This window comes from Hippopotamus amphibius, chromosome 4, assembly GCF_030028045.1.
Source record: "Hippopotamus amphibius kiboko isolate mHipAmp2 chromosome 4, mHipAmp2.hap2, whole genome shotgun sequence".
Classification (NCBI taxonomy): Eukaryota; Metazoa; Chordata; class Mammalia; order Artiodactyla; family Hippopotamidae; genus Hippopotamus; species Hippopotamus amphibius.
Window position 1 is genome coordinate 131,369,141 of NC_080189.1, and position 121,993 is coordinate 131,491,133.

General features: G+C 38.1%; 2 protein-coding genes across 2 annotated transcripts; one reads left to right on the top strand and one right to left on the bottom strand.

The window, feature by feature from the left end:
* Positions 1-14,956: 14,956 nt before the first annotated feature.
* HACD1 (3-hydroxyacyl-CoA dehydratase 1) lies at positions 14,957-36,880 on the bottom strand. The gene is made up of 7 exons (XM_057733649.1): positions 36,319-36,880; positions 26,360-26,477; positions 26,159-26,177; positions 25,994-26,082; positions 22,747-22,868; positions 18,094-18,272; positions 14,957-15,126 (listed from the first exon to the last, which is right to left on the bottom strand). Exons 1-7 carry the CDS (start codon positions 36,573-36,575, stop codon positions 15,044-15,046), a joined length of 867 nt encoding a protein of 288 aa, XP_057589632.1. The 5' UTR covers positions 36,576-36,880; the 3' UTR covers positions 14,957-15,043.
* An 18,425-nt stretch (positions 36,881-55,305) lies between these two features.
* Positions 55,306-115,853, top strand: STAM (signal transducing adaptor molecule). Its single transcript, XM_057732465.1, has 14 exons — positions 55,306-55,562; positions 70,693-70,777; positions 87,656-87,731; positions 87,813-87,908; positions 89,326-89,472; positions 94,186-94,276; positions 96,114-96,306; positions 97,728-97,822; positions 101,232-101,320; positions 103,553-103,640; positions 104,110-104,164; positions 104,739-104,892; positions 107,367-107,542; positions 114,548-115,853. Exons 1-14 carry the CDS (start codon positions 55,523-55,525, stop codon positions 114,765-114,767), a joined length of 1,605 nt encoding a protein of 534 aa, XP_057588448.1. The 5' UTR covers positions 55,306-55,522; the 3' UTR covers positions 114,768-115,853.
* The last annotated feature ends 6,140 nt before the right edge of the window (positions 115,854-121,993 follow it).

Sequence of the window (121,993 nt, forward strand, 5' to 3'; positions counted from 1 at the left end):
GGGAAGGATGCCCACTATGTCATGTCCAACTGCACAGTTGTGTCCAGCAGCCCTGTGGCTGCTCCCTGATGGGAGAGAGTCATGGTCCTTTTTCCTATTGCTCTGCTAGTCCCAGGGAGTTCCAAGATGCACCACACTGCAAGAAGGACTGCCACCACCGCATCCACATCCCAGTAAGAGCACACTTACCAGAAGCCACATGTGTCACTTCTCCACACATGCCATTGCCTAGAACTTATTCATACAGGCACGTCTAGCTGTAAGGGACCCTGGGACATATCCTTATTCTCAGTGGCAAGTTGTAACTCAAGGGTTCAATTACCAGAAAAGAGGAGAAAGGACTTGGGGGATGACTGCAGGAATCTATTACAAACCAGAATGTCACCTTTCATTCTGTCACGTACATTTCCAGTTCTGCAATCTTTAGTCCGGCTCTCATTCTCCTCTATTCCTGCTAACCAGGAAGACTTCGCTTGCTGCCTGAATTTCTGCAGTAGCATCTGTGAAGAATGACAGCTGTATTTCTTTCTTCCTCATACTTTTACTCCCCTTATTTCACCAGGCAAGACCTCCAGAACAAAGCTGAACTGAAAATGTAATAGCAGACATACATGTCCTGTTACCAGAAGGAAAATATTCACGAGATCACCCTTCAGTATGATGTCTGCTGTAGGCTCTTTGAAAATACTAGGTATTGGATTAAGAAAATCCCTTTTAGATGACTTCTAAAGTTCTTCCAGGATCTCAACAAATTAAGAGTATGAATCCCTTGGGAGTCATTATGTCAAATTCTGAAGGGAGACAAAAATCAAACTATTGTTTTTTAAAAAACACACTGTAAAGGAAAGTACAAAGGAATAATAACAAGGTATTGAAATGAGTCATTATACTGAGGGGAGATTTATATTTGTTTCAAGTTTTAAAGCGTTCCCTAGGTCTGGTCTCCTAAGGCTCCCAAAAATTTTATATCAAATACTGTCAATGTAATGCAATTATATATGTAGTGCAATTATATATATTAATCATCTTAAGTATAAAAAATTTGAGGGGCAGCATGGCAGAATAAAAAAAAACACAGAAAAAAAAAAGAAAATCCTTTTTAGAATTTCCTCGTGGTCCAGTGGTTAAGACTCAGTGCTTTCACTGCTGGGGCCTGGGTTTGATCCCTGGTCAGGGAACTAAGATCCCACAAGCCACGCAGCACAGCCAAATAAATAAATACATAATTAAAACTTTAAAAAAATAAAATTCCTTTCATTCTCAATTTAAAGACATGGTAGCTATAACTAGGAGTTTTTGCAAGATAAACTACCTTTGGGATGTCCAGCATCCCCTTTACAATTTCTCTGAGATTTCCTTGGATGCTTAGAGACTCAATATTCTCCTTTTCTAGCCTTCCTATTAAACAGACTCTGCCTTTCAGTCATTAGGATATAAATTTAAGATGTTTTATCTTCATCAGCATAACAATGTTCTGTCATTGTTCTATCCATTCATGCACTCTTTATTTTACAAACGATTTTAGAAGATTTATAAGGACCATGCGTTAAACTGGAAAAGTGGAAATAGATAGCAATTAACCTCATGGAACATCTAGCTAGTATAGAAAATCATCCCCAATGGTCATTGCAACACTATTTACAATAGCCAGGACATGGAAGCAACCTAAATGGCCATCAACAGATGAATGGATAAAGAAGATGTGGTACACACATACAATGGAATATTACTCAACTGTAAAAAGCAATGAAACTGGGACATTTGTAGAGACATGGATGGACCTAGAGACTGTCATACAGAGTGAAGTGAGTCAGAAAGAGAAAAACAAATATTGTATATTAACACATGCGGACTACAGAAAAATGGTACAAATCAACCGGTTTGCAAGGCAGAAATAGAGACACAGATGTAGAGAACAAAGATATGGACATCAAGTGGGGAAAGCAGGGAGGGTTGGGGAGAAATGAATTGGGAGATTGGAATACCAAATTGTACACTCTAAATATATGCAGTTTATTGTATGTGAACTGTATCTCAATAAAAGTTCTTTAAAAAATAAAATAAAAAATAAAATATAACCAAATACATTGTAAAAAAAAAAAAAATCATCCCTAAGGTGCAGTTAACACATATGCAGGTCATATGCTACAGTATTATTAAATCCGACCTGTAAATTTTTCACTGTTCTTTATAATCAGTTTTGCATTGACTATAACAAACAATCATATCAGTTCTTCACAGAAAATAAAGAATTCCTAGCACTAGGATTTGGAAAAAAATCTTTAATGCTGTTCATGTAGGTAATGTAGAGAATACTGTCCACACTCTGAGAGAAATGCAGAAGCAGATTGCCTGTGACGGTTTATTATTTCCTTCAAGGTAAGCAGGGGGCATTTTTCCAAAGCGAAGCTCACTAAACTGTTTTTCAAGCTACCCACATATTTTGGTCTAAGTAGCCTGTTACATTCCTCCTTGATCCACAGGGGGTAGGGCATGCAGATTTTTTGTTAGTTATAATCTTAAAAGTTTCTTCGACTAAGGTTGTAATTCTCTCCGCTAGGATTTTTTTTTTACTGTGAGTTGTCCAGGGGACATTTCAGTTATAATTAAGTTCTGGCAAAGGCTTCCGGGGACAAGGTGGACATAAATGATTCATCACTCTCCCCATCAGGACATGGCTTCATGTCCCCTCCGCTTGACTCTGGGCTGGCCCTAGGTCTGCCTGAACAACAGAATGGGCTGCAAGTGATGCTGGACCAGTTTTGAGTCTCACCTTTAGGAGGACGACTTCCCCTCCCGGTTGGGGTATGCAGCGTCTCTGCACCTAACTATCCCAGAGAAGCCAAGGCCAGACAGAATGTCTGTGCCCAGGAAACAGCTGAGAGCTCCTGCTCAGCTCCCAGCGGACAGCCACGTGTGCGAGTCATTATGGATGCTGTGAACCAAGTGAGTCCCTGGGGAGACTCCAGCCTCAGCTGACAGCACACGGAGCAAAGAAACTGCCCAGCGGAGCCCTGTCAACTCAGAGGCTGGTGGGAGAGTAAAATGACTTGTTTTAAGCCGCTAAGTTTTGAGGGTGGTTTTCTTTTTGTCTTTTTTTGTTGTTGTTGTTCTGGCCATGCTGCGTGGCATGCTGGATCTCAGTCCCCTAACCAGGGACTGAACCTGGGACCCAGAACTGAAAGTGCCGAGTCCTTAACCACTGGACCACCGGGAAGTCCTGGGGTGGTTTCTTAACTCAGCATCCAATAAAAATACTTCTCATCCACATTTCGAGACACTGCACGCAGTCTTGTTTCAGCCACTCACACTCCCACGAATCTGTCCTGGTGAAGTTCATGATGTTAACAAATTGCTGGGAAACAGGACAGACACCCCATTCTCGCCTTCCTGAAATCCCTGCTGCATTTGATTGCTGTTTAAAAAATACATGGGTGGGCTTCCTAAGTGGCGCAGTGGTTAAGAATCTGCCTGCCAATGCAGAGGACATGGGTTCGATCCCTGCTCCAGGAAGATCCCACGTGCCACGGAGCAACTAAGCCCGTGTGCCAAAAAAAAAAAAAAACAAAAAAAACAAAACATGGGTAATACTTTCACATGGTTCAGAAAACTAGAAAGTTTAGAATTGTCACTGGCAAGAAATCTCCTCTCAGCTTTTTTCACACCTGGCCAGTTCCACTCCCATCTCTGCCTCCAATGCATAAAAACCACCTGTATTTTATTAGATATCCTTCTAGAGTTTCTGTATATACATAAAATTATGTTTCTCCTCTTTTTAAACAAAACATGCATCTTACACACACGAGTCGACCCCCTTGCTTTGTCCCGCATTAGCAATATATCTTGGGGATTTTCATATGGAGGGAACTCAATTTTTATTTTATTTTTTAATTTTTTTTGGGGGGGTGAAAAAATTGTTGGGGAATATTACATTTGATCCTAGGTCTAAGAGGAACTCACTTTTTAAAATAAATTTATTTATTCATTTTTTAAAATATTTATTTATTTATTTATTGGCTGTGTTGGGTCTTCATTGCTGTGCACGGGCTTTCTCTAGTTGTGGCGAGTGGGGGCTACTCTTCATTGTGGTGCACAGGCTCCTGACTGCAGTGGCTTCTCCTGTTGCGGAGCATGGGCTCTAGGCTCGCAGGCTTCAGTAGTTGTAGCACACAGGCTCAGTAGTTGTGGTGCATGGGCTTAGTTGCTCCACGGCATGTGGGATCTTTCTGGACCAGGGATTGAACCCGTGTCCCCTGCATTGACAGGTGGATTCTCAACCACTGCGCCACCTAGGAAGTCCCGGAACTCAATTTTTAAATTATATTAAAAAAAAAAAATCTTCTACCATATGGCTGTTTCTAGATTAAAATGCTGTTTGTCCCACTAAAGGATTTCTAGACCATCCACAAAAAGGTAAGAGATTTTTGAACACTGGTGGCTCTTTCCTCTCTAGATTCATAAACGGCCCCCCAAAACACCATTTCTAACTGAGGCCTGCTCTTACAAGGGGAAAATATAATCAACAATTAGATCATAATGGATTTTTCCTATTTCATGTTGTTGTGTAAGGCTTTTGTGATTTTCATGTAGGTGCCTGACATTACGCTTCTGATTGCTGAAGCATCAATTTCAAAGGCATCTATCTTGAATAAACACACTGCCAGATACACAACTGGATAAAGAGTCAGTCCTCCCACATTCATGAAGTTGCCCTTTTCGAAAGCCCTGGGTGACCTAGATAACTGACCACTTGAGTAACCTCGCTTTTCCCCCAGTAAAGGCAGAACCCAGCTTCACTCTTTTTCTCTCCCCATGACCTTGCCATGTGGCCCTGGGATGTGTCCTTGTAACCCTCCAGGACCTGTGAGTCATAAATCTTGCTTTTCCAAAGTTCTCTGATGGTTGTTGCTGAGGTGTGTCTTGTAATCATAACAAGAACCACAACAGCTGAACCAGCCACACAATCACAAGATTGGCTCCGGTCAGTAAAGTGTCTGTGGGGGCTCCCACAGTTGGTACGGGCCCAGGTGAGTGCCCTGGGCATTTCTAGCCAATAGCACCGTTACTGATCGGCTGAGATACAAAACATACCTCTGTCAACCAAAGATTTCAATTTCAGAGTTTAAGTAGATCCATGCTTGTTCTCGAAGAGACACGACACAAAAATAGAGGAAAGAATGGGAACCGAAACACACAAATCACCTCCACGTGGGACAAGTCCAATAATACTATTATTGTCTAATAACAGTATTATATATTCAATAACTCAGTAACGAAACCTTCCCCTGACATATACACAATCAGCATCTCATTTCAGTGAGAGGAAGGAAGGTCTTGTTTAGTGCATGCTGTTGGAACAATTTGAGATTCATGTAGTAAAATTAGATTCTTACCCTATCCTACACCATAACACTCAAATTTCAAGTAGCAAGTTACACAAGCCATAGAATAAGAAAATGTACTTAAGATTTTGAGGTGTCTAGATCTTTTTAAGCAAAACAGAAAATCAGGGAAAAAACTGGCAGACTTTGTACATAAAAATTTAAATCTCCTATAAGACAAAAGCCATCATAAGCTACATATAAGTATGCCATACAAAGAAACACGTGACAAAGAATGCATGTAAATAACTGATATATGCACTTCCAAATCAATACAAAAGATTAACAATTCAACAGAAAAGTGGGCAAACAATATGGAAGGGCAAATCACAGAAAAAATACAAATAACCAATAAATAACTGAAAATTATGTTCAATTTAAATAATCAGGTTAATATAAATGGAAAAAAATGAAAAGATTTGAACTATTTAGTGTAAGAATATGAAGAAATAGATGCTCCCATACCTTGCTGTTGGGATTAAACTGATACAGATTTTTTGGAACACAACTTAGTAGCATCCACCAGAATTTAAAATGGGTGTTCTCTTTGACCTAACAATTTTATACTTAGTAATCTCTCTTACATGCATACATTGTACAAAGGTGCGAAAGTACTTGGGGCTGTTACTTAACCTCTCTGAGCCTGATCCTTCATTGGTAAAATATTTATTATAATACGTGTACCTCATTCGGTTCTTAAGTGAGATAAATTAATACATGGCCTGGTGCACAATAAATTTCAATAAATGTTATATATCGATATTACAATTATCATCACCATCTCATTATTTTCATGCACCTACCAGGGACTACAAATTATAAAAAAAAAGTGTCCATCAATGGAGCAATACATTTTAAAAAGTAGCATGCACATATGTATGTACACACACAAAACTCCAAGACATGCAAACAAAATCATATGAAATATGTACAGATTATTTCCACTTCCATAATGGGTGTGAGTGTGTGTGTGTGTGTGTGTGTGTGTGTAAAGGGGAAGAGAAAGAATAAATGTGTGTTTTAAAAGGGTCTAAAAAGATACCAAGCTGTTATTAATGCCTGAAGTATTGGAACAAAGGGAAAAACTGAAGAGAAACTTACACTTTTTTACTCTGGGCCACTCTATATTTCTTGACTTTTGACATTTCTGAACAGCCAATAGAAACTGCAATGTTCCCTCCAAAAGCAGTGACCTTGACTCGTCTGAAACCTTAACAGCTGGACCATATGACTTCAGTCAAACCTAACCAATGTGGTCATCTAGCTTTTCAGATTAGAAGCAAGACAGTTTATAATCTAGATATTGCACACCATTTAGGATGTCAGAGATTTATATCTAATTTTTTTAAATGGGGACTTATGATGAGTTTAAGGTTTTTGGAAAATCACCTTATTGCTAACAATGGCAGATTAATGAAGCATTTCTGAACAAAATTATTTCATCCTATTCTGATTAAGGAACTCTTCATTTGAGAAACCTATAGCACTTTTGTATTCTTTGATTAATACCATACATACAAATTATTAACAATACGCCTAAAAAGATCTTCTGTTGTAAAGACAGCGGTCACTTCCTTTCTGCCCGGGGACTCCTGTCAGTGAATCAAAGCCCACCTCCCATCCCCTCCCTATGAGCACTGCCAGGGGGCCAGGCTGACTGGAAAATATCTCATTGCAGCTTGTGCCTTATTTGAAATAGTCACTATTAAAAGGCTCACCCATCAGGATACCATTTATATCCTAAAAGAGACCAACGCCTAGGTAGCACCTTTCCACTGTTCTACTAAATGAAACTATAGCCTTCTCCTTCTAATTCAAGAGAAGAACAGTTGCTAAATCGAAGCCATCGTTCAAACCAACAGAAATAGAAGAAAATACAGGAAAAGAAAATTCCACCAAAACAATTCTCCAGAAGTGATATTAAATTCTACCCCATAAATAAGTGGGTTTGAGATGACTTCAAAAATTTCACAATATAGTTGGCACAATATAGTTGTTAGAAAATCATTAAAAGCGAATTGTCATTAATGCCAACTAGCATTGATTGAGTATTTCTATTTGCCAAGCTCTGTGCTACACAGTTATAGACGTTATCTCATTTGCAACTCAGACAATTTCTTCCTCCAGTCTATGGATGAGGACTCAGAAGCTTAAGAAAATTAAGCACTTTTCCCCCAAATCTAGCACAGGTCTCACTCCCAGGCTGCGTTCTTAACCATTACATATGTCACCATTTTATCACAGAAAGTAGCTGATGAGAGAATTTAAAAATACCTGTCATCAGAATCTAATAATAATACTCTGCAGTATTGTTTATAATTTTATGGATATTTTGTTAGCATTTCTCAAGAAATAAATCTATACACTTTACCTCTAAAGAAATATTTGTTGCTTTCAACTAATCCATTTCATTCACTGCAAGACTAGAATTAGTACAAAAACAACTCGGCCTTAATTCCACAAAAGGTTAAAATAAATGTGGTAATGATTTCTTTTAATGTTTACCAAACAAAACATGTTTTAAAATAAGCAAACTCCACCACTGTATATAAAATAGATAACCAACAAGGACCTACTGTATAGCACAGGGCAATAGACAATGTTTTGTTATAACCTATAAGAGAAAAAAATCTGAAAAAGAATATATATATGAAAAACTGAATCACTGTGCTGTATACCCGAAACTAACACAACACTGTAAATCAACTATACTTCAATAAAAAAATTAAAAACAGAACTAAAAATTAAAAAAAAATTAAAAACAAAAAATTAAGTAAACTCAATGAGTGTTTAAGGTACATATGCATTTAAAGTTAATTCACAGGAAATATTTTTAAATACTTCTTCAAAAACTATCTGAATGCATTTACATAAAGCAGATAATTCCATAACCATAATATATAATTGGGAATTTTTCAGGGCCAAAAATGCTTCATAACTACGAACATGTATAACCTGTAAAATAACCAACATTTATACAAACCTGTTTTTAAAAGCCTTTTTTTGCTAGCTAGGCTCATACCTAACTTTCCCTAACTATCACATTGTTAGTTTATACTACCTACTACAGATAGTATCAACTCTTCTGCAAAAAAAAATCCTGAAATTTTAAACTTTCTGAAATTTTAATTTCCATTTTTAAAATGTGACACATTTTAATGCTACAAAATCAGTTTCTATATATATATAAATTATCTCAATATATATTCACCTTGGAACTGAAACAAAAAAGTAATACCCAATTTTAGGGCAAATGCTTATGTGTACAAGTCACAAAGTTGTAGCTTTGAAAAAAATTAATATCCGATGCTCAAAAGCAACATTCTCCCACCTGAAAACTGTCATTTTTTTTCTTCTTGAATACATTTAATGTAAATTAACCTTTCCATTTCCTTGGTTCTTAAGATTAATTTCTGTTGTAAAGGTTTTAATAAAGTTCAGTTAAAGTATACTCAATAAAACAAGCTTCTGAACATATTCATTTAGCCACAAACCTATTTTGGTCAACTGATGATTAAATTATAAATCACTCAGGCAAATTATAATTGCCTTCTGTCACGCATGTTTCTCAAAAACAGGAACATATATGTTTTTCACAATCTTGAACATATTCCTTTCTAAGAGGCGTGTGTGTGTGTGTGTTTAGGTTATTTACCAAAACAGAAAAGACTAGAAGTTCCGTTCAATTAACAATACTACTGAACCAAAATCATTTAGCATAATTCCTGTCATGATATCCATTTATTTCATATTACTAAACTCAGTACCACAACAAAACCTGATGAATACTCTGGATTTTACTACTGTTTCTGTCTTACACTCTACACTACCGAGGTGAATGGGCAGATTAATTGTATGGCTATAAAATAATACATGTTTTAAAAACACATACAAAATGTCTTACTAACTCACACTACGCAAATACCAAATTCTTCATTTGTATAAACTTAAAACTATGGTGTTCATTCTGGTGAGAGACAGTCTAACAACATAGCAAGGCTGATTTTTTCAGTTATATTAAGTCCACGGAATAAGGCATTTGTAAGTTACCTCCCTCCACCCCCTGGTATTTCTCTATGACAGTGTTTCTAAAAGGGCTGGAGGAACCTCTAAACAGCCTTCATCAAACTGCCCAGAACCCTGCTAAAAAGGCAGATTTCTCTGTGCAACAGCCACCAATGCAAAATCTCTAAGGGAGGGGCTCTGGGGTCCTAGGATCACTCTCACAAAAGCTGTGGTCTGAAACCCATTTTTCTGCAGTCTTTATCCTAAAAGCAAAACCCACAAAGGGTTAAGTGGATTTAAGAATAATTTTACTTTTCAAGTTGTACAAATTGCATTTAAAAATACAGGGGTAAGGTACTAACTTAAATCAAAAAGTAAAATGTATTTCTATTTTTTTATTGGAGCATAGTCGATTTACAACATTGTGTTAGTTTCAGGTGTACAACAAAGTGAATCAGTTATACATACACATATGTCCACTCTTTTTTAGATTCTTTTCCCATGTAGGCCATTATGGAGTATTGAGTAGAGTTCTCTGTGCTCTACAGCAGGTCTTTATTAGTTATCCATTTTATATACAGTAGTGTGTATATGTCAATCTCAATCTCCCCAAGTTATCCCTCCCCCACTTTTCCCCCTGGTAACCGTAAGTTTGTTTTCTACATCTGTGACCCTATTTCTTTTTTGTAAATAAGTTAATTTGTACAATTTTTTTAGATTCCACATATAAGTGATATCATATAATATTTGTCTCTGTCTGACTTACTTTACTCAGTATGACAATCTCTAGGTCTATCCTTGTTGCTGCAAATGGCATTATTTCATTCCTTTTTATGACTAATACTCCATTGTATATATGTGCCACATCTTCTTTATCCATTCCTCTGTTGATGGACATTTAGGCTGCTTCCGTATCCTGGCTATTGTAAACAGTGCTGCAGTGGACATTGGGGTGCATGTATCTTTCCGAATTATGGGTTTTTTACCAGATATATGCCCAGGAGTGGGACTGCTGGATCATGTGGTAGCTCCATGTTTAGTTTTTTAAGGAACCTCCATACTGTTCTCCATAGTGGCTGCAGCAATTTACATTCCCATCAACAGTGTAGGAGGGGTTCCCTTTTTTCCACACTCTCTCCAGCATGTATTGTTTGTAGATTTTTTTGATGATGGCCATTCTGACCAGTGTGAGGTGATACCTCATTGCACTTTTGATTTCCATTTCTCTAATAATTAGTGATGTTGAGCATCTTTTCATGTGTTTTTTGGCCATCTGTATGTCTTTTGAAAAATGTATTTTTAGGCCACTCTCAATCTTGAATTATACATCATTTTAGTAAAGCAGAATAACATGGTGAGAGTATATAATAAGCTAGAACAGAAAGCTGTAGTTAAGAATTTTTAAGCAAAACCAAAGTATATTAATTAATCATGGAGTTTTGCAGTCAAGGGGTCTAAAAGTCAACATAAAGGCTGAGTTAATAATACACCTGGAAATTGCATGTGTAAAAATCATTTAGTACTTTTAAAGTCCTTAAAAAGACATCAATCTTCATGGATCAGAGCAAGGCATATTAATCAAGTAAAAAAAAAAAATCCCAATGCCTCATTTCAAAGCCAAACTCCAATGAATTAGACCAAAAGGCCTATGCATTACTCTGCAACCAAAACACTAAACAACAAAACCCCTAAAACACCAAAGTTCATATCACCAGTAAATGGGACAAATTAATATTCCTGTGGAAGAGTGCATAAATGAAATCTAATCATGAGGAAACATCAAATAAACCCAAATTGAGAGACTCTCTCCAAAACAACTGTCCTGTATTGTTGAAAATGTTAAAACCATGAAATGAATAAAAACCAAGGAATTGCTCCAGATGAAAAGAGATGACAACTAAATGCAGTGCCTGAACCTGGACTGGTTCTTGACCCAGAACATATGTTCAGAACACGCATGCTGATGAGATTGGAATAAGGTCTGTAGTTTAGATATTCTGTCGATGTTAATTTCCTGATTGGGGTCATTGCACTGTGGCTATGTAAGAGAATGTCCTTGTTCTTAGGAAATACACACTGAAGAAATGGTTCACAAAATACAATGGATAGAGAGAAAGAGAATGCTACAGCAAAAGGGCAAAATGTTAACAAGTGGGAAATTCAAGTGAAGACTTTCTAGCATTCTTGTAACTTTCTTGTACGCTTGAAATTCCTTCAAAACAAAAAGTGATCAATGTATTTTTAAAAGCTGGAACAGGAACACTGGAAAAAATCTAAAATTTTTAGACTATATTCTTAAGCTTCTGATTTAGAGGAATGACAAATGTCTATTTAAAATGTTCTGTAAATTTAGACTAGACAAACTGAATTTTCAGTTCCATTTAATGCCTTCATACTGGAAATTACAAAACTGTGTTGCTCTTATTATTCCATCAATTATATGTATACTCAAAATCTATGTATATGTTCATGGAAAATACATCTACATTTTACACATTCATTTAGATGTTGCTTCTTATAGTTATAATTCCTTCAGTGTTGCACCTTAATGATTTATCAGTTGCATACCTATAATTGATTTTTTGTTTGAAAGTAATTGTAAACCAGAATATTACCTATTTAGTGGTGCTCTGATACACTTATACACATAAGTAAAGAACCCTGCCATGTCAGATTACCAATGCACTCAATTTTGTGAAAGCACAAATAATTATTTTGCAATGTGATTTTCTAACCAATCTGACCTAGTAATTGTGTCAAAGGTTTACTATGTAAATTGGAGAGAGAGAGGTATATGATAGAAGAAAGATGTTAATTCCCTACAACAGTCCTTGGCACACAACAGGCACAAATATTCTGGGCGATGTGGGGGAGAAGGGGAGGGATTATTACACAATTCCATATCACCTTTGCAATATATCACCAGAAACCATGAGATAGTGGTAAAATAATTAGATGCTTAAAAATCTGAAGATGCAAAAATAATGCTTCTGAGATTCTACAGACATCAAGTAACAAAAGCCTTTGGTGAAATGTGACTTTTTAATATTTATTTTGGCATGTTTTTTTCATTAAGTTCAGGGATGTTGCTTTATTAATATCAAATTAAGACCATGAAAAGTAAAAAAGACCGTGAAAATTTTTTAAAAAGACACATTTTTATCTACTGTATGGCATATCAAGCTATAAAGCTATGAAAATTTTAAAACCAGAATTGTAAGGAATGTCAAATCCAATTGGAAGCTGCTAGTATCAAAATTTACAGGTATACGTTTTTCAAATCCAAAATCTTCAGGACTGAATTCAAGATTTGATTCAAGCCTGACTTGCCTACTCAAAGGAACATTATGGTGGCTTTGGGAGATTTTCAAAAGAAGATGCAATCACAGGACACAAATGCAAAGGACTTTCAAATACTTTCTCTTTTAAAAATCAAACTAACATTTAAGCACTTTATTTTCTACACAAAAAACAGCTTAGAATTAGTTGAAATAAAAGATTCTGAAGATAAACTAAATCCAAAGTTTAGGCGTACTTTGAGTATATTAATATAGCCACTGAATAGTTTGATGTATTTCATTTTTATTAAAGTTGATCACAATTCCTACTTCAAGATATTCTACCACTTAAGGGAAAAAAAAGAGTATTACAGCTGTTGTTAGGGAGTACAAGTTGAATTAATGCAAATTTTAGGAAGAGAATTGAAAATATTTTTCAAAAAGCAGGCATCTAACAAGATAAATATGTGAACTTCTTATGCTATGTTACCAAAGGGAAAAAATCCCTGAAAATTTCTTCCGTATAAAAATTCAAGATGGGGACTTCCCTGGTGGTTAAAAATCTGCCTGCCAACGCAGGGGACGCGGGTTTGAACCCTGGTCCGGGAAGATCCCATTTGCTGCAGAGCAACTAAGCCCATGCACCACAACTACTGAGTTTGTGCTCTAGAGCCCACATGCCACAACTATTGAGCCCACATGCTGCAACTACTGAAGCCCGAGTGCTCTAGGGCCTATGTGCCACAGCTACTGAGCCTGCAAGCCTAAAGCCTGTGCTTCACAAGAGAAGCCACTGCACTGAGAAGCCCGTGCACTGCAAAGAAGAGTAGCCCCTGCTCGCCACAACTAGAGAAAGCCCACGTGCAGCAACAAAGACCCTACTCAAAATAAATATTTAAATTTAAATTAAAAAAAAAAAAGCAAGATGAAAACGATCAAAGCCATGTAAGCGCAGAATGAACATCATCATTTTTGAGAATTAGTAATCTAATGCTGCTGAGGAAATATTAAAATGTAATGTAATAAAAGAAATAGCACCTTTTAAAAATCAAGTTATCTAAAATGTAAGTTTGCAAAACTATTCAGAACTACAAATCTCCACATGAAGTCATTTGAAAAGTAGGTGGTAACACAAAACGAGCAGTTCTGAAAAGTGTAATGTTACAGGTTGATTGTAAATGCAAACAATACACAACAATTAAAGCCAAAATTGCACCTACATATTTACAGCAGGCAAAAAGTTCCTTTTCTCTTAAAGTCACATATGGTCTCTCTAAAACAGGCCAGGAAAGCAGCATACCTTAATATAAGGGGGAAAGTTTTTAAGGACATACTTAAGAATTAAAGCATTATTAGATTATCTTCAGTGCATCTTTCTATTCAACACATGGACACAAGCTTTATTATAAGACTTTTTGCTATTCAACGGAATTCAGAATAAAATGAGTCTACATCACATCAGACCCTAAAACCTAAGTACCACAAAGGGATTATCACAAGATGATTTTTATTAGATGATTCCATGGTATAGAGCAGCCTTTTTCAGCAAGAGTTGTGGACGTAACACACCCAATGTTACCATCAGACTCAATGTTATTACTTTTTTTTTTTTTACAAGTGAGGCCAAGTACATACTTACATTCTTTCTAATCCCTTAAAATCCTTACAGTTGAAAAGGTTGACCTTGAATAGTTAATTCAAATAAAAATAAACTTGCTTAGGAGTATAAATAATTTCAGTGGCCTAAACATAGTTCCAAACAATATTTTCCAATTGTGACATCTACTTGAATATTCTGGCTTTTTTATATGGCTACTTTATATCAAAAGATTTACCACAGCAAATTATGTCCATGTTTCCAAAAATTGTTCTTAATCAAAAATGCTACCTTATAACTTGAGAGAAATAGACCTTGGGTTCAAGCAATGCCAATACACTATTAACAAGTAATTATAATTCTGTATTTAGTTTCATTTATAAATATCACATAAATATCACTGGCAGGCATCATAATGTTTAATCACTAAACTAATTTCTAAATATTGATTTCAAAAGCTCTGAACATATGTTGCAAAAACAATTTAGTAAAACTTAAAAAAAAAAACCTAATAAAAGAGTTTTGCAGGTAATACACCCAATTATTTTCTTTAATGATCATCACCTACCCAGGAGTTGATAATAAATCCTTGCATAGTTCTTGTAGAAAACGGACCTGGTACAATCTGAAGACAAACACTGGCAAATACCTTGTGTCCCAAGTTGTAGTTTAAGAAATAATACAATCCACAATATTTCATGAAGTTGTTTATTCTTGTTGTTAAAACTTGGACTCAAGTAATCCTGGTTATTCTGGAAAAAGCACCGTGTTGTAGGGACTATTTAGTCATCCTTTTCAACAATCACCTCTCCATGAAGCACCTTTCTTCTTTGACGTAACATATGAAAGTAGAGTTGTGGAAACACTTAATTGAAAAAAGAAAACAGAGAAGGTGAGCGATGGTTGGAAATTTTTTGTACTTGAAACCTCTTAAACATGGCAAACTTTGAGAGCAAGGACATCATATAAAATTGCTACCCACCCCCCTAATACTTACAGGGTTCAGAGTCCGCGTACAGATGGAGGCCCACATACCATATGCCTAAAAATTTTAATGCCATAAGCTGTCAGTCTTTTTAGCAAACTTAGTTATTTTGATAAATATATCTTCAGAATGACCTGGAAGGCCATGTTTCAATTTAGAATTCTCTAACTCTTTGGAAAACCGTTCCAGAACAGTGCTGCACAAGGAAAGCTGCCCCACCTGGCCCCTTCTCTCCATTCTATTGGCTGTCCTGTACCAGGACGGGTCTCGTGAGCATCTGTGTGGATGTCCAAGTCCACACGACCCAGCTGCATCCATCCGCCTCACGAACAGCTGCCCCTCAATCTCAGGGATGTGTACACAGGTGACACAGTTAACCCCCAGGAGAACAGATTAGGGGAGAGAGCTATGCAGTCTAGATACACGCTCAGTGCCATTTGGGTAGCAAATTCCATGGTCCCAGGTTTCCAGGATGTGATCTGAAGGGAGGGGGTCCTGTGTGGAGTGGTGATCAGTACAGAGTCCTCTATCTAAAACTGGGCCCGAAGCAAAAGCCCCTCTTGGTTGGCCATAAGGGTAGTCTGTTACACACACACCCACACAAATGTATATGTATTGGGTCAGTCAGACAAATGGTCACCCACCCTGTCAAATCTGGAGAATTATTCTGAGCCAATCTGAGTCAGTACTTTAAATTATGGGGTAAATGTTAGTGGATGAACAAATTAACATCAGCTATAAACAATACAAATGTAAAAATATCTCTTAAAATGATGAACAGAATAACTAAAACTAATGAACTGAATGACAAAACAAGCTTAGAAGATTTTGCTTAGGCAACTGTGGATAACTATTTTAGAACTTAGTTCACATGGAGCCAAAATGCATAGAAGATTTTATTTTTTTATTTAAGTAGGTACTATCCACCTTGCCAAATGCAACCATTGTATTATACTTAAGGGCCTAAATATATTTAGGCCATATAGATTTAACCCGAACTGACCAATTTTTGCAAATACTTCTATAACATTCTGAGTAGTTCAGTAGAAGAATGGGCTTGAGTTGAAACTCTGATCTTATTTATTAGCTGAGTGATTTTTAAGCAATTCACTTAACGTCTCTAATCTGTAATGTCCCCATTGAGAAATGAGAACTGAAAGGACTTCTTTTGAATACTAAGATTAAGTGCTGGGCTTCCCTGGTGGTGCAATGGTTAAGAATCCGCCTGCCAGTGCAGGGGACACGGGTTAGATCCCTGGTCTGGGAAGATCCCACAGGCGGCAGACCAACTAAGCCCATGTGCCACAACTACTGAGCCCATGTGCAGCAACTACTGAAGCCCATGCGCCTAGAGCCCATGCTCCATAACAAGAGAAGCCACTGCGATGAGAAGCCCGCACACCTCAATGAAGAGTAGCCCCCACTCAAAGCAACTAGAGAAAGCCCATGCGCAGCAATGAAGACCCAACGCAGTTAAAAATAAAAAATAAAATAAATCTTTAAAAAAAAAGATTAAGTGCTGAAAATGTTCTTTTATACTTGTAATTAGCAAAGGATTTAGTAAGCAAAGTAAAATTAGTTGCTGTTACTATTAATGCTAATAAGGTGGGAACCCCCCCTCCCCCCGCCCCCGCCCCGGGCTGACTGATCCTCTGGCAGGTGGGGCTCTCGGGTAACTGACAGCCTGATAAACTGGCAAAGGCGGGTCTTCACAGGACACCTGAAAATGTGCAGTTACAAGTTATGGGTTTGATGGTTTCAAACCATGATCTCTTGGGCCCTGGGTTTTCACAGAGATACCCCAGTGGCTGTGAGGAAGAAGGCAAGCCAAGACCTGAACCTGTCACTGTGATAGGATAGATCTGGCTCTGCTTCGGGTGTGCCATCCACTAGATGTCGGGAAAAGCAGGGGAAGAAACAAGTGTCATCGGCACACATCCCCCAAGCCCTCCTGACCCAGCTCTGATGGATAACTGGAGGAGAGTCTGGCTGAGCTGGGAGCAGATGAGGGGAATAAAAACACTAGACGACCATCAAGTCAATTTTGATTTTGGAAAAGCTTAAAAGTTGGACGTTCCAAGGAAGTGGCCAAATTTTATGTTCATCCTTTTTAGATGAAATATTTCATATTGTGTCAATGTTGATTTTAGATTCTATAAACGTTTCTCATTTCTCTCTTACCCCTCACCGACCTCAGAGTCTCTAATTTTATTGAGGAGGGCAAAGGACAGCTTTGCTTTATCTTCATATTTCCTGCTAGTGATTATCAAAATCTGACCTAAAAATATACCACTCTGTATTTAAATGAAATGGAGTCTCACCAATTCGTTGCAACTATAGAAAGGGGAGAAGAAATTAGTGCAAAGGCTGCGTTATTCAAAATATTTTAAGAAAAGTAGCTTCTTTATTATTTTTTAGTACAGAAGGCAACATACACAAGATGAAAAAGTACTCCTGGATGATGTTCCCATGTATGTCCTTCATGAATAGAAATGAGTTCAGATTTTCTTGGATAAAATGTTTGTGTTCAGATACATAATTCTAAATGCTTTCAAAGAGCTCACTGCAGGCTTTATCTTCTCTTTAAAAACATAAATGATACTCATCTTATTTTTAAATGATTTTGAGAAGGCAATCATTTGTTTGTTAATTTACTTACCTTTTTTCTCACAACTTGCCCCTCAATTATTTCAAACTATGAATACATGTGGGATTGAAGAGAGGTTTTGATGTATTTGTAAGACACTATTTCTCCTCGTTTATTAATCTAGCTTTTTATGACATCTTTGGAAAAACTTTCACAGCATATGCTAAATCAAAGTATAATACTAATAGATACATACTTACATGGTATATATGAAGCCATGGTTATAAGAAGAAAATAATAGTAGTCAAAAGAGACATTGTATTTATTGGGAAGTCTTATCGAGAACATTCCTGTTTTCTTCACATATGGTAAGGCAGAGTATATCGTAAGAAGTTCACCAGCAACTCCGACAGGATATAAGATGATAAAAAAATTATATCTGGAGAAAGAAAAACCTGACAATTATCTTTTTAGAATAATTATTGGATTTTATATCATCATTCTTTTGCTACTACTTTATTTAAGCCTAAAAATTCTCCTTCCTATACATACTTATGTTAACCTCACATAACAAGGTTAACTTTTTTTTACTTTAATCATTTATTAATTTAATTATCATCTTTTTTTTTTCTTACAGCAGTTTCCATTTTAAATGGCAAGATCTTAATAAAGTAAGAAGTCACTTTACAGGACTGAAATAACTATTTTAAAGTCAATGACTGACTGATGCAGTTTTTTTAAGTATGTTAAAGTATACAAGTATTATAACTATCATAGTGTATCATAAAGTAAATGTAATCATTGTTAAGATATTGTAAAAGTAACTGCTTTGACAACCTGGAATCGTACTGACTGATTTTTTTTCCCTGCAGCTAGTCATTTGTTGATCAAATGCTGTGTTTTTAAAAGACCAGTTATGATTCTAAGTTTATATCTAAATCTTGAAATTGCCAAAGTAGTTGTTTGGAGACATTTGGAAAACGCTTTGTGCTTACTAATGAAAAGAATGAGTATTTTAGAAAACATTCCTGTTTTCTAAAAACCACCTAAAGCATCAGTAACTGCTAAGGAACATGTTGTCTAAAACCGCTTTCACGACAAAACAAGAAAGACAGGTTTGAATTTGCACATCAAAGGAATAGTCAGCTTGCTTAAAAGAGAGCTGGGATAATTCTAGTCAAAATCCCAATCATGGAGTGTTCCTTTGGATTGCGGAGTGTCCTCTAACACAGAGTGGGCTCGGCATCACTTCCGCCTGCGGTTAGAGGAACACTGTACCCGTGTCCTCTGGGGGACCCGCAGGACAGCCTCAGCGCCCAAGGCAACGACATTTCTCCAAGAAAGAAAACCAGTGTTCTTCAAGTCAGTCACTATATGGGAGTGACCACAGGAAGTTGAGGTCAAAATTGTGGTGGAAAAAGAAATCAAATTGATCTGTATTTTACTTAATCATTTTGTTGCGGTTAAGACATATTTGTAAAGAGAAGTTAACTGTGTCAGTACGGCAGAAGCTTGGAGAGAACTTAAGAGTCGCCTTACTCCTATGTGCCAAGGATACGCAAGGACAAGAGGTGACAGAGGGGGGCAGAATTATTTGCCAAAATAGATGAACCAGTAGAGAAAGAAAATGATCCTTCTACTGTCCCTGTGTATCCCCTCCTTGCCTTGTGCACACCCCCTGCTTCCTCACCAGCCTTGTGTAGTTATGTATGTATCATTTAAATCAATTTTTTCCAATCTCCATTTCCTATCTCAATTTAAAAGTACATAACTGAGAATTTTTTATTCTCTTCTCAAGTAAGACATTCAAACTTAAGTATATTTTAACTTCATGTGACTCTCCGATGATTTTTTTTGGTAAGATTGTTCTTTAATAGAAAAAAAAAATCACTCTTACAATAAACTAGGTTAAAGCCTTAAAGACAGTGATTATTTTTAATGAAATGGGAACAAATTATACAATTTATTTGACTTTATTTGCATTTTAAAAAGGCTGCATGTCATCAACTCTGATGGTAGCATGAGAGATTAACTATTTACTCAGAAAAAGATATGATGCTTCCTTACAGATTTTTAATTACCACCCAAAATTTTTTTGAAGGGAATGTGTTTTTGAAATTAAAATGGAAATCAATATGAAAATATAACAATATACGTTGATCTATTCAGTGGGCTTTTCTAGGAACACATCTGTCAGATAAACAGAATCAAAGTATATTCAAACCATCATAGTACCATCATAGTAGGGCAATTCTTCATAAATAAGAGGCCATTTTTAAAGTGAAGCTTTACTTGAGAATGGCTTCAACATATGAACATAAATATAAATGTTATTTTAGGTTATTCAATGGGGTTGGTAAATATATATACGGGGTTGGGATCTTTTAAGATTTTCGACATGAAACAATTATTCATGATTATGAATAACTGACATGATGTATTACGCTAACATGTGCATTCCAAAGTTGAAAGATTTTATAGTAAGTTGTTTAACATTAAGGCAATTGATAAAGTATATCTAACAGCAAATTTAAGCATGCAGTGGTAGACACTGGAAATTTTCCAGAAATTCAAGACATGCAAATGCATTCTAAAAGGCAGGCAAAGCATTAAAGACCATTATCTTCCACAGACAAATTTTATAAGTACAGCAAATAAAAAGAGACCATATTATGAATTAGTATTTTCAAAGGTGCTAGAGGTCTGAAAGACTGAGGTCATGCAAAATGGCATGAGATGCATTCTGGGGTTAGAATCCAGCTACAACCCAAACCGCCAATCTTGTAAAAGGCACAATTGCTAAGCATGATTAAGTTTTCAAGTATAAGAAAACTAAAACCAACCAAACACTTATAAATGGGAGTGTAATCTTCAACAGACAAAATGTTTAAGCTCAGATTATAATTTTAAAGCATTATTTTATATACAAAATGGTAAGTCACAAATATCTAAAAAAAAAAGCTAGAAAATATAAAAAATTTGAAAGGATATACAGTATAATTATGAGTGATTATCCTTTGGAGGAAAATATAGGCAATTTAAAAGGTTTTTATTCTTCTTTTAGGTTTATTTATATACACTAATTTATTATATTCAAACGTATAACATAAGAGTTATTAAAAAAGGAGTAATTACTTAAGAAGAAGTGTTAGGTTTTCAGTATTTGGGGATCAAAAACAAGTCTGACACTAGTTATGAATTATTTTTATGTTAGCTATGTATTAATACAAATATCAGAGTTTGAAAAAATAACAAATATGGATATAGCATTGTTTTTAATATCACAAAGCAGTATTTATAGTATCAGAAAACTGGAAATGATCTAAATTCTAACAATAGAGAACTAAGTGGGTCCCACTATGGAATATTATGCAGCATTAAGTGTTAGAGAGCTAGATCTAGATGGACCTGTACTGATTTAAAAAAGGAAAGAAGAGCTCCAATATATAAACAAAAATCAAGTATCGTATCATCCTATTTATGTTTTCAAAAACTCACATCTGTGTGTTCACATTGTTACTAAGAAAAAGTCTGGATAGTAAACTCCCAACTTTCTCTCTCTAGGGGAAGGGAGTGGGAGTCAGGTAGGAGTACAAACAGGAACTTTCCATGTTTACTCTATATACTAAAATTGAGGGGTTTCTTTTTATAATGAAAATATATTACTTTTGTAGCTTAATAAAAACTTTAAAGAATGAAAATACTGTCAAACTCTTTTATCCTACCTATGTGGGATATCTATCTATCTATCTATCTATCTATCTATCTATCTATCTACTTACCTACTTATCTACCTACCTATCTACATAGACGTATACAACAGACGTCTCTTAACCCAGCTGCCTCCCTGCACTTCTCATCACCCAGCATTTCTCACACCTGTTAGTCGTTTTATTTTTTGTCTCCTCCATCTTGAGAAGACAGAGATTTTGTTGTGCTTACATCTGCACCTCAGGTATACAGCAGGCATACAGCCTATGTTATTGTTATTACTGTTATTTCGACTATAAGTGCAACATAGAAAATGAAATGAACAAATCTATGCTGATTTGTGATTTGTTCTCCAAACAGCAGTCTTGTTTTCATAATAACTTTGTAAATTATCAGCTGCTCAAAGAACATATACTTTAAAAACGGCAGAACATCTTTTGCTTTAAAAACTGTTGCTTTGGGAGAGCTATATTTAGAACCATTGAAATATAAATTCTGTCCTCATTCCAAATAATATAATTTCAAATAATGCTGACTTTTTTAAATGTCTGTCTCTGCTACTCAATACACACACACAAAAAGTTGACATTGTATATACAAGATACTAAAAACTGTGGATACTAGGTTGAATACTAAAATAATTTAAGTCAATGACTGACTGATGTAAGGATCACTTTTAACAATTACAAGAACAATATGTATTTAATTCAATACATCCTGTTGTGTTAAAATAATTTCAACATGCATTTTGTTACTAAAGCTTTCCTGTTTTATGAAGTTTATCTTTAGTGTTTCAGCTTATTTTCCTAACTTTGTTTTGTAAAATAAAAACTGTGAATTGTCCAAAAAAAATTTAGATCAACTAGACAAAATACCGTATTTTTGGCCCAGAGTTTAATATAATTCCAAAGATGTATATTTTGCTTTCAAGGAAAAATGAATGACCAATTCAGAGGTTATTTAAGGACACTAATATAATATGTCTGGCATTGCTTTCACTCAAGATATATATTAATATGACTCTTCCCTGGTCATTAAATTAAGCCTTTAGAATGCAAGTTATAACACTGATAATACCCAAAACAGCAGCCTCCTGGCAACACAAGGCTAAAACACACATTTTAATTCTCTGTGTTAGCTCAGCACACAAAACACGCATGCACAGGGCTGTGAGCAGCTAAACTGCAAGACATCGTCGCCACCTGGCCCATTTAATGAAGTATGGCAAGTGGTCGAGGAGACTGAATGTGTAGAAGGAATAGCGAGTGATCTCTGTCACCGTCCACGCGACCAGAAAAAGCACCACACTCTCCTCATTCTGGATCTGCAGAATTACAGAGAAAGCCACAGGGTCGTTGAACTTCTTTCTCCATGAAGATATTTTCTGTTCATTATTTACTATGTGCCTTTTATTATAATGGAGAGTTAAGGTTAGACAGATGCAATACAGAAAAGGCAACGCAGTCACCATTACATGTCTTTACAAACATGCAATTTAAATATGCCCTAAGCACAGGAATGGTCAAATTTCTTACTGGGTTCTCTCTCTCACCGGTCATTCCAGCCCATAACTCAACCATCCCAGGACAACAGTCCCTCAAAACCAGTATGGGAACAATCTGACCCTTGGACTTTCTATTGGTCATCAAATCACACCCATCCTACTGTAGCACTAACTCCTGAATCTGCTCACTCACTGCAGCCCTGCTACCACAGTGTCAATGCAGGACCTGATCAACTCTTATGCAGACTGCTGTCACAGCCCCCTACGTAGTCTCCACTTCAGGGATGGAAGTTTTCTCTTAAAAGCAAAACACAAAAGCAAACCAACAGAAACGAAACTGGCAGTTGCTAGTCCCAGGATTTAAAAGCTCCATGGGTTCCCCACTGCTTAACAGGAGGAAAGAGTAAAACTCTCCCACCTGAGCATGATGTTCTAGGATCTTTAAAATTTGAGCTCAGAAATCTCGACTTCTTGTGCAATGTCTCAACCCCACCCTCACCTACCCCCACCTCTCTCTGGGGATGCAAAACTTTGTATTATTTCCAGAATATGCTCTGAATGTTTGTGTCTGAACACGTCATTCCCTCTAATTAATGACAGAATGCTTCCTCCCTTAATACTATCCATGGAAAGCCCTTTTTCATCTTTTAAGATTCAGCTAAACCATCACGCCCTCTGGAAAACTTGTCCCAAACCCCTCCCCACACCCTGAGCAGTTACTTGCTCCCCTTCCTTGTTCTCACAGTACCGTGTTCATAACTGTATTATATAGCACTTGCCAATTTCTATTACAACCAGGCTGCCTAACTCTTATATATCTCCCAGCGCTCAATTAATACATTCCTTCCTCGGGGAAGCCTTCCTTCACTCCCTAGGTCAGGTCAAGTCCCCCGGTTACTGCAATCCACACTGGCCTCTTGTTTCAAAGCACTAACACTAATATAACCAATTATTTCTGCAGCAACTTGTTGAGCATCTCTCCCAATTGCAGGCTCCATGAGGCAGGACCCATACTTGTATTACAAATAGCCGGATTCCCAGCACAGTGTCAGGAAGAGAATAGGCACGTCATTCATATTTGTTGAATGATTCCACGCCTGTAGGGCTGCCCCCTACTCCCCGACAGTCAGTACCCCTGACAGTGGAGACTGCCCTATTCATTTCTGTAAATCCTGAAGTAAAGCACAGTGCCAGGTGTGCAGAATACACTCAATACAAGCTGGGCGAATTAATTAAAGAGGGGTGGAAAGGTGCCCACGGGACCCCACTGTTGGAGAAGATTAAATAGGCATATCAAGGCAGAGATTTTCTGGAAGATAAAAAAGAGGCAGAATTATACCTCAATAAAAGTTCTTAAAAAAAGAACTGCCTAGCATTAAAGGAAACTAAAGAGACAAGACAATTTGACTGAATTCTGGACTAGAGGGGGAAATGCGCTCGAGCACATCGTTGAGAAAATTGACAAAACTGGAATAGGATTGTAGGTTAATAAAAGTATAGTACCCATATTAAAAAAAAAGAGGTGGGAGGGATAAATTGGGGAGATTGAGACTGACATACACACGCTACTATATATAAAATGAATAACTAATAAGGACCTACTGTCTAGCACAGGGAACTCTACTCAGTACTCTGTAATGACCTATATGAGCAAAGAATCTAAAAAAGAGTGGATATATGTATACGTATAACTGATTCACTTTGCTGTACACCTGAAACTAATGCAACATTGTAAATCAATTATCCCGCGATAAAAATTTTTTTAAAAGAAAGAGCAGTTGGGGCTTTTTGCTCTCGGGGAGGAGCCACCCTTTAGTGTCACTTTCACTTTTTTTCACCAGGGTGGTTAATGTTAGCCACCCTGTCTTGTCTTTTTTCTTCCTCAGGCTTCAGACTCTTCGTGGTCCTGGCCCACCTATGATACTCATTCACCGTCCGGAACGGTGTCTCTTTTATGTTATTTATCTGTTTTATTTATCTGTTGGCCTCCTGCTTTTAAACGATGGGACAATCTGAATGAAGAGTCTGACTCTGCGTGGCCTGTGCTCACTGCCACCTGTACTGCAGGCACTGGTTGGGGACCAAGTGGACCCAGTCAGCTGAGTGAAAGAAGCAAGTCAAGAGGGCTGAAGTGCAGCGCAGTGAGAGCGCAGAAGGTCAGCGATCTGTCCCCACACGGACCGGAGGCCAGTGAGCCCAGCACACAGTGGAAGGGAGGTTAGGTGTCACCCCAAGCAGACGGGACAAGAAAGGCATCTGAGGAATGTGGAGGAGGCCAGAGAGCTGTCCTCAAGCAGACAGAGGCTGTCAAGAAGGTCAGGAGGGCTCACGTGGGAAATGCTTCTGTCATGGGTTTAAAAGGCTCAGTGGCTTGACATGGTAAACAGAGTGCTTGTTTGTCTAAAAGGCTTTAAGCCGTTAATTAGACTCGGGGCTCTCTTCTGTCATGCTTCAATAAATAACAAGCTTATTTTTCTCTAAGTTCCTTAACCCTTCTAACTTTTAATTGAATCTTTTGCATTTGTTCAGAGCTACAGAGCTACATTAACTTTGTATGTCTGTGGCTGCAATGCTCAATGCTAAATAAGGAAAAATGAACTGTTTATACCAACTGCAATTACACAGAGAGAATACACATAACTTCAACAGAAAAGAAAATTTTCCGCTCACCATCTGACAGAAGAGGATGCTGATTTTAAAAACTGGAAAACCCCAAAGGGGAGTATCTTATGGCTTTAAAAATGCAAATTTTTGGTTTTGCTAGTGTTTCAAAGCCATTCTGCGAATGCACTAAGTCAATGTACACTGAATGCTTATCTCCAAACCCAACCCTTCTTTGGTCAAGGGTTCTGCCTCCTGGAATACAGCAAGATTAATATTTTGGACTCCTGTTCATAAGAAAGGTTTCCTGCAGGCTCGAGTAAACGAAGTGTCATGTCACTTACTGGTTTTATACTGTGAGTAACGAGCCACACCATAAAGATTCTTGAACTCACTTGGACCCCAGCCACAAGCACAGAAGTAGGTACAATTCCTTAAAGAGAAAAACAAGTCAACCACTGCCCTAAATGCAATCTATGCCAAACGTAAAAATTAAATAAAAAACTCACCAATTAAACAGTGGACTATCTGTAAGCAAACAAAAAAATCATGTTAACAGCATACAACATAAAATAAATCCCTGTCATCATTGCTTTTACTTGAATCTGTAGGGAGTAAATAATCGGCAAAATAAGACTGATTTTGCTCAACAGATATATTTTCAAATAAATGTGACAGTGATAGAAAAACAGCATCATTAAAAAACTTACCTCAAGCAAGGCAAATGTCTGGAAAAATTTAAGTGTCTTCTGAATACTTTTATATAAACCTTTGTGTGTTCCTTTTTCCATATAAAAACGTACCATGGCAATAGCCAGTACCAACCACCTAGAGAAAATAAAAGCATTTTTATGAAGTTCTATCAAAACAAATTCCACTGAATCCTGAAGAGAAATGCCATAATTTATACAGTAATAACATGTCTGTGTTATTATGCTCTCAGTTCATGACTCTATTTTAAAAACCCATAGGAAGAAATGACAAACATCATTTTTACATTGATTCTTCAAGGGAATAAACACAACATATGTGAGACCAAGTACATACAAATGTCAAACAACGTGCACTGTATTCTTTTGACAGACTGAGGAGGTAGCTTTCTGTACCAAAAATGAACTTATTATAAAGCATTTAATAATTATATAAAGATTTGAGGTTAAAAAGCTGTGTGCATACATATGTATTTTATACAAATACATAGTATATAATTATAGGTAATTACAAGTAAAATTCTTTCATAAATCATTAATTACTATCTTTATAATTTTCACTAAATAAAAACAATTGTGGAGCCACAGAAGGGACACATACAGAAAGTCAGATGTAAGCCTGCTTTTAAAGAGTTTGTTTTAAAACTAGTGGTTACTAATTGGGGGGCGGGGAGGTGCAAGACAGGAGCAGGTGGTTAAGAAATAGAAACTACTATGTATAAAATAAATAAGCAGCTATATTTAAAATGGATAACCAACAAGGACCTACTATATAGCACAGGCAACTCTGCTTAATATTATGTAACAATGTACATGGGAAAAGAATTTGAAAAAGAATAGATACATGTATATGTATAACTGATTCTCTGCTGTATACCTGAAACTAACACAACATTGTAAATCAACTACACTCCAGTATAAAATAAAAAGTTAAAAATAAAATAAAATAGCAACTAGGATATATTGTACAGCACAGGGAATACAGTCATTGTTTTGTAATAACGTTAGAGTATATTCTATAAAAATACTGATTCACTATGTTGTGCACCTGAAACTAATATAATATTGTAAATCAATTCTACTTCAATTTAAAAAAAAAGTTCATTTTCAAAAAAGAAAAATACATATGCACCGCTCCCCCCCCTTTTCAACTTGCACTTGAACATTAAACATAATTGCTGTGAATTAACGGTACTTAAAAATACAAGCTACACCTGTGGAGACCAGCTTTCTCACCAGGTACTCAATCTCCAAGAGTCACTGATGAGAGGTAATTTTTTTTCCCAGTTTCCACTGCAATCACAAAAGCACTTTGAAGTTTAAAAAAGTTGGGTCACCTGTAACTTTTTAAAATCTTTAATAATACACCCATGAAAATGAATACTCGAGGCCTTTAGAAACAGTGGTCTCCAAAGTGTCTAGTGAAATGGATTTATGAATTATAAAATAATTACACAGTTTTAACTAAAGAGCACTCATCAAATAGACAAATGGCTTAAAGGTGCCTGCAAAGAGATGACTGACTGCATGGGATGAAGACACAGACTCCATAGAACAGTAAGAAGAAGGCAGAACAGTCCTTCAATCCCAGGAGCCTCTCCTCCCCAGCACATAATGAGGTAAAAACAATGACTTCCTAGTGGGATATGACAAGAAATCGTGTAAATGTCAGAAACTATCACAAAGACCTTTGAAATGCAGAAGTATTCACAGTAATAAGAATGATGATAAGGACACTCTCAGAGTGCTTTCAACATTCCAGACACTGTCCTATGTGCATATTAAACATATTAATATTTCATCTTCACAATAACCCCATGAGGTAGCAACTACTATTTCCTATTTCCCCGCTGTGGGAACAGGCAGAAAGGACCCTATAGCCAGTCAGCTGGGACCTAAACCCACCACTCATCTCACAGTCTATGCTCTTGAACTACTATGCTGTACTGGTCTGGCCCTAAGCATATACTGTGCCTTGGGATGTTACCTAATCAAAATTCATGTATTTAAATTGTAAGCAATTTGGGGCACTTCCCTGGTGGCGCAGTGGTTAAGAATCCACCTGCCAATCCAGGAAGACCCTACATGCCAAAGAACAACTAAGCCCGTGCACCACAACTACTGAGCCTATGTGCCACAGCTACTGATGCCTGCACACCTAGAAGCCCATGCTCCACAACAAGAGAGGCCACCACAATGAGAAGCCCACAATTAAGAGTAGCCCCCGCTAGCTACAACTAGAGAAAGCCCGCACGCAGCAACGAAGACCCAACGTAGCTAATAAAGATTTAAAAAAGAGAAATTATAAATAATTTTTAAAGTTATACAGAGTGCTATGCTCAAATATTTTAACTGATAATAGCATGCTATCAGAAAGTCTGGTGGACTTCCCTAGTGGTCTAGTGGTTAAGACTCCCCGCTTCCACTGCAGGGAGCATGGGTTCGATCCCTGGTCGGGGAAATAAGAACCTGCATGCCATGTGGCACGGCCAAAATTTTTTTAAAGATTTAAAAATTAAAAAAAAAATGTGTGAAGGCCAGGGTTCTATGCAAGACAATCACCATGAAGAGATGTCTCGGGACTTATCCTAAGGCTTAGAGTAAGTTAATGGTGGAGGTCTCCTAAGCCCCACGCCATTCGCTTTCTACTGCCCTATGGCTTTCCTGGACTCAACTCATGGTTTCACCCCATGTTTGAGCCAACACTCAATCCTGTGCTAGGTGAATCTGAGTGTGCTAATCTGGATGATGTTTTACGTACCTGACAGGTTTAAAATGTTCCGATTTTATTATCCTCAATTCCAAGTCCTTATGCTACTTCTAATAAGAAAACAAAAGGCTTAATGTTTTCATTCACTTTTTCCCATGTTTGTCTTTTCTTTTAGACAAATCCAAATCAGACTTTTATGAAAGATCAACTTGAGAGGTGATTATTAACCTACCAAAGAATTCATCAAAAGATTCATTTAGATGACAAAGTTTCTACATTTTTAAAAGTATGATATAAAATCCATGCATTATAACAATATAACACATTTTACTGTTGTCCCATAGGTGGCAGCATTGTACCAACTAGTATAGTATGACCCTAATATCACCACTAACTGTTGGAAATAAAAGAAATTAACACTCTGGGGTTAGAAAGGACCATGGAAACATCTATGCTAAGGTCTCATCTGTTTTTCAGTAAATACGGCCAGGAGCTCATCTGACCTAATCCGTGCTCACTTCCTAAGCCCTCCATCACAAATGGTGACAATCAAAAGCTCTCTTAAGGGCCCTACATTCAGCTAACTTCGGACTTCATATATCCATCAGTTTAGTAGCTGTAATTTTAAAAATTTCCCAAAGCAACTGGAGTGTCCACAATTAGGAATTCTTTTCTGGACAGTTTTTTTTTTAAATATGCCAGAGCTATTGATTACCCAAATACGCACCCAAATAGATGCTTTTGGTCCTTGACGTAACACTCTCTTTGGAAAATTTGGAAAATATAAACATGTGTTCCACATGTAGAAGGTTTCTTGTTTGCCCACTTGATTCATTTACTTACTCATTCATCTTCAGGGTCAACATTTATTGCAGTGCCAGGTACTGTGCTAAGTGCTGGGGAATTAGAGACAAACAAGATATTCTGACCTCAAGGAACTGTGAAGTTAGTAAGTGGAGACAACAGAACAGTGCAGCAACGAGAGAGACATGGCATAACTTCCTAAACACCTCCTAACACTCACTAAACGCCTTCTTCTCATGCCACTATGGCTATGATGACCCTGAAAAATCTTATTGAAAGTGGAGCTCTTACCTCTAGCTGCCTTCTGGTGCTTCGTTTTCTCCTGAGATCTCTTGGAGACCATCTGCTTTTTGAAGAACTTGGTTACCTATTTCTACACTCCTTTTTTCCTGTATTTCAACACTGCTTTAAAAAACTTTTTAAAATTTTTTTGGCCATGCCGCGCAGCATGTGGGATCTTAGTTCCTCAGCCAGGGATCAAACCAGAGCCCCCTGCATTGGCGGTACAGAGTCTTAACCACTGGACCACCAGGGAAGTCCCTAAAATTTTTTTATAAACAACTTCAAACACAGACAAAGGTGTAGAGAATGAATGGTACAATGAAACTCCATTTGCCTGCTGCCCTGCTTCAACCTGTATCATCTTATGAACAATTTTGTTTCATCCAAACCTCTATTCACTTCTCTCCCCACAAGCCTTCCTCCCTGATTATTCTGAATCAAATCTCATACATCCCATGATTCACAAATGCTTAATTGTGTATCTCTCAAAGGTTTATTTTTCATAAACATAACCAAAACACCACTATCCCATGTGAAGAATTGAACAATCACTTCTTCAATCACAAAACTTAAGTCAAGATACAAATTTCCTTATCTCATTTTTTTAAATCATGACTGAAATAAGATTCATATGTTGCAATTAGTTGCTATGTCAGTTATGACTCTTTTCATCTATAGGTTTCACCTCCTTCCATCCATTCATTCATCTCTCTTCCCCTCTTTCTTGTGAAATTTATCTGTTAAAGATGCCCAGTGGTTTGTCCTGCAGTTACCCTCGCTCTGGGTTTTGCTAACTGGACACCCACATGTCATTTATTATGTTCTTCTGGCCCCTGTATTTCCTGTGAGTGGATAGTTACTTCTAGGGGATTGATCACACAGATTTACGTTCAAGGCTAACTCAGTTGTGTTGTGAACTTCCCCAGGGAGCCCACAGTTTCTGGCTGTCCCTCTTGTTCGTGATGTCTGCACTGACAGTCACTGCCCACATCCATTATTTCAGCAGTTACTGAGAAATGATGATATTCTAATTTTATTGCTTCTTCTTTGAACTTCTTTCAAAGTAACCATTTGGAGACTTGCTCCAGAGGTGATCTTTGACATTCATACAAACCATACTTCCCTGTAGTGTTCACTGTCAACCCTCAACTTCCTTTCCTAGACCACATGGAGACTCCTTTAGTAGCCAACACGTGTTTCAATTTATCACACTAAGGCACCCATGCCCACAGAGTTAAACTGAAAGGTTCATAAAAAAATAAATAAATAAACTGGACTTCGCTAAGATTAAGACCTTCTGCTCTTTGAGAGACACCGTGAAGAGAATGAAAAAGCAAGACAAACTGATAGAAAATATTCACAGCTCACATATCTGATAAAGGACTTGTATCCAGACTATAGAAAGAATTCTCAAAATTCAATAGTTGAAAGTCAAACAACAAACCCATAAAAAAATGGGCAAAAGATTTAAATAGACCCTATACCAAAAAAAGATACACAGCTGGTAAGTAAACCCAAGAAAAGATGCTCAGTGTCATTAGTCACTGGGAGAAATGCAAATTAAAATCACAACGGGACAACACAATACACCTCGTAGAAGGTGTAAAATTACAACGACTGACCACACCAAGTGTTGGTGAGGCTGTGCAGCAATCAGAAAGCTCATTCATTGCCCGTGGGGATGTACAACCACTTTGCAAAATAGTTTGGAGGTTTCATAAGAAATTAACAATGTGACGTATAACCCAGCCATTCCACTCTTATGTATTTACCTGAGGAAAATGAAAGTGTGTGTCCACACGAATGCTCACCACTTTGTCACAGCCCCAAACTGCAAAGAACCCACTGTCCATCCTCAGATGAAGGATAAACAAGCTGTAGTCCATCCATGCACAGACCCACCCTCCTCGGGAATAAATACACGTCTATCACTTAACATTTTGAGAAATGTACGTGCCGCAACCTTGGGTTTGGTGCTCTGCTAATGCATGCCATATACACAGTGAGGATATCTCAAATAGTTTCTTTCTGCATGAGTGCATTTTTAAATTAATCACTAGGAGTAGGAATTATCATTTCTAAACACCTGCTGTGTCTCAGGCACCCTGCCTACCACTTCCTATCCACTTTTCTTAATTCCTTGTAATAACCCAGCAAAGTCGTTGTGTAGCTCCTTTGACAGACGAGAAAACCCAGGGACAGAGAGGTCATGGAACTTATCGGAGGTTACCCAGCTAAAATGGAGTGAAAACACAATCTTCGATTAACACCTTCCCATACTGTTTACAGGTTAAAATCCAAACATGTTAGCGAGGCACGTTCGACCTGGGCAGTGGGCCAGGCTACCCGTGCATCTTCCTTTCCCAGCCTACACTTCGGGCCCTCTTGTTGCCACCCCAACAGCATGTCAAGCAGTATCACATCTCTGTACACTAACTCATGCTGTTTCCTCATCCCTGCCGAGGAAATCCTACTTATCCTTCGAAGCTCAGTTGGAATGTGATGGTCCCCCCTCCTCAAAAAAAAAAGCTTTCTCTGATCCTCCCTATCTGTCTGACTTGACACCTCTGCAGAACACTTACTTCATCCGGTCTTTTATTGCAATCTATAAATGCCCCAGGTAACACTTCTCCAAGGAGAGGGCCTAAAATATTTAGCTTTTGTCTGTCACTTGACTTAGGATGATACACTAACACATGAGAGCTTCAAAAGTGTTCGCTGCAAAGCAAAAAAAAAAAGAAAGAAAAAGAGACAGTGAGAGAGGGAGAAATGCTCACTTTCCTAGTCAAGCATCTATTGTGAACAAGTACCATAAAAATTCTCACATCCTTTAAATTACATCATTACTTAATTAATTACATCCTATAGTTCTACTCTGGGACTTCATCCTAAACAACTAATTCAAGAAAAACAAATTAAAGCAAAACGTCTTTAGAGGCATGATTTAACCCATTTCTGTACCTTAACTCCACTCTTATGTAAGTGTGAGAGAGTGTAATTATGAAAACTACATAGAAATATTTGGTAAAATAGTGAGTGAAAACAGAATATCCAACAGAGCAGGTACTGAAACTACAATATTTTACAACGTGCATTCATTACTCAACAAATATTTCTTGAGGGCTTCACGGGGCTGACATTGGAATGGAAGGATGCAGACAATACAAGACAAATTAGCAGAATTCACTGTACAGTTATACAGTAATAAGCGTGATGGAGAAAAAAAAAGCAGGCAAGGGGGATAAGGGCTGTCTGTGTGCTGTTGCTATCTGAATGAAGATAGCCAGGGAAGGCCTCCTTGAGAATGCAGATTTGAGCAAAAACCTGAAGGAAGTTACTCATTTGAGCGATAACAAGGAAAAATGAAAGGCTGTGTTAAGCTTACAGAATTAGGCAATTTCTTTTTTACACTTACGTAAAAATTTCATTTCTTAAATATTATTTGTTTTCAAAACTATTACAAAAAAATTTAATAAACCCTCCAAAGTTCTGCTAAAAGAGAAAAATGAAACAAGCAAATGAACAGAAAGAGAACCTCTGCATTAGCAGATGTAAGCTATCACATACAGAATGTATAAACAAGGTTCTACCGTATAGCACAGGGAACTATATTCAATATTCTGTGATAAAACATAATGGAAAAGAGTTTTAAAAAAAGAATGCATATATGTGTATAACTGTGTCACTTGGTTGTACAGCTGAGATTGGCACAACATTGTAAATCAATTATACGTCAATACAAAAAAACAAACAAAAACAGTTGCTAAGAGAATAAATCTTAAATGTTCTTATTCCCAAAATAAATATGGTAACTATGTGAGATGATAGATGTGTTAACTAATCTTATGGTGAAAATCATTTTGCAATACATACATATACCAAATAATTGCATTGTACAGCTTAAACTTACAGTGCTGCATGTCAATTACAACTCAATAACCTGGGGAAAAACAAACAAACAAAAAGAACCTCTGCTATCCAAACCACTAAATGTACGTGTATGTCCCACTTTCAACACCACTTCTCCAACCTCATCTGCCCCTTGCCCCAACCCTCCAATTAAATCAGGAGGCTTTCCTGCATCTCATGCCTGCTTCCAGAATTCATCCCTCTTGAAATATCTACCCTCTTCATACGCAAATCCTATTTCTTCTTCAAATCTCAACGCCTTTAGAAAGCCTCCAAATAGTCAGTTACATGGATTATTCCATTTCCGTTCCCTTTGCCTTTAAACAGAGATGAGAATGGCACGGGACCTTCTCAACACAGGCAGGGAGACAAACAAGTTTCAGGGAAGCAGTAACTTGCTGTGCCAGGTGGGAAGGTTCAGAATGAAGAGTGAGAACGCATAGGAGAGAACATTTCATTCTGCTCCAGGTGGGATAAGACAGAAAACTTCAGAGGTGGCTTGATTAGAAGTCACAGCAGGAACACGGGAATATTATCCAAAGAATGAACAGCCTGAGCAAAGATGGAGAGAGCCATGAAAATAAAATTGCACGGTGCTTTTTGAGAGCACAGTGAGTTAGAGAAGATTTCAAAAGCAATAAAACTGGAAAGAGGAGTCAGGGAGACACTGCAAAGTGCCTTGAATGACAGACAGCCTAAATCTCTTCCGTTACAGCGGAGATAATGCAGAGTCACCGAAGGCTTTAAACTGGAGTTATGAATTGATTTTCATTTTTTTAAAAGGTAACTCGGCCTTTGAAAGGGAGACGGGCCTGGAAAGTAAAGGGGGGAGACAAGTGAATAAACGGCAGGCGTCACCAAAGTGTGATGACACTCTTCGAGACACACAGATGAGAGGATTTTTTCAGCCTCCAGGATGTCTAGAGGCTGCAGCACACAGTGGGTACTCAGTTGTTCTCCAGGAGCTGTGCTATCAGTTTTCTCTTTCAAGATTATAAAACTTAGTAAAGTGGAAAGAAGTAGCACGGCTGTGGAGTCAGGCTGTCTGGGCTGAAATCCAAGTCTGACACTTGCTGGCTGCGTGAACTTGAGCAAGTTACTTCACCTATTTGTGCCTCAGTTTCCTATTCTAACAAATGTAGTATCATGCACCCCTCACAGGACTGTAGAGGACCAAAAATGACATAGTACACCTAGAGCGACCGACACAGTGCCTGCCGCACAGTGAATCCTCAGTAGATACTAATATTTTTCTTAACTGTAATTGGCATTAAGCATTTAATAGGTACTCAGTACTGTATGACATGACTTATTAAATCTTTGTCAATTACAGCTTTCTATAAGCCCTAGACAATGTTTAGGATATTAAACTTTTCCCCCACATGTATACAGGTTAATAATATTGACACTTCATGGGATAACAGGAAAATAATTTTAAACGGCAAGGCCATTTAGAAACGGAAGAGCATTTTCCCAGCCGGTTTTGAAAAGCTATCGACCCAAGTCACTGTGACAGCCTCTTTGCAGAGAGAGAGTCATTGTGTAATCTTAACTTGCAAGTCGTACTGAAAGCCAGAAATGAAAGTACAGGGTATCAGTTATAGAGCCAACAAGATGCTGGACACGAGTGCCACGCTCCTATCCGCCAGGGTTTTTTGAAAATCATCCCAAGTAGGAAGCTCTCGGGTGCATAATTACTTCCAAAAAAAAAAAAAAACAAATCTTGGTGCCATGAGCAGTTAGGAAAACTCTGCCCAGCAAGAGGACACGCACTCCAGGGGCCGGCGGCGGGGGACGCGGGTTTGGGCCACCGGCCGGACAGCTCCGGGCTCCGGAGTAGCGGGACCCCGGCGCTGCTTCACCAGCAGCGGCGGCGCCCGGGGCGGCCGGGCTGGAGCCGCCTCCCCCACGGGTCGGCCCCGCATTCCTGCCCGGGTCTATACTTAACCTCCGGCCCGCGCCCCGCGGCCGCTGCGCACGCCGTGCACCGTATTAGGCAATGCCCGGCGAGCAGGGCCCCGGCCACCCCCGCCCCGCTCCATTCAAGCCCGGCGGCGGCGGCGCCCCTCCCCCACGGCCGCCGCGCGCGCCCTCTCCCCGCGCCGCGACCACCGCGCCGCCCGGCGCGCACGCGCGCCCGGCCCCCCGCAGCCCCCTCCCCGGAGCCGGGCGCGCCCCCGCCCGCTCGCCGGCGCGCGGAGCGCGCAATGTCCGTGGGCGGCGGCGCGGGGAGGTCCCCTTGGGGCGCACGTACCCCGCGGTCATGGCGATGTTGTAGAAGGTGAGCCAGGCGGTGGCCAGCAAGCCCCGGCGCCTCCTCTTGCCCGCGGCATCCCTCTCCTCGCCGGCCTCCGAGGCGCCGCCGTTGGTGCCGTCCTCCTCGCTGGACGCCATGGTGGCCGCGCGGCCGGGGGACGTGGACGAGAGGGGCAGGGGAGCGGGAGGGGGCCCGGCCGAGCGCGCCGCTGAAGCGCCGCCGCCCGCTGCCGCTGCCTCCGTCAGGCGCCCCATGTGCCGCGCGCAGGGGGCTCGGCGCCGCCAGCCCGGCCGCCCGCAGGGGGAGGAGCGGGCGCCCCCGGCCGCCGCCCCGCCCGGCCCGCCCCGGCCCGCGGGAGCGCGCTCCGCGCGGGGACCTGGCCGCCAGGCCTGGGCGCGGGGGCGCGGGGGTCCCGGGAGCCCCGGGTGCGGTCTCACGCCCCGCTCCCGGGGAAACCCACCCGCCTTGCTAGCTGGGGAGCCTCCGCTTAGAGACGCCCGGGACGTCTCGGAGCCGGCGACGGGAGCCTTGCGAGTGCATTGAGTCGAAACGCACCTGGACGTGGCGTGGCCCTGCCCCGCCCAGACTTTTGTTAAGATTGTTTCTGGAGGTAAACAGGGGCCGTGCGGTCCTCCCGCCAAAGACTCCTTCTTAAGAGCGTCCGGGGAAGAAGCGCCTGCTTCACCTTGCCTCACGTTTCCCACCGGTGGAGCAGGCATGGGGGGGGGGGAGGGAGGATGCAACGGGATTGCCCCACCTGCGTGGATTCCCCTGGAGCCAGTGTTGTAAGGGCATTGATTGCGATGCAGCGCGGAATGCTGCATGTTAGAGGGAAGCTGGAGGAAACAGGACGTGACAAGATACCAAGGGAAGAAAAGTTTGAACAGATAGAAGGGATCTGCAGATGTAAAGCTAGCAAGAACCCTTCCCGCGGGAAACGTAGTATCCCACGGTTATCCACTCTGTAGCTCATTTTATAAATCTTTCCCCAGATACACATGCTTCCTCCTAACAGCTCTTTCCTCTTTCCCCTTAAAGCACAGTTAAGAAGGCAGGCTCTGGAGTCAGATTACTGAAATTCAAGCCTCAAATTACAGGCTCCACCAGTCTTATTACTTGTGTGAATTTGGGCAACTAAATCTCTCTATGCCTCAATTTCCTCAATGAGAATAATTTTAAAACCTACCTCTTGGGGTTGTGAGATTTAAGCGAAATCATTCATGTAAACCGCTTACAAGCCTGAAACAGTTTGACCCACCCAAAATCAGTGTGTTAGTGCCATTCGGGCAACTCGGATCTCCGTTGATCCAATGAAAGAAATTCTGCGCAGGCCAAGGGAAGCGATCGGCTTGTTAGGTCTTCCTCCTGGAACCCAAACCTGGCTCTGGGCGGGGGACCACCCCCGGAAGACCACAGAGATGAAAGTTGGACCTGGTCCACGCGGGTCCTGATCTGGGCTCTGGGCACCTCGCCCAGGCGGCATTAACAGCCTGATCTGAGAAACTTAAGTAATTTTGAGGAGGACGTTCCAATGGGAGGTGGGGAAGTCTGAGGTGTGCCTGGAGAAGAGATACTGGCTGAAAATTGTTAAAATTTGATTAAAACTATGAACCACTGTTTTTAAAGGCATTTACATTGGAAAAGAAGTAGTAAAACTACTTGCAAGTGACAACACTGTATTAGAAAAGCGTAAGGAATCCACAAAAAAGCTACTGGAACTAGTTGCAGGATACAAAGCCAATGAAACAAAAATCAATCCTTTTATACATTCTAGAAATGAACAACTTGAAATTTAGAGTAAAAGTATATAATGCTTATCAGCATCCAAAACCATGAGATATAGAGGGATAAATTTAACAAAACGTGTGTAAGACCTGTACACTGAACTCTATAAATCACTGTCAAGTGACAGTAAAGACCTCAATAAGCAGCTATTTTATGTTCACAAGTTGGAAGACAAATTTTTCAAGTGTCAGCTCTCTGCAAATCCCAGCTGAATATTTTTTAATCTGACAATATAACTCTAAAATTTATACAGAAATGTGTAGTTAGAACAAAGTTGGAACACACACTTATCTGTTTTCAAGACAGTATAAAACTATAGTTTACAGGACAGTGGTTTAGGCACAAGGATAGACATATAGAATAAATAGAGCCCAGACCCCCATACATATGGTCAACTGATTTTCAACACAGATGCAAAGTCTAAGACTTTTCAACAAAAGATGCTGAAACAACTAGATATCCACATTAAAAAAAAAAAGAACCTTGATTCTTAATTAATTTGATATAGATCATAGACCTAAATATAAAAGCTAAAATTATAAAATTTCTAGAAGAAAACAGCACAATCTTTGTGACTTTGGGGAAGGCAAAGATTTCTTAGATACAATGATCAAAAAAAAAAGCTTCTATCATAAAAGTAAAGACAGATGAGACTCATCAAAATGTAAAACATCTGTTATCCCCAAGACACCATTTAAAAGGTGAAAATATTCACAATACATGTATCTGACAAGGAACTTGTATCCAGAATATATAAAAGAGCTCTTATAACTCAATAATATAATAATCTTTTTTTTTCAGTTCTTTGTTGGCGCATACACTCCAGTAAAGTTGTGCCAGTTTCCGCTGTACAACAAAGTGAATCAGCTGTATTTATACATATATCCCCATATCCCCTCCCTCTTGAGCCTCCCTCCCACCCTCCCTATCCCACCCCTCTAGGTCATCACCAATAAGTGTTTTTTTTCAAATAAGCAAAAACTTTGAATAGACACACCACAAAGAAGATATGGAAACAATAGCACATGGAAAGATGCTTGATCTTTTTAGTCATTAGGGAAATGCAAATTAAACCCACAATGAAATATCACTACATCTAATATTTTTAAATGTTGGCAAGGATGTGGAGCCATTGGCATTCTCGTAAACGGCTAAAGAGACTAATATTACTTTGGAAAAAAATTTGACAGTTTCTTAAAAAGATCAACATACACTTACCACATGACCCAGCAATTTCATTCCTAGGTATTTAACCAAGAGAATGAAAACAGGTCCATGCAAAGACTTGGACATCAGTGTTTATAGCAGTTTTATTCATAGTTACCCCAAACTGAAAATAATCCATGCGTCCAACAACACGTGAATGAATAAACAAACGGTATGTTCGTACAATGGAATATGGCAGCAATGAAAAGGAACAAACTACTGTACCTGCAATATAAATGAATCTAATAAACTCTATGCTGAGCAAAAGCAGACAGAAAGATTACATAGTATATGATTACATTTATATGAAACTAGGAAAAGAAAATCTAATCTACAGTGACAAGAAACAGGAAAGTTATTGCCTGGTGCTGGGATGTGTGCAAAGAGAACAGGCTGGGAATAGACACAGGAATACTTTTGGAGTAATATAAGTGTTCTATTTTTGATCGTGGTGTTACACAGGTATATACATTTGTCAAAATTTATCACACTAAACACATAAAGCAGATACATTTTATGTATATAAATTATTAGAGTTGATTTTAAAATGTCATGCATAATAAATACTTCAGAGTGTAAAATTTACAATGTAGATACGTTTAGCATAAAGCCAAATTTTGTGGCAGAATGGGTTTGTATTTTACAGTTAGTAGTTTCTCCTCCAATTATTTATTTAAAACATTGAATATGATGAGATATAACTCATTTTTGCAATGGCTATTTTTGTTTTACAAAGTTGAACATAACATTTTGGGAAAAAAATGTTTAAATATCCTAAGAATAAATAACATGCCAACAGACTTCAAAACTGTCCCTTTAAAAAGTAAATAAGTTAAATTAGTTACTGTATACTATGTAAAATAGGGGGTACCAAAATGAATGAAAAATGGGACCTGCCCTCCTAAGGCCTACACTGCTTTTAGTGGATAAGAAAATCATACAAATAAATGTATTCCAAGATAATGTTAGAAACATACCACCTTTCATATTCCAGGCACTTCCGCTGATTCAATCCATACATCAATCTTTACAGATAGGTATTATTATCCACATTTTCAAATGAGGTAATTGAAGTCTGGAGGGATTAAGAAATTTGCCCAAGGTCACACGCTAGTAAGTAGAAATTTTGATGTTCTTCCTGACACCAAAGTCTGTATTCTGTCATCAAATGCAGAGTAAAAAATTTGAAAAGTGAATTGCGGAGTGCTATGGGAATAACTCATTTGGGGGCTCAGAATATCACTTCTGAATACTTGAAGAATGAGTATGATTCCAACAGACAGACTGCAATAGGATCTTGCAGGATGAGGGCTCACCTTGAACATGAGGGCGGAAAAAACAAAGAAGCTTGAGGATAAGTGAGTTGTACAGTTTGACTAAACCTTAAAAATATCAAGAGAAAGATAGAATAGAAACACATTAAGAGGGCTTCCTAGATGGCGTAGTGGTTAAGAATCCGCCTGCCAATGCAGAGAACATGGGTTCGATCCCTGCTCCAGGAAGATCCCACATGCCATGGAGCAAATAAGCCCATGTGCCAAAAACAAACAAAAAAGAAACACATTAAGAACCACTTGATTTTAAAGGCAGTAGTGAATTTCTGACGACTTGACAGAAGGGAAATGGTGTTAAAGAAGCCTCTCTTCCGAGGTTAATGTGGCAGCCGTGTATTGAATGCTGAAGGCATGAGGGGATGCAGGAAATGAGATGAGTTTCAGTCTAAGAGAGAAGTAATAAAGCCCAGAATTAGGTCAGTGGTCAACTTCAGCATGAAGAGGGGACTGAATAAGGAAATATCTTGAGACACAGCAGAGTCCAACAGCAAAAAAAAAAGGCTTTATTTGCTTATTTGTTGAAGCAAAAGTGAGGTAAGATATGAAGAGGTTGATTGTGTGAAATAGGCTGTTTCATGAAGCAAGATCCCTGTGGTTGTGAGAGGGTTAGCAGTTAAGAAGATAGTTGGAGGAGTTAGGTTTCAAAAAGAGAAAGGACCCTTCTTTCTCAGAAAGGAATTAAGGAAATGGAGATGGAGGTATTTTGAGGCAGGGAAAAGAGAGCTGAGGTGGGAGCCTGATTGGAAGAAGGTGTCCCCAAAGCAAAGAAGGTTTGGAATAGCTTTTTGCATATAACCTTGTTTCACTTCTCAAAACATCTTTTATTTTTATCAATCTACACATTAGCCCTTGTCTTTAGGGTAAAAATGGATTCATCAGCTTGCCTACAGCGCTCTGCTATAACCTGAACCCAGGGCAGCCAATTGAATGTAATCTCTTAGTAAGTGCCCGTCACCAAAATATTCTGACCCAACCAAGCAGGTCTGTTGATTGTATGTAAACTGTTCTGGATAACTTTGAATCCAAACCTCCATTCTTTCCTCCCTACCAAACTGCTATTTTCCCTTCTTTCTTATTTGTGTAAGTCTCCTTCACTTTTCAAGGCTACATGCAATCCCAATTCTTTCAAATGGCTTTCCCTGATTGCTTCAACTCACATTGGATCCCTATTCTTCCACAGCTAAAGTAGTTTGTACTGATGATGTGTCATCCATTTTAACAGTTAATTATATACTGTCTTCTGCTTTTACTTAACTCACACTTGTGTGTTGGCCATGGAGAAGAATTGCATATCAGAGATCATGAACCGTATTTTTTAAAAATCCTTCTCAAAGGCCAGTTAATTTGCAATGTTTAATACCTTTATTGAGGTATAACTGATATACAGTAAAGTGTATGTATTCAAAGGGTACAATTTAATAAGCTTTGACATATGTATCATCTATGAAACCTTCACCACAGTCAAGATAGTGAACACGAATCATCCCAGAGAGCTTCCCTCTGCTCCTTTTAATCCCTCCTCCTACCTCCTCCCACCCCATGGGGTCCCCAAGCAAGCACTAATCAGTTTTCCATCACTTAGGATGAGTCTGTGTTTTCAATAACTTTATATAAGTGAAATCATACATTATATACTCTTTTTGTCTGGCTTCTTTCCCACAGGATAATTATTTTGAGCAGGTCCAGCTTCTCGGGCATGCAACTGGTATAGCCCCACAGGATCCTGGGCTTAAAAGGGCCTGACACTAATGCTTTGCTGTCACTGCTTTGAAATTCTTCATAAACTATGAGCAAGGGAACCCATATTTTCATTTTGCTCTGTGTGCCATGAATTATGTAGCTGAATTATGAATTATGTAGCTGAATTACAAATTACGAATTAGAGATTCACTCACGTTGTGGTGTGTATCAGCAAATCACTCTCTTTTATTGCTGGGAAGTAGTCTAGTGTATGGATATACCACAGTTTGTTTACCCCGTCATCACATTAATTTGCTTATCTCCTCGTGCTTAGATATTTGGGTTTTTTTCCAGTTACAAATAAAGCATCTATGAACATTTGTTGACAAATCTTTGTTCAGAGATATGCTTTTACTTTTCTTAGGTAAATACTTAGGAGTGGGATGACTGGGTCGCATGGTTGGCATATGTCTAACTTTTTAAGAAATTGCTGAAGTGTATTCCAAAGGGGTTATACCATTTTACATTCCCACCAGCAATGCAGGAGAGTTTCAGTGGCTCTGCATCCTGGCCAGCACTTGGTATGGTCAGCCTTTGAAATTTTATATTAATATATTCTAATTGATGTGTTTTGCTATCTCGTGGTTTTAATTGTCGTTTCCCTAATGACTAATGGGCTGATCCTCTTTACATGTGCTTATTTGTCAATTGCGTATTTTCTTTGCTTTAGAGACTATTCACATCTCTTGCCCATTTTCTCAGCAGTACGACTGTGTTCTTATTGTTTCAGGAGTACTTTACATATCCTGGATACAAGTCCTTTATCAGATATGTGATTGGCAAATATCTTCTCCCAGTTCGTGAGTTGCTGTTGTTTTGATAAAGTCCTATTTACTAATTTTTTTCTTTGATTATGTCTTTGGTGTCATATCCAAAACTCTTGCCTAACCCAAGATCACAAAATATTTTGTCCAGTTTTCTTGTGGAAGATTAATAGTTTGAAGTCCTACACTTAGGTCTATAATCCATTTTGAGTTAATTTTTGTATATGGTGTGAAATACAGATTGAAGTTCATATTTTTTGCTTATAGATATCCAAGTGTTCCAGTGCCATTTGTCGAAAATTTATCCTTTCTCTGCTGAATTGCCTTTGTACATTTGTCCAAAGTCAGATGTCCATATGTGTATGGATGTATTTCTCAAATGTCTGTTTTGTTCCATTGGTTGATTTGTCTGTCTTTGTACCAGCACCATACTGTCTTGATTACCATAACTTTATAGCAAATCTTGAAATCAGAGTTAATGATTTCAAGTGACAGCGTTACTGACAGTGTTCATGAGGTTAGTGATATAATGTGATATGTAAGGCATGTTTTTAGCATACAGTGACAAAACTTAACTAGGCTTGGTGTGGTTATTTCAACAGGATAAGAACAATGATATCAGGCTTCCCTGGTGACACAGTGGTTAAGAATCTGCCTGCCAATGCAGGGAACATGGGTTCGAGCCCTGGGCCAGGAAGATCCCATAAGCTGCGGAGCAACTAAGCCTGTGTGCCACAACTACTGAGCCTGTGCTCTAGAGCCCACAAGCCACAACAATTGAGCCCACGTGCCACAATTACTGAGGCCTGTGTGCCTAGAGCCCATGCTCTGCAACATGAGAAGCTACAGCAATGAGAAGCCCACTGCACCACAAGGAAGAGTAGCCCCCGCTCACCCCAACTAGAGAAAGCCCGCGCAGCAACGAAAACCCAACACAGGCAATAAATAAGTAAGTAAGTAAATAAATAAATATTGAAAAAAAAGAACAATGATATCATTAATGGGAAGTGATTGAAGAGAAAAAACAATTTAAAATTTTAGCCAGTTTTTCTATTTGTCAGTATCACAAAAGGAATGAATATGAGAGAGAAGAAAGCTGGTAGATTTAAGAAGAGAATATTTATAAAATGCAGCAAAAGTGAGTAAGGGAAGTACAATTAAAAGCAAATACCTGTACAAAGAAAGAGAACGAGAACTGAAATGTTATGAGTGAGAAACCTCTAAACACAGAGGTACTAATCTAGAAAATGATAAATTGAGCATTGTATTTTGGGAGGAATGTTGGAATTAATTTAATTTTTTATTGATGTGAAAACTGAGGCACAGTGATGTCATTACCTAGAGCTTACTAGAATATCCTCTCAACTAGAATCAATCCTACAAATGTGGTTCTAGGCAGAAAGTTGAAAGTCCAACCTTTGTAAGTAAAATCCTTCTGTTCTATAGTCGTATTATTATAAGTAAGAAGTTCATTCTTGAAGAACAATTTCATACGTTACAAAATTGATAATGAAAAAGAAATGAAACATAAACATATGCTATTGTAAACATTAATTATGTTAGACTAAACACAATATAAAAAGTAGTATTTTAAATGCTCCTTTGGGGAACATTTTCTACATAGGCACAGATGTAGTAAGGGAACTTTAGAACGAAGCTGACTTTTTCCATGTTGTATATTTCCTTATAGTAAGCACATACATTTTTCACTGTGCCCAGAAACTTTTAGCTGCCTTCATAATTGGAGTCATCTGCTTTGCAAATCTGTGGCTTATTTTAACATGCATGAAAGCCTCTGAAAAGTCTTTGAATGGTAAATGCTGGGAGGAGCAGATTCCTTGGTGATGTCTTCATTTTCAAAGATCCTTCATGATACACCAGCTGCAACCTGAGTCAGCAAAACCACCATAAACCCTCACCAACTGTTGAGGGTTGTTAATCCAGTTACTCAGTCATTAGCAGTTATTAGGTTAAAGATATATAATTTTTATAATAAGATGGGGTCAAAAGTGGAAGTCAGGAGTTGAACTATAATAAATCAAGGGAGTTTATATTTAATATAAAACTATCCTTTGTTGTGAAAAGGCTATTTATAGACCCTTGCATTTTACAGATTGGTCCAAACAGCTCCAAAAAAAAAAAAGTTAAACCATGTTAATCAGAAGAAGCAGTTGTTTTAGGATTATCCGTTAGGAGAGGCTGGGGAGATGCGACAACCTTGTTGCTGGGGAATGACCCGAGGGTGCAGTTTTCAAACATTTTTACCTTCGCTCATATTTTTCAGTGACTGTCTAAAAATGTTTCATCAAAACTATAAATTGCTGCAAAGGATACTCTTGCTGGTGATTTTTAAACGGCTTTAGTGATGTATAATTGACATACAAAAGACTGTACATATTTAAAATGTACAATTTTATAAGTATTGATAGATATTCATGAAACTACTACCACCACTATCAAAACAATGAAGATATACCATCAACTCATCCCCTCCCAATTTCCTCATACCCCTTGGTCAGCTCCAGTGAATCCATCTAGACTGAGTTAATTTCATTAAAGGTTTTCAACAAGAAATTACATTTCTTTAATAGAAATAGAGCTACTCAAGTTAACTATTTCTATCCTGAGCTTTAGTAGTTTGTGCAGTTGAAGGAATTTGCCATTTCCTTTATCTAATTTATAGTTATAGAGTTGGCCATATTACTCTGCTATTATCTGTTTAATATCTGTAGCATCTGTAGTGATGTCACTTCTCTCATTCCTGAAATTGCTAAATTATCTTTTCCCTCTTTTTATCCCTCATCAGTCCAACTACAATTTTATCAATTTTATCTCCTCAAAAAACTAACTTTTAGTTAGTTTAGTTCTTTTTAAAATTTCCCCCCCTTTTTTTAAAAATAATACAAGTGTGCTGGGTACTTTTGTTTGCTGGTTAGTTGGTTTCTTGGTTTGTTGTTTTATTTTTTGGCTGTGTGGGGTTTTTATTGTGACACACAGGATCTTTGTTGCAGCATGCAGAATCTTTCACTGCAGCACACGGGCTTCTCTCTAGTTGTGGTGTGCAGGCTCCAGGGTGCGTGGGCTCTGTAGTTTGTGGCACATGGGCTCTTTAGTTGAGGTACATGGGCTTAGCTGCCTGGTGGCATGCAGGATCTTAGTTCCGCTATCAGGGATTGAACCCATGTTCCCTGCACTGGAAGACAGATTCTGCATTGTCAGGCGGATTCTTAACCACTGCGCCACCTAGGAAGCCCCCGGAAGACAGATTCTTTACCACTGGACCACCAGGGAAGTCCCTCTCCTATTGCTTTCCTGTTTCCTTTTTCATTGCTTTCCTCTCTGGTGTTTACTACTTCCCTTCTTCTGCTTTCTTTGGGTTTCATTTGCAATTTTTTTCTAGATCCTTCAAACAAAAGCTGAGATAATTGATTTGAGACATTTCTTTTTTTCCAGTATATATGCTATATGATAAATATCCCTCTAAATACTGGTATAACTGCTTCCCATAAATTTTGATATATTGTATTTCCAATATCATTCTATTCACAATACTTCCTATTTTTCATTTTTATTTCTCCTCTGACCAATGGGTTATTTAGAAGTGTTACTTAGTTTCCAAATATTTGGGGACTTTTAAATATTCTTCTGTATTTATTTTTAATTTAATTCTGTTGCACTCAGAAAACATACTTTGTATGACTTGAATCCTTTTACATTTGTTGAGATTTGTTTTATGGCCTGGAATATTCTCTATCTTGATAAGTATGTCATGTGCACTCAAAAAGAATAATCAGCTTTCATCAGATGTAGTGTTCTACCAGTTTCAATTAAGTCAAACCGGTTGATAGTAGTATTCAAGTCTTCTACAGCCTTACTGACTTTCATTCTACTTGTTCTATCACTATTGAGACAGAGTTGAAATTACCAACTATAATCATGACGTTGTCTATTTTTCCTTGACGTTCTATCAGTTTTTGTTTCATGTGCTTTGAAGTTGTTACTATATGGAAAACCATGTAGTTTTCTCATATTCTTTTGATTATTTAACTCTCTTTTCATTAAAAAGTGATGTTCTGTATTTCTGGCAATAGGCTTTGATCTGAAACCAAATTTATCTGGTATTAATATAACTGTTCTAGGTTTCTTTTTATTAATGTTAGTATGGTATATCTTTATATACCATGACATAGTCTTGTGTTTAAAATAGGTTTCTTGTAGATAGCCTGGTAATTTTTGATTAGATGTCAGACATTGTGTATTTTGTCTTGTCAGGTGATGCATATTTTTGTCTTCCAGCATGTCTCCAATGCTCTGCCCTGTAAACCCTAACAAACCTTGGCCCCTCTGGACCTGCAGCTCTGTTTTCTCATCTCAAGGAGACTGAGCTCTATGCCATGGCCTGGAAAGTCTATCCAGGCAATAAACAGGGGCAATCATAAGGCTCACTTTATTTGTGTCCCATCTCTCACAGATAACTGTCTTTGTTGCCTGATGTCCAGTGTCATTGAGAACTGTTGTTCATGTATTTTGTCTGTTTTTTCAGTTGTTTCCAGCAAGAAGATCAATCCAGTCTCTGTTATTCCATTTTAGGTGAAATCTGAAACCTATATTCCTTTAATTTTTTTTCTTCACTTTAGCCCTAAGACTATCATTATAATATTAAATAGTAGTATGAAAATAGGCATTCTTTATGGCTTCTTATCACAGAAAATCATTCTCTTTCACCATTGAGTAAGATGTTAAGTCTAAGTTTTTTTGAAGATCCCTTTTGTCTGGTTGAGAAACATTTCTTCTTTTCTTAGTTTGTTGTTTTTATCACAAAGGCTTTTGAAGTATGTCAAATAGTATTTTTCTGTATCTATTGAGATTTTCATAGGATTTTTCTCTTACATTCTGTTAGTACAGTGAACTGCGTTGATTGATTTTCAAATAATAAAGTAAATTTATATTCCTGGGATATACTCTACTTAGTCATGATATATTCCCCTGATATTCCTGTGTCTTTTTTAAAGGATTATTATTATTTCTGTTAATGAGGGATATTGTTTAATTTTTTGTTACAATGTCTTTGTTTGATTTTGGTGTCAGGGTAATGTTGGCCTCATAAAATACTCAGGAAATTGTTCCCCCCTGGTGAATTTTCTAAAAGATTTTGTAGATGTTTGATATTATTTCCTCCTTACAAGTTTGATAGAATTAACTACTGAATTCATGGGCCTAGATATTTTTGTGGAGTGTAACTAACAATTTAATTTCTGTTGTGTGTGTATATATATATATTCAGGTTTTGTTTTTTCTTTTCTTTCCATTTTACCTATGTTGTCAAATTTATTGGTGTAAATGTTTTTAAAAGAAAATTTCTTTATGAATGTTTTGGTTTAATATTATTTAATTTCTGTAATGTTTTAATTATAGGGTCTATAGTTATGTTGCTTCTTTAATTCCTGATACTGGTATTTATGTGTTTCTTATTTATCTTCTGATCTAGGTAGGGTGTTATCAATTTTATTGATTTTTTTAAAAGATTAAATTTTGGTTTTATTGATTTTCTCTATTGTTTAGGTTTTGTTTCATTGATTTCTGGCTTTATGTTTATTTTTCCCTTTTCTACTTGAGTTCTTTGTCTATCTTCTTACTGTAGAAGCTTAGCTCATTGATGTTAGATATTTCTTTTCTAGTATCTAATGCTTAAACTACTCCTCTAAGCATCACTGTAACTGCATCTCACAAATTTTGATTGGTTGTTTTCAATTTCATCCAGTGCAAAATATTTTCTAATTTTTCTTTGACACATAGGTTATTTAGAACTGTACTTTTTTTTAAGCTCCTTATTGGAATATAATTGCTTTACACTCTTGTACCAGCTTTTGAGGTACACCAAAGTGAATCAGCTGCATTTATACATATATCCCCATATCCCCTCCCTCCCGAGACTCCCTCCCACCCTCCCTGTCCTGGCCCTCTAAGGCATCATGCATCATCGAGTTGATCTCCCCTTGTTATACAGCAACTTCCCACTAGCTATCTATTTTACAGTTGGTAGTGTATATAGGTCTATGCTACTGCATTGTGTTACCATATTTTCCTCAGAACTATGTGGGAAATTTGACATAGTCTGAATCGATTGAATCACTGTTCATCCTAAGAGATTCTTTCTAGCTCTAAGGAAACCCAGGTAAATGTCAGATTAATTTTTCAATGAGTGGTTTTTCTATTTACCTATTTCCATGAGGCTAACAGTTGGCCCTGAATTAGAAGCCTGGTCTCCTTTAGGTGCCAGTGCATAATTAGCATTAACACTCATGCAGGGCTAGAAAATGCCTATATGCTTTCTTCTGGAGCTATCAGGAGAGTATGGTTGGAGTTTCAGGGCTGGGAGAAGAGGTGTACAATATAAACATTTTGATGCTAAAACAATAGATTAAAATCTGCCCCCAGCAAGGATGATGAGATAACGTCTCTTAAGGTCCCTTTTGCTTTTTTGCTTTTCTTACTCTCTTGTCTCTTACTAGCCTGTCTCTAATGTCTTCTGTTTTATCCTTTACTTCGCTGCCAGCAAGATCTTTTTAAAACTCAAATTTGATCCTGTTATTTCCTTGCCTGAAACTATTCAATGATTCTTCACTGCCTTTAAGATAAAGTTCAGATTCTTTTTTTTTAAAGAACTTTTATTGAGATACAGTTAACATACAATAAACTGCATATAGTTAGAGTGTACAATTTGGTATCCCAATCTCCCAATTCATTCCCCCCCCAACCCTCCCCGCTTTCCCCACTTGGTGTCCATATGTTTGTTCTCTACATCTGTGTCTCTATTTCTGCCTTGCAAACTGGTTGATTTGTACCTTTTTTTCTATATTCCGCATATATGTGTTAATATACGATATTTGTTTTTCTCTTTCTGACTCACTTCACTCTGTATGACAGTCTCTAGGTCCATCCATGTCTCTACAAATGTCCCAGTTTCATTGCTTTTTACAGCTAATATTCCACTGTATATATGTACCACATCTTTTTTATCCATTCATCTGTTGATGGACATTTAGGTTGCTAGAACTGGGGTTTAATCTTTACATAAATTGAAAATTTTCAGATATCTTTCTGTTATCTTTCTAAGTTAATTCTGTTTTAGTCAAGGAACAAAATCTATTTAGTTTTATCCTTTAAATTATTTTGAATCATTATAAGGCCTAGCACATTGTGTATCTTTGTTACTGTTCTGTGTCTACTTGGCAAGAATGTTTACCTTGCAGTGTTTGGGTGGGCCATCATAAATGTCAATGTGGTCAAGTTGGTTGAGAGAGTTCTTCGAGTCTTCTGTGTAATTACTGATTTTCTATTTGTTCTATCTTTACCTGAGAGAAGAGTATTAAAACAGCTAACAAAACTATGGATTTATGTACTTTTCCTATCAGTTCTGTAAATGTTGCTTCCTTTTTTTCCAGTTCTGTCTTTAGGTTGATACACAATTGATATTATTATGTCTTCTTGGTGAATTTATGCCTTTATCATTGTAAAATGTCATTCATTATCCCTTTTGGTAATTTTGGGGCTTCCCCTCCCTGTGGCACAATCTAGAAACTGACTCTAGACAGAAAGCTGTGGCAATCATAGGGCTCACTGCTTGTTTCCTTTCCCCTTGGGATCATGGTCTATTGTTTGAGGTCTGAAATCAGTTGTTTCATATCCTTTGTCCAGTTTTCTCTTGGTTGTGGTGAAAGGTAAGTCCAGATCCTGTTACTCCCTCATGGCTGGTAATGGAAGTGTGCCAATTTAATCACGACATATTTTATTACTACATTTAACAAATATTTATGGAACACTTACTGTGGAAAGCCTGGAAAAATAGAGATAAGAGAGTCACAGACCAATGCTATACAAACAAGTAAAAAGTTACAATAATTTGGCAGCTTTCAAATATGGCCCCCAAATTCTTTAATACTGCTTCCATTGTGGGGTGGGTTTTATTTCCCTTCCCTTTGAGTGTAGATGCTGCAACAGCTTGTTTGACTATGACTGAAACACTGCTGTGCCCACTTCCTAGCTCAGGTCTTTTGAAACTGGAGGTTTTCTCTTCCTGCCTCTTGCAATGCTCAGTCCAGTATGCTGACACATAGGCGCTTCCCCGTAGGTGTTCTGGCCTGCAGCCTAACAACCCAGCCAACTGCCAGCATCCGTTGCCAGACATGTAAGTGCGCTAGCTTTCAAACTATTGCAGCCCCAGGTGTAGAGTCATCCCAGCTCTGAGCCAGCCCTGCCGACACTGTGTAGAGGACAGGCAAGCTGTGCGGGCAGAGCTCTGTCCACATTTTTGATTTGCAAGCAAAAGAAATGATTATTGTTGCCCTATTCATTAAGTTTGGGGTGGTTTTTATGTAGTAAAAGACACCTGGAACAGATATAGTACCATTAAGTGCTATGATAGAAACGGTCAATAATCAACTAACTAACAAACACTTATTACATGCCTATTACAGATCAGGTGCTGAGTTAGGAAAGGCTTTTGGGAATGGAAATTTGAGCAGAGGTTTAGAGAGGGCCTGGAATCAGAGCAGGAAAGGCAGAAAGAATTGCTTGTTTGAAGACATGGAAAATATAGGGGCATCAAAATGACTAAAGTAGAGGGTCTGAAAAAAGACTTTAAAAAAATGAGGGACTTCCCTGGTGATCCAGCGGTTAAGACTCCTCACTTCCACTGCAGGGGGTGCGGGTTTGATCCCTGATCGGTGAACTAAGATTCCGCATGCTGCTTGGTGTGGCCAGAAAAATAAAATAAAAATAAATAAATAAATAAAATTTTAAAATGAGATTTTTAGGGTCCAGTTCTGTAGGGATGTAATACTAAGGAATTAGTATTTAATTATTTATTTAATGAGTGTATTCCCCATAAGCTACACTCCTTGAAAGAGCTTTTATCCCTGTGATATTTCCAGCATCTAGTGTGGTACTTGGTACACATAAGGAGTTAATAAATATTTATTAAATGACTGAGTGACTAAAGAGCCATATGAGAATTTTAAAGGAATAACATAATCAGATTTATGTTTTAGAAAAATCATTCCAGCAGGGGTGAATAGTTTGGCGACAGGTAGGTGTATTAACTTGGCTGCCATAAGAATGTATTATAGACTGGGTGGCTTAAACAACAGAAATTTATTTATTTTTTACCATTCTGGAGGCTGGAGTCTGAGATCAGGGTGCCAGCACAGTCAGGTTCTGGGGAGCACTCTCTTCCTGGCTTGCAGATACAGGTGCCTTCTCATTTGTGTCCTCACATGGCAGAGAGAAGAGAAAAAGCAAGGTCTCTGGTGTCTGTTCTTATAACGGCACTAATCCCACCATGAGGGCCTCCCCTCATGTCCTCATATAAACCTAATTATCTCCCAAAGGCTCCATCTCTAAATGTCACCACATTAGGGGGCAGGACTTCAACATATGAATTTTGTGGGGACATGATTCAGTGCACAGCAGTAGGAAAGGAGAAAAACATAGTAGGAGATGAATGTACTAATTCATCTAAAGGATGATGAGAGCATGAACTAAAGTAGTGTTAGTAATGTTCCTAAGATATTTCTTTTCCTAAACCTTAAAATTATAGATTTTTCTTGGAGTATCTCCAATTGCATGTTGCTATCTTTTTTTTTAATGCAGAAGAATTTTCAAAATCAAACAAATGAAAAAAAAAGGGATTTAGCATTCTAAAATTAACCATAGAATTTAGTACACATATATTACAGAAACACTTGGAAGTGTCTCTACAATGTTTTAAAAACTATGGTAAAACTAAAACTGAAACTCGTGTAGTTTTAATGTTTTAAGGGATAATAATGGAAAGCTAACCTCAAAATACAAACCACCTGCACTTTTTCTACTTGGTTTTATGTTAAACAATATTTAAAATGTTTATTATTTGTAGCATATTAACCACAAAGGCCCCAAATAGCTATAATCATTCTTCTAGGTCAGAATACATGGATAATGCTATCAAGACTGATAGGTGTGTTATTACTTCACTATTTCCAGTACTCACATGTTGAGGATCAAGGCTTGAACAATTTGATCGCTAGCTTATTGGTGGCAACAGTTATTCAGTGAAGCACAAAGCACATCCAAATGCATCTTCATAAATATTTGGCTCTGATACAGGGCGATTATAATAATGTGCCCCAGACACTAATGCCGGGGAACTTGAGGTAGACAAGTTGTCACCTGATTCTGTCAGCCTAGTAATCAAGAACCTGTTTTTGAGAGAGAATGTTCTGCTTCCCATATCAATAATGATGTTTTGGAAGAATTTCATACTCGTCATAATGAGATACAAGCAAGTTTTGGTACTGGCTCCTTAAAATGTTAAGAACTGGTGGTACTAACATACCACAGTTTTTACATTGTTGTGTTAACCTTTTTTTCTTCTTTTGAAAGAAATACAGACTCATCACTAAAATATTTGGAAAAAATAAAATGCATGAACAAAATATCACAAATCTTGCCATTCAGAGATAACTGTAATATTCTCATCTATTTCCTTTCAGAATTTAAAAATTGGGGGTATTTTGTAATCTCATATGGTTTTGTAAGCTGCTTTTACAAACCTATGTATTTAGACATCTAAATAGATATGTAGATCTATATTATCACCTTTAATAGCTGGGGAGTTCTTACATTGTATACTACGATTTACTTGACCAAAACTAATTAAAACGATTACTGACACTTGTTTAGCGCTTACTATATGCTGGGCACCTAAGGGCTTCGTTTGCATGAATTCACTTGATCCTCACAACCTGATTATTATTCTTGCTTCATACAGATGAGGAAACTGAGGCGCCAGGAGGGAAGGAATTTGTTCAGTCCCTCAATGTTGGGCATTTTTGTTGTTAACAATACTCTGATATTATAAACAATGTTGCCATGAATTTCTTTGTTCATGTTCTTAATGTCTTTTGGATAAATTCCAAAAAGCAGAATCTTTGGGTCCAGTGGTAGTCACATTTTTTAAAGCTAGTTAGATACTTCCAAGTATTTCCCGTAGGGAGACTGTAATAATTTAATTCAACATTGTGAGTGTATGATTCCCCACATCCCTGATTCTTTTTCATCTTTGTTTGAATGACAAAAATGTATCTAAATGCTACTTCAACCTGCATTTTTCACTTTTAGAAATGGGACTTCTACTCTTGACGTATTTTTCTAAGCACTCTTCGTATTCCACAATACTTATCCGGTTGTCCACACGTTGTAAACGTTTACATGCTACATTCGGAAGTGCTCTAATTTTAGTAATTTACATAACTTCAACTTACATGCAAGATGCTCTAAGTTCCTTCCAAGAGGGATGCAAGCATCTCTAGAAGATGAGCCTTAAAATTCCTACAGGATATAATTTTCTTTTGCAAATAAAATTACCAAATGGTTTATTACGAATCACTAATCAATCGCTAGCTCCAGTTTTCAGTTTTCTTTTTTTGCTCGGTTTTCGGGGGGTGGGGGGCGGTTATCGTAGACCTTCTTGGGTTGTGCCACTGATTTTCCAATCACCGTGTTTGCTTAGTGATCGCACAGTTAGTCAGTAGGCGCCAACGCCCAGCCAGAAGCGCTTTCGCCAGAGCTCCCGAAGCGGGCGTTCGGGGCCTCTCGGGGAGATGCCAGCGCCGCCTCAGTCTCCGCGAGGAGCCGCGCGCCCGACACTCCCCTCCCGGGGATTCGGGCCAAGCCTCCCCGCTCACATGACTTCACCCGAGCAAGTTTCTTGTCACCGCAGGTAGCGAATTGAACTCACAGCCCTTATACTTAGATGCCCCCGAGGGAAGGAGTTCCCATCCTCTTTCCTAGGGACCGTCAAGTTGTGACAACAGACACAGCAGGGGAAAGAAAAACGGGGTCTCCCTCTACCAAACTCGACCCCTTTTCTTTCTGCTCAGCCTCTGATTCACGCCTGGGCGCGCTAGTCGGCTGCGGCGCGCCTGAAGGACCCCGTGCTCCGGAGGCTCTCGGCCAAGGCCAAAGCAGGAAACGCGGATATCACGGCCGCTCTCCCGTGTGGCTAATGGAAGGGGGTCCGGGCGGAGGGGGCGCTGGGGTTGGGCGGGTTTTGGCGGGGCAGGTGCCTGGCAGGTTCTGGGCAGGCGGCGCCGAGGGCGCGCAGATTCCCGACAGGCTCCGCGAGGGGGGCCTTCGCGGCTCCTCCGCTCTTGCCGCCGCCGCCGCTGCCGCCGCGGTCGCTGGGGGTCGGGGAGAAGAGGAGCTGTCGCGGACCCCGGAGAGCCCGCCGCGGTCGCTGTTTTTGCCTGAGGAGCCTTCCTTCCTCGGTCGCACCCTGACTCCCGTGGTGTCGAGGGGGAGTCCCTGCGGACACCTCTGCACGCAGTGGAGATGCCTCTCTTTGCCACCAATCCCTTCGATCAGGATGTCGGTAGGTGCTTCTGCAGCCCCCTGTCCACCCCCGGCGGACCGCGAGCCCGCTCTGCCCGGTCTCGGCGGACGGTCTGGCCCCCCCGGGCCGGGCCGAGTCCTGCCCCTTTCCCGAGGCTCTTTCTGTAAGAGTTTGGAGGAGGTGGGGGGCTTGGCGCATCCTTTTGGAAAGAAAGGGGACTGAGAGAGCCTGGGAAATGGGCCTTGATCTGGGGCTGTGGGTTCCGAAAGAACTGCTGGAAGGGTGCATGTCGAAGGCCGCGGAGGAACAGCTGCTGCAGCATCTGGTGCTGGGACGGGGCTTCTGGGAGGACAAGAGTCGGGAGCTAGGGAGTCTCAGCCAGCGTAGGATGATAAGCCCTATAATAGAGTGTTTCCCGGGACCCATGTCAAACCTTTGGAACCAGGAGAATGTTTTAGGTTAGCTACCTTAGAGGATTTAAAATTTGTTTTAGAAATTGTAAGGGGAAGAGAGAGCTTTTGGTTAGAGGTGGACTGTCAGAGATACTGGGAGAGAGAACCGAAGATGGAATACTTGGCGACAATATAAACGTAATTGAGGACCGGAGCCGCTGGGCTGCTTTCCTTGATTAGGTCTCAGTACTTTAAAGTGCGGAAGAGGACCTGGGATCTGAAAATGCTAATTTGTTCAGAATTTGAAGTGCTCTGATTTTGGTTTTCTGAATCATTGGTTTTAAGTACTGATCACACCAATTCAACAGGTTAGCTCTGTGTGTGTGTGTGTGTGTGTGTGTTTTCCTGGTCTGAGGGTAATAATTACAGAAGTTTGAGGTTTGAGTTTTCTGGGGAGAGAATTTTGTGGTGATTTGAATGCACTTAGGAACTGCCTTGGCACACACATATGGCATGAAAGCAAGTTAAATACCGTGTTTAAATACTAAAGGCGAATAAGGACAACTTTATGGAGTTGCATTGTATGTCTTTGTATATTTTAATGACAAAAGGTTTGAATTTTGCTTTTTAACTTCAACGTACAGTCTGCCACTGAAGCTTGAAGGTTTGGGTTAAGACTAGAAAAGGCTTCAGTCCTATCTCTGCCACAGCCTAGCTCAGAGTGGCATCATGGGCAGGTTGCTGAAGCCCTCTGAGTCCCGATCTCCTCATCTTCAAGGAGAGGAAAAACACATTCTGTTTGTGGTTCAGTGAAATAATACGTGTTAGAGGGGCCTCCTACAGTGCCCTTAGATGGTAGGCACCCACTAAATGATAGCTTTTTTTTTGTTCCAATTTAAATGAATATCCTGAATCTTATCAGTGAATGGAACTTTAGAGATCACCAGTAGTATTTAATAATCGGGAAGTTACATTTAACTTAATAAGCACTTAGCACACACTATTTACAGGACTCTGCTCAGTGACATCACAGACAGAGTGATGAGTAAGACGTAGTTGCTGCTCTTAAGCAGTTTTATAACTTCCTACATTAATTTCCAGGGCAAATGCTTATTTTATTGTAATATTAAATAACTAATTATTTATTAACAGTATCTTAATACCTGCTTCTTCTGTTTCCAGCACCTTGATCTAGTTTTCATGGTCATATGTAATCTGGCTTTCAATCACCCTTATGTCCTGTTGCCTTTTGAACCCACATTTCCATTGGATTCTTAACATCACACCTTTCCCAGTACCTATGCCACCCAGTTCAGACACAGGCTCCTTCTTGCTTCTATACGTTTGCTTGTATTATGTCTTCTATCTTTCTAAATATCTTTATGATTAAAGGCCAACTCAGCATCCAGCTCATACCTGAATCATGTCCTGATTACTCTAACCTAGGGTTTCTCATTAGCGACACTGTGGACGGTTTGGATGAGATAAATGTCTTTGGGTCTGTCCTCTGCAACGAAGGGTGTTTAGAAGCACCCCTGACCTTTCCCCGCTAGATGCCAGTGGCACCTCTCCCCACCCAAACCCCAGTTATGATTTAAAACACCTCCAGACATAGCTCAATGTCTCATGTGGGCACAAAATAGCTTCCAGTTGAGAAGCACTGCTCTAGCCCACTGTAATCTCTACCCTTTTCAAAACTCCTGCAACACTCTTTGTCTTTACCGAATTATTTCACATTAAAGATAGTCATATCTTATACTCCTTAACTCTTTTATTGGTTGCCACAGAGTAGGTGCTTAATAAAATTTGTTGAATTGAAAATGTGTCAGTTGAGCCTGCTGGATGGTGAGCTTCTTGAGAGTAGGAACATTGTTTTGCTCCAGAAAAGCTTACTTTTTGTTTTGTTTTGTTTGCTTGTTTTTGGCCTCGCCGCCTTATGGCTTGTGGGATCTTAGTTCCCCATTGAACCTGTGCCCTTGGGGATCATGTTTCCTTTGAAGAAATCCCTAAATATGTTATTAGAATGTGAGCTCCATGAGGACAGGGATTTTTGTTTGGTTTGTTCACCACTGTATCCCCAACATGTAGCCCAGTGTCTGGCACTGATAAACATGCAGTGAACAGTTATCAAATGCATGAATCTCATTTTGGATGTTATATTTCTTGCTAAGTTCAACTCTCGAATTATAAAGATAACTCATTCCATCAAGCTTTTAGTATTTCAAAGTCCCTGGTGACTTCCATCTTGCCAAATCCATCGGTCAGTTCCTAGTCCATTTCTTTGTTGATCTCTTAGCATTCCTCTTTGATGTACTTTATTCACTTGGTTTCCAGGACACCAAACTTTTTCTGATTTTCTACTTAGCTCTTTTTGGTCTTTTTGTCTTCTCCTTTTTGTGACTTCCAGATGTTCAGTTCTAGAACTTCTTTTTTGATATTTTTCCCCCTTGGAGTCTGAGGAGGCAATTTAGGTTCACTTTAAGAATTCCAACTCTGGAGCTACACTACCTGAACTCGATTCCCAGGTTTGCTGCTGAGCAGCAGTGCAACTTAGGGCTAGTTGCTTAGATACTCTGTGCCTCAGTGTCCTTATCTGTAATATGGGACATAGAGATAATAATAGTTCTTGGTTTCCTCCCCAGACCTGCTCCTTCCTTCATCCTGTCTCTTTCAGTAGATGGCAGCGTTGATATTTACGGTCACTCATCTCTAGTGATGACTCTAACCAGGAGTCATCACTGATTCTTCTTTGTCCTTCACCCTCCACATCCATACTGTCAGCAAGATCTTCTGGCTCCACTTTAAAAATATATCCAGAATCTCATCACTTCTCCTTCCCTCCTCACTATTATCTTGCTGCAGTCATCGTTCTCTCTTTCATAGACTGTGGCAGGTGCCTTCTAGTAGGCTTCTTTGCTACCACTCTTGCTCCTACCAGTCAGTTCTCATTTACAAAGGTCAGCGATCTTTTAAAAGTCTTAGATACTGTCATTTACCTGCTCAGAACCTTCCAGGAGCTTCCCATCCCACTTACAGGGAAATGCAAGTTCCTTAGTGTGGCCCACCATCTGGCCCTTCCTGATTACAGTCTCCAAACACTCTCTCTCATTCTAAGCTTCTTGGGTCTGGATACGCCAAGCTCATTCCTGCCTCTGTATCTATATCGTGCTGTTTTCTTTGCCTAGGCTATTCTTCCTCCAGGTATTTGAAGGTCTTGATGTCCCTCACATCATTCAAAACTCTGTTCAAATGAGTTTCTAAGAGAGTCTTTCCCTAATTACCGTCTGTAAAAAATATCCATCTTTACCCTCTCTGTGTCCTTGTTCCATTTTATGTTTCTTTATAGTACTCAACTACCTCACATTGATTGATTGATTGATTGATTGTCTCCTGTGTAGAATATAAATTGCACAAGGACGAGAACTTTTCATTTCTCTTCCTAGTACCTTACTGACAGTGTCTGGTACATAGTGAGGAGTCAATAAGTATTTATTAAAGAAGGAGTTATTGATATCTTGCTATCTCTCCAGTTTTGCTTATCTATTTGGTGTTCTACTATTGCCTAAAAAATCAACCTATCAGAAAACTGAACTTATCTTTCCAGTCTGGTTCTTCCTTCATTATGTGGTTATTTTATAGTGTTTTAATTATCTTGCTTTGAAACCCAAGAGGCATCTTTGAATCATTACTCTGCCGCTGCCAAATCATCATGTCTCTGTGTTTGTAATAGTACATTTGCATTCCTAGTCACGCTTCTTTGGACCAGCTCAGAGCCTACAGACCTGGACATGTTTTTAGTCTGCTTTGCTAGCCCAGTCAATATCAAACCACAACCTGTTCAGTCATAAAAGTCAATGTCACATTCTTCTCCTGCAGTTTAGTGTGATGGAACGAGCTTACTTGGGCTTTGGGTTTAAATTGCAGGTGCAGCATTTGCTCTTAGTAAGTCGGCAAAATATGGACATAGGCAAGTATAGAACCCTTCTGAGTTTACTTTCCACTTTTGTGAATAGGGATAAACATATCTACCTCATGGAGTTGCTATGAGGAACACTTAAAAAGCACATGACATTCTAATTCTTTGCTGGAGTCGAATATTCCAATTCAGCATGTTCCAACTTTTCTTCTCAAGTTTGCTTTTCCTCTGCTCTCATGACTGGTACTTCAGTTTACTTAGTCACATATGTCAAGCACCTGAGAGTCGTTCTTAAATTCTGTACTTGTAATTTTCTACATCCCCACAGCAGATATATACTGTGTGCTGTGTGCCAGGCACCCTGAACTTGCCCTCAGGAGTTCTGGTGCTGCCGTAGTCTGTGCTTCTCCTCTTAATCGCTCCTGAGTCTGTTCATCTGTCCCTCCATTCACGCCGCCCATCCTTTTTGTTCTCATCGCCACTGCCCGGGCAGGTTTAGCTTGCTCTCTTAGGAGAGTCCAAGAGCTCTGTTATCCCTGCCTCCAGTCTGTCCCCAGTCATTTTGTAGGTGACAGTGGTATTTCTAAAATGTAAATGTAATCATATGGCTCCTCTGATTAAAATTGTTCAGTGAATCTACAGCTTTTCATAGGAATTTGAACTTTTCAGGGTAGCATATAAGACATTGTAGCATTTGGCTCCTTTTTTACCTCTTCAGCCTGTACTCTTTTCCTCAAGGTGTATTTCCTCACTGATTTTACACCATGGCTTTTTCACTTGTGGATTCTCTGAAGTGGTGTACTTTTCTCTTCATTAGTCACCATTAAGGTTGTTTGGAGGAGATGATGTATGGAAAGCACTTAGCCCAGTACCTGCCTTGTAGTATGTATGCAAGGGATACATTGTAACTCCTCTTATAATCAAGTTAGAGGCGATTGGGAGCCTTTGGGGGCTACTCAGATTCTAAGGAGTGGAATAAGTTACTGTAAAAACACACTCAGGAGAAAAATGTGAAAATCCAGAATACAAGTCTGTTAAAGGTCTGATATCCACTGTTAAAGTTACTGTAAAAACACACTCAGGATGAAAATGTGAAAATCCAGAATACAGGTCTGTTAAAGGCCTGATACCCACTGGGTTAAGAAATTTTGTGCTCGTCGTTTCACAGAATACAGGTCTGTTAAAGGCCTGATACCCACTGGGTTAAGAAATTTTGTGCTCGTCGTTTCTTCTGTTCCTGTTTTACTTCTCCTGTAAGCTAGTCTTTCTAATGTCTGTAGGTTTTCATTTCTATTTTGTGCTCTTTTCTGAGATGCTTTCATGCTGTTCCTTTGACACCTACTTTTCTTTCTGGTTAGAAGAGCTTCAGATTGCTCTTCCAATAGAATTTCCAGTGGCCAGGAGGGACAGGGATGTTAGGTAAAACAAATGTTTTTGAAAAATTGATTCCAATAATCTCAAGAGGGTAATTTCTTTAGGACTTGCTTTTTCCATTGGCCATTTTTGATGAACTTTTATGTCCCAAACTGACTGAATGTTAGTCTTTTTCCACATAGCCTGAACATGACGGGCAGTCATCCTGCCAGCATTTCTCACCTCCCCAAATCTTTGGCAGTCATAAATTTTGAGAAAATCAAAAGTAGCTGCTTATCAGAAAAAAAGTGCTTCAGTCCATTGAGAAGACTACTGAAATTCAAATGAGGCTCAGTGTGTGGTTTTTCTGGATACTGCTAGGCAAATTTCTCAATCTCTTTTTGCATATAAGGAAAAGAATAATCTGAGGACAAAATGAGATCATTATGAAGCTTTGAATTCCTTAGAAGTAAGTCTTTGTTATTTGCCCGCACACCGTGTTTTTATCTTAGAAAATACATAGTTTTGAATTCATTTGCTATTCACAAAGCCATGTTGAACTGCTACTGGTAGTTTATATTTTTCTGATTTAAAAAGTATTTGTTGTTTTACAACTTAGGGGAATCGTGCTGTAGCTCTTGATCTTGAGGCACATCAATAAATAATGTGCACAGTTTTAGAGTTCTGAAATGGATTGCGTATCTGATCTGTGTATGTAAGTTTGAGTCAGATCCTGATCTTGTTTACGCATAGGAGAATGTTTAGCATAATATCTGCTAAATGATATATATACCAGACGCTCCTCAGTACGCCTTAACTCAGATCATCCTTAGTTAGGATAATAGACAATTTGTATTTGATCTGACATAAGCTTGTCATTTCTAGTTAACTATTTACTTTTTAATAAGTTAAGTTTTAATAAGCTTAACTGTTTTTAAATAAAGTGATAGGTTTTAAGGTTTATGTGTTCTTTTTAAAAAATGCACTAAGCTTTTAAAAAAATCTGCTTCGCTGCCAGTCAATGAGGCTGATGAATTATTTATTTAAGTGCATTACCAGATCAGAGTGATAACTTGCTTTCCTTTTCTAAGATGAAGTACAGTCACCCCTCAGTATCTGCAGATGTTCAAGTCCTTTGTATAAAAGAGCATAATGTTTTCATATAACCTATGCATATCCTCAAATATACTTTATTTTATTTTTTTAACTTTATTTTTTTGGCTGTGGGATCTTAGGTCCCCGACCAGGTATTGAATCTGTGCCCACTGCAGTGGAAGCATGGAATCCTAACCACTGGACTATCAGGGAATTCCCCTCCCATATACTTTATTATTTATTTTTTTATTTTTTTAAAGAACTTTTATTGCTATGCAATTGACATACAATAAACTGCGTATATTATACTTTAAATCATCTCTAGGTTACTTGTAATACCTAATAAAATGTAAATGTTATGTAAATAATTGTAAATACAATGTAAACACCATGTGAATAGTTGCCCACACACAGCAAATCCAAGTGTTGCTTTTTGGAACTTTTTTTCTGACAATTTTTGACCTGTGGATACTAAATCTGCAGACTGTAAATGTTAGACTGGAAGATGTTGTTCAGAATGTCTCACTCTGTCTTCTTGGGCTTCAAAGGTATTGGGGGTTTATGGGGCAAGGCTCTGGGACACCTCAATTAGAGCAATTCCACTTAAATTTACTTCACATATTGGGTTTCCTTTAAGACAGATTTTTCTTATAAAAGAGATTGTTGAATAATAAAGAATTTTAGTAATCTTTGTCCCTTTTTTTCTGGAAGGGAACCTCTAAATCCTTGGAATTTCCTAAGTGATAAGAGCATCTTTTTTTTTTTAACAAATTTATATAGTCAGTTAGTTAGTTATTGTCTGTGTTGGGTCTTCATTGCTGCACACGGGCTTTCTCTAGTTGCAGTGAGCAGGGGCTACTCTTTGTTGTGGTGCATGGGCTCCTTATTGTGGTGGCTTCTTTTGTTGCATAGCACCTCTTGGTGCGTGGGCTTCAGCAGTTGTGGCACAGGGGATCAATAGTTGTGGCTCACGGGCTTAGTTGCTCCATGGCATGTGGGATCTTCTTGGAGCAGGGCTCAAACCCATGTCCCCTGCATTGGCAGGCGGATTCTTAACCACTGCGCCACCTAGGAAGCCCAGGAGTACCTTTCTTATTCATGGTGGGTTCCTGGGATAATACCTTGGTTTATGCTAGTGAGATGACTCAGCGTGGGGGCTGGTGGCTCCAAAAAGACTAACCTTGTCATAAGATGGCTAGGGCTTTGATGATGTCAGCTAGACCTCCAGAAAGGGGAAGGAGGCCTGGAGACTGAGTTCCAGGAGGCGGCCAATCATTCAATCAAACATGGCTTCATAATGAAACCCCAATAAAAATTCAGGACACCAAACCTCCGTTGAGCTTCCTGGTTGGTGATACACACTGATGTTCCAGGAAGATGATGAGTCCTGAGGACACAGAAGCTTTGCATTTGAGAGCGCTCCCTGTGTGTATCTCTTCATTGGCTGGTTGACATTTGTATCTTTTATAATAAAACTGTAATCGTAAGTGCTTTTCTGAGTTCTGTGAGTTGTTATAGTGAATTATCGAACCTGAGGGAATAGTGGAGACCCTCGAATTTGTAGCCAGTTGGTCAGAAGTGCATGTGGCCTGGGAACCCCAGAACTGGTTTCTTGTGTCTGAAGTGAGGGGTGACTTGTGGAGCTCTGTACCCTCAACCTGCGAAGTGTGTGCTAGCTCCGGGTAGTTAGTATCAGAATTACATTGTAGAGGGTTTCTGCGTTGAAAAGTAAAATCTGAAAACCATTGAAGTGGATGCTCTTAAAGGTTTATGTTTCTATGACTTGTATGCATTCATATTGCAGTTACATAATTAGATTTATTATTTAGTGAGCATTTAGACTGGAAGCATGACTATTGAGAGAATTACCCAAAGTAGAAATTGCTATTTTCAAGGGATTTACAATTAGGGAAGCTTGAATAGGTCAATTTTTTTTTTAAGCTCTTTATTGGAATATATTTGCTTTACACTCTTGTACCAGTTTTTGAGGTACACCAAAGTGAATCAGCTGTATTTATACATATATCCCCATATCCCCTCCCTCCCGCAACTGCCCCCCACCCCCCATCCTGGCCCTCTAAGGTATCTCCCATCATCAAGTTGATCTCCTTTTGTTAGAACAGGTCAGTTTGACTCAGTTATCCTCTTAGCGTACCTGCCAGTGAGAACAAATTAAACAGCATTTGCTTTCAAAGTAACCCATTTAGTTTCCAGAGTAATGTTGAGGTTTTCGTTATATTTTCTTCTTTTCCCTTTTCCAAACCATTTTTACATATTGGCAATAGATTCATTTTTTTTTCTAAAAGTCCAGCTCTGATCAGATTGTTTCCTTGCTCAAAATTTTCTTGGCTTTCTGGTGTTTCTTGAATTAAGACAAATGCCTCATTTTGTATTTGGATCTTTGGGTGCTTCCTACCTTTCACAAAGTAGTCTCAATTTCAGCCAGCTCACATTCTTCTTTGTACTTCTCTTCTGTTTTCATAACTTCACTGTATTCACTTAAATAGAAATGAGTTCATTATTAATCCTGTTCTCTTCTGTCTTAGTTTCTAAATACATTAAGAAGCTTTTGCTGATACTCCTTTTCTCTCCTCCCAGGTCTTTACCTTTTTTTCAGCTTGCTTTAGGCTTTGCATTTTTTCTGTGATACTTTTTCTAGCTATATTCAGGTCTCTATCTGCTAATTTCATTTTCCTTTTTCAGAGTCTAAGCTGCTTCATATAGGGTCTGGTCTAGACTAGAAACATTCCATTTTGTTGAATATCTGTGCAGCTTTTGTAATTCCCTGCAAATAAGTCAGCTTGCCAAGACCTCAGATGTTTTGGACATTTGTGTTAATTCTTACACAGGAATTAATTTGTGTGAATAAACTGCGTTTAGAAAATGGTAGGTTGATTGAGTGTAGATACCCTGCCTACCAGTACCTGTTGGTTTATCACCCACTGCCTCCTTATTATTTATTCTATGACTTACTCTCCAGTGGCGGGATGACTAGCTGGTAGGTGCTGTATGCCTTGGGGCTGTGATATGGATCAGGTATTGCAAGCCTACAAAGAATTTGGACAGAGTTGGCTGCTTTGTATTTTCAGCTTTTATACTGACTATGACTGACCTCCAGTTCTCAGTAGTAAGTCAAAATGGGGAAATAAGTGTTGCCTGTGGAACCAGGCAACAGGGCATTGAGGGGAATGGGGATCAGGAATTTCGTTATCTCATCACCAAGACCTGTCATTAGAGGTAAGAACCTTGGTGTGGATCAGGCTTTCCACCCCCAAACCATCTCAGCTTAAAAAAATGGAAATGTCAGTGAAGATCTTGGGGTTGCTGTCTTTCAACGTATCTGTTATTGGAGTTACAGCGCTCCAGTCAAGACAGGTTACCTTCTACTTTGGTATAGTTTTTGTTTCAGAAGGTAACAGTTATTTCTTTTAGAAGTTTTTTTCCTCTTACATAGCTCTTGTTTGTTCTAAATTGCTTTCTTCTGTGTTGGATTTGCTAATATTTTGTTGAGGATTTTTGCATCTATTTATATTTTCCTGAGAGATATTGGACTGTAGTTTTCTTTTCTACTAACGTCTTTGTTTTTAGTACTAGGGTAATCTTTGTTTTTAGTACTCTCCTTGTAGAATGAGTTAGGAAGTATTCCCTCTGCTTCTGTTTTCTAGATGAGGTGGTAGAGAATTAGTATAATTTCTTCTTTAAGTGTTTGATAGAACTCACCATTAACCTATCTGTGCCTGGTGTTTTCTGTTTTGGAAGGTTGCTAATTACTCGTTCAATTTCTTTAATGGATACAGGCTTATTCAGATTGTCTGCCTTTTCTTGTTTGTGTTTTGGCCGAGATGTCTTTCGAGGACTTGCCCGTTTTTCCTAGGTCATCAAATATGTGGGCATAGAGTTGTTCATAATTACTATGTGTTTTTATTCAACACCAGCAAGCAGTTCTTCAATTTTCAGTGAACACTGACTAGCTGTCCCACATATTTAGCTCAACTCTGACACTATCTATCTACCTAGAGAGAGTATCAGATCCACTGGTTAAGGGCTCAGTCCCACAAGACTGCCCTCACTACCCTCTTCAGGTGCTGGTCCAGGATGTTACTGTGCTTCTGACTGGCTACAAATTGGAGGCTTCCATGATTCTCTCAATACTGTTCACCCATAATATTCATTTCATATGTATCCTTTTTATGTCCATGAAATCTGTAGAGAGGTCCCCTCTTTCATTTCTGATATTAATAATTTGTGTTTTCTCTCTCATTCTTTTTTTTTTTTTTTTTTTTGGTTAGTCTGTCTATCAATTTCATTGATCTTTCCAAACAACCAGTTTTTAGTTGTACTGATTTTTCTCTTTTCAATTTCATTGATTTCTGCTCTAATTTTTTTCCTTTTGCTTACTTTGGATTTAGTTTCCTCTTCTAGTTTCCTGAGGGGGCAGTTTATGTTAGAGATTTTAGATCCTCTTTTCTGATGTATATATTCAGATTTTCCACTAAGCACTGATATCAAATGCCTCCCACAAATTCTGATAGGTTGTACTTTCATTTTTGTTTAATTCATAATATTTTAGTATTTCTGTTTCTTTGACCTGTGTATTATTTAGAAGTGTGCTATTTAATCTTCACATATTTTGGGGTTTCCCAGCTCTTTTTGTTAATGATTTCTAGTTTAATTCCATTGTAGCCTATGAACAAACATTGTATGATTTTTAGTTTTTTAAAAAATATGTTATGATGTGTTTTATGGCCTAGAATATGTCTGTTTTGGCGAATGTTCCAGATGAGCTTGAGAAGAATGCATTCTGCTCTTGCTGGATGAAGTAGTCTATGGATGTCAATTATATCCGATTGATGGTGTTGTTGAGTTCAGCTGTGTCCTTAAACTGGTTTTCTGTCTACTGGAACTGTCCGTTTTTGAGAGGGGTGTTGAAGGCTCCAGCTATAATACTGGCTACATCTGTTTCTTTTTGTGTGTGTTATTTTGAGACTCTGTAGTTAGGCACATGCATGTTAAGCATTGTTGTCTTCTGTGAGAATGGACCCCTTTACCATTATGTAATGTCTCTGTCCCTGGTAATTTTCTTTGTCCCAAGGTTGGCAAAAGAAATTAACCACTTCCTTGTGATGAGTGTTAGCATGGTATATCTTTCTCCATCCCTTTACTTTTAATCTATATGTGTCTTTATATTTAAAGTGGGTTTCTTGTAGATGACATATAATTGGATCTCATTTTTTGATCACTCTGACAATGTCTGTATTTAGACCATTAACATTTAACATGATTATTGATATTGTTGGATTAATATCTACCATATCTGTTATAATTTTCTAGTTGTAGCCCTTGTTCTTTGTTCCTGTTTCTTATACTTACCCCCCTGCCTTTTGTGGTTTTACCTGAGCATTTTATATGATTCCATTTTCTCTCTTTTTTTTTAGTGTATCAGTTATACTTTTTTTCCCTCTACTTTCGGAGTTTACAGTGTACATTTACAACTAGTTCAAGTCCACTTTCAAATAACATTGTACCACTTTACTAGTAGTACAACTCACCTTCTTGTAGCAAAATATTCCTAATCTTTCTCTTTTGTTCCTGGTGTCCTTGCTGTGATTCATTTCACTTTTACACACGCCTGCACACACACACATGTGTATACATATCTCCTAGATTCTCTCCCTGGAGAACTTTTTAAAACATTTCTTGCAAGGCCAGTCTGCTGGTAACAGATTCTCTCAATGTTGCTTAATTTGGGAAGTCTTTATTTCTCCTTTCCTTGTGAATTTCACAGGGTATGTAATGCTAGATTGGTGGTTATTTTCTCTTAACACTTTCATTCCATTCTCTCCTTGTTTGCGTGGTTTCTGAGATGTCAGGTGTAATTGTTGTTTACTTCTGAATAGGAAAGATTTTTTTTCTGCTGGTTTTTTTATTTTTTCATCTTTGATTTTCTGCAGTTTGAATATGATATGCCTAGGTGTAGAGGTTTGTTTGTTTGACATGTATTGTGCTTGGTGTCCCTGGAGCTGCCTGGACCTGTGGTTTGGTGTCTGACATTAATTTGGGGAAACTCTGAGTCATATTTTGCTTCACATATTTCTTCTGTTTCTTTCTCTCTTTCTTCTCTGGTGTTCCATTTATGCCTTTGTTACAGCTTTCATAGTTTCCTGCATTCCTGGGTAATCTGTTCCAGTGTGGTTGTCCCCCCACCCCCACCAGTCATTTTTTCTCTTTGCTTTTCAGTCTTGGAAATTCCTATTGACATATCCTCAGGCTCAGAGATTCGTGCCTCAGCTGTGTCCAGAGTGCTGATGAGCCCATCAAAGGCATTTGTTTCTCTTATGCTATTTTGACCTCTCGTATTTTTTTTTTGATTCTTTTTTAGAATTTCCATCTCTCTGCTTACCTTGTCCATCTGTTCTTGCATGTTACCTCCTTTTTCCATTAGAGCTCTTAGTTTATTAATCACAGTCTTTAAAATTTCTGGGCTGATAATTCCAACATCCTTGTCATGTCTGAGTCTGGTTCTAATACTAGTCTGGTCTCTTCCAGTAGTGGTCTCTGCCTTATAGTGTGGCTTTCCGGAAGCTGGATACGATGTACTTGATGAAGGGGCACCAGCTTTTAGTGATGTGAGGATCGGGTACCCATAGTCCCGTGATTAGGGCTCAGTGAGCCTCTGCCCCGGGGTGTGAATTTTCATGTGCTTCTCAGTGTCCATCCGCTGCTCTCCTGTAGGTGGCACGGGATGGCTACAGTGGGCTGGAGTTGGATATTCCCCTTCTCCCATGTGGAAGGCTAGAGCAGGCTGGAGTTGGAATAATCTCTGATAAAACCGTAGTTGCTTAGGTGCTGATAAAGTAATTTCTCTTGAGAATAGACCTTGTTAAGAAGCGAATACTCTGGTGTATTTCAAAATGGTCAGTTTCTCTGCCCCTGCTGGAAAAATAGAGGAAATTTTCTGTGATATTCACCTTGAGAACCTGGAAGAACCCATGGAAGTAAAACTCACAGAAATGTGGGGACTCCCCTAAGCCTAGGCTTCTCTGGAGCTTAGCTCTCAGACTTGTGCGCACTTCTCTTCCGACAGTTTGTCAGTTTCAGTTTAGATTTTTGTGCCCTGATACTGGTCCCTGGTGATGTTTCTGCTCATGGGCTTCTGCTCTGTTAAGCTGTGATTCTGTGTATCCACCTATCTATATGTCTAATTTTGGGGGCAGCACTTTGCCCTGTGACCTCACTTTTGAGGGATCTAAGAAGAGTGGTTGATTTTGCACTTTGTTTCGTGTTTTACTTGTTAGGATGAAGTGAATACTGGCAAGCTTCTTACATGCCAGACTGGAAAACGGAAGTCATTGCTTATTTTTGGTACCTAAGTCTCAAGTATACCTGGTGTCTCCTTATCTAGAAAAAATTTGCTTTACCTGCAGAAAGTAAAACCATCACTCATCTGCTCTGACAGGGAGAGGTGATTGCTAGAGCCCTTGAGTAAGGAAGTAAGTAGGGACTACCTACATTTCAAACAGCGTTAAGCCATTTTGCTAACGTGCAAGCCTTCTTTTTCATCTTCATTCTCAATTGAAGACATTCTTTCTGCTACCAGTACTTGAATTTTCTGAGGATTCGACAGACTGGTTCTTAAACTTTTTTCTTACTGCCAGTACAGGATTCACCTTTCTTGGGTCTTCTAAGTAGTTTACCATGTGTCAGTGTTGTCCTATAGCTTTTGAGATATTGTTGCTTTTATTGCTTCTCATGTTTTCCTTATCCTTGTGTGTTTGTGTTTTAAAAAAAAAAAAATTCCTTTATTGTAATTAAGAAAGGGATCTAAATTAGATGATTTGGTTCAATCTGCCAAAACTTTATTGTTTTTTTTTTAACTTGTTAAGTTTTTATTTAAGGGAAAATATTCAGTTAAAGCTTGGTTCCCCACCCCCCAAAAAAAACCCAATAAAATTAACAAAACTAGGTAGTTAATTAATTTAATTACTGGAAACATTTTGATGGAGATCTGTGCCTAGTCATATTCCTTCGCTGGCAAGTAAAACTAAGAATTATGTGATAATGAAAGTATTCCTTATTTTAGTCTTTCTGCTTTCTGTATGCAGAAAGAGCTAGGGGTGTTGTGTGTGTGTGTGTGTGTGTGTGTGTGTTTATTTATAACCAAAAAAAATAAGTGGCCTACGTTAATACTAAGAAACAAATTAAGTATAAATGGGGAGAATAATTGTGATAGGTAATAAAGATGCCCCACCTTCTTTTAAAGATGGACTTAAATGTTGCATTAACCAGATGTTGACAACTATTGTGATTCTTTGATATTTTGATTATATGGCAGTTTAGTCATATGAATGTGATCATTTACCACTTCAAGATTTTTAAAAATAATATTTCTGTGATTTCTTTTTATAATATACAGAGAAAGCAACCAGTGAGATGAATACTGCTGAGGATTGGGGCCTCATTTTGGATATTTGTGATAAAGTTGGTCAGTCTCGCACAGGGTAAGTGTTGCAGAGTTTCAAAGGATTTTTATTTATTCTTCCTGTTTATTAATGTGAATAAAACAAGAGTTAGAAGGTAAAGCATATCATGATCACAGTTTGGTTTAAAAAGAGAATGTTTTCACTGGTGAGACTGGAGGAATCATCCCGTGTAGGTTACTCCTTGTAACCAGTAGGGGCAGCATGACTGGTAACAGTGTTGATACTTACATGTTATTCACCCTTGTCCATATTTGCCTCCTGAAATCTAGCTTTTCCCACTGATTTTTTAAAAAAATTTTATTGAAGTATAGTTAATCTACAGTGTTGTGTTAATTTCTGCTGCACAGCAGAGTGATTCAGTTACACATATATTCTTTTTCATATTCTTTTCCATTCTGGTTTATCACAGGATATTGAATATAGTTCCCTGTGCTCTACAGCAGGACCTTGTGTTTATCCATTCTCTATATAATAGTTTGCATCTGCTCATCCCAGACTCCCAGTCCATCCCTCCCCCCACCCACCCTTGGCAACCTCAAATCTGTTCTCTATGTCTGTGAGTCTGTTTCTGTTTCATAGATACGTTAATTAGTGTCATAGTTTAGATTCCATGTGAGTGATATCATATGGTATTTGTCTTTCTCTGGCTTACTTCACTTAGTGTGATAATCTCTAGGTCCATCCATGTTGCTATAAATGGCATTATTTCATTCTTTTCTATGGCTGAGTAGTATTCCAGTGTATATATGCACCACATCTTCCTTATTCCCCTGTCGATGGATATTCAGGTTGCTTCCATTCCCACTGATGATTAAAGTCATCAATGATTTCTCAATTACCAAGTTTTTTGGTTCTGTGTTCTTTTCTTCTTTGTCACATCTGCCCATTCAATCCACCTAATCAGTGACTATTGAAAGAGATAGTTTTAGGGAAATAAAATGGTAAACTTTTTGGCATACAGATTCTTTGATAATACAGGGCTTTCTAAACAGTGCAGCAGGGGGATTAACTGGTATACCGAGTAATGGTTTCCTTCATTCCTGGGCTAATAACGTCCAGTTGTTAGTAGCCACATTTACCCCTTTGTGCCACACAAATATTATCTTATTTACATACTTTCATGTGAAGAATGTTTGGGAAAATTTCTGTATTATACTAGATTCTTCTGGTGGTTAGGGTTAGGGTTAACTCTGATGGTGCCTTCTCTGGCTCTTCTTCCTTCCTTTTTTTTTTTTTTTAAATTAATTAATTGATTGATTTTTATTTTATTGGCTGTGTTGGGTCTTTTTTGCTGTGTACGGGCTTTCTTTAGTTGCAGTGAGTGGGGGCTACTCTTTGTTGTGGTGCATGAGCTCCTCATTGCTGTGGCTTCTTTTGTTGTGGAGCATGGGCTCTAGGCGTGTGGGCTTCAGTAGTTGCAGCACATGGTCTCAATAGTTGTGGCTCACGGGCTCTAAAGTGCAGGCTCAATAGTTGTGGCACATGGGCTTAGTTGCTCCGCGGCGTGTGGGATCTTCCTGGAGCAGGGATCAAACCTGTGTCCCCTGCATTGGAGGGTGGATTCTTAACCACTGCACCACCTAGGAAGCCCCTTGCTTCCCTTCTAAACTTTCTTTGGTCCACTTTTTTACCTGATAGTTTTTCTTTTGAAATCTCACAGCTTCCATGTAACTTTATATGACATCTGTATTTTTAGCTGATTCTCCTTCTCAAGCACTAGTCCAGTGGATGCAGCATAATTTCTGAATATCACACTGTATAACCCTCAATCTCACATCTAGAATCCTAAACTCATGTCTCTTTTGCCTTAAACCTACATTCCCTCCTTTGTCCCCCGTTTCTGTTAATGACAAGGTTATTCTTTCATTCACACCTAAAACCTCTGACTCACACCTAAAACCTCAGACTCATCCCTGCATTTAGTTTCTTTCTAAATTCTGTCAGCTCACCTCCATAATATCTCTCACGATGTTGATGTTATAGAGTCTCCTTTAGTTAAGTTCTTGAACTTGGTCAAACCAGGCAGGGTGGTTTGTCTTTAGGGCCTTTCTACCCCTTCATTTGATTTCTTTTTAGTCCATAACATGCTCCCCCTGGCAGATTCTTGTTTGTGTTTTGCCTTGTGTAATAGTAATTTATATATATCTAGTAGACTTAGATTTGTAGGATGAAAGGTCTATGAATTTTTGTTGTGCAGAGGAAAGCACATAGCTTAGTTGAGAGCATGGGCTCTGGAGTGAGACTGCCTGGGTTCAGATCCTGGCTCTGACTGCTTAGCCTTGTCACTGGTGGGTAAATAATAACTTCCTTTTCTGGTTTGCTACATCAGAATAAAAATAGTATCTTTTTCACAGGGGGCTTGTGTTTATAATAGTATCTGGCCTGTGGTTAAGGGGGTGTACCTCTGCCTGTTTTGGGTTAAAGTGATATTTTGTGACAGTTTGTCTGTCCAGGCCTAGGTGTCAACCTAGTTCCACCCCTGTGTATTTCGGAGATAAAACTTTTATCTAGCATTCCAGTTGCAAAGTCCCTCCTCTCTCTTTTCACTCCATCAGTTTTCTTTTTATCTTTAGTTTCGTATACTTCATTTTGTAGATACTTTTTATAATAATTTGGTTAGTTGCTTGAAATGAAAAGACAAACTGCCTTTCATTACTAAAAATATTCCATATTTTTCTAGTTAAAAAATAAATTTGTAACCCACCTAAAAATCTTGTATGAAGTTTCGTGAAGATTTAAAGAGATCAATTTGTTTTTCTTCATGCTAACATTATTATACTACAAACAATAATTTGTTACTTTTCCCCCTATTTTTTTCCTGTGATGAGAACTGTTAAGATCTACTCTTAGCAACTTTCAGACATACAGCAGAGTATTATAACTCTCCATGTTGTACGTTACATCCGCAGAACTTACTTGTAACTGGAAGTTTGTACCTTTTGACCCGTATTATTCATTTTGCCCATCCCTCCACCCTTCTGGCAACCACCAGTCTGCTCTGTTTCTGTGAGTTTGATTTTATTAGATTAGATTCCATGTATCAGTGAAATCAGTGTTCGTCTTTCTCTGTCTTATTTCACTTAGTGCAATGCCCTCCAGGTTCCATCCATGCTGTCCCTATATATTTAAAATGTACTAACTTGTAACTTTAAACAGTTGCTTTCTATTTGTTATTTGTTGATATCTAGCCTCAGTAGGGTTAGATGCCTGCTCATTTTTTAATTTTTTCATATCTACTTTAGACGACACACTCAGTATTAATATTTCGTTATCCTTTTGAAATGTTAATTGATATTATGCTAAATCTATGAATTTACATAGGAGGTGTTTTCAGCTTTGCTAATTTAAACAATGAGAGGTGGTTCAACTTGTTTTTTAGTTAATATTTTTTCCTTTCCTCTTTCCTTCTTTTACTTTTTCTCCTTCACTTATTTTTTTCTTCCTTAATGGTTTTTGCTCTCTAGTTCCTTTAAATTCTCATTGTTAATTTCCAAGCTTTTTTTTAATGTAAATATGATATTTCTTTATAACTCCTGTTAATAAAGAATTGTTCGAAAAGCTCGTGTGTGATTTCTCTTTAAAAATAATTTTTTACAGACATGTTCAGTTGTATTTTCTTTCTTGCTGTACCTTGATTTCATAGTAGGCAATGATAAGCATCAGGGCCACATTTTGACTTTGATGGGCCCTCAGCACTTTTGTCTTCCCAGGTACCTTTCTCCATAAAAAGATAATAAAAATATTTTATGACTGCATTATTATAAAGACAAGTGTATTACTATACGTGAAAATATTTTATTTGATCTAAAAGTTTATCTTTTTCTTATTTTGAAAGAAATTAAAACATGGGCTCCTAAAATTGTGAGCCCTAGGTATTGTGTGTATGAGCTTAAGAAGTATTACAGAATTGGGTTATATATTCTCAGGTCAGCTTAGTAATAGGAAAGTATTAAGGTTCTTTCCAGGTGAGCAGTAAACTATGGGATACTTATGATGGGGTTCCTAATATGTCATTTGTTTATTTATATTGTGGTAAATATATATATATATATAACATAAAATTTACCACTTTAACCATTTTTAGGTGTACAGTTTGTGCCGTTCAGTACATTCACATTGCTGTAGGATCATCACTGCTATCTCTAGATCTTTTCATCATATCCCCAGTGAGCTCTGCCTATTAAATAGCTTACCACTGCCCCTTCCCCAGAACCTGGTAACCAGTTATAGTTTGGTTTTAATTTTTAAAATCATTTGATAGTTATATGGAAAACTTGTGGCGATCTGGTGGATGTTGTCCAGGAACCTAGATACGTATGTTTATTGTGGTGGCATACTTATGCTGATGGCAGCATAAGAATACTGAACAGGATTATAGGTTGTCGATGAAGTATTGCAGGTGCCTGGTGTGCTTTAGAAATGATTGAGACATTACTTGTGTGAGAGGGAAAAGGGGACGTGCGTTTTCCTGAGATAGATGTGGACAGGGCAAGTAGAGGGACGTTATGGATTGGAATACGGTTCATAAGGTTATTTATATGCTAGGCAACAGTCTAGTTTTTTTTTTTTTTTAAAGAAAACACTGCCATATAATGGGTAATTTTATAAAACATGCAGATCTATTTAAGAGGATGGATGTAGGGATGGTGGGGGAATTTTAAGAAAAGAATTTCTGTTTCATTATGATTTCTTTTTAAATCAAAATGATTTGTAACCAGCAATATATTGTAGACTTATTTAGTGCATAAATAAAATGACTTATATTAAAGTCTTTCTTCCCTAAGAAGATAATATTTTAAAATCCTTTTGGCCCTTAAAAAATTTTTTTTCTTCCTTCCTTTCTTTCTTTCTTTTCATCTGTTTTGGAGTTGTGGTCGTTTGGAAAATATTCTCAAGTTTTAAGGGGAAATAAAGAGCCAATTATTGTGAAATTTCGTTTACTTAGAGAACTGTGACCCAGAAACGTTCCAGCAGTATTTCAAAAAACCCTCTTTAATTCTTCCTCTTTAGAAAAATCTTACTCTTCTATTCTTTGAACCACATATACGTGTGTATTTATGTTTGTTGATTTACAGAAATACTTATGCTTATATGAAATATTCACTTTTGTTTCAAAAATAGATACACGGCTCAAAAATTTAAAACCATTTTAAAAGATAAACATTGATAACTCTAACTCCTAGCCCTGTTTCCCTCCCCCATCCTTTATAGGTAACCGTTTTTGTTTCTTTTGTATCTTTCCATTGTTTCTTTACACAAATACAGATATATTTTCCCCTCATTAATAGACAGTAAGCATATTATACAGTTCTGCGTTTGTAATTACTGAATTCCTTAACCTATCCTGTCAACCTGAAATGTTTGAATATGCTGGACTTAAAACATTAAAAAAAATTCTGAAAATTTTTTTCTGACTTGCTAAGATATTCACATGATTTTTAGTGTGCAGTTCCAGTGGCTGAGTAAGTGCTGAAAAATGCTTAGCCAGTGAGGTCATATGATGGACTGAAAAGTCTCTGTTCAGAATCAAGAGAACTTTCAGCATAATAGTAGCAGTTTTCTTTAACGTCTGCTCATAATAGCTTTTGTCTATTAATTTTGATTTGTTTATAATTTCCTATGTAAAAAATAGATGTGAGGGTAGGTGTTGATTATCCACAATAAAAAGTTAAAATTATGTAATTGACATCCAGATTAATTTGTGCTATTATTTTATATCTTAACTGTCTGTGCTTAGCTTTAGACAAAAATATAGTTCACTGAGAGTGGAAATGTGATAAACTTTTTTCTTTGCGTGGCTAAGGGCTCTATTTAGATAGTCTGATTTATTCATACAGAATTAGAAGGGGAAAATGATAGACATTACTGATATTTTGTGAGAAAAAAAATATAAGCCTTTGGGAAAGAGTTTGTTAAAAATATTTTTCATTGGCTTTATGCTGTCTTGTCCTGGACCTGGGCTTTGACTATTTCTGACCTTTAACTGGAGGCTGATAGAATATGTCCTGATTTTTTTAAGGGAAAAGTAATCTCCGACTTAAATGTCTTCAAGCTGGAAGGGCAGCATCAGGTGGAGAAACAGATCTCGCCCAATATATGCTTTGTAATAATCGTGTCCTCGGTTTACTGGCTTCAGGTTTTAAAGTCTTTTAAGTGTTCTTTTAAGAATAACGGCCAACATTTATTGACTGCTTATTTGCAGTGCCTTATAAACATTTTATTTAATCATTACAGCAGCTCTAGGTACTCTAGATTTTTCTAGTTGACAAATGAGAATCTGATTAATATTTAGGATTTTTTTTTTAATGTAATTGAAACCAGGGGAAGAGTTACAGGAGGAATAAAATTAAGGGCTTTTTTGTAAAGTGTGATCTTGATTTCCCGGTCTCTCACTTTTTTAACATCAGAGAATTACTTCAGTTTGTTTCATTCTCTTTGTATCAGCCATTTTTTCTTTTATTTGACAAACAGTGACTACTGGCTGGGTATCATGCTTTGGGTCTGTAGTGGTGAATAAAACAAGCACAGCCTTTGTGGTCAGCTATGGTAACAGTCAGTGGAAGATAGAAATAAACAGTTAATGGGCTAAGAAGGTAGTGAGCAGAGGGCTTTAGTGGAGAATAAAAGGGGAGACCTACTTAGGTTTTTCAGGGAAGGACTGGTGTGAGGGGACACTACTTAGAGCTGCAAGCAGAGGTTCCAGACAGAGGGAATAGGCTTCATGTGAATGCTGCAAGGTAGAGGACGCTTGATGCTTTTTAAGAACTGGAAAGATACAGACTAGCTGGAGCAGAGGCGAGTTGCCCTAAAGAGGCACAGTGTTGGGTATAAAGAGACTGGGTGAGTTAGAAAAATGGCAGATGCTGTTGGAATGCTTGAAATTGAGTTTTTAGAGGGTTTTCAGTTTTTGGTAATTACATGATCTAGCATGTGACCTTGATGGTTAATAATAATAAGGTGGAGTCAAAAAGCCAAGAGTGTTGGAAGCATCACTTCCATTAAGACAGCAGTAATGTTGCAGAGGGTGGCAGTTAGCCAGGAGTTAAAATCATTGAAAGATGAGGGAGCAGTGAGGTTTTTTAAATGAGAAGATCCGAACTGGGCTGTTTTAGGAAAGAGGGAGGGAGAATGGTTTGGAAGTAGCAAAGGGAGCAAAGAAGACCCTTCATTTAGGAGGTGCAAGAGCAGGGGGAGGACAGAAAGCTACCACCTGAGGTGGCTGCAGGAGAAGTGGGATCCTCCGTGGAGAGCCAGTTTTCTGTAGAGCGAAGGGACCAGGGCTAACGCCTTTTGTTAATAATGGGCTGTGACTTCTAGAGGATCCAGTGGAAAAGTTGCAGAAGCTGGGGAGTAATGGATATACAGGGCTGTTTAATGATGGAAAGGATAGTCTGGAGCTTCTTGTAGGGACTGGTCTAAACAAGAGTAACAGACATATGTTCTCAAGTTCTCAATTATTGGATAGTAGAGAAAGTCAGGTGCCCAAGACTTGGTCTTGACTTCTGCAGAAGGAAACTTGGCGTCCTGGGAAGGAGTGGTTGGGGCTCTCTTTGACCCCTTTTCATGAAGGTGAAGAGGCTTGAGGTGGGATGGTCTTCATCGAGTCAAAGGCACATCCTTATCGTTTTCTGGGATGAACATCTTTTTCTGTATTTAAGAACTGTATTGCTTCCTTTTCTGTGAAACTGTCTGTACCTATCCTTTCCTCATTTCTGGGAGCCCTTGATGTGTTAGGGACATATCTTGTCTGTTTTATGAATTGCATATAAATTTTTTCCATCGTTCTCCCTCTCTCTCTCTCTCTCTCTCATAAGAGTATCCACAACAAATCTAGAGAAAACTGTTTTTTTTTTACCTCACCGCATATCTTGTGGGATCTTAGTTCCCCAACCAGGGGTCGAATCTGGGCCCTTGGCAGTGGAATCGCCAAGTCCTAACCACTGGATGGTCAGGGAATTCCCTCCATTATTCTTTTGATTTTGTTTTGTTGTTTTTCTGTTTAGAAGTTTTTGATTTTTATATAGCTGAATTTATCAGTCTTATGGTTTTTAGAATTTTGAGTTATTAGAGACTTCTCCACTTCACCAGGGTTTTAGTAGAATCATCTCATGTTTTATGGTTTCATTTTTTTGATTCTCTAATTAATAGACTATTTTTTAAAATACAATTTTAGATTTACAAAAAAATTGAGCAGATAGTATGAAAAATTCCATAACCCACCCCCACCATTTATATACAGTTTCCCCTATTATTAATGCCTTGCATAAGTGTGGTATATATTACAAGTAATGAACCAATATTGTTACATTATTAACTAAAGCCTGTAGTTTACATTAAGACTCACTATATTATACAGTTTTCTGGGATCTGACAAGCCCATAATGACATGTATCCGTTATTGCAGCTTCACACAGAGTAGTTTCACTATCCTTAAAATGTCCTGTGCTCCCCCTAATCATCCCTCTCCTTTCTCTCTCTGAACCTCTGACAACCGCTATTTTTTTTAAACTATTTCTATAATTTCGCCTTTTCCAAAATGTCATACAATTAGGATCATACAGTATGTATAGCTTTTTCAGACTGGCTTCTTTTACTTAGCAAAATGCACTTAAGCATCATCTGTGTCTTTTCATGGCTTGATAGCTCTTTTCTTTTTATTTCTGAATAATATTTCCTTATCTGGATGAACTATATAGTTTGTTTATACACTCACCGATTGAAGGATATCTTGATTGCTTCCAGTTTTTGGTGATTGTGAATAAAGCTGCTATAAAATACATTCACGAACAGTTTTTGTGTGTGTGTGTGTGGACATGGTAGTTTTTAACTCAACTGGGTGAAAACCTGGGAGCATCGTTGCTAGATCGTATGTTAAGACTGTGTAGGTTTGTAAGAAACCAGCAAACTGTCTTCCGAAGTCTCCTGTACTTGTGATTTCATTTTTTACATTTAAGTCTTTGATCTATTTGGAATTTGTCCTATTATGTAATATGAGTCATAGCTCTAACTTTATTCTTTTCTGTTTGGCTACTTCAAAATTCCAATACCATTTACTGAATAGTCTATCTTTGTCCTTTCTGATTTGAAATACTACTTTTATATTAACATACATTACCATATGTATTTGGATCTGTGTTTTTGAATTTTTCTCTTTTGTCCCGTTGGTATGTATCTGTTCATGTTAGATACCATTTGGTATTATTAAAGCTTTATAATACATTTTAATATTTGGCAGGGCTAGTTTTCTTTCTTTTTTTCTCCCCCACAGTTTTTCTAGATATTCTTATCCCTCCCTTTTGTCCTCAGATAAACTTTGGGATTGGCTTGACTAGTTTAAAAACAGAACCTTTTCTTTTTAAATGGGCTTAGTTTTAAATTATAAATGTCTTTTTGATATTAAAATTTTCCTATCCGAGAATGTAGCACATCTTTCTATTTGTATCCTTTAGTAGTGTTTTAAACTTTTCCTCTTAATAAGTCTAGTACATTTTTGGTGAAGTTTTTTATAAGATATTTTGTCCTTTAAGCCACTGTTTAAGTGAAACCTTTCTTTTACTGCTCGTTTGATGGGAATTTTCTTTTTTCAAAGGTAGACTATATTATAACATCTGTGTATCCTGAAGAGAGCAGTCCACTGTGAGCAGAAAATTGAGATGATGATTCAGGAGAAAGTGGGGACAGTGCTAGACACCCAGTCCCTGACTGGGGGCGGGGGGGGGGGGATCTGATTAGATCTGATCTTTCCATCTTTACATGTCCTAGACAGTGATTTTACTTTTGTGTTTTACTGTGAGTTTTAAAACACCATGTATTCGAGAGGTTGTTTCACAGATGAGGAAACTAAAGCCCTGAGGTTTTAATGTGACTTGTCCAAAAGTAGAAGAGGCAAAATTGGAAGTCAGGTTTCTTTACTCCCAGTTTTGTGGGTTTTTTTTTTTTCCCTCACTTCTTTGTGCTGAGTCCCTAAGTGCCTGTAATGCACAGTTATTTGAAAGTTAAAATCATACATCAAGACATACCAATTTTATTAAGTTTTTAGTGATTTAAGTTTTTAGTGATTCCTCTCTCTCCCATACATTATATTACATTGTGGTTTGTTTGACTGAAATATACTCCAGTGTTACATCATCTGGGAAACTCAAATATCATCATACTAAATTTAAGTATTCACTGACTGTTGTCTTTACTTCCATTAACCCTCAATATTTAGTATGTAGAAGTTTAGTTTACCTCCTTTTCTGACGAAGTCCTTCTAGAGCATGAACAAGCCTCAGAATCGAGAATTTGATATTTGTATTCAATGTTTTGTCCTTTTCCCCCTTGTGCTTATGTAATGTATATTATGAATCAAATATGCACTTTGAATATGCCATTGAATATACTTTTATTCATTTCAATTCTCATTTTTTTTGTGTTTTATAATATTAAACTTCTTTTATAGTTAATGTAATGCCTTTATGCTTTTGAAAGCCACACTCTAAATTAGACTCCCTTTAGTATTCAAGGAGGGTTTATACTCTCTCTTATTTAAAAAAATTTTTTTTACTTTGTTCAGCAAAGATTTGAGTTCCCATATCTTTTGGCGTATGCCTGCTAGGTACTGAGACCTATAAAAGTCTTGCATACACATATCCCCTCTCCCCCTCTGCCCCCACAATATAGTTATACATACATCCTTGAATTATAAGTTGTAGTAAAGCACTTTTTATAGCATGTAAAAAGAAAATGTAAAGTTTAAATCACTCTAAAATAGCTTTGAAAGCTAAAGTTTAAAAGTAACTGGATAGAAGAACACGTTTGTGCTTTCTAGAACTAACATTGAGTGTCTCTAAGTCCCTGGCACGATTCTGGGAGTAATGTAATAGCATACTGAACAGGAAGTATTTAGTCCCCTTTTACAGATGAGGTCTGTCAAGCCTCAGATCTTTTCCTACTGAATCACAGTACTGCTTTTGTCGAGCAGTGGTTCTCAGCCTAGTGGTGCTGCTCTGTTAGGGGTGGTTTTTGTTGTCACAATGACAAGAGGTTACTACTGACATTGATTAGGCGGACCAGAGATGTGATACGCCAGATAGTCTTACATCGCAAGAATTTTTCTGCCCCTATTTAGAAACATACTGCTAGTATCTTTGTACCTTTTCATTCCTGCCTGAAAGGTGATGAGAGGTTAACTGTGCAAGCACTTCACAAACTGTGCTATACATCATTGTTACTGTTACTTTTTTTTTCTTTACTGTTTTTCTTTATATTTATAACACTTTAAGGAAAATGTCCTGTTCTTCTGTCAGGCCCTGTGAGGGGGATAATAAAGAGGTGGTAGCCTCATTGTGGAAATTTGATTGATCTAAAATCATTGGTTTAGTAATAGATGCAATAATTAGAATTTTAATTCACTGCCTTTTCGATGGTAATAATTTCCTCAAGCATATAAAATCTTATCACAGTTTAGCCTGTTATCTTCATAGTACAAAAGTACTTTCCAGTTGAGATGAGACATATTTTGAAATAAGAGACTTTAAAAAAATTGTACAAAGCGTAAGATCTCACAAATCTTGACTCCTTTATCCACCAAAATCATTGAATATTCTTGGCTTTCTCCTTATATATTAATGAAAAGACCTTTTCAGGTAATGTCACTCACTGGTGACTAGAGACGAATGTTGAGCTATTTACCTGTCATAACTGTACAAGAATATACCTACAAGTAGATAGAAATTTATAAATAATGTAGTCACAATTTTGGAAATGTACTCAGGGCTATTCAAAGAGATTTGAAATTTCATTTTTCTTTGAAAAGAGAGTGGTGGGAATGCAAAATTAGTTTTAGTTTTCTTTGATCCTCTTATTAGAGACCTGAGCGGCATCATATGCATGTTTAACTTACTGAATTTAACTCTATTCTTCTTCAGCCCCCTCAATTTTATTTTTCTTAAAAACTGGTTCTTCTGTCCGTTTAGTGACTCTGTGTGCTGTCTTACAATTCCAGTTACCGTTTCTCTTACAGAGTGTGTATATCTCCCTGCACTGAGTATGATTCTTGCTCAGAGAATACATATTTTAAACAATATGGCCCTGAATATACACGCCATCTTCTTCACCTGGTGCTAAACACAACAGTTTAGCTTCAATACTTGAGGAGAAGTGGCCTAGATGGAGCATATTTGAGAGATGGCAGAGTACCTTCTGCAACAGTAACTCCCTAACCAAAGAAAATGGATTACCTGCCATTTTTGCCTTATACCCTGACTTTGGAAACCCAGGAAACAGTACGATCCCATTACATTTCAGAGCCGTGTGATTTGTGCTCTAGTCATGTATCACATGGGAAGTTAAGAGTTACCTGGGATTGGAAAGCTGGGAAAGGTAAGAAAGAGTTCATTCCTTGCTCTTGTCTGTGCCCTTGACCCCTCCTATCTTTTTGTTTTCCCATGTCAAGATAAGGAAAAGAGACGATGAGTCTTGCAAAATGTTTTAAAATCCCAAAATGGAGTTTGGGGAAGGGTTTTGAGAGAGGTCAGAGTTTGACAACCCTTTACAAAAAGTTGGTGTGGAAACTGTTGCTAGACTCCTCTAAATGCACACGCACCTGTTATCTTAGCAGATAGTTTTACGAAATACTTCATTTTTGTGTACCATCAGTCTCTTTCCTCACATCCTGTGCCTCTCCCAGCACTACTTGTTGTGCATTTTTCCCTTATCATGTAATTTTTCAGAAATAAATTTTGTGAGAGCATGTATGTTTTCCACATAGAAAGCGAACTTAGTGGATGATGCAGAAGTTGGTAACAAATAGAACTTTACAGTAAAGATTATTCAGTTATTCTAAATACTAATTATTGCACAACAGTGAAAAAACAGTGTTTTTCCCATTTAGCTCCATGACTTTTTCTTACGCATTGGCCATGTTGAAGGCGTAGAACCTGAATGAGGAAGAGTGGTATGGAGGAAAAGGAGTTGGAGTCTAGAGGCTCTGATAGAGAGGAGCCCCTCCTAAAGCTCTTTTCTTGGAAGCCCACAGTACAGGGTACTGAGGTGGATTGGAGTGATGTTGTGAATAATGAAACTGACTTTGATGCTTTAGTTCATCAGAGCTGAAAAGCCTGTTTTCTTGTCTGGTCTAGGATTTGAGGAAAAGATGTTAGAAGCCACAACTAGATGAAAGTACTGCCTTTTTTTTTTTCTTTTCTCCCCCCTCACTCTCGTATGGACTGCATGTCCGAGATCTGTGCATAAAAAGCTAATGTTTGGATGAACATGGTTTTGGCTGGGGTGACCATGCATCCAGTTTGCCTTGGATAGTTTCACTGTGTGCCTGCTGTTCCTGTGTTATGCCTGGTTAGCACCCCCTTTCACTCTCAGAGGGGCATTTGTGTAGATGATAAGTTGTACAGACACTGTTTGTAGCCCATGTTCATTTGTCATTGAGAGGATAATAGCCCTAGGACACCTACTTTAAATTCACTTATAACTCTTAAACCTTTTAAAAAACAATATTTTAGCCATAATTTTTTGTTGAATTGTAAGATTTAATAATGAAATGTATATAAATATACTTCAGTTTCACTTCTGTATTTTACTTACCATCTTGCGGAAATACTGAAAAGCTGAATTGAAAAAAAACATGAAACAGAACGAGGTGGTTAATACTAGATTTTTGTGGGTCACTGCTATTGTTTAATGACACCAGTTTTATACACAATTCTGAAGGAATTTTTTTTTTAGCTTATAAAAAGATACTGCTTTGTTGGCATACATAAAGTGTTCATCAGGACTTATAAACATTCTATTTGGCTTTTTTTTGGCATTATCCTTTTTATGGATGCCATAGCCAAATTTGCGTTGGTGCCAAACGTGTCTTTGCCTTAGTTTTTAAAATTGGCTATGGTAAAACATTTCAACAGTATAGAAATGAGTGAAATAAAAAGTAAAAGTTCCATTTTAAAACTCCTGTCTCCATCCTCTTTTCCGGACGTCACCAGAGTTTAGATTTTTCTTTAAAAAAAAGAAAAGAAAAAAGAATGTGGTTTATTAACAATACATCAGAAATGTCATTTAAAATTTGGTGCCAAAGGGAATTCCCTGGTGGTCCAGTGGCTAAGACTCTGTGCTCCCAATGCAGGGGGCCCGGGTTCAATCCCTTGTCAGGGAGCTAGATCCCAGGCGCCACAACTAAAGATCCCATCTGCTGCAACTAAGACCCACCACAGCAAAAAAATAAATATTAAAAAAATAAAATTTGGTGGCAAGGCCAGTTTTGAGGATTATTTTCTAAAATGTTTTATTCACTGAGCTGAATCATCTTTGGATCATTATTTTTTAATGATTTTAATTTTAGTATTTAGATAATTCTTTTTATATTTGGCCTCTGCCAGTGCTTTGAAATGATAATTTTGTGTTTGTCAACATGCTTTTCACAGCTGCAAAAATTAGCACGAGCTTGCAGATTTTGGCTCCTAAAATAAGTCCAACTGTAAAAAAAAGGCAAAATCTAAGTAATAATATGTTATTTCTTCAGTCTAATGATGCTGCTTTTAGATACTTTTAATACAAAATCAGTAGAATAAGAGCTGTAGAATCATGAGTTGAATGCCTGACATACGATAGGTATCCAATAAATACAATTTTTTTCCCCTCTTTTTTGCATGCTCTTTAGGTGGAAAGCTTCCCAGCAGGCAGTGAAACAGCTTTAGAAACAGAAATTCTGTTTTTATTCTAATTTTTCCCTATTAAAAATTATTTTTTTCTCTTTATCACTGTGGTTGGTAATTGCATTTTCAATTCTTAAAGGAATTTTTTAGGACAATTCTTACTGACCAATTTTCCCAGGGCTCATTGTAGTTCAGATCACTTGATAATGTTTTTTCTTCTTGTGTGTGTGTGTCCAACTGTCCATTTCCTAAACTTCCTCATCCCAAATGGAAGCTCTGTATGTATGCATTTAAATAATAACTTCCCCCTCCTGTTAGCCACTGGTGACTTCTGTTCTACTTTGTGTCTCTACGAATTTACCTGTTTTGAGTACCACATATGAGTGGAATCATATAATATTTATCCTTTTGTGTCTGACTTATTTCCCTAAGTATGTTTTCAAGGTCCACCCATGTAGCATGTGTCAGAATTTCATTCTTTTAGGCTGAATAATATTCTGCTGTGTTTTGTTTATCCATTCGTCTGTTGATGGAGACTTGGCCGTTGTGAATAGTGCTGCTCTGAGCGTGGATGTACATGTCTGCTTGAATCCCTGCTCTCAGTTCACTTACGTATATATTCGATATATAGAAGTGGAATTATGGGATCATGTGGTAATTTTATATCTAACTTTTTGAGAAACTGTTAAACTTTCCACAGTGGCCACATCATTTTACATTACCACCAGCAATGGAAAGCATAAGGATTCTAATTTCCCCACGTCCCCAACACGTGGTATTTTCCTTTTTTTTTTCTTTCTTAAAATAATAGCTATCCTGATGTGAAGTGGTATCTCATTGTGATTTCATTTGCATTTCCCTGATGATGTTGAGCGTTTTTTCATGTGCTTTCTGGCCATTTATATATCTTCTTTGGAGAAATGTGTATTTGAGTCCTTTGCCCATTTTTGAGTTGGATTATTATTTTTTTTATTGTTGTTGGGATGTAGGACCTCTTTATGTATTCTGGATATTAATTCCTTGTTAGATATGTCCTTCTATTTCAATCAGATTAATTTCATCCAGTTAATTAATTCATTCATTGTATATATTTTCTGCTCTGGAAGTTATATCAGGTTCTTTTTCATATACCATTTCTTTTCTTTGCTACGTTGATGATTTCTTGCACATTCTTGAGCATACTTAAAATAGCTTATATAATTTCTACATTTTCACTTGACTGAGTGTTCTCCAAGGTAAGTGTCACTTTTTCCTGCTTCATATCTGGTAATTTTTGATTGAATGCTTAGTATTATGAATTTTATATTGTCGAATGCCAGGTTTTGTTGTATTCCTGTTAAAGAATATTGGACTTGATTCTGTTAGAAGTTACATCTGGATCAACTTTTATCCTTCTGTGCCTTATTTTTAAGTTGTTGTTGGATGGATTTAAAATAGTCCTTTGGTATAGCGTAGCCCCATTGCCAGCTCTGCTGCAAGGGCGCTCCACTTTGGTATGAGCTCTGACACTGTGTGAGCTTTGGGAACCCTTCATCGTAAAGCTCTCAGTCACTTTTTGTCCAGCCTTGTGGGCAGCAGACCTCAGTGGATCCCATGCAGGTATCTAGAACTCTTTCTTCATATAGCTCCTTCTGCTCTGTCCTGCAAATTCTAGTTCCCGTAGCCTGCCACAATTCTGAGTTCTGTCCCCTTAATTCTGCGAGATCACTGCTGTATTCTTGGGATCACCTTCTCTGCACTGAGATCCAGAAATGCCTTTAGACAGAAACGCTATTTCGTTATCTGGAAAGTGCCTCTGGGTAGAAAGTTGAGGCAAATGTCTGGTTTATTGAATTTGTATTCTTTTTTAGGGATCATCATTGAGCACTTTCTGTGGCCTAATGTCCTAAATGTATTTTATATATTTTTTTCCAGTTTTCTGATTATTTACAACAGGAGTGTAAGTCTGGTTCCAGTTATTCCATCAGGACTGGATGTGGAAGTCTTGGTCTGTCATTTTATTTTCAAAACTTTCCACCTAGAATTAGCCCCAAATGCCTAATCTATGATTGTTAAGGAAGAGAGCCTGTTAATTTTGTTTGAAAAATTTAAAGGAACTTTTTAGTGTCCAGTTTTTCAGTTGTGTCATTAGTAAAAATTAAACTTCTCTACAGTATTCTCCCTTTGGTATCACTGTTTATTACCGTTTAGAGTTAAGGGGGGAAAAGCAGAATGTACTGCTAATTATTAAACATTTCTCATTTTTTAGACCTAAAGATTGTCTTCGGTCTATTATGAGGAGGGTGAACCACAAAGATCCGCATGTTGCTATGCAGGCTCTGACCGTGAGTGATTTCATGTTAAGATCTCCCGCAAAATTGTCTGCTGAAATCGAGCCCTTTTAACTTCTGATTTTATGCTTTTAGCTTCTAGGAGCATGTGTATCAAACTGTGGCAAAATTTTCCACTTAGAAGTATGCTCAAGAGATTTTGCTAGTGAAGTAAGCAACGTATTAAACAAGGTAAGGAACTTTATTTCCGGAAATGAATTAAGACTGTCTTCTTTCTTCATGTATTTTATTGTTCAGGTTTTCGCATTTTAAATCACGAAGATGTGTAGCCCATGTATAAATCCATGTTAGGTTTTGCTGAAGAGACTACACATTTATATAACTTGGAGAGCTGGTTTTGGTCAAGCCAAATTAGAATATACTTAACCTCTTTTCCTTTCTTCTGGTGAAAAATACGTGTATTTCTCTATCTGATTAAGAGGTACCAGCTTACTTTAGGCACAGTTTTTATAACCTTTTTTTTTTTTTTTTAGTCAAAGAGGTCATCTGCTTAACTAAATGTAGAGTAAGGAATTCAAATCCAGCAATGTAAAGAATTTAAAAACTTTAATTTGCTATGTAATATGTGAGTTTTCTCAGTAAAATCTCATGCATTCTAATGGTAATTATTTTTGGCCTTTTTGGGGGGAAGTAATGATATATCAACAAAAATGTTTTAAGTGTTAAAAGGGAAAATGCTTCCTGTTTTTTCGGGGAAAAATGAGTATTTCCAGATTTTAGTAGGAAACAGTACAGAAATGAGATAAGAATTTAAAATTGCTACTTCTTTTAAAACATTATGGTTATGTGATAATTTTTTCCTGTTCTACTTTATTCAATTATTCAGTTATTTAGGTATTTTCTACTAATTATTTACTATATTTTTGATGTCCTGAATGTCCATCAAAATGTACAACTGTTTATGAAGAGATACTAATGTGGTATCTTCTTTAATTGAAGATGTGTACTCAGTATTTAGTAACATGCACAACTACTTTGAAAAGCAAACAGTTGTATATTGGAGAAAGAACTTATTAGTTTCCAAATATTTTACAGTGAACATATTGGTTTTATACTTAAGGGGGAAATGTTATTTTGAAGAAATGAAGTTTCCAGGAATATTGCCATGTAGTGAACCTCAAACCAGGCCTCAGATAATTAACTGGGGAAAAATACAGTTATGTACATCAAAAGTCAGGAATTAGAAATAAAGGAGCTGTACTATTTATTCTCTCTTTCCAACTTAATTTTTATTGGTCTACAAAAACAACTTTTCTTTGTCTTCCTCATAAACAATACTTGCTTAGTTGCAAAATACTCTGAAAAGTCCTGTCTTTCTGACCTCCAAAATGAGTTACTATACATCTAATGTTTTAATTTGATGTGAGGTATGTGATGGTATCATCTATTTTTTTTCCATAGTGTGAAAATAAAACTAGTTTATTTCTAGTAACCATCTGTATTTTCTTATGTGTCATCTATAGCTAGGGATAATTTATGATTTAAAAAGAGATCTGCAACACTATAACTTATATTTACAGTATTTCTATTAAATCATTAGCCAGGAAATAAGTGCTTTTTTTATTAAATTTTTTTCTCTATTTTTAAGGGTCACCCTAAAGTGTGTGAAAAATTAAAGGCTCTTATGGTTGAATGGACGGATGAATTTAAGAATGACCCACAGCTTAGTCTGATATCAGCAATGATTAAGAACCTTAAGGAACAAGGTGTTACGTTTCCAGCTATTGGCTCTCAGGTATTTTATATAAATTTGTGTGTGTGCTACAGTTCCTTTCTCTAAAGTAGCCATGTTTATTTGAGTTTTTCTTTTTTTCCTCCAAACCCAGGTAGTTTTTAATACTCCAGAGGAATTTTTGTTAATAATAATAATAATAATCTTGCATATAAAGTTGCCAAAAAAAAAAATATAGTGGAATGTTAATGTGTTCCAACTTCCATTTCCCCACTGTTTCTCCTTCTTTATAAATGAATTCATTTAACCTTTTTGCAGTTAAAAAATTTTTAATATAATTTTAATAATATAGACCAAATTGCTTTATTAGGTAATATTGACATTCTTGTTAAATGCTCCTCCCATGCGGTGATTTTATCTATACAGAATGACAGCTCAAAAATCAGGTTTCCTTAAAATTTAAGGATGTGTTTAGAGGTTCTTTGGACTATGAAATTTATGAGCACCAGTATTAAAAATGGGAGGGAGGCATAAGACAGTCATTGGGAAGAGGGGCACATGAAACATCTTTTCCCTTAATAAGAGCTGACCAGCACATGCCATCTTTCTTTTTTCTAATACATATGATTGACTGAAAGGCTTAACTTACCTTTAAAAAGAATTATTTATATAATGGACTCAATCTCTAATTTATGTCATATAGGAAAAGCAATGAAAGATGATCTCTTTTATTCTTTTTCTATTCTGGGTACCCATGCTTTAGGATGTCCGGCTAACTAAGTAGGCTTAAAGTGTGTGGTAACTTACTGCACTGTGTTTCCCCACTGTATGGCTTGGAGTAGAATATAATGAGTGATGTGAGAGCGTGAGCGGAAAACTCTTAGCTGTTAAGGGCTCACATTCAGGGTTTTGACGATTTCAAGGGAATTATGAAGTGATTCAGCCAAACTTATCTAGGCTTTCTTCCCAAGGCACTTCTAATTTCAGGACTCTGAGATGTGAAGATCCAGAAATATATTTTGGAGATGAAGGAAGGAAAGGATATTTTTCTTCTTACTTGAAAAAATTTGGCTTGTGAATAGTTTTACAATGATAAATTATGTCTTTGAGAAGTAGACATTCATAATTGGCAGCTAGTTTTCACTCCTCTCAGAATAATTTCTAAATCTGTATAATTAAGGAATAATTTTATGCAGACTGATCTAGGATATCATAATAAGATATCCTTGACAATAGAAGCAATGTTTAACTATCGAAGAGTAGACTCACTACGGAGAAAGCAAGAGTGTAGTCAGTGGAATGGCAGGTTCTACAGACCCTGAGAACCTATCCTGGAGCTTGTTATCAACACCTTGACCATCATCTTCACCACCACCGGGAAGCTTGTTAGAACTGTAACATCTCATTCACGCGTGGCAACGGTGCCTCTCCAAGCAGTGGATTCATTGTCTCCATTTTAACGAGATCCCCGTTGACTCTGTGTGCACATTAAAGTTTGAGCAGCACTGCTCTTGAGTACAGCTTCCAGTGCAAGTGAACACTGCGTTTCGATCCACAAAGGACCTGTTCCTGTAAGCGATGAAAGAAGAGTTAATGCTCCGTTTGATACGTAGTTTTGTTGGGTTAACCTAGAATCTCAGGTAGTTGTGGGAACAGCTCTAGTGATCCTCTAATCTGATCCCCTCATTTTACAGATGAGGATACTGAGACCCAGAATGATTAAGTGACTGGCCCAGGGCCACAGCTAGTAGTTGACAGAGCTGGACCTAGAACACAGGCCTCCTGACTCAGTCCAGTGTTCTTTCCACTACACGATCCTGCCTTCCGTTTGATATTGAGGTTAGTAGATATGTGTCTGTCCGGACTAGGCTTCGAAGGACAAGAAGTGGAGTGAACACTGGCAAGAGCCTTTACGTACTAATTGGGCTGGATGTGAGATCACTCTCCTCTTCAAAAGATTCAGGACGTAGATCAGCAAGAGTGACGTTAAGGGTCCCTTCTCCTTTTTTCATCTAGATGTTATAAAATATGTGAACGCTCATTTTGTTACAGTTGCTGTCCTTCAACCACAGAAATATGTAAAATGTGTATAAAGTAAACTATGGTGAGGTAGAATGGTGATATATTTAAATAGTTTCTGAAGAGGTTTTGTTGAAAACCATGTTTGTACAGAGCTTTATGTTTAATTAAAAAAAAAAACAAAACCCTGTCATCTGGAATCAACTGCAGAAGTCCCTCCAAGTTTTGTAGTCACTAGTTGCTTAAGTCGTTACTACATTTTAATCAGACTAGATCTTTGTTAGCATATTTAACAGAAGCTTCTGGAAACAGGAGCATTTTTTTTTAAAGTATGTATTTTCATCCAGGTACCGAAGAAGATAATATAAAAATATTAAGAAAAGTCACACTGAGTCACCTGACTCTCGCTGCGGTGGTTCTCATAGGGCTGACCCCTGACATCGAGGCAGAAGTGATTCTGGCACCACTCCTGGGGTTGCCTGGTTAATGAGACAAGTAGCGTTGCTATACTTGGAACCTGATGATAGAAAGGAACTTTGAAAAGAGAGCAGTTCAGGAATGTAAGGCTTAATATAGCTCGTTTTTGCACTTCCTGCTTGACCAATAGAGATCCCGTCACAGACCACAAAAGATCAGTATGTCTGTTTTGTGAAATTCACCAAATTGTGAGAAAACAATTTCATATATAATGAAAAAGTTTGCCTTTGATGAAGCATACCTCCAATTTTCAGAGGTGCATGATGATTAAAACATTTTTCTCTAAGGAAGATTACAACTAGAGGTGGGTCAGATTGAGAGTGTTTAAATTTCTATTCAGTGAATACAAAAGCTCTTTTCTAATCAGCTTTTCTAAAAATAAATGCTGGGGAATTCCCTGGTGGTCCAGTGGTTAGGACTCCGCACTTTCATCACTGAGGGCACAGGTTCAATCCCTGGTTGGGAAACTAAGATCCCACAAGCCGCATGGCATGGCCAAAAAATAAAAATAAATGCCTTGTGCATTTGCTCGACATTATAAATAAATTAAGGGAAGACCTTAGAACTGTATTTACTATAATGTTGAATATTCTGCTTTCACTTACTCAAAAATCATTTATGATTGCTTGTAATATTTAGGCCCATATACTCTCAAGCCTGGTTATGGAGACAAACATGTAAGCAGAGAATTATAATAGGAGCTGAGATGTATTATTGCCTGTTACTAGGTACCGGGCATTTTTCTAAATGTTGTACATGTGGTAATTTGAATATTTTTTAGAATTTCATTTGTTTCATTGATTGCTCTGGGAATTACAGTATACATTTATAATTTTTCACAGTCTATTTTGAGTGAATAACTTATTATTTCATGTAAAATGTAGAAACCTTGCAGCTGTATGGAGCTTATTTACTCCCTGCTTCAGCATCCCTTGTGCTGTAGTTATCACATGTACGACACCTATCACCTCTACATATGTTATAAATCCCGGGAGACAGTGTTATACTTTGTGTTTTAAACCCTGAGTGGCCCTCAGAGCATCTGACTTTGGAAGCTATACATGCTAATTTAATCCTCTTGACAACCTGTGGTGGGTGGGCCATTGTGTCCTCATCTGGTAGATAAGGAGCTTGAGGCTTACCTGCTCAAGGCTCATGCTCAAGGCTCACGCGTTAGAAAGTGGTGCATCTGGGATTTTGCTCAAGGCTCATGCGTTAGAAAGTGGTGCATCTGGGATTTGAACAACCTTGGCCTGACTCCACACCTTGCATTCTTAACTACCTGTATCATGGTTTAAAAGTGTTATCAGAGGAACGCAGGAGGGAATGCTTAAATAGAGGTTTAGAAATATTTCACTGAGAAAGTGATAGTTTAGCTGTTCACTGACTGGTGAGTTGAAACTCAATGGGAAAAAATATGGATGTGGAGTGAAAGGAGCCAGAGGGGAGGACATTATGAGTAGAAGCAAATGTATGTTAGAGGTGTCAGTGTGTGTGTGTGTGTGTGTGTGTGTGTGTGTGTACGCGCATGCCAGCAGTTTCTGGTAACTGATAGAATGGTTCAAAAATGAGGCTGGAGTCTGATTTGCCTCGATGGCCGCACAAAAACTAAGTGGCCATTAAGGCTTTAGAACCTTGTAATTCCGTAAGTGTGGATCAATGTATGTATTTATTTACTTGTGTACTACCTTATTTACAAAATATGTCTAAGATGGACAATAATATATTGTCAAAATTAACTACTACTATTTTGGTTTAGAGAATAGTATAATTTTATGAGCATTTATATTATATTTTATATAAATCTGGATTCCTAAGATAACATCCTGACTTTTGATCTAGAAGGAAACAGTAAAATATAACTCAACTAGATATTTAAAAAATTTAAAAACTACTTGTTTTTAAAGTAGTCACCTCCTTCCCACTCTCAACTCCTTTTCTGGTTTTAGAATTTTCCAAAAATGTTGAAATCTCCTCTAGTCTGTCTTCTCTGGTTTGCATACTGTCTGCTTCTAGTTTAAATTAACGTCTTCACACAAGTCTGGGAGAGAGTGGTTAGGCCGTCAGCCCTAAGGAAACAAATGCCCTCAGTCTGTTTTCTCCAGTTCTGCCTCATCTCTGTCTTCTTTCAAAGTGGAGGCTGCTCAAGTTCGGATTTCTTTCTTGTTCAGAATTCTGTCATAGATTAATGGGAAGAGTCTTGTGAGTTCTTAGATTAGTTGGGGGTAGTAAAATTTGAGAACAACTTTCAAATATCGTTTTCATTTTTTTTTGTGTTAGGCTGCAGAACAAGCAAAAGCAAGCCCAGCTCTGGTAGCCAAGGATCCTGGTACTGTGGCTAACAAAAAAGAAGAAGAAGATTTAGCGAAAGGTACATTTTTAAGTGCCTGATCATGGGAAGAAGATAGGTCTTTTACTTGATATTATTTTCCCCCAAGATATTTAAAAAATAAAAAAAATAGTTCACAGCTCAAGCTGAAATCTACTTTGTTCTCCTTTGTTCCTCTCTTCAGTATCACTTCTTTCCTCTCCTCTTCTGAGGCAACTGCTATCGTGTATGTCCGTTTGGTCTGTGTTTCTGTAATATTTTTACTACACTCTCTATGTATCCATAAATAATACCAAATATTTTTTTGTGTCCAACAAATTCTTTTTTCATAAATAGTGTACTCTAGGTACCATCTACAGCTTGTTTTACTCATGCAGCATGTTTGAGATCTATTCATAATGAGACGTATATCAAGTTCATTTGTTTTAACTGCTGTGTGATATTCCAGTGTGTAAATATTCTGCTGTAATTATCTGTCTTCCTACTGATGGGCATCTGGGTTTTCTGAATTTTTTTTTTAACTGTAACAAGGATGCTGCTTTGAGTATCCTTGTCCACTTTCTCTTGTGTGCGTGTGTGTGTGTGTGTGTGTGTGTGAGAGTGAGAGAGAGATTATTTTGTGGTATTGTTGGCTCATGGAGTAGGTACATCTTCAGCTTTGCTAAACAGTTGTAGTATTTCCTTTTCCATCAGCAGTGTGTGAAAGCTCTTATTATTCACTTATTATTTTTAGTCTCATGACATTTGGTATTGTCAGAGTTTAATTTTTGTGAATCTGATGGGTTTGAAATGATACCTAATCATTTTTAATTTTCTTTTTTCTTGATTACTAGTGAGGTTCAGTCCTTTTTTTTTTATATTTTTTAGCTGTTCTAATTGTCTTTTTCTATTTTTTTTCCTTATGATGTATAGAAAGTCTTTATTTTGGATATTAACCTTTTGTCTGTTTTATCTGTTATAGATATCTCCTCTTGGGTTTTGGCTTATAATTTAACTTTGATAATGGCATGTCTTATTAAACAAGTTTTAAATCTTGATGTAGTCAACATTTTTTCTTTCTTTCTTTTTTTTTTTTTAATGTCTTAAAATACTTTCCTCTCCCTCGGGATCCTGAAAGATATTTTCCTTTGTTTTCTTATGATAATTTTAAAGTTTTATTTTTCCAACTGGGCTTTTATTCATGTAACAGAGATGGAAGGGAAGAAGGGGTTATGTGTTGAGTTGAAAGCAGGGTAATCAGTTCATTAAGATTACGTTACAGAGCCTGAGTGACACATGGTGATGGCCTGCATCAGGGGAGGAGATAGAACAGACACATTTGAAGTGTATTTTGGGGGATTTGTTAGGTGAGAATTTACTCTAGTTATTTCCAAATTCCAGTTCTTAGACCGATTACCTAAGAATGACCTTTGGAACAATAAAATGCAGGTTCTCAGATACTACCTTTGAGACTCCTATTTAGTAAGTCCCCAGTGAGGGACTCAAGCTTGGGACTTTTGACTTCCCAAGTGATTTTGATTATTATTTGGTAAACTTAAGCTATAGAAATACATTGAAAAGATGAAAGAAAATATAAAATACCTGCAGCTAAATTTAAAAAACTGGATTTGAGTTTATATCTTTTTATTACCCAGAATATTTTAAATTGTACCTGTTCAATAAAAATAGTCATCATGCTGTTCAATATTTTTTTTAGTTTATTTTTTAAGCTTTCAGTCGTGAATGAATGAATAAAATTGATGACTTTATTTTTGTTCCGTATATTATATCAGGATATGTCCTAGTTTCCCACTACATTATTGAAAGAAGGGTACTTTGTATTTCTTAGGATTGTTGGGTAATTAACATTTTGGGTTTTTATAAACCCATTCTTTTCCAGCTATTGAGTTGTCGCTGAAGGAACAAAGGCAGCAGTCAACCACCATTTCCACTTTGTATCCAAGCACATCCAATCTCTTAACTAACCACCAACATGAAGGCCGAAAAGTTCGTGCTATATACGACTTTGAAGCTGCCGAAGATAATGAACTTACTTTTAAAGCCGGAGAAATTATTACAGTTCTTGATGACAGGTGATGGTTGCTATTAAGTTGAACATTCATTCGAAAATATATAACGTATTCTGAATTTCATATTATTCCTGTTGAATGCCATACCAAACGTAATAAAATCAAATACTGACTCAAGTAGTTTCTCTGTAGGACAGTCAGTTGCTTTGCTTGTGTCATACTGTCTGGATTCATATTCTGTAGTTTCGTTTTCTCTCATCTGTCATTTAAATGGTTTTTATTTGTTTTGGAGGCCTAGTTTACTCTATTCCTTTTTGGTTCCATCTAATAATATGGATTGTTAAATTAGTAAAAATGTTAAGATTTTAGAAAATACACCAAATAATATATATATATGTATTTATGGAATTTATAAGAAATACATAATATATTGAATTAATTTATTTGCACAGAATAGTATATCAGTGTCGAAGAAATTGATTTTACATGGCATTATGTACATTATATCATAGGGGAGGTCATACAGTGCATCTGTTTTTTTACTACAGCTTTATGTTTGCTTGAAAATTAGTTGCTACTGATAATTGTTACTCATAATGAAGTGCTAGAATTTGCAAGTGGTTTTTAAAGATCAATTCAAATAGGTATAAGATTATTCCTGTAGGATCACACTTACATACTAGTATGTTTTCTTGAGTGGAAGAAAATGAAGTAAAGTTTGAGCTAGTTAGCTGAAAGTTACACAAAACCTTAATCATTCATTCATTCAAAAAATATTTCTTTAGCACTTGCTAGCTTTCCTTATCCTAGGCGCTGGGGACCCAGTGGTGAGCACACTGAGAGTGTGTTCCTTGTGAACATTTTGTGCTATAAATGCTGTTGCTGTCATGTGTGTTCTCTGGTGAGGGGAAAATGTTCCTTATGTGTGCTAGAAAGAGCTCTGACTTAGGAATGGATTCAAAGCCTACCATCTGTCTTATTACAAAGGATTCTTATATGGGAACCTACGAACCACCCGAAGTTGACAGTTTTTAAGTGTGGGGACCACTTTTGAGGGGAGAGAGTTCAGAACCTTGTATTAGATCCTTGAAGCATGTTCACCAGCCTTCCAAAATATGAAATAGAACTGTGTGTTTAATGGTGTCTTATCTTCTCTGAGGCCTGGTCTCTTATTTGTAATTTGTAATAATGATAAATTCATTTCCTCTTTCATTGGATTGTCGTGGGCTTCAAATCTGATAATAATATAGGTTAAACACTATAAAAGGTAAAGATATATAGAAATAAAAATTCTTTGTTTGGGCTTCCTAGGTGGCGCAGTGGTTAAGAATCCGCCTGCCAGTGCAGAGGTCACGGGTTCGATCCCAGCTCCAGGAAGATCCCACATGCCATGGAGCAACTAAGCCGTGTGCCAAAAAAAAAAAAAAAAAAAAGAAAAAAAAAATTCTTTGTTGTAGTAAAACATTCTTTTGTGTTCCTCTTAGTGACCCCAACTGGTGGAAAGGTGAAACCCATCAAGGCATGGGGTTATTCCCCTCTAATTTTGTGACTGCAGATCTCACTGCTGAACCAGAAATGAGTAAGTATTTTCCAGCCTTTCAATGGATGAGAATCCATGATTCTCTAGAATTCAGCTTTCTGGAGCGGAGATTCTCAAATGTTAGTGCTTCCAAGGTGTGGATTAAAAATGTAGCTCCCCAGTCCGATTATTTATGAGGAGTCATCTGATCATCTAAGTGAAATCATCTGTCTACCAAGATTATCTTCAGACAGACTGTGGACATTTCTTTAGGAAAAAAAAAATATGTGTGTGTATGTATGTGTGTATTTATATGTCATTATAAAAATGCAGATTAAGAAGTGTTATAGAATTTATGCATTGTGTATTTTTGGTATCATCAGTTGATAAAAGTGTGACAAATGCAGTGTAACCTTATAGAGAATTCTTCATATTCAAAGGTTAGCTCATTTCTCTAGTGTCCAGCCTCAAATTTGGAAGCAGTGGCCTTTAAGCAACTTAATGGCTTTCCTAAGCCACCATGTCACATATTCAGAAGGAGCCGTGACTAATCCCATCAATACTTTTTTGATTTCCAAACCTTTGCTGACTAGGAGAAACAAGCTAGGAAGTGGGGCCAAGGAGGAAAAGTGATATTACCGGCAGGCAGAATCATCGCAGGAGATATAACTGCCAGTAGCCTATCAAGATGTTGATAGGCAGTTCACTGTATTTCTACACAGCACTGTAATGAACCTTCATAGTGATGAATTTGAGTCATCAAGATTGTCATAATCTTCCTCTTTTTAAGGAAATAAATATGTTCTAATCAAGATTTCTATTAGCAACTGAAATATCTAGAATTTTAAAAGAGTTTTTTTGGTATGTAAGTTGATAAGCTACAGTTATCTTGGCTAAATATCTCATCTCATCTCATCTCATCTTTCTATAATGCCAAGTAGAAGAGATCAAAGAAAGTTATAAATCACCATCTGCTTTGGCCTCTTTTAGTTTACAAGAATTTTAAGAAAGGATCTTTGTGTCAGTTATCTTTTTTTTTTCAAGCTTTGTGTCAGTCATCTTTTTATTTCCAACAGTACTTGGTACTGAGTCTTATCCAGATTATGAACTATATAAATGTTTGTACAATAAATGATACATAAGTGTCTGTGTATTAACAGTAAAGGTATACTTTTCTTTGAAAACATAAAAATGCTTCCCTTTCAAGAGAAGGCTTTAATAAGGGACCAGACATTACATATCTTTGATAAAATAATGCCCTCTCCTAGTTATTGTCAGGGTGCCTTGTGTCACTTATATAGAGACAGATTGTGATACCCATTCCTTTAATAAAGTTCTTTTTTGTTAAACTCAAAAAACATACTGTAGAACCTTGTTTAAATGTCAGTGCATAATGTGCTAACTTTTTAATCTGGGCTGATGGTAGTGGCGGTTTTTGTTTGTTTTTTGGGTTTGGGTTGGTGGTTTTTGTTTTTTTTTTTTTTTAAATCTTGAATTATCTATTGGAAAGGATGGAATTGTCTTGGACTTCCATTCAAAATGAGATCTAAGACCTCATGTAAAGTAGCCATCTCATCTTTTTTCCCATCACGTAGCAATGTAGCCTTAAAGTGAATGTTCTAGCCATTTTCATGTGTTTCACTCTGGACCACGTAAAAGAGAAACCAGAGCTTATATAATGGAGTTATAGTTCTCAAGCTTAGAAATTGAGTGTAGCAAGATCCTTGTAGCATCGTTCTTTATGAGGAAACCGAAGCCCACTTAGAAGTGCCTGACCTACTTAGCTTGTTTTTGTTTTGGAGTGGCAGTAAGATTTTGTAAAAACACCTTACTGTATATATATGTGTATGTGTGTGTATATATATATATACACACACACATCTGTGTGTGTATAATATTATTTATACACACACATACACATAATATACACACAAACATACACATACATACAAAGCAATAGTGTAAGTCCCTAAGAGAAAAAGCACTGCAAACTTGTGCATCGTCAGCTGTTAGGATGTGAAGTCTACCATGTGTTCTTTTATGGGTAGCAGCCAAAGCACTGCCGTCCCAGCTTTTTACTTGTTAATAGCTCAGGATACAAAAAGCAAAAATATCTCTAGCAGATGGCTCTTTTTCTCCCATGAGAACATGAAAGCCGCTGAAACGGGGTTTTTTTTTGTTTTTTTTTTTTTATAGAATTTTACTTTATGGTGACTTGTGTGGGGCGAATATATTCCTTATATTGGAAATTAAACTACTTTCCATTTTATATGTTCCTTTTATATGCTACAGCATAGAACATGTAAGTGGTATAACTTCTTGTTCTCAGAGTGAAATTGCAGGCCAGATTCCAGTAGTGTGGGCTCATAGAGCTAGAATGGTTGGCATTCAAGTCCAGGCTTTGCCATTTATTAGCTTTCTCCTATGCAAGAGTTTTTAATCTTTCTAAGCCACTGTTAACCTCATTTACAAGATGGGCATGTCTCATAGAATTGTATTGGAGATTCATTGGGGGGAATGCAATATTCCATTAAGATTAAGCACATTTAATAGTTTAATAAATATTATTTCCCTTCCTTAGTTCTGCCCCTTTCCCACCCCCCCTTACCACCTTGATTCTTAATAATTTTATGAGTAATGATTGACTACCTTAACAAGGATGAAAAAATCCAAAAAGGAAATTCATTCCTTTAAAGCTGTATGTGCCTCTCAGTATTACTTTGGAGAAGATTAATTGCTATGTTAATCATAACCTTATATTTGCTAGTTAATGTTATATTGAATATTTTTTAAAGGTTGCTTTGTTGAGCAAGAGAAATACGTGCTTCTGGTTTGCAGATCCCTTAATAACCACCTTTTCATTGCAAAGAATAATGTAACTAAAAATTACGGACTGATTTAGTGGAAAATTCAGATCCCTGCCAAGGCCACTTGTGAAGTTCTCCGCTGGCCTGGATGTCATTCCCTTAGTGAAAAAAAGATGTCTGAGTGGTGTGCAGAAAATATATAGCTAACTTCCCAATTCATTACATTGAAAGAGCATGGCCTTTGGGAAAGCGGAGATTTTTCTTTGAAAGGACTTATAGTTTAGAAAGAGGATTTATTTTAAAGAGCAGAATTTGTTGATGCCATTGTCAAACTTTGCTTTTTGTTCACCAGTTTACTAAACTCTCACTTGTAATAGGTGATGAATCTTTGTTCCAGAAATGTAGCTCTTATTTTTAGTGAAGTATCTGTTAAAGAAAACGTAAAATCTTTAGAAGAGAAAATTAAGATGTTTTCACAGAATTTTATAACATAATGTTCTCTCATTATTGCCTAAATCTGTAACTGAATTATCCCTTAAGTTGAGTTTCCCAGACTGAAGGAAATATAAGAAGTACCCAAATTCTCTCTTGCAACTTAAAGTGCTTTAAAATAAAGTTTTAAATTTATGATAAGAAAAAGATAAATGTTACATGTTTTACAGTTAAAACAGAGAAGAAGACGGTACAATTTAGTGATGATGTTCAGGTAGAAACGATAGAACCAGAGCCGGAACAAGCCTACATTGATGAAGTAAGTGATTTCCTGCCTGACTGAGAGCATCTGCTTGGTATTGAAGTTGAAATGGTTTTCTTCTCTTCTTTAAAAAAATTTAGTACTTGATTAATGCATGTATTTTGCTGTTATAAAATTTCAAACAATATAGACGAAGCAGAGATGCTCCTGGAAACTTCCTCTCTGCTCCCCTTCTTACCATGTCAGTACATAGAGTTGTACCTCGTTATTTTTAATTCCTGCTTACTTTTCCATAGAGTGGATTTATCATGACTTTATTATTCTGTTATTGGACGGTTAGGTTATTTTCAATTCTTTGTGTGTTTTTTGCTATTACAAACACTATTATAATGAGACTTTTGGGGTATATTCAAAAGAATGTGTGACTTTTATTTTTAAATGCTCTGAAAAGTATATCCTTTGTAACATTTTAAACTAATGATGAAAAATGAGATGTCATCTTTAAACTGTGTGAAGGAATTTGTAGGTTTTCATCCTTTTTTTTTAGGAGAGCCAGAAGCAGAAAGTTTGAAGAGCACTGTTTTAGAGAAGAGGGTTGTAGAAGCTGTGCTGAGAGCCAGAAAATGTCTAAGAGTCTGGGAAAGTTAGGTTTGGCTATAGCATTACATCAGAAAATGCATGCAGGGACTTCCCTTGTGGCTCAATGGCTAAAAATCCGGCTGCCAGTGCAGGGGACACGGGTTCGATCCCTGGTCTGGGAGGATCCCACATGCCTCAGAGCAACTAAACCGGTGTGCCACAACTGCTGAGCCTGTGCTCTAGAGCCCGTGTGCCACAACAAGAGAAGCCACCGTACTGAGAAGCCCATGCTCCACAACAAAGGGTAGCCCCTGCTCTCCACAACTAGAGAAAGCCCTTGTACAGCAACGAAGACCCAACGCAGCCAAAAAAAAAATTTTTTTTTAATTAAAAAAAAAACACATTAAAAAATGCATGCATTTTCTAGGGTTAGACTAGCTGTCTATGTAGAAACCTCATTTCTCTGATAGTAGATAATTTCAAATAGGGTGTAGAATTCTGTAAACAAGGGGAACAGAAATTATCCACATGTTAGTTGACTCTCACTCTCATTTTACCCACCCACCCCCTTTTTTTTCAGCTGTAGGCAAACTTTTCTGACATATGCCTTCTTTTTTAGACTACTTAAAATGAAAATTGTGAATCTTCTACTTTGAAAAATAATACCCATTTCTAAATATGAAATTCTTTTGACATCAAAGGTTTTTTTAATGTGCTTGTGTCATTTCCACTCTCTAGTGACTAATTCATCTCTCAAACTGTTTTCCTTCTATACAGACTGTAGCGTTTTGTTTTGGTTTAAGTAACTGCTTTGCTTCTAATTGGTAGTCTTTAAATTATTTACCTAATAGTAGCTATGCTTGGTAGCATAACCATGTAAAAACCATGAATGGAAAAAAGTTTGCAGTTATTATGGTAATATTTTTTGGTACAGAACATCTGTATTTTGATTTTTTTAAACTATATTTAGATCTATATAGCTTAGATATATATAGCTATAGATATAGATACATCTCTACTAATATAATGTATAGATGTGTTTATGTAATGATGGCTTCATTAGTTCCATTGGTCTTACAACAGAAGATTCCGAAATAGATCTAAGTCATTGCTTTGAGATGCCTTCCAGCCTTTCACATAGGAGAAAAGAGAAACCACAAATCTTCCTCCTTTTTTTTGATGACAGACTGAAACTGGTGGAAAGAGAATGTGGAATAAATCTTTCTGGTGTTACGTGGAAGAACAGCTGTAACAGAGCTGAGCTGTGCCTTACTCAAACAGCTGCTGTGTTCTTCCTGGTGGAGAAGTAGTTGCAGAGCTGTTAGTCATAAGTAATGCCAGCTTGAGAGAGAGGTTACACCTTTCGGCATGGCAAGGCTAACACTGCTCCAAAACAGAGTGACACAAGAAATCTACTAGCATGACGTAAGAGTTTAAAGAACTCACATGTTGTAAGTTTAAATGTTGGCCTATTTCTTCTCATTTAAGAGAATTTCTGTTAGCAGTTTCAAAAAATAAGTAGGACTAGCTTTCAAGGCTCTGACTTAACACAGTAGTAAAGAGAATACACAGATAGTAAATACATAAAAGCAAAACAAAAGTCTTCATATCTATGAGTTACAGGTTTATCCGTTATCTAAATAATGAAGTGAGAAGGTATTGTTGCATAATGATTTGCTGCTTTCTGTAGTAACTGTTTGATTCCTGTAGGATAAAATGGACCAGCTGCTACAGATGTTGCAAAGTACAGACCCCAGTGATGATCAGCCAGATCTTCCAGAGTTACTTCATCTTGAAGGTAAACATTGTTTTTCCATTTACCTTGCAAATAGAGAATAATTAGGGGTTATATCTAGTGTTCTGTTACAGAGTGGTTTTATGTTTAAATAAATTGAAGATGATATGAACAATGTTAACATTTCTCACTCCTCTGTGACCAGTCTCACAGTTTACGTGCAGTTTAAACCTTTGGTAGAATTCAAATTCTTACACTTTTATACTCAAATTAAATATTTTATTCAACATTTAAGATGTTGTAAAGTGAAACTTGGTATTAAAAATTCCTGAGATCAACACAGTCAATCTAAAGTACTGATTTTATAAATATCCAGGAAAACCAGTGTTGGGTTCTGTGGGCTAAGGTTAATTAATAGAATTTTTATTATACCAAATTAGATCTTTTATTCCTTAAATTATATGAATATCCATCAGAGAGTTGCTTTCTTTTGTTGCATTTTCTTATATTCCTTCAAATCTTGCCATCTTAGCCATGTGTCACCAGATGGGACCTCTCATTGATGAGAAGCTGGAAGATATTGACAGGTAAGGAACACGTGCTCCATCTGTGTTGTGTCCCTTCTTACCCACCGATCTCTCCAAACTGCAAATTGGAATAGGGCTGCCTTTTTATTTTATTTTTATTTTAAAGATATGCCATTTCTCATTCGTTTTCTACTTGATGTGGGAATTAAAATTCGACCTGTCTCCCCGCCCCTTGTAAGTGAGGATTTATTTGACCTTGACTACGTTAGTCTTTTTTAAAAATAAGGGTTAACTATTGTAGTCATATTTGCTGTGAGCGGCATCATCAGAGCCCACAAATGACCCATCTGTTGTTAACAAGGGAAACCTAGTTATTTTGAGGTAAAGTCAAGTACAGTAAGCTAGAGTCCTTCCAGCACAGCACCTAAATCGTCAACAGTTTTGGTTGCCTTGGAGCTAAACGATAAGATTTGTGTGTGTGTGTGTGTGTGTGTGTGTGTGTGTGACAGGTTAATTTTTTAATATGCCTGCTTATACCACTCGTTGCTCTTTTTGCTACTTTGATGCGTCTTCTTATTTAGAACATTAAGTCATTTAAATACGGTATGTGTCACATTATCGTATAATATTTCAGAAAACATTCGGAACTCTCAGAGCTCAATGTTAAAGTGATGGAGGCCCTGTCCTTGTACACCAAGTTAATGAATGAAGATCCAATGTATTCCATGTATGCGAAATTACAGAATCAGCAGTACTATATTCAGTCATCTGGTGTTTCTGGTTCTCGGGTAAGCTTTTAAAAGTGCGAGTATTTCATTTCAAATTCTCAAATATATTTGAGATTATATGGGATAACTTTGTTTTTGTAAAATGTGAAACTTTCTAAAAGTAATGTTTAGACTAAAAGTAAAGTTTAAAAGATTTTACTTGACAAATACAATGTGTAGTATACTAACTATACCAATAGTTCCTGTTCTTTTTAAAAAAAATATTTATTTATTTATTTATTGGCTGCGTTGGGTCTTCATTGCTGCGTGTAGGCTTTCTCTAGTTGCAGTGCGCGGGGGCTACTCTTCATTGTGGTGCGCCAGCTTCTCATTGCAGTGGCTTCTCTTGTTGTGGAGCACAGGCTCTCGGCACATGGGCTTCAGTAGCTGTGGCGCACGGACTTAGTTGCTGCGAAGCATGTGGATCTTCTCAGACCAGGACTTGAACCTGTGTCCTCTGCACTGGCAGGCAGATTCTTAACCACTGTGCCACCAGGGACGTCCCCAGTAGTTCTTGTTCTAAGAAATTATTTTTCTGCAGGGGTGCACATCAACCATAAAAAAAAAAATACAGATGCTTTGGCTCCACCCCAGGCCTGTTGAATCCAGGTGTGAGACCCAAACGTATATGTTTTTAAAGCTTCATATCTAATTATCTGGTTAAGAACCACAATTTTTGTCTGAGTAAAATTTCTAATTATTTCTAAATTCTTGTATCTACCATTTTCAGTTTTATAGTGAGCTGCTTTAATCTGGATTTTTTCCATTCCTTTACACGAAAACGTGTAATGTAACATAGAGCCCCGTTTCCTCTCGTCACCCATAGCAACTATTTCAAGAGCCCATTTCCCACAAATTTACCAAGTTCAGGGTATAGGGAGTCGTTAGCCAGACACCACATTTTATCCACGTAGAGTAGCAGAAACTTTTTGCAGTTGAATTTGTTTGAGCGCGGTCCACTTCTGAAAGTGAGGGGCCAGAACCCTGCAGAAGAGCAGCTGGGCCTGAGAAACGTGGGGCTGGATGACACCTACCTGTGTGTCTCAGTGCCAGTGTGAGCCAGCAGACAAACAGAAACCCTTCATGTTCAGTTTGCAGAGTACAACACTGGGATTTGCGCGGACTGGACTGTCTGCGTCTGTAATGGAGATCTTTGGGACTCTGTGTGTACAGACTCTTGTGTGGCTTCATGCAAGTGCTCAGGTGACTGTTGTTTTGTCTCCTGATGACTGTGTTACTGTCCAGGGAGTGAGCTGCCACGGGTCTCACTCCCTGGACAGTGGAGTTCCCTTTTCAAACACGTGAAATGGAAGGACCTAATAGATACCACAGAAAATTAGAATATTATGCATGTTTAAGATTCAGGGGCACTTAAGACTTTAATCTCTAGCTTAAAACAAGTATAGTTTTTAAATGCAGGGGTATGCAAACAATGTCCCAGTGGCAAAATCCAGCCTCCCACCTGTTTTTAAATAAACTTTTTCTAGAACACAGCCGGTCTCATTTGTTCCTGCATTGTTGCTTTCTCTATGGGCAGAGCTCAGTGGTTTCGACAGAGCCCATGTGGCCCACAAAGCCCATCTCGTTTGCTGTCTGGGCCCTGGACAGTGAGTCTGCTGATGCTGCTTTAGGAGGTTAGCTTGCTCTGTGTTCAGTAAACTGTAACTTAGGAGATATATCTCTATGTAGATATCTAGAAACAAATGCAGACTGTTGCTGTAAAACAGTGGATTCAAAGATACTTCTTAAGCATTTTGGGGGATTCCTTTTAGGAAGATCCAATATCAACAAGGAAAGAGATTATCTTAGTATAAAATTTCAAGATAAGTGTCTTTACTGCTTCTGTAAACACATGGCGATAAACACGAGTATAGCTGATGTTTACCAAAAAGCAAAAATCTTCACGAGCCCACTTCTCTAAAAAGTACTTTTTAAAATGCCTGTCCTGGGGACTTCCCTGGTGGCACGGTGATTAAGCATCTGCCTGCCAGTGCAGGGGACACGGGTCTGATCCCTGGGCTGGGAAGATCCCACATGCCGCGGAGCAACTAAGCCCGTATGCCACAACTACTGAGCCTGCAACCCCAGAGCCTGCAAGCCACAACTACTGAGCCCGTATGCTGCAATTAATGAAGCCTGTGCGCCTGCGGCCCATGCTCCGCAACAAGAGAAGCCGCTGCAGTGACCTGTGCACCATAATGAAGAGTAGCCCTCGCTCGCGACAACTAGAGAAAGCCCGTGCACAGCAATGAAGACCCAACACAGTGAAAATAAGGAAAATTAAAAAAAATAAAATGCCTGTCGTAAAGCAACTATACCCCAACAAAAATAAATAAATAAAATAAATTACATAAAAAGAAAATAAATTACCTGTCAGCAGAAGTAACTTAAAAAAAAAAGATTTCAGAGATGTCATTGTTGTTCTGTTTGTAAGTGAATGCATGCCTCTTAAAATCTTAGGGAGCTTGATGTGTTTTATCACGAACTGTTCTTAGGTCTACCCAGGCCCTCCTCAGAGTGGTGCTTACCTGGTCGCGGGGAACGCACAGATGAGCCACCTTCAGAGCTACAGCCTTCCCCCGGAGCAGCTGCCCTCTCTCAGCCAAGGGGCAGTGCCGCCACCTGCAAGCCCAGCCCTTCCCAGTCAGCAGACTCAGGCTTCCTACCCCAGGTAACTTGATTATTGACTGCTGTTGGCGGTTAGCACTGTTAACACTCTCAGGTGCCCTTGATCGTCTGTAATCATAAAAAGTGGATAAGAAAAATCCAAGGTGGGTGTCATCACTGATGCCAGATGGTCAGCCCTGTCGTGGTGGCGCGTGGGTTCTGTAGGACCCCCTGCCGTACTGCAGTCCCAGCCAGCCAGCCAGCCCTCCGTCCTGCTGATTCCTTCAAATGCTATATTCTGGTTTTAGCTCTGTGTTTTTCATATTCCTTCCTCTCATCATTTCTTTTATTTTTGAGTCTCTGATAATATTTGCTAAGGACTTTAATGAAACTCAAATTTATTTGGATAAGTATAACGCTTTACATAAATTTCATGAAAGCTGAATGTTTCTGTGATTATTATTTTCAAATTTATAGTTGTGAGCTGTCTTTTAAAGACAAATATTTCCTTCTTTTTACCCTGTGTGGGAATTTGGTATATATCACAGCAGGATAAACCACGTGAAAGGAGACAGGACAAGAAGCTGTACGCCCCCGTGGTTCATGGGGTGAGTGGCTGAATATGAAATGACAGGCCCACTGTCCTGGTTATTTACTTATAATGTCCCTATCATGTAAATTACTATATTTACACATTATATTATTCATAATTTATGAGTGTCTTTTCTACTTCAACGAGCCTCTAAGCTGAAGTCATTCCTTTGAATGGAATAGGTAGGCTTAAGAGCTCAGCAGTGTGTAACTCCAGAAGACAAGATGTTCCGACTCACAACGGAGGTTTCTTGGTGGCACAGGCACAGTTTCTAGGAACCCTCCCATCAAAGCTGGAGGTGTCCAGAATGCTCCCGTATTGCCCTCATTATTGTATTGTCCATCCTCAAGAGAGTCACACCCTAGGGGTGCTTGGGGATTGTCAGTCACGATTTTGTGGTCACGTCTCGTATTCTGAAGTGACCTTAAGAAGGACTGCATCGGGGAAGCCTGATACAGGCACCAAACAACAGCAGCAAGAAAACAGCGCTCCCTGCTGGGTTGTATAGCTTATGGAAAAAGTTAGGTCTCACTCTGTCCAAGGACTTTTTTTTTTTTAAAGTCTCAGTTTGGTAAAAAGCAAATAACCCTTACGTGGAAATCGGTAGGGAGCAGCTACTAGGAGAGTAACACGCTGCCTTAAAATTAGATCAAAGTGAGTAGAGGCAGGTATTGTTGAGAAGTTAGCCAGTGTGGGTGGGTAATGTAGGAACCTCTTAGATACTTTCATGTTAGCCAGAGGTGCCGCCTCTTTGCCAGCTAGTCCTCTGTTACCGTGTCACATGCTGCTCTAGCTGTCTCCTTACTGGAAGTTACTTGGGCACCATTCTTAGTTCAGAGCCTTCAGAGGAATTATCCTTGTCAGTGAGATCCCTCTGTTGGTAGATGACTTAAACCATGATGTGCTGTAGAGCCAGAGGGCCTTGTCGCTGTTTGCTGGGGGCTGCTGTATCCTCTTTTGCCATCTGGATGTGAGACACCTGTGCGGAACCCGTGCTGTGTTCCAAGGCCTGACTGTTGACTACTGACTGTAGCTGTAAATGTCACCTCTCCAGAAACACAAGTGTATTTCAAGAGGTGCTTTTTGTAGAAAGTTTCCTGGAAAGGTTTAGCCTCTTCACCTGGCAAATTCCTGCTTATTCTTTAATTCTTAGCTTAGCCTCGCCTTTCCTGGAAGCCTGTCTCGCCTCCCCAGCTTGCCAGCACCGTCCTCTGATGCCGTCGCGGGCCCCCTGCATACCCTGCCGTCTTGTTGTCCTCTGTACCCCCCTAAGCTGTCGTATCTTGAGGGAGGGAGTGGAATATTTCACCTTTAGAGTCACGTCGTGTAGCACAGAGTTTTACACCTGGTAGCAACTCAGTAAATATTTGAGCGATAAATGTTTTGATGGGAATTTCGAGGGCTGTGTTAGGCCAGTGAGTTGTGTATTTCAATTCCTTGAAAAGGCTTCACACAGGCGTAGAGGCAATTTTTAAAAAGATATATTACGAACAGTTGTTCATGTGTGTGTGTATCTGAATGATAAAATTGATGGCCCAACAAAGGTAGGCTAACGAAATTGGAAGGAGTGAGAAAATTGGGAGAAGACATATTTGATTCAAACTTTCTAATTGCAAATCAAGGTCAATGAGGAGTTTTTTCCCCTCCATTTCTGGTAGGCAGGTTTTTTGGTGTTCCTTACTTCTTATCTAGCAGGCAATTTTTCATTCTTTTACATAGAATTTTGGTTCTAGGGTTGTTACTTTTCCAGACTTCTGTCACCCTAGGGGTGATCTTACTGACAACTGGGGAACATGGTACTGATATAGTTTTCTAAACCTACCTTGAGTGATGCTAGCAATGATTATACTCAGGTGACCAAAACTAGGTACTTGCTTGTTGGTTATTTCGCTGTACATCTGTTAAACGGATGTTTTCACTTTACATCCATTAAACAGATGTTTTCTGTGTGTCTGAGTTTGACGTTGTAGATATAGGTAGGATCATATGGTATTTGTCCTTCTCTGTCACAAGGGCAAGGTTTCCTTCTTTCTCACGGGTGAATAATATTCGTGTGTGTGTGTGTCTATCTCTCAGCCTCACACCTTCTTTATCCATTTGTCCCTTGACGGACACTTAGGGTTTTCCATGTCTTGCCCTATTGTGAGTAACGCTGCAGTGAACATGGGGGTGCAGATATCTCTTTGGGATCCTCATTTTACTTCCTTTGGATATATGCCCAGAAGTGAGATTGCTGGATCATATGGTAATTCTATTTTTAATTTTTTGAAGAACCTCCACACTGTTTTCCACAGTGACTGCAGCAATTTACGATCCCACTAACACTGCACAGATGTTCTCTTTTCTCTCCATCTTCTCCAGCACTTGTTACTTCTGGTATTTTTTTTTTTTTTAATAAATTTATTTATTTATTTTATTGACTGTGTTGGGTCTTCGTTGCTGCACACGGGTTTTCTCTAGTTGTGGTGAGTGGGGTCTACTCTTCATAGTGGTGCACGGGCTTCTCATTGCAGTGGCCTCTCTTGTTGCAGAGAACAGGCTCTAGGTGCATGGGCTTCAGTAGTTGCAGCACATGGGCTCAATAGTTGTGGCTCACAGGTTTAGTTGCTCTGCGGCATGTGGTATCTTCCTGGGGCAGGGATCGAACTCGTGTCCCCTGCATTGACAGGCAGAGTCTTACCCACTGCACCACCTAGGAAGTCCCTACTTCTGGTATTTTTGACGATAGCCAAACAGGTGTGAGGTGATACCTCATGGTTTTGATTTGCTTTCTCCTGGTGATTAGTGACGTTGAGCACCTTTTCATGTACCTCTTGGCCATTTGTATGTCTTCTTTGGAAAATGTTTATTCAGATTTTCTGTCCATTTTTTTTTTAAGCTCTTTATTGGAATATAATTGCTTTACACTGTTGTGCCAGTTTCTGCTGTACAGCAAGGTGAATCAGCTGTATTTATACACATATCCCCATATCCCCCCCTCCCACGACTCCCTCCCACCCTCCCTCCCCCAGCCCTCCAGGTCATCATCCGTCATGGAGTTGATCTCCCTGTGCTATGCAGCAGCCTCCCACCCATTGTTTAATCTGTTGTTAGATTTGTTGCCATTGAGTTGTATGAGTTCTTTATGTATTTTGGATGTTTACTCCTTACCAGATAATGTGGTTTGCAGATATTTTCTCCCATGTAGTAGCTGCCTTTTCATGTTGTCGATGGTTTTCTTTGCTGTGCGGAGGCATTTTAGTTTGATGTAGGCCCACTTACTGATTTTTGTTGCTTCTGTTTTTGCTGTATATTTAGGAAACTGCAGCTGAGACCAATCTCAACGACTCTTTTTTTTTTTTTTCCTTTCCCCTGTGTTTTCTTCTAGGTGTTTTACAGTTTCAGGTCCTAAATTTCAGTGTTTACTCCATTTCGGGTTCATTTTCGTGAGTAGTGTGAGACAGGGGTCCTTTTTCCTTCTTCCGCGTGTGGTTATCCAGTTCTCCCAACATCATTTATTGAGGAGACTGTCCTTTCCTCACTGAGTATTGTTGGCTCCCTGGTCAAATATTATTGATTTAGAGTTTCTTAGCCTCAAGGTGCTTACTGGCTAGCAGAGATAAACACATGCAAAATATGTTATTGCAACACAGATTGCAAATAAAGGTGTATGCAGAGTGCTTTAGGAGCCTTGGGGTTCAGGGAGGATTTCCAAGAAAACATGCTCAAACTGCATTATTCTTAGTCTGGAGGGAAAAGTAAGAAAGATTGTCTATCACGGACAGAGACGTGGTTCTCATGTTTTTGTTGACCTGACACGTTATGAAATGGCATGGTACCCGTGGAATGGGTGGAGTGGGGAGGCAGTGAAAACATACGGGACATGCTGGGTGTTACCAGCGGTGCAGTGTTACTAAAAGATTAAGGTCTGTGGGGGGAGAGGAGCGAGACGCTGGGCTTATTGACAAGGATAACGGTTGGGCCTGGATACCACGGTAGGGACCTTGCGTCTTGTCTGGGAAAGCCCATAGCGAGCTTCAGATGGTGACGGTATAGATGGATTCACAGGGATTAGGTTAGGAGCCGGGAGGCTAGTATATTGGGCAAGAAATGATGAGTGTCTGACTGCAAGCTGGGGATGAGAAAAGAGTTATTTAGAGACGAGCAGTTGGTTGCCTGTGGGTAACACGGTGGGGAGGCAGTGCAGAGCAGAGATATGAGAGAACCGCTGGGCTCTGACCCTTGCACAGCTGGCTGGATGGTGGAACTTCAGGTTGAGATAAGGAATAGCGTACAAAGTGGGAACGATTACAGTAATAGCTAACGTTCATGGGATGTTTAGTAAGCACCAGGTGTTGTGCTATAGACGTTATGTGTATTAACTCATTTACTCTGATATTAACCTATGAAGTAGGTACACTATTATCCCCATCTTATAAATGAGGAAACTGGGGCAGGGAGCAAGGACTAAGGTCCCATTTAGCTAAGATACAACACTAGGCATTTTGGCACCAGAGCGTAGCACTTAGTCTCAACATGACATAATAGCATTATTGTGGCCCTTATCAATGTGGCCAAAAGCGTGAAATCTGAGTTCGTGTAACACTTCCTATTTCACAGCACAACACTTGTGGAATGCTAGTGGGTGATGCCTTTAAGCATGACTTATGTGGCTACGTTAGTTGGTGGAATGTAGCAGTGAATGACTATCATAGCAGTGAATTGGTTTAATTTGTGCAAAGTACAAAAGCGTTGATTTTACCAACATTTGATTTATAAGCAATCTAGCAATTGAAAAGTTTAAAAATAGGCAGTATTTTAAAAATAGTAGACAAGTGCGCACTGTATAGCTTGTTTACATTTTTCATAGAGAGGGAGAAGTCTTCTTGTTAAAGCTGTTAGTATTTCTCTTTGTGTATTACCTGGTGTCTTACCCACAGGAGAAACTTTGCTGGGGGTGGGAGGGGAGTGGTGCACAGTGGGGGCGCCTTGGACAGGAGCGCCGGCAGATGGTCAGTCCCAGCGGGCGGCAAGGCAGGATGAACCTGTGCGGTGGGTGTAGTGCAGAAAGTGGGTAAGTGTGTCAGTGGGAGTAGATAGGGGGATCTGTGATTTGCTTCTCTGTTTTCAAGAAATAAGAGAAAGGAGGACATCAAGTCTTCATTTCCCCTAGTCCTGCAGCACTGCTCTTAGGGACCAGTGACGTCCACATGGCCAGACAGAGTGGTCACTTCCTTTTTGAAGTACTTTCTTCACTTGGCCAGGCCATGCTCTCTTAGTTTCACTTCTGCCTTATTGCCACACTGCAACCTTCTTTGCCTAGTGCCTCTTTATCTTCCTCAGTTCTGGCTCTAGAGCTCAAAACATGGCCTCTGTCTGCAGTCACTCCCTAGGGGCTCTCATTGAGGCCCCTGACCCCGAACGCGCGCGTGTGCGCATGGCCCTGAGTGTGCGCGCCTAGTCCTCCACTCTGCCGGGCTCCACACCCGCACCGCTGGCCACCTGCTCACTGTCTGTTCTTGGGAATCTCCCGGGTATCTCGCTTGACATGTTCAAAACCGAGCTTTGATTCTCCCTCCCGAATCGGCCGTGGTCCTCACCCGCAGTCTTTCCTTTGCAGTGAATGGCTGCTCTGCCAGGAGCTTAGGTCTAGGATTTTACCTCAGATACGATGTCAACTGTCTTTGGTGGAACTTCCTTCAGAATCTGACCCTTCCCTCCCCTTTCCCCCATGGCTCTCTCTAGCCACAGACTAGCTCTCGTGGGCACGATCACAACAGCCTCCAGTCAGGTCTCCTGGCTTCCGTGTGGGGCCCGGGTGAGCCTGTTAAAACCAAGTCACGTCACATCACTCTTCTGTCCACAACCAGCCAGTGTGTTTCCATCCGACTCAGCACAAGCCAGCATCCTCACCACAGTCTGCAAGGCCGTGTGTTCTGAGGCTCCTCCCCGCTCTGGCTCCGCCGCTTTGCCTTATGTCACTCTTCCCTCTGCTTCAGCCGTCAGGGCCTCCTTGCTGTTCCCTGAACGTGCCTGGCCATTTCTCTTCTCAAGGGCTTGCTGTTTCTCTTTGCCTGAAATGCCTTTTTTCCCAGATAATCGGTATCCCTCCCTCCCCCTCTTTTTGGGTCTCTGCTTCAGTGTTGCTGTGTCCGAGTGGCCTTCCTGACCACCCTGGGTAAGTTGTGATTCTCCTCTGATGCTTTATGTTTCTTTACACCATCTCTTGTTACTGCCTCTTGACGGTTGTACATTTGTTCATCATCTTTTTTCCTCCTATTATAATGTACGCTCCATGATGGTAGGGACACATCCTCCTTCTTTCTTGATGGTATCCCAGTGCCTCGAATAATGTTTGGCACGTTACAGCTATTTAATAAACATTTACTGAATGGATTGCATGAATGAGTAACCGTTTAATGAACAGCTTTCCTGTTTATCTCTGGATGGCTCTGTAAGTCAATATTGATCTAACTGAGTGTGCTTTCCCCTCCCCAGCACAATGGTCAGTTCCGTTCAAGGAAGTACGTATCCCAGCCAGGCTTCAGTGTACAGTCCTCCTCCCGCTGCCGCCCCCGATGTCACGATATACCAGAACGCAGGGACCAGCCTGTCCCAGGTGCCGAACTATGCTCTGACGTCAGCGCTGCCCCAGCCTGGAGGCAGTCAACAGCCTCCTCAGCCCCAGCAACCGTACTCTCAGAAGGCTCTGCTATAGGCCTGGGATTCCTCTTCGTGGCAAATACCTGCTAAATGCCGATGACAATGTTATGAGATTCTTTACTATCTTAAGATTTGTTTATCCTCAGCTTATAGGAATCATATCATGGTCAACAAGTTCCGATATTCAAGAAGGGAGACCTCTCTTCAATTTGCACTGACTTTTTAGAGGTTCTCCCCTCCCCCTCCCCCAGAGGAATGAAACTACTTAAAACATTTAATTCCTTTCGTAATAAGAAAGAATCAATGCAAGATTATTTGTCTTGTAAAATTACCTGGTCTTCAAAAAGTCACACTTACAAACACTGTTGTGGCAAATGTTGTGTACATAGATTGCTGTGTAGCTTCACTAGTGGCCATTTCGAATCACAGTGGTGATCATGTGAATATATTTAACGCTGTTAAATTAATTGACATTGCTATTTTATGTTAATCATGAACAACTACCATGTTTCATGATGTTTGGTGTAAATTTAAGGTAATTACACTATCCTTTTAAACTGCGAGAGAACAAAGCCGTATCATATGTACACGAAGGCATCATGGTTTCCGTGTTTCAGTTTCCCATTAAACAGAACCTTCCTTGGAGTAATTGTGAGCTGCACACACGTGTTACGTCATTCTGTGGCCTCTGCATACTACTAGCTGTCATCACACCAGCGTACAGTAGCTAAATTTTTGGTGCACTTGTAGCAAATGACGATATTCCCTTTTAAACTTTTACATCTTGGCATGATGTTTCAGAATACTGTGGGACCACGAGGCAAAATGAAGTCGGACCGCATTCTTTATATCTCACTTTTAAACAAATAATGTTAATTTACTTTTTCCTAGTTGAAGGTAGTAATTAGGTTTCTAAGCTGTATACTGTGTTTATTGGTGGCAGTGACACCAAAGATAGAGGCAATGGATAGAAGTTTTTAAACTGGAAAGAAAACATGAACTACACTACGTTTTCAGTCTCTTGTAATTATTTAGACTATAACAAAGTTTGATTCATCTGTCTTATTCCACTGCTAGTCTTTTAAATATGTCTTTAACACATTGTACCCTTTAATTCTTCATTAAAATGGATGTAAGTAGATGTTTCAGAGTCATCCAGATTCCTGGCTTTGCTTAACAGTTTGTATATTTATTCTTGTCTTTCAAACTGAATTTATGGGCTGCACTCTCTCTCTCTTAAAGTTCTAAATGGAGTCATTTTGGCTTCTTATTCAGGAGTGGTTTTGAATGAATGCATTTCTTTTAACCCATATGTAACATGGTTTCTACTGACATTTTAATCTCCTGAAATATTTATAGTTTCCCTAGTTGTACTGTTATTTAACACTATTATTTAAACAAGTGAAAAATTGAGTTGACCCTCATGGTAGATGAATTGATTTAGTAACAGGTGTCAGACCATAAGTGAAGATTTAATGTGTATTTTCTGAGACCGTTATGAACCAGGTGCTTGCTTTCCTTTTGACAGATGATTCCATCTTTGGCAAGGTAGGTTCAAATTTAAACCCCCATCTTCAACTTACGTGTCTCACCCCATTGTTGTTTTCCTGCATTTAGAGTACGTTGCCCTCAAATGGTAATTTTAAAACTTGAATTCAAACTTTACTTTAAAAATTTCTTAATACGTTGTTTTTTGATAAACATTGTCAAAAGTTTGTACTTTTTTCATTCCAATTGGAATATTTTAGCTTAAGTGATAACGCTTTGTCTCAAGTCATACTGTATTTTTCTCTCCGTCTTTTGATAAATTCCTGTTTACCAGTGGCCAATGTATCATTTTCCCTTCTTATTTTGATATGCTTCATGATGTAAAATCAGCGACATAGTCTCTAATATGTGTTTTGCCCTGTAAAAGTCAAAGAATGGTGAAATGGAAAAAGGCTACCCTTATTACAATCATATGCAAGTTTCTTTACCTAGTCACATTACTAGGCTTTTATAAAGATTTAAATGATGAATCGTTAAAACCGATCCTGTATCAGTTTGCAGTTTTCACTTATTAGATATAAAAATACCAGATGGGGGAAAAATTCCACTGAAAAGAAACCACTGGGTTTTCCATCTTTCAGGTGACCAGGATGGAAATAGGAAATAGGAAAGGACCAATTAGGAGCACAGTGATTTTGTTCTGCAACCTGTGTTACGTGTGGCACTTTCGTTAAAATCTTTCTTTAAAAGATAGCTGTTCCTTTTTAAAGGGAATAGGGTTATTTACAAAATGAACTAAAATATGAATTTCTGTGAAGCAAATTTTACTTCTCAGTTTATTTCCTTTATTAAAGTTTGTGTATCCATAAGGCAGTGACATCTGAATGGAAAAATTCAGCCCGGTTACATACTATCTAGCTTAAGTAGCCAACAAACGCCTTGGTCAGTTGGATGGATGATGTATCAGTGCCCTAAACCTACCTACTAGGTATAATATGTAGTATTTCCTTACCGTGATTTTACAGTTTCTTGTAACTCTGTGGTCCTTCCTTCACCATTAACATTCTCTCCTACTCCATGAGGAACCTTTTTCTGTGCCCAGAGAGTCCCTTCGTCATATTAAAAACTTCTGGAACTTTGTTTCTGTACCTCTTAATTTTTGTAATTAGAATGCTCAGTAGACCCCCTCACATTCTTTTCTGACAGATGTAATTTTCATATATGATATATGTATAATTCAGCATGAAACTATCTTTAGTCCCAAGCTTCAAGTTTATAAAAGATAAATTAGTGTCCTATATGATAAACTATGCAACTGCAAAAACTATATAATTATTTTCTAAAATGAGGTCCATTGGTATAATTGGTCAAATTTTCATTTCTTTAATACATTAAAATCACTGTTTTCTTTTTCTCATCTTACCAATTGTATTAACACTTATAGCGTCCTGTTATATCACTCTTTAAATATATAATAAAATTATAGTTTAAATTTTTCATGCATATCATCTTCTAATTAAAAAAATTTTTTTCATTGTCAATGAATCCCCTTTAGAATAAATATATAGAAGAAACTTACCTAAATGTTTTCTCAAAGACCTTAGGTTCAGTTATCGTTTATTTTAGAATCATGGTTTGATTAGGTGTTCTTGTCAAACATCTGGATTATTTTCTATGCTGTCTATAATTATATGCCCCCCTGGTTTTTAAGCAAAGCTGCCTTGAGTTTTATGTGTTCTTCATTAGTGTTTGAAACTATATGACTCAGTAATTTTTCCCCCAGAAGTTTTCTAGCTTCAGCAATGTTTTCTCTTTATGATATTCTAGAGCATATTAAATCTCAGTATGTAAAATATTAGATTTCCTTGTTGAGCAAAGCCTAACACTTTACTGGTGATGACTTGTAGCCATACTGTTCTGTGCTGACTTTTTGACTCCCTGGCTGTATGTTAATACTTCCCTCTGCCGTTATTCTCTGTTCCCTGCTTCTTTTAGAGTCAGAGTTTCTGATAAGGATTGCATATTAAATTATTGTATCAGTAAGCCCCTGTGTAAATGCGAAAGGAAGTAGTTCTAATCTTCTGGTGTTAAAAGACTTAAAAACATAGTTATGTCTCTTTTAGAAAAGAGTATATTCACATTTTTTGATCTGGTGCCCTCATCAGTAACAAATGTTTTTGAGTTTATAGCCTCAAAATATATGTCTTTGTATTTACAAATTGTACGAGTTCTACTGTAGTAATACATATGGTACGTTATGAAACACACCAAAAATAGAAACTTTACAGGGCAAGAGAAATATTATTCATAGAAATGCTAATATTTTCTTCCCATATCTCTGGTTCATTTAGTCTGTGCCCTAGGATATATGTGCCCGATTTGGAGACCACTGTCTTAGAGGTTAAGGTTAAACAGAGGCAGGGCATGATGTTATTACTAAGTTGGCCCTTTGAAGTCAGGACCCGATACTACAAGTGCTGCTTTCCCAGCAACTCTTTATGTTGAGAATTTTCAGACTTACAGAAAGATTGAAATAATATATTGAACACCTGAATACTCTGTCTTGATTCACTAATCATTAACATTTTGTCATATTTATCTCTTTATGTATGTTTATATATGTGTGTGTGTCGTGTTTGTGCATAGGTGTGTCTATATGTGCATGTACACATAACACTTTATTGTATGAATAGACAAAATAACAGACGTACTAAATTATACACCTAAGCATTCCATCATGTATTTTGTAAGGATAAGTACATATTCCTTCTAAACCTTTATCGCATGTAAGAAAATTTGACAGTAATTCTGTAACACTATCGTTACCAAACATCCCCAAACAGTTTATAGATACAGTTTTTTAAAAATCCAGGAAATATATCAAATTTTAATGTCCATTTATTCTTTATTCATCTAGATTAATCTCTTCTTTTTTCCCTTCTTTTTAAAGATCTGCACCAGTTGTCTGATAGTGTGTCCCACATTCTGGATTTATCTCTTCTCTCTTTCTGATGTTACTTAATTAGCTTCATGCTCTGTTCTCATTTATAGAGATTATCATTAATTATTAATTATTATTTGGGGATTATTATTAATTAATCCCCCAAATTGCAGTCAGAACTGTATGATTTATGGTTAAAGGTGATGAATCTAAGATTTTTAAGCTATATCAAAAACCTGTACATGTAAATGAACATTGTTAGCCTTAAGGTACGGTTATTCCGTGTAAGAGACTGTGTGCTCAGGCCATTGATGCTACCATGGCGTCAGTACGGTTTTGTGTTCTTCAGATTGCATTCAGAGTCCCTGAAGAAAATTTGTGCCCTTGAAAAAAATAATTAGCTCCTCTTCTCCCCCATTCAAACCCAAATCAGCTTTTCTCAAGCTTGTTCATGTACCTGATTCACTGTGTTAGGTATTTTAGCAATGTCATCAACAATTATAGGACTTTGTTTTGGGATGTGTACATTTTGGCGTGTTTGTTTGAAAAGACTTCTTGTTACCTTATAGTCACATCTTCTATTAAGATACTGAAATCACTTCAGAGGAACAGAAGTCCTTTCATTTTAAAAGTTCTAGTTTTTACTTATTTTCCTCAAATTGGTTGCCAAATTGGAATCAGTCTGAGTAAAATTTATACCACAGTTAAGTTACAAACACGTGCAAGTTACAATAACGTACACTATCAAGTTGTTAAATAGCTGGTTTGAGCCCTTAAGTTATTTCAGTTGGTCAATGGCTTTTTAAAAAGTAGAATAAATGTTTGGATTCCATTGTTTCTGTGGCAGGATATATGAAGTTCTTAAGAGCAGGATAATTACATATCTTGTTACTTTAAAAAGAGATACAGCCTGGCGCGCGCCTGTAGTCCCAGCTACTCGGGAGGCTGAGGCAGGAGGATCGCTTGAGCCCAGGAGTTCTGGGCTGCAGTGCGCTATGCCGATCGGGTGTCCGCACTAAGTTCGGCATCAATCTGGTGACCCCCCGGGAGCGGGGGACCACCAGGTTGCCTAAGGAGGGGTGAACCGGCCCAGGTCGGAGACGGAGCAGGTCAAAACTCCCGTGCTGATCAGTAGTGGGATCGCGCCTGTGAATAGCTGCACTGCACTCCAGCCTGGGCAACATAGCGAGACCCCGTCTCTAAAAAAAAAAAAAAAAAAAGAGATACAGTAAGTAAACAATTGAGAATGTTTCCAATTAATTATGTGTAATATTATCTGTTAGGCATTTAAGGTGCCAAATATGAAACATCCATATGGTGTGATTATTTCCCTCAGAACTAAAAACACATAAAAATACCTATATGCTAGGTTTGGATTTTGTTCCCTTTCTCTCAGAGAAGAAAGTTTCAATTTAATATCTTTGATATTCTGTAATTCAGAAATACAATGATGATACTTAAAGGAGTTGTGAAACATGACTGAAGAAATTGTAGTGACGAACACAGGTAAATTCATTTAATATTTACCGAAGAAGCTTCATTATAACAAGCCCATTTCTATAAAGGGCAGATGACACAGGATAAAACCAACGATTTCAGTATTTGCATTGTAAGATCTATCCATTTTGACCACATGGGTTTTTTTGTAAAGGATGTGGTGATATTTTGGTTGAAGAAAAGAATAAGAACTAAATTATGTTATGGGAGTTTATTGGAGTTCTATTCTGCTGTGAAGTGAAAATTTCAGTTCATTGCCTTAGGAGTTCAGATTTTAACCCAGATACATCTTTTGTCAAAAAAATATCTTGCTAGATTTGTGATCCTGAGCAATTCCATGAATCTCTTGAGCCTTCTTATTTATAAATTGTAGTGTTAGTGTAACTGTTACATGATCCTTTGAAGCGTGGAAGTTCTGCGCTTCAGGTCCTCAGCCTCCCAGCCATTCAGCCTGAATAACCCATCTGTGCCACTGCAATTACCTCATAGCCCAGAGGAGGAAAAGGTCATGAAACCCGGGGACAGGTTTCCAGCATATGGTCATGACCAGATACTCCCTGCGAACAATCTGGGGATACTTGATTCCATTAGTGAGCTCTGGAGCCTTCTGTTGATGTTTGAGTGACCCCACCAGGAACATCTGCACTTTGAATAGAAGCACTTTCATTTGATAGCACTTTCACTTTCATTGGGGAAAAACATAAGTAATTGTGGCTCTGAAGCATATACTGTTTTCATATTTCAAACTAAAGGGGAGAGGTAGCATCAGACTATATGAGATTTTACTGTTTTTGATGATCTTGTAGGCAGAGTTGGGTTTGTTGATGTGAAAATGATGATGAAGCCAACATAGTATACTTGCCATCTTTTGCTATTTTATTTACTAAGTAAGCAGGTTACCTGAAATGTTAGAGAATTATGGAAACTAGCAGTTTGCATCTTCGAGGCTGGCTGAGCGAGTCTTTTTCTAGTATTCCAAATGAGGTACACAATCAGCAATGGCATTTTTTTACATCACAAATATTTAACCTAGAAAAATGTCATTATACATTGTATGATAACAAGTTATTAATACACTTAAACATTAGCTAGCCATTCAATTAAAAAAAGGTGTTTTCCCTAGTCAACAACTTTTTTCTTGTGTTAGTCACTTACATGTGTCCGTTATTTTATAGAGTTATATAAATCAATTCCGAGGATAAAATATATTTTAGTTTTCTTGTTTGCACTTTAGGAAATTACATACCCTACTGGCATTAAAAAAATTCTTTCCTAAATTAATTTATGCTAAATCTGATTTAAAAAGAGGCTTATATCAAGTATTCAGTAAGGTAGATAAGCTTTTTTAGAGGGAG

Bases quoted from the DNA above. Each gene is read 5' to 3' on its own strand.
- HACD1 (XM_057733649.1), bottom strand. From the start codon at position 36,575: ATGGGGCGCCTGACGGAGGCAGCGGCAGCGGGCGGCGGCGCTTCAGCG. The intron at 26,478-36,318 runs GTACGTGCGCCC...TATTTTCTCTAG, and splicing joins AACATCGCCATGACCGCGGG to GTGGTTGGTACTGGCTATTG. The intron at 18,273-22,746 runs GTGGCGACGATG...TTCTTTCTCCAG, and splicing joins TACTTCATTAAATGGGCCAG to ATATAATTTTTTTATCATCT.
- STAM (XM_057732465.1), top strand. From the start codon at position 55,523: ATGCCTCTCTTTGCCACCAATCCCTTCGATCAGGATGTCG. The intron at 70,778-87,655 runs GTAAGTGTTGCA...CTCATTTTTTAG, and splicing joins GTTGGTCAGTCTCGCACAGG to ACCTAAAGATTGTCTTCGGT. The intron at 89,473-94,185 runs GTATTTTATATA...TTTTTGTGTTAG, and splicing joins TTCCAGCTATTGGCTCTCAG to GCTGCAGAACAAGCAAAAGC.